Source organism: Netta rufina, assembly GCF_964035555.1.
Source record: "Netta rufina genome assembly, chromosome: 11".
Taxonomy (NCBI): domain Eukaryota; kingdom Metazoa; phylum Chordata; class Aves; order Anseriformes; family Anatidae; genus Netta; species Netta rufina.
The window spans coordinates 9,903,489-10,035,909 of NC_140134.1; the positions used below are offsets into that span (position 1 = coordinate 9,903,489).

Sequence of the window (132,421 nt, forward strand, 5' to 3'; positions counted from 1 at the left end):
CGCCACCTCCCCTTCACGCCGGGGGGAAGCGAGGAACAATGCGCGGCACCTGCTGGCTGGCAATGCTCCTCTTTCTCCCCCAAAAATGAGACCTGAGTGACTGGAAATGCTGCCCCTCGGCAGCTGTGGTGGCTGTGCAGAAGCAATGCAGCAGGCTGCTGCCAGCTCTCGCTACCGCAGGGGTGCCCAGGGCTTTGTTTCCAGCAGGAACCAGCCTGACCCGCGTGGCTTCTCCCTGGCACCAAAAATGCCCAATTCCCCCATTTCCACAGGCGGCAGCAGCTCGGAGCAGCCAGCACCGCCACAAAGCCGGGCTGGAGGCACACAAAGCTCCAGGAGCCCCACCTGGCACCGGGAGCTTTAAAACGAGAGGTTTCATCGCATCCCTCCCCAGGCACTTCATTGCCCGGCTCAAAACAGAGCCGCATTCTCTGCTAAAGAAAAAAATAAATAAATAAAACAAAATCTATTTTTAAAAGCTTTGCTTTTTCTAGTGATGTGGTTTTCCTTTGTGGGCTAAGCTGAGCTGAACACACACTGCTTTGTTTTCCAAGATTTATCAGCGCACAGGGCTCAGCCACGCTCCTCCAGCACCGCAGCAGAGCCCCGGCGTGCAGCACAAACCCGCCGGCCCTACACATAGGGTTGGGGTGCCCAGGCCAGAAGGCAGCTTTCCCCTCCCAGGCAGCACCTCCAGCTACCAGCAGGGGAACCCAGCAGCACACAGCTCTCCCCGAGCTGAGCCAGCACCCAGCAGGGCAGGCTGCAGCACCCAGAGGTGCCACCATCCTGGCGCTCCCCCTGCCAGGGCTGGGGACAGGTCCCGAGGGGGCAGAAGGAGCAGAGGACATTCACCACACTGCAGGAAAGCCAGCCACGCATCTCCACACCCTGCCCAAGCAGCTCCCAGCTCCTCCCCAGGCCCTTACAGCACCTGTGGGTGCTGACACAGGTGTCCCCATCCCCTGGCCAGCCCCAGCCGAGTGCCCCTCCTGCCAAACTGGGGATCTCACCACAAGCCCTGCGTCCCCCGAGCAGGGATGCTGCACGTGGGGCACCCTGAGCTCAGCCTCTCCCTCAGCAGGCTGCTTTTTCCCTGAATTAAACAATAACCAAGGAGCCGCTTTGGATTTTCCTTACGCTGCAGTTCCTTATTAATCCCCACAGTAAACACAAAGGAAAATAAAAATAACAATAACCTAAGAGGGATGCTTGCTGTTCATGGGTACGGATGATGCTGAAAGCATCAACCCCAAGGGACAGGGGGCTGCAGCCCACCCGCTGTCCCCCTGGCAAGGGGCACCCAGCCCCCTATACCCGCACCCAGCCCACCTTCACCTCCCCATGGTCTTGGGGCTGTGGTTTGGGGGTCTCACCAGGTGGAAAAATGCAATTATTCTCCTGGAAAAGGGCCAAGCTGCTGGAAGAGGCACCCAGCTCCTGGTGGCTCACATTGTACAGCTCCGTGTTAGTGAGGAGGGGTGGTGTGGAGCTGGGTACCTCTCCTGGCACCTTCCCCCCTCTCTTCCCACCGGAGCTGCCTCCTGCCCACTGCACCCAGCTAATTAATTACAGAGTGCAATCCAATCAGCCCGGCCATCCTATTTCAGTGAAAGGCGTTTAAGGGATAATGCCATCAATCTCCAGATGGACTGGCCTGGCCCCAGCCTCCTGCAGTGCTGGGGTCCTCCAGGAGCTGCCACTGCCACTGCTTGGCCCCGGGTCCCAGCTGCAAACACCTCGGGGTGCACAGAAGCCTGCTGGGTTTCTGAGCCCCACGGAAATTTGGGGGACCGGAGCATGCAGCGGCGTGGCTCGGCACGAGCACAGGTGACAGCACTGCCACCTGCCCGGGCTCTCGGCGTGGCAGAAGGACAGATTAGGAGGACAGATGCCAGCCCGAGTCCCCCGGTGCCCCACGGTTGGAGCCTGGGCGTCCTCGGTGCGGGTGCCTTGCTCCGTGCCAGCTGAGCTCGCAGCCTTCTCACGTTTGGTGATGAGAGCGGCTGATTCCCTGATTTACTGATCCTACACTTGGTTAATTTTGCCTGCCCGGGGTGAGGATAAGCTGCTGGATTTGCAGACATTTTGAGGATTGCGGGTTTAATTTTTTTTCCCCTCATTGTGCGTGCATGCATCAAAAGCTCTTATGCCTTGATCCGGATCCCGAAGCCAGCGCAACGGATATACATCAGGGCTAAATATGCTCCTGTCACAGGTGGCATCAAAAGCTTGTTGCCGCCAAAATGAGCACGGATTCTGCTCTCGCTCAGCCCAGCCTGTCCCACGGCAGCTTGACTCGCAAGAGGAACAAGGAAAAGTCTCTGCCCCTCAATCACACCTCCAGGCTGCCTTTGGTGGAGACTCAGGCACAGGCAGCTCGGGGAGGGACACAAACCTCCTCCCAGAGCTGTGCGTGGCCAGGCCACCCTGGACCAGCTGCCCAAGCACCCCACACCAGCCCCAGCACCACCAGCAGCCGTGCACCCAAACGGCACCCCACAGGTTTCCCCTTGCTGGTGCCACCACCCGCTCTGTCCCCAGGGTCACCAGCCGAGCAGCAAGTGCAAGGTGCCGGATCAAAGCAAGCAGATGCTGTTCGCCTTCTGGACCCTGAAACAATGAGCACAACCACAGTAATGGCCAAAAACCACTTTCATCCAGAAAATAGCAGTGACAGCTCCCCATATCCACACCAACCCCGAGGAGCCAGCAGGGGGGCACCACTGCTTCAAAACCCCCACCCCGTGGCAGCCCCGGGAAGGCTGGGACGAGGATGGAGAAGAGCCCAGCACCTCTGGCTGAGCAATAAGATAAACCATTTTGTCCTTCCTCCTCCTGCTGGCGCGTCCCCGAGCAGCACTTCGCAGGGGCCGGCCCCGCAGCAGCATCCTTTCGTGGCGCTGATACGGGTCCTGCAGTGGGGGCCTGGAGGAGCCTCTGCCCCCCGAGCTGAGCCGGGATCCGGGGCCACCAAGTGGGGCACAGGCAGGCAGGGGGAAAGCAGGCGCTCCGTGCATCCCAGCCCCGCAGCCGTGGGGAGAGGGAAGAGGCTTTTCCCCATGGAGTTGCAAGACCGCAGTCCTTCAAACGCTTATCTTGTGAGCTCCCGTGAAGCCTTTCAGAGATTTTGGCAGGAGGAGGTAAGAGGAGCTGTGTGCTAACCCCTGAGGTCGCCCCACCTCGCATCCCCGGGAGACTGCTGCGCAGAGCCCTGCTTCTGGAGGCAATTCGCTGGCTCCCTGGGTGCCCCGTAGGATGCGTCGTCTCCTGACAACCAGGGCAAGGGCTCCCTTGGGAGCTGCCTGCTTCAGCAAAGAAGGATCAGCAGAAACAGCACAGCATCAGCTCCTCAGAGGATGGCCCCAAGCACCTGCTCCGCACCCCGGCCCCGAAAGCACCGCAGGAACGCATCGGAGCGAGCCGTCAGCCTTCAGCATCCATCTTCCCTTCCCAGAGCCGTAGCAGGGGGATCACTGCCGGAGCCAGCACCGTCCCATTTTCTCCACCCTGACCTGAACCCTTCCGAGGAGCTGCCAATTAAACCGCCGACCTGTTCTCAGCTCAGCCTCCCATGTGCAAAAGCCTCCCGTTATTTCGCACCTGCCAAGAGCTGCGTCCCAGCAGATTTATCTCGAACTGACACTTGAGGGTAATTAAACCCCTCTCCCTCCTCCCTTGGCAGCGCAGCGGATAAAAGGAGCACCCGGGGGACCTGTGGTGCCTGCTGGGGAGGGATGCCCTGCTGGGGTGGGATGCTCCTGGGGTGGGATGCTCCTAGGGTGGGATGCTCCCGTACAAGTCGAGCACCGCGGGAGGAGAGGCAGGAGGGCAGCTCTGCCTCTCACCCCATAGGTGACAGCAGCTGGGCGAGGTGTAAGGCAGCGTGCCCCACCTGGGGCTGCAAACCAAATGGGATCGGATCGCAATCGCTGCTCCCCGGGGGCATCCCCAGCGAGATGGTGGTGCCGAGAGGTGCGGGTGTGACAGCCCGGGCCCCCTCCCCGGCTGCCCGTGCCAGGGACCCCGCAGAGCCGGTGGCTTTCAGGGGCTGCAGCGGGAGGGCCGCGGGCAGCCGGAGCCCTGCCGGAGGTTCCCGGCTGCATCCGACCTCAAAGCCCGGCTTCGATCGCGGCGGGCGCTGCGGGCAGCGCTGGTGGGGGGGGGGGGGCGATGCTGGGGGGCGATGCCACGGCGCCCCCCACCCCCTGGGGGGGCCCCGACTGTAGCTGCTGGGAGACGCCCCCCTGCCGTGCCAGGCGGTGCCCCCCACCCTTTTCTCCCCCCCCTCCAAACCCTCCCCGTTACCTCGGAGGGGCGGCCGGGCTGGGCGCGCTGCAGCTGGGCTGGGCTCCGCGGGGCTGGGCGCATCCTCCGCCGCTCCTGCCTCCTGCCTCCCGGCCCGCTTCGCCGGGCCCCCCGCTCCCCCGGGGGGGCGAGCTCATGCCCCGGGGCTGCGGCTGCTGCCGGCCCCGAGCACCGCGGCTCCGGCTCCGCCGTTCCCGGCAGCTCCCCCCCGGCTCCGTCCTCCCGCAGCCGCCGCCGCCGCCGCCGCCGCCGCCGCGCCCCCCCCCGGCCGCCCCCGCCTCCTGCCTCCCTCCCGTGGCCGGCCCCGGTGACAAATCGCGGCGCTGGGCTCCCGCTCCGGAGGGTTACGGAGGGAGAAAGGCCCCCCCCGTGCCGGGATGCTGGGCGAGGATGCGGCTGAGCACCCCTCGGCACTGATGCTGGAGGAGCAGCGGCACGGTGGGCGCTGATGCTGCAGGAGCAGCGGCACATTTAGCACGTTTAGCCTTTGCAGCCAGCGTTGTGGCAAAGCGTGGGGGCTAAGCTGTGTCCCCCACAGTGATCCAGCCGGCTGGAGATGCCCCCGAGCCCGGTGGGATGGACAAAAGGTGCAGGGTGCGGGGTACGGGCAGCCCTGGTGCAAGCAGGACACAAAGGGCCCCTTCCTCTGACAAGGAAAGGCCCAGGGGTGCGAGATGCACAGAAAATGGTTCCGGATCCCCGCAGAGAGGAGCTGAATGTGGCTGGGGCTGGGGTTACCTGCTGCTCCTGCCCCGCACCTCCCCGAGCAGCACAGCCTGCTCCCAGCCCCCCTTGCCCCCGCACAGCATCCCCAGGCCCTGCTCTGTGCTGTGAGAGCAGCTCCCCCCACGTCCTGCACGCGTGTGCTCGTGGCTGCACGCCCGGCACGGCACAGCAGACACTAATCCTTGCGGAAAGGCGTGGAGGGAGCCGCAGCAGCCCCGCTCCCAGAGCAGCCTGCACCCTCTCTGCGGGCCCTGCCCGTGCAATCGGCTGTAAAACCCCTGGCTGGGTGCTGTGTGGGGTGCTGGCTGTGGCTTTGTGCCGTGGGCTGGGTGCTGTTCCCAGATCCTACTGCTTCGCTGCCTGGCGTCTTTCACCAGTGGGTATTGGCTGCCCCAGGGTTGGTGTCACTGTGACCTTTGAGGCCGCTCCACTAAGCGCTGTTGTGTCTTACTACACTCCCAGGCACCGTGCCAGGCTCAAAAACGCCCGAGGCTGGGAATGCCGGGGTGTCCTCTGGTGTCTGGAAGGAGGGACAGGGTCCAAAACCCCTGCCTGAGTGCCAGGACTGGGTCTGGAACGGTTCCTGTTGCATTGCGCAGAGATAAGCGAGGTAGGAAAGCCACCTGGAAGGAGGAGGGGCATAAAGCAATTAATGCATAATATTAATAATGATCTTATTCCAGCTCCGCTCATTATTACAACAAGCTTTGCTCTAGTCCACCATGATGTGCTGCATAAAGCAGCTATCTCCTGAATCTGATTTCCTGTTTGGAGATGATCTCTAGCTGAGAAATTACCTGCTCTCAAAGCTGATTAGAGTCCTAATCAGCAGATTCTTCACCAAGCCTTTAGACAGGCCCCAGAATATAGAAGGAATTCAGGATAATTTCCTGCACGTGCTTGATCACCATCCAGGCACACCGAGAGGACGCCAGGGGAGCCAGCAGCAGCAGCCTGCCATGGGCAGCACGGCCAGGGGGCTTGGGGCACTCCGGAGAGGTACCCCCAAGTCACCCAGCAGGGCTCAGGGACCCTCCTGGGGCTGTTTTCCCCCTGGGGAGCAACATGGGAGAGGCCCAATGTGCCAAAAGCCATTTGGGGGGACTCACCACCCCTCCACTTTGTGTCCCTTTGCACCCGGTCCAGCCCCGTTCCCAAAGCAGGGAGTTATTTTCTCTCCTCCGCTTCCATCGCAGCTCCCATGGTTAAAAAGTGGCTCCTAATTCCCAGCCTACAACAGCCAGCTTAAAACCTATTTGTTCTTGTGCCAGCGCAGTCTTTTAGCTTAAATGGTTCTTTTCTGTACCTGGTGTTTACTCGCCTGATATATTTATGGGGAGTAATCATCCTCCTGCTTTGCCTTCCTTCGCGGGGCTAAACAAGCCAAGTGCTTCCAGTCTCAGCTTATAAAACAGCCTCTCCATCCCGGCCATGCTAACAGCTCTTCCCTGCACCAGCTCTGCAGTGAATTCATCTCACCGACGGCCGGGCGCATTGCTGGGTGCCCTGCGTGGCCACCAGCACCCTCGCCACCTCTGGAGCTTTCACCTCCGTGGTGCTCCGGGCCCCGTGCTCCCCTCTCTGCCCCGAGGCTGGCAGAGGACGCACGGACTCATCGCACCGAACCCGGGGGGGCGATGGCATCACCATGCTCTGGTGGTCACTAATAACTTTACCTCTCCTGTGCTATTCTCAGCAGAGATAAACCTCCAGTGTCTGATGAGCCAGAACAGAAATATCCAATGGCTTCTCCTTTCTTTTTCTATTTTTGCTGCGAGCTGGTTAACCCTGAAATCCAATTACTGCTCATTATTCGGTGGAACTTGCCTCTTATCAAACGGGCACGTTGCGGGGCCGCTCTGCCAGCTCCGAGCGCTAATGGAGCTGCAAATTGCTGCAGCCACGCTGACGGACAGCCCAGCCTGAACCCGGGGCTGCCGCCCTGCGTCCCCTGCACATGGGGCTGTGGGACACCAAACCCAGCACCCCGTCCCCGGGCTGCCCCTCGGTGCCAAACGGCAGGGACGTGCCCGCGGGCGAGGCAAGCGCAAGGGCGCACAGGGCTCGGGTGGGCTTAGCAAGCGATGAGCAGCCTCTAAAGCTGCCAGGATCCTCGGGCACGGTGTGAAATGCACGGGGCTGACCCAGGCTCGCCGCGGGTTGGCCCGGGAGGCTCGGTGTGCAGGGGATGTGCTCTCTGCATCAGAGCCGGGGAAGCGGGCACCCGGCCAAGCCCGAGCATCGCCTCATTCACATTCGGTGCTGAATTCAGCAGGTGGGAGAAAAAAAAAAAAAAAGGCAAAAAAAAAAATGCTTTGCAGTTTTCTTTGCTGATTAAAGTCATAGCACAGCAAGTTTCACCTACGTTCATTAGCAGGAGGGGAGGGAGGGAGGGGGATGTTCCTGCAGCAGCTGCTGCCGGCACCGCTCCCCTGGCACGGAGCATCAAGCATCCATCCCCTGACCCCTCTGCACGGGCTGGATGCGGCCCCTGGGACATCCCTGAGAGCCAGGAGGTGCTGGCACCCCCCCCATATGCCTCCATCCTGTGCATCTGGGGCTCCCTCATGGCCCCAGAGCAGCTGGGGAGCAGGAATGGGAGCCAAAGGATGGGGACGGGCAGGGAGAAGCCAGCGAAAATCTAAATGTAATACCAAGTAAATTAATATACAGGAGGAGGAGGCAGGTTTTGACTGAACTTACTACACAGCTAGGACGGGGAATTGCACACAGGAGATGTGACAGCCAGCGGGATGGCTGGGCAGGGAGCTGGGAAGGCTTTCCCATACCCAATTCCCCAGGGGGCTCGGGCACGGTGCCCCCTGCATCCCCAGGGCTGGGTGGCAGCCCCAAAGCTGCCCCTCCTGTCCCTGCTTCACGTCCCCAGGGCTTGGGCCTGAGGGTTGTGATGTGGCTTTCCAAACTCTTCACCACCACCATTTCCTGAGTGTAAAAAGGGAGAGAAGCAGGGAAGAAATGCAGCATCCATCACGCCTGGCGATGGCTCCTGGAGAAGCAGGGGCTGCCACCAGAGCAGACACTGGAGACAAGTTACTGGAAGGCTTGAAGGGCCGTGTAAAACAAAAAGGCTTTCCCCAGCCTTGGCCCACGGAAGATGGAAATCAGAGGGAACTGATGAAAGAGCAAATCTAATAAAGTGAGTTTTAATCAGAGCAAAAGAGAGCGGAGAAGGGGGGGAACGGATTGGAGTTGTAAACTGGCTGGAAACCAGTCCCTTCGTTATCGCCAACACATGATCGGAACTTAATAGTGTTTGACATTTCATTAATTTAAACCATGAGTCTTGGGAATAGAGAGAGAAAAAGAAAGAACATTATTAATTTTAAAGACCTCCTCCCGGAAGGGCTCACGCTGAAAAAGAAAAGAGAAATGTTAGAAGAAAAATGTTTCTTTATGTTTTTTCCCCTGCTTTCCTCCTCTCCTCTCTTCCCTCCAGCTGCAGGAAGGCTTGTTAACCACCAAAATCTGAGGGCTGACCTCCTGGTGCCTCTCCCAGCCCCAAGCAGCGAGTGTGGGAAGGATGGACAAGGAGCAGGGAACTTGCACGCCCCGAGATGTGGAGCTGGGCAGAGCCCACGAGGAGCCTTGCCTTCCTCTGTCAGCATTGCCAAGGCTCCTTGACGGAAAGCAGCCTTCACCCTGTCCACCTGGAGCAGGCAGGCAGCACGGGATGTCTCATTTTATATGAAAAAAGGCAGGTTTTGACATTGCCCTTCCCTAAACCTGACTTCCAGAGCAGAGTAAAGGTGAGCAGAGGAATTTCCCCTGCTGTCCCCGCAGCTGAGCGTCCCAGGGTGCGCACTGTGCCAGCGACTACCCACTTCCCCATTGCATGCCCCATTTAACAGCACTCGCTGGGGAAATAATAAATAAAAATAAAAAAATAAATAATAAAATAAAATAAAATAAAATAAAATAAAATAAAATAAAATAAAATAAAATAAAATAAAATAAAATAAAATAAAATAAAATAAAATAAAATAAAATAAAATAAAATAAAATCACAGCTCCTGCTCCCAGCCCCTGGGGAGCCTGGGCCCAACCCCATGTGTGCCATGCTGAGCCCAGCGCCCAGCTCCTGGCGTGGAGGCTGAGGCCGGCCTGGGTTTGCCTCTCGCTCTCCTTTATCGCTGCCTTCTGACAGAGAAGGAACACAAAGGGGATATTTATGAGCCCTACAATAGGTTGGTTTGGCTCGGGGCTGCGTTTAAAGCACCTCCACCGTTTCCAAGCCTGAAGCGCCTCTGAGATATTTACAGCCTTTGACAGCTGGAGGCGGGCACAGGTTAAAGCTCCCAGCCTCGTACACCAAGACCTCGGGCAGAAAATGTGAGTGCCCACGGAGGGAAGATGCTCTCCCGGGCGGGAGCACAGCTGCTGCGCCTCTTCGCCTCCACCCCAGCCCTGCCGCCACCCAGCCCCGGCTGTGTCGCATCCTCCTCCCTCTCCCACGCTCCCTTTCCTTTATCTCGTGTTTATTTCGCTGCTCCGCTTTTGCATCCTATTCATCTGTCTCTCCTGCCATCTCGCCTCGCAAGGCTTGTCAGGAGAAGAAAGAGCGCGCCCGGCTTCTCCCAGCGCTGCGCACCGAGCAGGGCCTGCAGTCAGGTTTTATTTCGGAGCAGGGAAACCGACTGCATGCAAGTAGGGCAGGAGATGTGCCTGGGAATAACACCACTGGTAGCAAGGAGGGGGACACATGGGGAGCAGACCCCCAGGGGTCCATGTCCTGGTCCATGGGGCAGGATCCTGCCCAGAGCCCCTTTGGGGAGCTCCCCCCAACAAGCTGCTTCCCTCCCCATTCACAGCTCCATGAGAAGCTGCTGACCCACCAGCTTTGGGGGCTGGGGTCCTTCTTGTCCCCTTGTCCCATCTCATGGCACTGCTCCTGCCAGGCGTGCTGGCACCCCTGCGAGTTCCCAGTTCCTGGAAGAGGACAGGACCGCAGTGCCCCTCGGACACCCCCATAGCACCCCTGTAACTCCCGGGGGGGCTCCTCCAGCCTCACAGCCAGCCTCAGCCTCCCTGTGCACAGGCAGGAGCTCTCACGTGCCTTTCCACACAGCTTGGGTGGGTTGTTTGGAAGCGGCTGGATTAAAAAAAATAATAATAAAAAAATAAAAACCTTAAAAGCCTCACCCTAAAAACCATACAACCTTACCCTAAAACCCTAACCCTAAAAACCTTAAAGCCCTAACCCTAAAATTAGTGACCCAAACCCCACTTGGAAGTTGGTATTTCTTTAAACAAGCATGCTCAGCCCTAAATCCCTCTTTGTGTGGGCAGAGGTGGCTGGGGACCCTGAGCACCCAGACACAGAAAGCACATGGGCTCCTCGGGGAACGTGAATCACTGAGTGCGGGGAACCGGCCGTGAACCAGCTGCAGGCTCCCAGTGAATTATTCACAGCCTGAGTTTTTGGTGATTCCTGAAATAAAGATACCAGAGGCCGTGCCACGGAGCCTAATGGGATTTTAAATTAAAAGAGTTAACGAAAAATAACAGCCAGCTCCACAGATGGAGCCCTGTAAGGTCAGCCAACGGGTGCACGGCAGCACTGCCTCCTCCCGCAGGGATGCTTTTCAAGCCTGAGCCCCAGCCTGCAGGTCCCCTCGGCTAATTGCTGGCCTCATCCTCCATGGTCGTGTTTCTGGGAGGGGGGGTACACTCCGGGAGCCCCACGGCTGCTGTGTCACCCTGTGGGCAGCATGGCCCTGGGGGCATCCTTGGGGTGATGGTGGGGACACTCCCGGTGGCACCAGGGTGCCCAGCAAGGAGCGCAGCAGCGGCACCAGGACGAGCTCCCCATCACCCTCAGCCCTTGTGGGGGTCCTTGGGGACCCTCAGCCCAGGACTGTAGGACAGAGGACAGCAGCTCGTTAGGAACTGAGCTGATCAGCGAGTGGGAGCGAGCCCAAGACGGGGGCTCCCAGCCGGGGTCCCTCCGGGGAGCGGATCCGGCCCCTCGCCAGCAGCCGCCCCGGGGAAGCAGCCGCGGGCTCTCCAGCGCTCTCAGCCCCCGCTGATTGCAATCAGCGCCTCATTCACCCGCTTCTGTTTACCAATTTTCCAGGAGATATCATACTAATGAGGGAGCCTGGCAATCAGGCAGCCTCCCAGAAGCGGGGAAGGAGGAGGAGGAGGATGCTGGTACCTGCTGGCAGCACCCACGGCACCCTCGGCGGAGGCACCGAGCCCGATTCAGAAGCCGAGGGGGAGGCAGGGGCAGCAGGAGGCCATCCTGTGCCTCCACCTCTCCTACATCTCATGCAGACACAGAGCATTCACTCACTGGCATTATTAAATACCTTATTAGCAATTAATCCATGCAAAGGTTTGGCCTGGCCTTCCCAAAGTGCACAGGGCAGCAGCGATGGGAAATGGGATTTTTTATATATTTTTTTTCCACCTCTCCCTGCAATTGTCTGGGTATTTGCTCTCGAGGGCACAAGAACTGAAGCTTTCCAAAGAGATGTTATATTGAAAAAAAAAAAAAAAAAAAGGCTCCAAGAGGCACTGGAGTGGGTACCCAAGTTGGGGGATGGTTTAGGGAAGGATTTCTGGCATGGAAAAGAGGTGAAAGGGAGACGGAGCTGGGGGAAGGCATGGCACAACCAGAGGGATTTAGCAACAAGGCAAAACCGGCCTAAAAATATGGCAAAGGAGCAAATAGTGATGGTTCCCAGCACCAAAAGGATGGGCTAAAATCCCGGCTCCTGTAACTCAGCAGCAATCTTGGGAAGGCGCTGGAGCTGCAGTAATTTACAATAACTGGTTAAAAACCATTCGGTTTTACGGCTACCAGGGATTAGGGTGTGCGAGAGAGGGGAAGAAGGGAGGCGAGTCGGGAAGGCTTTATTTACACGGCAGCTCAGGAGCTGCTTCAACTGATTTGGAGGCAGGCGAACAATTAATTGCATCTTGGAGGAGCCGAGCTGTTAATAACGCTCCCCATGGTGGCGGTTTGTAAATGGTCCTGCCGGGGTGGAGCATCGCAGGGGAAGGGCAGAGGCAGAGGAGAAGGGGCTCTGGCTGGGGTTGGGGTTTTCCTGCCATCCAGCTGTGCCCAGCACCTGGATGCCAAATCGATATCATAACGACAGCACCACGAGAAGGGGGAAAAAATCCTATTATGACGTGGGAAATATTTATATTACCTCCCACTCTCCAAGGCACGGTTTTTAACTGGGCACAAAGGGTAGGGTTTGCCTGCAGAACCCATCAGAGGAGCAGCTGGGTGAGGAGCTGCCGTGCTCCAGCCCAGCCTGGGGCCACATCCTGCAAGGTGCTCGCCCCCTCCACCCCCCAAACCCATCCCCAGGACCTGCACGCTGCCACAAATCAGAGAAATCCCTTTGCAGGAGCACCGACTATTTTTTTTCTTGAAGCACAGCCTCCCTAGAGCTACTAATAATTACTCCAGACCCAGCCTTTAAAGCACCACCAACACTAAAAAAAAAAAAAAAAAAAAAAAAAAAAGAAGGTTTTAATTAAAAAATTAATTTTTCCTGACAGCCCCTGTGGCTGGGCACAGCGTTCAGTGGGGGGAGCAGAGCGCTGCCCTTGCCACGCTGCCCCCGGGCTGTGCACCAGGGCTTCGTGGTGGGGCAGCAAGGGGTTGTGTAGCCTCACGCTTCGGGAAATAACACCAAAATGTGTTTTTTTGGGGGGAGCAAGGTGACAGAGCCCCCTCCCTGAGCAGAGCCCTCCCCTCTGCCGTCACCAAGCCACCAGTTCACGCATGTGGATGGCGGGTAGGTGAACATTTCCCCAGAATTTGGGGACAGCGCTTGGTAATTGCCTACGGGGAGCTGTGCCAGGAAGGTGCCGCCTGCTCCTGCAGCCCCCAGCACCACTGCTGGTGTCCACACAGCACCAGGGGACAGGGCGCAGAGAAAAATTGTGGTTTGCCCACAGCTGGCTCACCTCTGGCCCTGCCTCTCCCCCCCACGGCCCCAGCTGAGCTCCAGGCCTCGGCTGCTTTTGAATAATTCCCGTTTTCTGGACTCTCGTGAAATTAAACGCCGCCAATTCGCTCAGCAGAAAACCCCGCATCCTGCCGCAGCGTCCCTGCCAGCTGTGACCTCATCCCCCCAACGACCGTCTTTGGGAGCAAATTAATAGAAGCAGCCTAATTAATTAATCAGGAAGAACTCGCGAGGCGAACTGGACGGTGGCTGGTGCTCATGAGCTGCCCAGGAAGCTCCCCGGGTTCCTGCTCGCCCAGCACTGACAGCGCTCTCCCTCCAGCCAAGAGCTCTGGAGGGACGCTCCCCAGCACCGAGGTTATTAACGAGCAGTGAACCTTTAATTGCTCCCTGCTCACGCTGACCTGCTGGCCCTGGGACACAGCCGAGCCCAGCTGAGGATGCTTTTGCTGCAGCCCCGCTCCAGCCAGAGGCGAGCCAAGGCTCCAGCAGAGCCGCCGAGCCCCGCACGTACATTTTCAGTTTATTCCCTCACTCTTATTCGCTGGTGGTTTTTCTCTTTTCGCCTCCTTCTCCCAGGGAAAACTTAATAAATCTTTGAAATCATCAAAAAGAAATGCAGCTCGGATGCTCGGAGAGCGCAGTTAAGTTGCTCCCTGGCAGCGTAAGGCCGGGCTGTGAACCAGCCATTTCCGTGCCGTAACGCAGGACGAAAACAGGAGCCTGGGAGGAGAGGGAGCAGGAACGGGCTCCCCTCAGCCCCATCTCAGCCTCCCCATGCTCGGGGCTGAAGCATTTGGGAAGTCCAACCCGGGCAAAGCTTCCCCAGAGCGCCAGGCACTGTCACCATACCTGTCACCTCCTGTGTCCCCAAGCTGTGCCAGGCACACAGCGAGGCCACAGGCTCCGCGAGCCCTAGTAAGGGACAGGCAGGCACAGCAAAGAACCCAGAGGGTGCCCATCTCTCTCCTTCCCCTCCCACTTTCTCCTTTAATACCATTTTATCTGAGGTTGGGGTGACAGGACCTGAGACCAAACCTCCCTGGGGGATGACACTGGTGGCATTCACCCGGTGGCAGGACCAGGGGTGGGCACAGGTGGCACCAGGGCAAAAAAGCAGCCCCTGGAGGAGCAATGTGGCTGCTGGAGATGCCGTGGGACACAGCTCCTGCAGCACCCCCAGGAGTACAGGACTCTCCCCCTGCTGCAGTGCCTGGCACCGGAGCGAATTGCCAAGCACGTCGCCAAGCCCTTGATTGACTCTCCGAAGCCTCCTGCTTTTTATGCCTTGCTTTATTAGCACTGCCTTGGAGCAGAGCACAATTAGGAGTATATTAGTGATAAAAAAGGCAGGCAGAGCTCACCCCCAGCACTGCAGCAGCACCAGCACCGGTCCTGGCCACCTTCACCCGCCTATATTGATCACCCTGCCAGCTCATTTCAATAATTAGGGCCAGATGGAGCCCATTTGGATGTTTAAGGAAACAACCCCAGGAGCATCCCTGGAGCTGTTGGTTGGGGCAGAGGGGTGCGGCCGCCTTTTGCTGTCAGATCTTCCTCCCACTGTCACTTCCCACCGTGTTGCATCCCTGAGCAGATCAGGGGCAGGCAGGAGCATTAACGCTCCTATTTATACAGAAATAATTGCTGGCGTGCACCATCCCTTATACAAACAGCACTACAGCCACGAGCCCGTTGGCAGCACAGAAATGAGGCTGGCAACGCATTTCCAGAGTGGTGCTGGCGGGGCAGGAGCCTTAAGCACGGAGGAATGGATCCACTGGGGTGAAGCTGGATGGGGCAAGCAGAGCCCCTCAGCGCAGCCCCGGTCCTGGTGGCTTCCCCACCCGTGGGGCCGGAGGTGAGCACCGCCAGATGATCCTAACATTTTTTTTTCCAAGCGTGCGTCACGGCAAGCTCACGGTCTGCAGGTGTTTGCTGTCCGGGAGCAGCAGTCGAGCCCTGTCGGGTTTATTTATGCATACTTCCCGTACCTGGAAGTCACTATTTACACGAGCCCGGCGTTCCCATGCGCTCGGGTTGTGCCGCAGCCAGCCCTCGAGCTGCAGCCTGACAGCTGTCCTGCAGCTGGCTGCCTGGCCGGGAGGCCCTGGATCCCGCAGCCCCTCACAGGTTTTATTCACCCCTCCGTGCCTTGGGAGGGGGTCTGCATCCAACTCGAGCATCAGCCTTCCTCCCTGACCAGCCCCGAGGAAGGTGAAGGGGCAAAGCTCGCCCCACGTGGCACCAAAGCTTTACATTTAGGGCAGGAATCCCAACTGGCTGTGGGGGATAGCAGCACTGCAGTGCTGAGCAGCATCGAGCTACGGCCACTGCACGGTGCCAGCCATGGGTGGCCTTGCAGGGACATCCTTGACTTCCTGACACAGAGCACGGGCACAAACCCAGCCCTCAGCACCTCGTTCTCTGCTCCTCGTCCTTTTGCACATACCTGAGTGCTCGCTGCCCTGCCTAGTATTTCTTCCAGCCCCTATCACACCAGCTTGCTCTCACTGATACTTTTTTACTGTGTCCTTCTCTATTAGTCACAGGAATTAGGAAAGACAGTTGGTATTTCATCATTAGATGTATCGCATCCAATAAATTGATCATTATTCTCTGCTGATTAGCAGCTCAGTTTCCATCAGTTTAGAGCAGTTATGCTTTTTTTCCTCTCTTCAAGCAGCAGCACGGTTTCTCTTCAGATCTGTTCTAATCAAAGGATTAGAGCTCTGCAAATGTCCTTTGCATACGCAGGAAGGTTTTTCTCCCTCTCGGAGCGAGCGCGCTTTGAAGCCCTGCCTCCCAGCCCCGCACGCCGGCCGTACCTGACCTGCTTTAATTTTAGCCTCGCCTCTATCTGCCGCCAGCTCATTTATTTGGAGCAGAGCTCCCTGTCTCTCAGCTGTGGGGCAGCTCGGATGCTCTCTTTAGGATCTCTAAGCCGCCCGAGCTCACCACGAGACGCCCCCCATGCAGGCACCGCTGCTCTCCGAACACAGCAGGGTCCCCGTGGCCCCATCCTGCAGCGCAGGTGCCAGCATTTGGGGCATTACATCCACGGCTTCCCAGGCTAAAATAAGCATGATGGCTGGGAGTTTTAACCTCTTAGACCCTGGAAGTCAGCCCCACCTGCATCCAGGCTCAGCTGCAGGGTGATGCCTGGGGGGTTCACAGCCCCCTCCGCCCTGTGCTATTTGGGATTTGGCTCTGCTCAGGGGGTCTTCCAGCTCTTCCCATGCTTCTGAGCCATTTGGGAACGTGGCTGAGAAGCAATTTGGAGTCTCTGGAGATGGGACCAGACTTGGCATTGAAGGCGAAGGAGTGAGCCCACCACCCAGGGGGGTGGAAAAGAAGCATCTCTATGCACTGCTGCTCCTGCTGTGCCTGGGTCAGGAGAGGACCTGCAGCCCCGCATCCTTGCACCCAGCACCCCGGGGCCATGCAGAGGCTGGGGAAGCACCTGGAGAGGAGCTGCTGGAGGCTTGGGGCAGGAGGCCCCATGGGGAGCAGCCAGCCCCAGCCCCGAGCTGCTGCCAGCTGCACCAGGCAGCCATTTCGGGCGGCTGCTGCAAGGCACTGGGCTGTGCTGTGCATTCTGGAGTGCCATCTGCTGGCACCTGGTCCCACCGAGATGTCCCCAAAATCAACCGGAGCACATGGGAACCAAAGGATGGCCCCTCTGTGGGGAGCCCCAGACTTTGCTGCATCCCCAAAACCAGCCCGGGGAGCCACAGGCAGCCCCAGTGCCCCCCTCCCCACTTCAGTTCCCCCTCACCTCCCCAAAAAGGCAGCTTTTTTTTTTTTTTTTTTTTTTTTTTTAACATGATGCCCAGACCCACAACACTTCCTCCATTCTGCCACCCTGGCCAGCACATGCCCATCTGTTTTGGAGAAAATAGCCATGCAGTGATCCCATGAACTTCCACCCCCCTGCCAGCCTCCAGTGATGTGCTATTGGGGCTGGAATGTTAATTGCCCAATTCCTCAATTTTTTTTTTATTTATTTACCAGCACAGCACACGGCTCTGTGGCTGGGGGATGGTGTCATTATCATTTCACATACGTTAGCTTTAAATCCCCAATAATCCCCCCCGACCGGAGCCCATTCCAAGTGAGCAGTGAAATCCAATTTCGGATCCCCTTCTCGCCGGCTGCGCAGCTGGAGCCTCCTTGGCGAGGGCACAGAAATCCCTTGCAGCATCCTCACCCCCCTGCAGCTGCCCCGGGAGACCTTCCCCAAGAACAGCACCGAGGCCGGATTCAAAGCAGACCCCAGGAACGAGGAGGGCAGAGGCAGCGAGGCCAGGAGGGGAGGCTGCCCCCATAAGCAGCAGGAGCAGGGCTTTCCTCGCCCCGTGCTGCCCTCCGGGGAGGCCACCGATTAAAGCTGCCACTCGCATCGATCCAGCAGCCTGCCAGGCAGGGGAAGAGAGGGCTGCCCTGCCAACACGTGCAGGGAATCTGAGGGAGAAGGAGCCTGCAGCATGTCAGGAATCTTTCTGTCCCCTCCCCAGAAACTGAGCTGGCATCCCTGGCTTCCCCAGGATGGTGTTCGCCTCGCAGGTCCCACATCACCAGCTGCAAAACGCCAGGAGCAGGGAGCAAGAGAGGGCAGGAGGGGGGTGAGGAGGGGCAGGATGATGGCCCCGGCCCACCAGAGAGCACAGGCTGCCTCGCATCTCCAGTCATTTTGGTCTTTCCTCACATTTCCCAACTAAGGAAGCCTTTTGAGCTTCCCCCAAGACCAATTCCCCTCCCACCACTCTCCCCCAAGCACCTGTGGCACTTACAGGGGCACTGGTGGGAGCCACACACTCCGAGAGCAGCCCCCATCCCCTCACCCCACACATCCTGGCAACACAAGAAATGCTTCAGGAATGCACCCAGCCCTTTTAACAAATGTGGAATAAGAATAACGATGACCCGAGGAAGAATTGAGAAGTGTGATGTGCCTCCAGCACCACCCCGATGGTGGCACCGCTTTTGGGGAGCCCCCAGGCACACCCTGCGGTGCCGGCAGCCCCACGTGCCATGCTCACAGCCCACCCTGCCTGGGGGAGCTCCTCAGGGGTGAGCAGACCCCGGTACCCCCCCGGCACTGGCTCAGCTGCTGAATGCCTGCTGGGGAATAAGGCAGAAGCCTCACTCCAGGTACCCAGTGGGTGGGTCGGTGGCACAGGGAGCACCGAGGAGCTGATGGGAAGAGGCTGGAGACACGAGCACATCCTCGAGGAGCCCACCAGAGGACAGAGATGCCACCAGGAGCGAGGCTCTCGTTACTATGGCAATTAGCACAGCCTCCCAGACCCCATTGTGTGCCATGGGATGGGGGCAGGCGAGGTGCAGAGCCCCCCGTGCCACCCTGTGTGCCACCCCCGGCACCGTGCTCGGCTCCAGCCCCCTGCACAGCCCAGCACAGAGCCCCCCGCTGACGGGCAGGTTTAATTGAATGTTGCTGCCTTTACGTTTCCCTTTCCGGCAAATAAAACCAGAGCAAGATAAAAATATATGATGCTTAAAGGGGACACCGCCAAGGCGCTTTTATCGGTTTAATTCGCCTCTTACTCCGTCTGTTTGTGACGCTGGCTCACAAAATAGCATTTTTCCCCTGGCTGAATTCTGTCATTTTTCCAGCTGGCAGCTGCTGACCCAGGGCCCTCTCCCTCCTCGGCGCCCCACGCAAGGCACCGGGTCCTGCACACAGAGCCCAGGGGTAACCCACATAAATCACAACGGGGAGACAGCACCACTAGAACCGCACTTTGCCTTGGGAAACTTCCCCATCAGGCACCAAATTTTGGCCAAACGGGGCAAATCCAAGGGTGCAGAGGTGCTGTGCCTCTCAGCGGGATGCTGAGCACTGCTCTGGGGGTAGGACACAAGGGTCCCTCAGGCAGGAGCTGCCCCTCCTGGGCTGGGGAAGAAAAACACCATTTGTCCTGCTCTTGTGATCATTATGGCAAGCCTGGAGGTTTAATTTATACCCCAGCTCCCAGAATTAACAGCTGGAAAGAGAATATTAGCTTTCGGTTAAAAGCTGGGGATTTTTAGCCCCAGCGCATGAGAAATCCCAGCTACTCTGCCCCATTAATTTTGGGGGAATTTACAGCCACCCGGACCCAGAGGTGGGAATCCCAAGTGCTGCTTCCCTGCTGGGTTTGCTTGATGTGCTGAACGAATGCAGCGTGGGGAAGGGTCTCTCGGAGCCCAGAAACATCTGTGCCACCACCTCCCTACACCTTTCCCTTCCTCATCCTCCCAAAGGAGGATGGGTGCTGCAGAAGGGAGACCCCCCCCCCCAACAAAGCCAGGCCAGGAGGGGTCACCTCCCCCCGGGACAAGCCGCAGGGACACCCCCCGCCTGCAGCAGCCCCCTGCCCACCTCGGCCGGGGGGTCCCCAGCTTCTGTCCCCGCAGCCGCGGTGCGCTGGTGCCACCTCCTGGGCGCGCCATGGGGACGGCACCGGCACCCTCCTCTTCCTCGCTGCCCCCGAGCAGCGGCTCCCCCCGGCCCAGAGCCCCCCCAAGTCCCTTGGGAAGGGTTTTAGGAGGCTGGGGGCTGGCTGGTGCTTGGGGGCAAGGAGAGGCTTCTCCACCTGGAGCAGCTCCCCAGGAAAATACGGCTCAGCATTCAGCCAGGGTGGAAATGTGGGCACCTCCCTGAGCCTGCTGGCACCACAGCACAGCTCAGCTCCTCTTCCAAAGCACCCTAAATCCAGGCTAAAAAGAAATGGGCTTTACCGATTTCCTTTTTAGTGCTGGGAGTGATGTGTTCGGTGCTCAGGGAAGAGCAAAGTGTTTTAGTTGAGGGGAGGCACAGCCACAGCACTCCCAGCCCCAGCAGTGCAGATGAAGCCCATCTCACACCAAACCCCACACCCAAACCACAAGGAAATCAGGAGGCTTTCTGCCCCATCACAGCTGCTGGGGGTCACCCCAGCTCAGTGCCTTTTTGGGGCTTCAAAACAAGCCCCCATGGCAGCAGACACATGGGGGAACATCCCAAGGCAGTGCCAAACCACAGCCAGGAGGTGTTTGCTCACCGTGCTGCCAGCAACTCCTGAGCCCCATCCTGGCCCTCCAAGGGCACGGCACAAGGCAGTGCAGGACAAGGCTCAAAAGCCAGTAGCAGGCACCGCTCCCCAGCCCCCCAGCCCAGGCACCTCCCCTGGGGGCAGGACCCCACTGCACGGCACCTGAGATGGGCAGGATACAGCCCAGAGCCACAGCACACCTGCCCCTGGTGAAGAGAAGCAAAGGCTCAAGGCACCTGAGCTTAAATACACGCAAGGCTGAGACCCCAGGTGGGGTTGGTCAGGGCAATTAGCACCTCAGGGTGCTCTCCGGGCCCTGAAGCTCTCTGGGGAGCTGTTTCTGACCCACACAGCTTCCAAACCCACAGCCCTCAAATCCCCACAGCACCTTTTTCCTCGCCAGCCTCCCTCGCCCTGCGATGGGAGCCGCCAGCCTCACGGAGCAAGATGCGCCCCAGTCCCCGGGGGAGCCCCCCACCCAAACCCTTGCACACCTGCCCAGATGTTGCAAGCTGCCCATCTCTTTCTCTCTGAGCAGGTAGCAGAAATATTCCTGGCCTGGGTCAAAGAAACCCTCGCTGATGTCCTGCTCCTGGGCAAATGGGACTGTGGCCGTGCTGCACGGCGGGGAGGTGCCCGCAGCTGGCACCACGCAGCGCTCCAGGCCCCTCCAGCAGCCCCAGTCCTGACATCCTTCTGGCCAGGTTGGACCCAAACACGGTGGTTTGGTTCCTATTAAATCGTGGGAGCGCTTGGGAAGGCAGCTGCTGAGCAGCTAAGTCCCAGCAGCATTGCTGAATGCGCTCCCTGCTGCCAGCACCGGATGGGACACCCCGGCCAAGGGCCGGCGGCGCGCTCCAAGCACCGCTCGCTGCTCTCCCCCCCGCAGCTGGCTCAGCAGGGCTTTATTCCCTGCTACAGCCCTGCACGGTGCGAGCTCGGGGCTCCGTGGCAAGGACAGGAGCTGGGACCCCGCTGGGTGCCCCTGCCCTGCCCAAACATCGCGTGGGTTGGGTTCCCCAGGGCCCCGACCCCGCTGGGTGCCGCTTCCCCAGAGCCACCCTGCACCGGCTGTGCCATCGCCTCGGCCTGATGCTGGCTGGGGAAGGGGAGAAGGAGGGCTCGGAGGGATGCACCCTGGAGCTGCCATGAGTACCGATGGAGATGGACGAGCCCTGAGCACGTCGTCCCTCCATCAGTCCCAAAACCTGAGGGGGAAAGCTGGGGACTGGAGGGAGCGAAGCGAGGCAGAGCTCCTGGCAGAGCCGGAGATAAAAGGCAGGAAGGGGAATACTTGGCAAAATTGAATCTGTACAAATCAGCAAGTCTGCCTAATATGTAACCCACAGACTAAATAGAATTAGCTAATGAACTTACCGAGCCCCTGACAATTATTCATAAATAGTCAGTGAGAGAATGGCACATCCCAGGTTTATTTAATGTCTTTATTAATGATCTGAAAGCAAGAGTAAACAACACATTAATTACGTCTGGAGAAGACTCGGAGCCGGAAGGTGTTGCAAATGCTGCCAAAGACAGCAAAGTCACACCACGGGCCCTAAAGAGGTTAGAAATAAACCAGCAGGGAACGAGGCATGCGTAATCCATCAGCAAAAGGTGTCTCGGGGGGAAAGGGACCTGAAATATAGACATCCGAGAGGAAGGAGACGTGTGCTGCACAAGGGCTCAGTGGGAAGCCAGGAGTGGGTTTGGGGAGGTGGAGAGAGGGGCTCCAAGGTGAGCCAGAGCAGGGTGAGGACTCGCAGGGTGGGGACATGCTGTCACCAAACGGGTCCGAGCTCTCCCAAATCTGTGCACCATCGCATGGCCCCGGGGAAAGTGGATGCCCAGGGAGAAACAACGAAGCCCTTTCCCTGAGCCGTTCTGCCCTGCATCGCACGAGCTGAGCATCACCCTGATGCCCCTAACCCCACTGGAGGACCCTTGGAGAACCCCTCCTGCGGGCAGCGGTGGGCAGGAGGCGTTGCAGTGGGCAGGGAGCACCCAGGAGCACCCCGCTGCGCCCCGCTGCCTGGGCACCCTCGGGACAGGCACCGCCGCTCCTCCCCGTGCGTCGCCCCAGCGCGAACAAGGGCGCTTTGAGAGCAGGGTGGGTCGGGGAGCGGGAGGCCACTACCCCTTTAAGAGGAAAATTTGTAATCCGAGTGAATTCCTCCTTTCTGACAGGCGGGAGAAGCCGCAGGTCCCTCCCTCGCTGCACTTTATTAAATATAGTAGTAGCGGCAGCCCTCGGCTGGAAGCGGGCGCTGCCGGAGGCTGCTCCGGCCGGGAGGCACCATGGGCACCCGAGGCGGCCCTGCCACGCTGCTGCTGCTGCTGCTGGCCTGCCAGCACCGTCCTCTTCGTGCAGGACCCCCGGGTGGAGGTAAGCCCTTGTCCCACCACCCTGCTGCCAGAGCGGCGAGGGACAGGGGGACGCTCGGCGGTGGAGGCGCAGGGCAGAGCGCGGGGCTGGTTGGGCTGGGAGGGAAGGGGACCCAGTGTGAGCACCCCCGGGTGCCCTCCTGGAGGCCGAGGAGCTGCCTGGTTTTGGGCAGGGTGTTTGCAGCCTGTCCCGCCGGAGGATGAGCTGCTGGGGCTGCTCGGCAGGGCTGCTGTGCCCCGTGTCTACCGGGGAGCTGCGCGCCCGTGTCCCGCCGGCTGCTTTCCCAAGGGTGCTGGGTGGGATGGGGCCCGTGCGTGGCAGTGGTGCTGCCGGTGGGTGAGGAGGGAGCTGAGCAGCTTCACCAGAGCGTGCTTCACCTCCTGGCTCTGCTCCGGCTGTCTGTCTGTCCGTCCTGTGCGCCGGGGTGGGCGCAGACCCCAGCGTGGGGCATGGGGCTTGCCTTGTGCCACAGGGTCTGAGCGCATGGCTCTGGGCACCACACAGCACGGTGGGAGCAGTCACTGGGGGGCTGGTGGTGTTGGGGGGCACGAGAGACAGCAGGGACTATGGAGGGGTCAGGCCACCCTGGGGATGAGTCCTCCCAACGTGCCCGAAAGTAGAGAGCAGCCCTGGGGCACCTCGCCCTGCCGTCCCCGTTCCCTCCCCGGGGAGCAGGTGGCCTCCCAGGACTCGCTCCTCTCCCTCCAGGCTTGTTCCTTCTTTCCTTCATGCACCAAAATATTAGGATGCCTGGCAAGCTGAGTGGAAAAAATCCCTTTGTTAATGAACAGAGTGCTCTTCTTCCTTCCAGCGCTGACCTTTAGGTCCTGGACAGGGCTTCCACCCCGCGGGGCTCCTGCCTGCTTCTGTGTGTGGGAGAGCAGCAGGGGCTGCCCTGGTACCCTCCAGAGGTGCAGACACCCCTGTGGCATCCCAAAATCACTGGGAGGCCACTGCCAGGCTTGAGCATGGACGAGGCACAGGCATGGCTTTATTTGGTGCTGCCAAAACCCAGAGGTTTGCCCCCAAATACCACCCGAGGCCAGGGCGCGGCTGCAGGGAGCAGAGGACATCTGCTAGCACAGGCCCTTGGGGCTGAGAAGGGGAAGAGGTTTTGCACCAATTTCCTGCCGTGCCCAGCCCAAAATGGGCAGCCTGTGCCCATCAGCTGTATGTCAAAAAGGAAAAACACCAGAAAGTTTCTCCTCCTGCCATCGGAGCGTGAAACTTTGGCAAAGTGCTTAGAGAGGAAAAAGCGCCCGGACCCCAGCGAGGCCACCAAAAAACGAGTCCCCCAAATCCTCGTGCTGGGGACTCGGTGGGGCTGGGAGGTTCCCAGGAGGGACGCTGGAGGAAGGGCAAAATGCAGCCCATGTCCATCCCTGGGCCCGCTCTGTCACCTGCCTGCCACCCGCGGATGTCACCCCCGTGCTCGGAGACCCGGCCTCTCCTTGCTCCAACGCGCAGCGAGGGCACCGCGTGCCTTGAGGTCACGGCTCCGGGTGGCTGGAAAAGTTTCCAGCTGATGGGAACGGACAGGAAAAAGTCTGACAGGGGGGGAATGCAAACTGGTATCGTGGGAATCGGGGAGGAATATTCTTGTCTCACTCTTATATTTAGCAGCGGAGGGCTGCAGGCAAATGTATAATAAGCGCATTCCTCCAAGATCGCAGCTCGGGGTTAACCTCAGCGCGGAGGAACTAACGTCAGGTTGCAGGCTGCCCAGGAACACGGCCTCATGGGCTTTGGTGGAGGATGTGTGTCTAAATTAGGCCCCAGGCACAGCTTGGCCACGGCGCAGCCCTTCCCATGCGCCTGCAGGCACCAGGCTCCGCTTCGCTCCTTTTCGGGACTCCCCTGGTGTCAGCAGGCTCATGGCTTTCCTCAACCCCCAGCTTTCCACTGGGAAAGCTCCTCGGCGCGGGTTGGAGCCGTGCCCACATGCCCAAGACTGCCCTGTGTCTGCACACCGCCTGGAGATGTGGAACGAGAGGCTCCTCGTCCCCGAACCATGCCCCAAATCCTTCTCATCCCCACTGTGCCCCAAAACCTTCCCATCGCCACCGTGCCCATCGCCGTGGCTGGGACAGGGCGAAGAGAAGGGGAGAGCTCAGACCAGGAGCAGCGGGAGAGCTTCCCTCCTCCCGAAGCAGATGTTCCTCTGCGCTGCTCCTGGAAGGTTTGCACGAGGACGGAGGCTTTCGGTTAACGTGCAGCCCCCAGATTAAAAAGAAGCCCAGAAGAAAGCAGCCTCAAAAAAAAAAAAAAAAAAAAACACACTAGCTACCAAGCTGCTTTCACGCAGGTGGATTTTTGGATGGGCCTGTGCTTACCAAACACGGCCCCAACACCCCCAGACACCAAGCAGCTTGTGCAGGGAGCAGCACTGAAACGGGAGCATCCACGAGGGGTGTCCGAGGGCTCCGCGCCCTTGGGCGCACGGCACGGTGCCGCGGGGAACCGCGCCGCGCTCAGCGGTTGCTCTTGGCTGCCTGACAGCCGGACAGACAGCCGGTAGCAGACAGCAAGCACGCTGGGGAAGGGCGGGCAGTGCTAAAAACAGCAGAGAAAGCCACGGGGAAAACCGCCCGGCCTCAAGGTGGCCGGCCCAGCACGTGCCCGCCAGTCCCAGGGAAATGAAAGCCACATTCATCCAGTGCCACCGCGCCGAGGGCCCGCGCGCTGCCGTGACTCACGGGCTATTAAAGGAGCCTTTATGGGCCGTGAGTCAGGGAGGGATGGGCACCGGGAACGTCCCATGCTGCTTTTGCCCAAATCTTGTTTTTCTGGAGGTTGTTTTTTCCTCCCGGCCACACGGTGCCATGCGCACCTCCCACAGCCGGCCAACGGTTTGAAGGGGAAACTGCGAGCAAAAGTTATTCTGCCTCATCCCATCTCTTTGGCCAAAACCTCTCTCTTTTATTATTTTTGGTTTGGGGGAAAATCAGCCCAATTCCCCCCACATTTTCGGAGCAGAGCTCTTCCCACATAGACATCTGCCTTGGGATACCAGAGATGTCGCGCCCCATCCCACAGAAGCCCGTGGGTCCTGGGGGTCATTTCCTCTGGGAAGCGGGGCGCACGAGGCTGCCAGAGCCAAGTTTTGGCCAGAGGTAGCTGCGGCTGAGAACAGCCTCCTGCCCCGGGGGGACCCGCTCACGCCTCCCCGCGCCACCAGCCCTCTCCCCACGTACGTGCTCCCAGCTATAAATAGAGGGCGGGCGGGCAGGCGTTTATTTTCTCTATAAACACCAGCCCTCGGCTTGTTTCTCAGAGATGGGAAAGGCGTGGGGCTGAGAAATCCCGGGCTGGGGTGGGAGGGCAGCGTGGGGAGGGGGCCCCTGACAGCATGAGAAAGGGGAAAGGAAGGATTTCAGCTGCTCTGCTCCAGCCAGACCACCCCAAATCCCTTTCCTGGGTGCACTGGATGGGGAAATTAAACCCGGCAGGTCGCTGCTGGCATAGCTTTGGCATCTCCCCCCCTGTGCACCCGCATGTTTGCTCCTCTGGAGCACCTCTCCCCCCCACAGCACCGAATTTGGCTGGTGCATCCCCGTTGTCCTGGCGCTCCGAGGCCAATCCATCCCACGCCAGGCTGGGAAGCGGCTGCCGGGAAGCTCTCCAGCAGCAGCCGGGCTGTTTGTTTGCAGCCGCGCATCGCTCCGGTAACATCCAGCCCGCCCCGGGAGGATGCTCAGGAGCCTCTCCAAAAGGGGCGCCCGGCTCCGCTGCCCCCGGGGGCAGGTCAGGGTGTGGGGCCGTGTCCCCGTGCCCAGATATGGGGCCGTGTCCCTGCTCCCAGATAAAGGGACCGGCCGGGCAGCTGGAGCCCCGGCACCGAGCTCGCCGCGAGCAGGGTGGAGTTGGGAAAAGTTGGCAGCCAGAAGGCGAGAGGCAGCTCGAGAGAGCGAGGAGAGGGGAAGAAAGAAAGAACAAAACCCGTCTTGGGATGGTTTGGAAACCACGTCCTCGGGGGCTGATACAAAATTTCCAGGCCAACTTCTCCTGGCAGCGGGAGACGCAGCGAGCCTGAGTCACGCCGCCGGGGCCGTCACAAAAGCCCCATTTAGCCGCCGGCCTCCCCAAATCCTCCCACTTTCTCCCCCCCTGTTCTCCTCCCAGAGCAAAAGCTCCAAGCACCTCTTCCAGCTCGGGCTGCCTCCCTGCATCCCCCTGGATCCGTTAGCACACAGAACGAAAGCCTCCCCGTCCTGGCCTCCCTGCTCCAGTCTGGGGGTGCAGCAGGGGCAGGCAGCCCCCTCCCCGTGTGCCAGCCACACGGATGCTCACCCCCAGGTGTGACCCCCGATGTCACGCTGCGCCCCAGCCACCGGGATGTTTAACACGTGTGCAGGGTGTGCTCCTCCAGCTGCATGCATGTCCCCAAAGGGGCAGTGCTGGCAGAGCACCCTGGCAATTTTTGGGGGGTTCCCAGCACCCTGGCAGCGCGACAGAGGCAGATGCCAGCGCCGTGCCCTCCCCTCAGTGGCTCCATGCAGGGTAGGGCAGTGCAAGGAATGCCAGCAGCACTTGGGCTGCTTGAATCACGGCAAAATTATGCTGGGGAAGCGAGGGCCTGTGCGGCGAGGCTGTGGCCAAGGCTGCTGGACCCATTTCACAGCAAAGCGCTGCGCCGCCTTCCTCCTGCCGGGGCCGCGCAAACCGAGTGGGGGCCACGGCTGCGCCTGACCCCGAAGTCCGTGGGCTGCAGAAAGGCATTTTTGTGCGGGAGCCAGGGCAGGAGAGTGGGGAAGCAGAGAGGGAGAGCAGCTGGGAAGGAACTGCAGCAACAAACACAGGCGGAGGCTCGCGCGGAGGTAGGGGCGGGTGCTGTGGGGCGAGCAGGACGTGCAGGGGAGAGCACGGCGCCTCTTCCCTGGGGGTCTCCTCCCGCGGCCAAAAAGAGGGGGTGGTGAGGCTCCTCCGCAGCCAAGCGGCGTTATCAGAGGCGGCTCTGCTCTCTCTGCTTTCCAGCAATCCCTGCTGCGCCTGGAAAGTGAGAGCAGGAGCAAGGAGCAGAGCCCCGCTCCCTGGTCCGGCTGCGGCGGGGTTTGGGAAGCGCACACAGCCCTGGCACGAGGCCGTGGGAGCCGTGCTCACAGCCTGCAGGAGAAAACGCGGGAGCAGGGGTGAGGAGGAGAAGCCTTCCTTCATGCCACGGGCTCTCACCGGTGCCAGCGGGGGGGCGAAATGAGGCAGCTGCTCCTCTGGCTGCCCCAAAAACTTGCTGCAGGACATCCCCGAGGTCCCCATCCAGGTCGGATGCCTCAGGGCCAGCTCCCGTGCTGCCCAACCCCATTGCACGGGGATTTCCCCGCTGTACCCATCTGGGGTCTCTCCTCAGCCCTGCAGCCAGCAGCCCCCGGCCCCCCCACATCCCCAGAGGGGGCTTTGGGGCCCCCCTGCTCCCAGCCGAGCCCCAGCCAAACCCCGGGGCCTCTGCGCACCGGCTGTGTTTGCCTTAGCCCGCCTCGCAGGCTGCTCATTTCCTTCCCCGGCCATAAATAAAACCACGCCGTAAAACGAAGGGAATGTGGAGCATAATGCAGCCTTTCTCCAAAAAACCCATCGGAGGCACGGGGCAGGCAGGGACCTCTTCCTCCCGCCGAGCCCCCTCTTGTCCCCAGCCCCATCCCGCAGCTCCCGGGGAGGACGAAGCCGGGGGCCACCCACGGCGGAGGCAGGAGGGCTGGGCGAGCCCGCTGCCTTATAAAGTCACCAAAACCCCGGCCCCGAGCGCCTGGGAGCCCGCTGACGCCGCGGAGGAGGAATGCGCCAGGCTGGGGCGTCCCGGAGCAGCGGCTGCCAGCGAGGGGCTCGCCGGCCCCGGCACACAGGGGCCGCTTGTTCGGGGCGAAGCACAAGCAGCGGGCTGTCGGTGGGGACAAGGAGCCCTCGCTCCACACCTGGTTTTCCACCCCAGGAAGGCCGGGGCAGGGAAGGGCTGAGGACACAGAGAGCCTTTCAGGTGGGGCGTGCGCGCACGAGGCGCCCCCGGCCCCCGCCCCGGAGCTGGGGGTGCAATTAAAAGGTTGCTTTAACGAATTCCAGTCCCCTCCCTGCAAACACAGGCGGGCGCACGGCCCCTTCCTGTTCGGGCAGCCTGAATGAAGCCTTGTTGAGCAGCCAGCCTGCCTTCCTCCGGGCAGGTTTTCCTCCACTCGTCCTCAGCATCCTTCCCAGTGGGGACGCGGGGGTCCCCAGCACCCCGGGCACAAGGGAAGGATGTGTGCCCCCTGCCACAGGCACTGCTTGTCCCAGCGCTGTCCCCAGGCGCTAGAAAACAGCCAGAGAGGCCCAAGCAGCTGTGTTTTCGATGGAAAGGGGACGAGGCAGGGGGAAGCAGGCCAGGGCATCCCAGACCCGGCGCGTGGCCGGCGGCTGGGGCGGGCGCCCGACGCGCACAGAGCCCTCACTTGTTCGCCTGGCCTTGGAGGAGCAGAGCACGCCCGGGGTTTGCTCACAGCCTGGCTTTTGGCTTTCCTCCTTGTTATTTTCAATGAAAAAAAAAAAAGAAAAAAAAAGAAATAAAAAGACAGTGCAGCCTATAATCTGCTGGCTGCTGGCCGGCTGCTCGGAAACTGTGACGGGGGCCCCATCGCCTCTGCAGCAGCCTTTCTACGGGGCTGGCGAGGCGCGGGGCAGTGATTTCCTGCGGGACCCTGCAGCTGGGAACGGGAATTATTTTTAGCCGGGGGGAGCGGGGCGGCCAGGGGCTCGCCCCCGGATGCGAGGATTTGCTTCTCTCCATGTGGGGTGCAAGGGCCAGCTGGGACATCCCCTTCTGGGGACAAAACGGCACGTTTGTCACCCTCGGCTTTAAGCCCCGGTCCTGACAGCCTGCTGCAAGATGTGAGAGCTGCCTTCGAGCACCTCCTGGCCAGGCTGTGGGGCAGAGGGGTGCTGCAACAAGGTTTGGAGACAAACAGCAGTAACTCGCATTGCTCTGCAGCCGGAGAAAAACCCCAGAGCCTCCTGCAATGGGACAAGGGTCCCCTTCCCTGCAAGCAGCATCTCTCCCCTGGGCATCGTCGCTTTTGGCAGCCTTGCGCTGTTTTTCAGCAACATCTGAAAGCCACGTTTGTTGGGCTAGGGGAAGCCACAAAAGCAAAGGCTCGGTGGGAGCTGGAGCCGTGCACGCACATGGGGGAAAGCTCGGTGGGAGCCAGCACGGAATGTGCAGGCGAGGTCTCCTGGGGCCCAAATGCAACGCGGGCGTGCGTGCCTGCGTCCCATGCCTGTGCAGGGAGAGGGAAAAGCCTTTTTGCAATGTGCTGCATGCAGTGTGGTGCCAGAAGGGCCACTGGGCTGGTTTTGCAGAGACCAGCAGCAGGAGAAGGCAGGTTGGGAGAGGACAGCAAGGCTCCAGGAGTCACTGGCTCAGGAAAGGAGGATGAGAAAGCCAAAGTGACACTTGCCAAGGGCATGCACAAGGACCAGGAAATGAGCAGGCTTGAGTAGGACGTGCTGGCAACCCTGAGCGAGTGGCTGGCCGTTAAAGCAGGCGTTGGTTATTTCCATGCTGCCATTCCCTCCCTGCCCAGTGCGGGTGGGGTAAGGCTCCTTGCAACACCCTCACTGCTCTCCCAGAACCCTGCAGAAAGCTGAGGCCCTTCCTCTGCTCTCAGAGCTGGGATGTGGCATCTGGGCAAGGAGGGCTGCATGTCCTCAGGCCGCTCGGCCGTCCCCAAAGCGCTCAGGCTGGAGACGCTCCAGGGAGAGCCCCCTCCACAGAGAGCATCCCTCCACAGGGCACAGCCTGGCCAAAAAGCACAAAAAGTCACCTAAACCTCCCAGAGCGTGGCCTGAAAACGCGAATTCCCCCCCTCCCAGCGCATCCTCCCCAGACTTTTACATCCTACGGGTCTTGACAGAGTTAATGCCTCATCCCGCAGGCGCGCAGTGCAGGGAGCGCCGCGGGGCCACACGCAGCATGTGCTCCGCACGCGGGTGCAGCGCACACACACACGCATTCAGGCAGTGAGCAAGCAGCGCCGCTGTGAAACTAAGCAGTGCCACGCTGTGGTTACCTCCTGCTTGTCCTCCTGCCAGCGCCCTGTGACACAGTCCCTGGTCCCGCAGCCACATGCCATTGCGCTGAGTCCGCTGAGGGCACGCGTTCGCTGGGTGCTGAACGCCTTCCAGCGGCGGCCCCAGCCCAGCATGCTCCCACGTCCACATATGGATTGCACACACGCTCTGCACGCATTTATTCCTCCAGATCTGTCCGAGCCGCTGCCTCCGGGGCGAACCTCAGCAGTGGTTCGATGCTACGGGGAGCTGTTTGAGAATGGTGCTGAGCAGGGAGAGGATTTGCATGGCAAGGTTTCTCATTCCTCCCGAGGGGGTGTCCAAAATGGACAGGGCTCCTCGGGCTAACAGCACACCTCCCTGCACGTGTGCAGGGGGAGGCTGGAGGCTGCAGCCTTCGGGCCCCATCGCGTGGCCGGCGCTGGAGGATGCAGCTCCCAAATGCGCAGCCCAGTGAGGGAAGGACTCCAGGAAGGGGCCTGGGAAGGGGGCTGCAGGCTCACAGCACCCACACGGCCACGGCTGAGGGTGCCTTTCCCTGCCTGACCCTCTCCTTTCACCTCTCCGCAGCCTCTTTTTTTGGGGACAGCTACGTGGAGATGCCGCTGGCGGACGCCTCGCGCACGGTGCGGCTGCGGCTCCAGCTCTACACCAGCCAGGACAGTGGGCTGCTCTTCCTGGCCGCCGGGCAGCCCGACCACCTCCTGCTGCAGCTGCGAGCTGGCACCCTGCAGGTTGGTACCACAGCTCCCCGAGTCCCTCCAGGGGTATTAAAGACAGGGAACCAGCCCCCAGGTAGGGAAGCTGGGCCATGGGAAGCGTCTTGGACACCCTGATGCCAGCACCCCGTGCTCATTGCGTGCTCGGACATGGCACTGAACACCCTGGAGTGCGAGGGGTTGGGGAAGGGATGGGCCAAGAGGACCAGAGAAATGAGAGGTCTCCACCCAACGCCCCCATCCCACCGCAGGCTGAGTGCAGCTGGGGCGTGGGAAGGGAGCAGGACAGAAGAACAGAATTTCCTCTTGTGGTTACGGGGCTGGCGCCCACCACAAAGGAAAAAAAGAGGAACGCATCCCTGCTTCCCCGGGAGCCGCTGGGCTGGGCCACGGACCACATCTGAGCGCGAGCAAGCAGCTGACCAGAGCTCCCTGAGGCAGGGCGCGTGTCTCGGGGCCCGCTGGCCTACCCTCTACTTAGGGAGGCTCTGGGCTGCCGCTCGTGATGACGGTGCCCACCCCGTTTCTGGTTTCTGGATTAGAGTGGACACAGGCAAGCCTGCTATTTCCCCTGCCAGTCCCCAGGCTGACTGCTGGCGGGGCTGGGAGCAGCGCAGGCAGTGGGGAAGGGGCTGGGAGATGGAGGAGCAGGCAGGGGCAGAGCGGGGCAGGGCACGTGGCAGTGAGCAGAGGGACCACAGCGCTCCTAAACCCCCAGGGATGGGCCCACGCTTTGTCAGGAGGGTGCTGTGCACGAGCCCCGGTGCTGACCCCGCTCGCTTTCCTTCCCCCAAGGCCAGGCTGCGGCTGGGCTCGGAGGAGGTGACGCTGCAGTCGCCAGCGGAGCTGCAGCTGGACAACCTGGCGGTGCACGACGTGGAGCTGCTGGTGGAGGATGGCAGGATGACGCTGACCATCGACGGCCTCTTCAACAGCTCCGTGGACATCCCGGGGCCCGTCCGGGAGCTGGACATCCAGTACGGCCTCTACGCCGGCGGCACCGGCAGCCTCAACCTGCCCTACCTCGCCGGGGCCAGCTCGCCCTTCAGAGGCTGCCTCCACTCGGTGACGTTCAACGGCCTGGATGTCCTCTCCCCACCGTCCTCCGGTGGCAGCCCCAAGGTCTTCCACGAGGTGCAGGAAGGCTGCAGCACGCAGTTCTCTGCCGAGCCCGAGGACCCCTTTGGGTTCCTGGGGCCACAGTCGTATGTGGCGTTCCCCACGTGGGACGCGAGGGAGGAAGGGACCATCGAGTTTGTGGTCACCACGGACGTCACCCACGCGCCCCTCATCTACCACGCGGGCACAGAGGATGACTTCTTCTACCTGGAGGTCTCCAACGGGCGCCTGAGGGGCTTTGTCAACAAGGGGAACGGCGTCATCGTCCTGCACAACAACGTCTTCATCAGCGACAAGCAGCAGCACTACATCAAGGTCTACACGGGCACCCACAAGCTCGAGATCCTGATCGACTACTACGCCTCCTCCACGTCCAACCGGGGCATCAACAACTACCTGGACCTTCAGGGAAACCTCTTCATCGGAGGGCTGAACGAAAAGGCCCTGCAGGGGCTGAGAGCGCACCGCCTTGCCTTCACCTCAGCGGGCACCATGAGTAACACGTCCTTTGTCGGCTGCTTGGAGGACCTGCGGATAAACCTGCAGAGGAAGAGCCTGCAGGATGCCGTGCTGACGAAGAACATCGCGGCCGGCTGTGGGAGGTCAGACCACGACTACGAGGACTACGAGGAGGCGTACGAGCAGGACGAGGCGCCCACCTCCCCTCCGCCGGACGCCTGGCCGGTGGTGGAAGCGTGCCGGCCGGACAGCAGCTTCCCACCCGCCCTGGCCAACATCAGCAGGCTGCTCCACGTCAGCCCCCTCGTCCTGTCGGAAGGGGGCACGGCCTATCTGGAGTGGAAACACGTCCAGCCGACGGTCGACTTGAGCCTCGCGAACATCCGCCCGTCCCAAATCCTCTTTACCCTCGCCGGCGACCCTCGGCACGGCCAGCTGGAGCTGGACGTCCCCGGGTCCAGGAGCAGGAAGAAGTTCACCCTGCTGGACGTCACGAATCGGAAAGTGCGGTACGCCCACGACAGCTCCGAAGCGCCCATGGACCAGCTGGTGCTGGAGGTGACGGTGGCCGCCCAGCAGGGCGTCCCCGAGTGCCTGCGGCAGGGGCAGAAGTACGTGCTGCCCGTCATGGTCAGCCCCACCAACGACGCCCCGCAGGTGATCTTCCCCCACGGGAACCAGATGACCATCCTGTCGCACACGCGCCGGCACCTGAGCACGGACACCCTGCAGGTGCTGGACGACGACACCTCCTGCGACGACCTCGAGTTCCAGCTGCACGGCGCCCAGCAGCTGGACGAGGGCTACGTGGAGTACGACTTCCAGCCCGGCATGCCCATCGAGGAGTTCTCCTGCAGGGAGCTGGAAGCAGGCAACGTGGTCTACGTGCACCAGAGCGGGACAGACTTGCAGCTCACCTTCCAGGTGAGCGACGGCTCCGTCCCGAGCCCCGTTGCCACGCTGAGGATCCTGGCCATAGAGCCCGAGATCCGCCTGCGCAACAACACCGGGCTCTCCGTCTCCCAAGGGGGGGCGGCGCGCATTTCCACGGCCAACCTGTCCGCCGAGACAAACGCCGGGAAACAACGGGTGCCCATCCTGTACAGCCTCACGCAGCCCCTCAGGTATGGCGAGCTGCAGAAGCAGGGGAGCACGGGAGGGGAGTGGAAACGAGTCGAGTCCTTCCAGCAGCAAGACCTGGAGCAAGGGCGCATCCAGTATTTCTGCACGGATCCAGAGCACCGGCTGGAGGATGTCGTGGAGAAGCTCCGATTCGACGTCCAGGTGGGCCAGAAGGTCTTGCCAAACAACACTTTTCTCATAAGCATTAAAAGAGCCACCATTAAGATGAAGACCATGGTCCCCCTCCAGATGAAGAACAAGCGGCACAAAAACATCACCAGCAAGGAGCTGGAGGCGATGCTGGAAGACCCAAACTCCGCCCCGGTCCCTTTCCGCTATGTGATCATCCAGGCCCCCAGGAAGGGCAACCTGGAGCTGCTGGGCAGCAGGCTGACCGAGGGCTTCGCGTTCACCCAGGAGGACCTGCAGAGAAACCACCTGAGCTACAGCGCGACCGTCAGGAACTCCCAGCAAGCCGAGGACGCCTTCCAGTTCCACGTGCGCGCCGGCGAGCAGCACTCTCCCGTCTACACCTACCCCATCAGCATCGGGGGGGACCCCGACGCACCCAACCTGACCAACGTCCTGCTGACGGTGCCGGAGGGGGGCCAGGCTGTCATCTCCAAGGACCACCTATTCGTGCAGAGCCTGAACAGCATGGACTACCTCTACGAAGTGATCGAGGGGCCGGCCCACGGGAGGCTGGCGTGGGCAGCGTCCCTCGGCAGGGCGTCCAGTGAGGAGATCACGGAGTTCACCAACGACGACATCCTGCACCGCCGGCTGCTGTACCAGCACGACGACTCCGAGACGCTGGAGGACGACATCCCCTTCGTAGCCACCAGGCAGGGCGAGGGCAGCACCGAGCCCGAGGCGGAGGAGGTGAGAGGGGTTTTCAGGGTCTCCATCCAGCCCGTCAACGACCATACCCCCGTCCGGGCGGTGAGCAAGGTGTTCAACGTGGTGCGCAACGGGCAGCACCTGCTGACGACGGACGACATCGCCTTCACCGACAAGGACTCGGGCTTCTCCGACACGCAGCTGGTGCTGGCCAGGAGGGACATCTTGTTTGGCAGCATCGTGTCCGTCGACGACAGGAGCCACCAGCTCTATCGGTTCACCCAGGACGACCTGAGGAAGAAGAAGATCCTCTTTGTCCATTCCGGGGCCGACCGGGGCTGGATCCAGCTGCAGGTCTCAGACGGCCTCCACCAAACCACGGCCCTGCTGGAAGTGCAGGCGTCAGAGCCCTACATCAAGATAGTCAACAACACCGGCCTCGCCATCCCCCAGGGGAGCCAGGGGAGCATCGACGCCTCCGTCCTCAGCCTGGAGACCAACATGGACATCAGGTCGGACGAGGAGATACGGTTCCTGATCACCGCCCCGCCGCGGTGGGGGGCCGTGCTCAGGGGGGGGCAGCCGGTCATGGCCTTCTCGCAGAGGGACCTGCTGGCAGGAGAGGTCTCCTACCGCCACAACGGCAGCAGGAACGCCCGGGATGAGCTCCAGTTCACCGTGGAAGCCAACGAGGTGGCGGTGGAGGACACGTTGGCCATCACCATCTTCCTGGACACCCACCCAAGCCCCCTGCGCATGGTCAACAACAAGGAGATACACGTCTTCCAGGGGGAGGCGGCCGAGATCAAGCAGGAGCACTTACTGGTGAGTATCCCCCTCTCTGCTTGTTCCCCAAAACCCACATCCCCTCCCCGGCCACCAGACAGTGTGTGGGGGGCTATTTAACACCCACCTGCAGTGACCAGAGGACTTGTGCCCGCGTCTGGCTTTGCCCAGGGGCAGAGCCCAGGTCTGGCTTTGCCACAACCTTGGCAAATGTCGGCCCCACACTCACACCATGCCTCCCCCACGCTCCCAGGTGGCCCACGAAGAGATCCCCCCCCAGGACATTGTCTACCAAGTGAGCAGCCCCCCGGCCTCCGGCTTCCTGGTGATGGTCCAGCACGGCCGGGACTCGGACGAGCCGCCCAGCCTCGACCCCGTGCAGTCCTTCACCCAGGAGGACATCAACAGCGGCCAAGTCCTCTACCTGCACTCCAAGCCGGAGGAGGAGCGGGACCACTTCATCGTGGATGTCACAGCCGGGGGGGCAGACCCCCTGGAGGGGGTGGCAGTGAGCCTCAGAGTGCTCCCCGCCACCGTCCCCCTGGACGTCGGCAACCTCACGGTGCCAGGAGGAGGCTCTGCCGTCCTCTCCACGGCCGTCCTCAACGTCCCCAGCGACTACTTCGTGGCTCGTGGCGTGGAGTTCAGGGTGCTGGAGCCCCCCCGCTACGGCACCCTCCTGAACACCAAGCGGCCCGAGGAGGGGGGGCTGCAGAGCTTCACCTGGAGCGAGGTACGGGGCTGGGGGCACCGGGAGGCTGCAGAGGGCTGCCCCTGGGATGGAGGGGTTTTACGGGGACAGGTTCACCCCGTCCGGGTGTGCTGTGGTGGGGGGAAACCCCAAGCTGAGGGCTATGGGGAGGGGATGCGGGCAGAGCCCCGGTGCCAGCCCCTCTCCCCATCGTGGTGCCGGGGCCGTGCCCAAGGGCTGTCCCCCCCCCGCGCCCTTCAGCCAGCCCCTGCCCTGCAGGTGGAGAACCAGGAGGTCCGATACAGGCAGGACGTGCCCCGGGCTCGGGCCGACAGCTTCACCCTGCTGGCCAACGCCTCCGACAGCGGCCGGCAGAGCCAGCCCCGCACCGTCTTCGTGGCCATCGCGCCCCGGCGCACGGCGGGGCCCCGGCTGCGCATCAACGCCGGGCTGCAGGTAAGGGGCCGCGGGGGGGGGAACCGCTCAACAGGGGCTGGGGCCGGCCTTGGAAGGGCTTCTCCGCCTCCTCCTCCTCCTCTTCCTCCTCCCCCGGCCATGCTGAAGCTGTCCACAAGGTGGGAGCATCGCCCCGCTGCGGCTGCTGCTGGCGGCTGGCTCAGCCGGAGGGGTGCAGGGGGGTTTCTCAGGAAAGCCCCCCCCCTCCCACCCCAGCAGGGACACCCCAAAGGAAGGCTACGGGATGGAGCGGGGCTGCCCTGCAAAGTTTGGGGTCCCCATCTGCAGCCAGCCCATGGTCTGCCCACGCTGCCCTCGACCCCAAAGCCCCCCCCCCAGCCCAGCAAAGGCAGCCCCCCACCAGCAAATCCCTTTTTTTAAGGGCACTGAGCCCCGATGTGCCCCAGCTGTGCCCAAACCCCTGCAGGGTCAGGTTAACCTCTCCTCTACCTTGCAGCCAGCCCAGCAGCACGGTCACTCGGGGAAGCTCTGCCTTCCCTCCCAACCACTATAAAACCATCAAAAGACCGGGAAAAAAAATAATAATAACAATACAAAAATACACCCAGAAGCACGGGTTTGTCCTGCGCAGGACAAAGCAAGCAGCGTGCAGGAGGGGCCGTGTGTGTTTGTGCTCCCGGAGAGATGACTTCAGCGTTTAAAGGTCAGCCCGGGCCCGGCACGGAGATTGCACAAAGCTTCCCCTGCTGCACGCACGCCAGCAGCAGGGTGCAGAGTCCACACGGGCAGGATCAGGCCACGCGGGCTGCGGTCCCTGCTGCCAGGAGGGTGGCTGGGTGCCACCAAGGGAGGCTTCTGCTGCCCTCTGTGCCGTGCCGCCGTGCTGCCGGCACCGTTTCGCTGCCTCCGTGCCAGCTCTCCCAGAGCGCAGAGGTGACACGGAGTGTGAGCAGACATAATAAGCCAGAAAAGGAGGGCAGGAGCCCAGCTTTAATCATTCAGAGCGGATGTGGGGCTTGGAGTGCTTGGCCCCGCTCAGCTCGGCTGCCCCCGCGCAGCGCTTCCCCCATCCCACCTCCCCAAAGCCACGCTTCCCGGCCTCTCTCCCCCAGTCCCGCGGGGGCTGCTGATGGATTTGATTTCACAGCCGGCACCCACACCCACTCAAGAAATGTTTGGGGATCGGCCAGCTGGAGAGCGAGGAAAAGAGCTACGCTAACCCGACGCAGCTGGCTCTGGGGAGGGCGCGCAGGACCTGACATCCCAGGAATAATCCTAATCCTGGGGTCTGCGGGGCAGGGATGGGGCAGGGGATTAGGAATGGGGCATAGTGCTGCCTCCTGCTCGCCTTCATCCCCCTGCAACCCCGGCAGGAGCCCCAGGGACTGAAAAGCCCCTTGGGGAAGGCAGGTGCTGTGGGATCGTGGTGGCAGCGTCCCTGGGCATGGGTGGCACGGCCGGCTGTGGGGTGGCGTGGGCAGCACGCCCCCTGTACGTGCTGGGAAACACGGGCACGGGGTGATGCAGGGCTTGGGAGGAGGCCAGGGCACGGGTGCTTCGCCCAGCAGATGCACAAGGAGCCCTTGTGCGGCGCAGACGTGCCTCCTGGTGCAAGGCACCAGCACTCGGGGACGGGCTGGGGATGGCCGGGGTGTCCCGGGGGGTTACAGCCTCTCCCCGTCCCCCAGCTGCGGAGCGGCGCCACGGCCACCATCGGCCCCCAGACCCTGCGTGCCGAGGACGAGGACAGCCCGGCGGCGGAGGTCACCTTCTCCATCCAGCCCCCGGTCAATGGCAAGGTGGTGCTGAGGCCAGCGCCCGACGTGGAGGTGCGGCGCTTCACCCAGGCGCAGATCGACAGCGGCCTCGTCCTCTTTGTGCACCAAGGTAGGGCCAGGACGAGGCGTCCCCTGGCACCAACCCGTCCCCAAGCCCTGTGGCACCGAGCTCCCCCTCGTGCCAGGTGAGGGGGCTGCCCCGTGCCCCAGCTCCACGCTTTCTGCAGGGCCCCTGGATGGAGGCTTCGCCTTTGACCTGTGGGACGGCGAGAACCTGTCCCCCGGGCACTTCTTCCTCGTCAGGGCGCAGGGCGAGGAGCTCAGCCTGGCCAGGAAGCAGAGCCTCACCCTCTGCCCAGGTGGGTAGGGGGCAGCGCGCAGGGGGCCCGGCAGCCAGGCTGCTCTGGGGGCAGAGGGGCAGGGTTGATGTCCCCCCCGGCGTGTTTTCCAGGTGCTCTGCAGCCCCTCACCAGCGAGAACCTGCAGGCGGTGAGCAGCAGCCCCGCCAGCCCCATGGCCCTCTACTACAGCATTGAGCAAGCCCCGCGCCTCGGCCGGCTGCGCACCGCCCGCGGGAACGAAGTCAGGAACTTCACCCAAGCCCAGGTGAGGTCTCGCCCCCTCCACGAGACCCTCCAGCAGCTCCACAGCTCGGGGGTCCCACCCCATTTGCTGGGCGGAAAGCTCCTGGCAGAAAGGTGCCTCCTTGGGGGAGCCAAACCAAGCCCCCACAGTGCCCACGCTGGCTCCAGCACTGGCACCAGCAGTGACAGTGGCACCACGGCAGCCAGAAAGGAGATGGGTCATGGCATCGTGGCATCACCCGCTGGCGTTATGTTGCCATGAAGCAGAAATGAGCGAGCTTTCTCCCCTCCTAGGTGGATGGCGGGGCGATCTTCTACCAGCACGAGATGCCCCAGGAGCCCTTCTGGCTCGCCCAGGACGCCATCCGCTTCCGCGTGGTGGCTCCGACCTCCATCTCCGACTCCTTCGTCCTGCTCGTGCTGATCTCGTTCGAGGCGAATTGCCCCCAGCGCTCGACTCAGTTGTGGAGAAATGCAGGTAAAAAAAAAAAAAAAAAAAAAAAAAGGAAAAAATCAGCCCGGGGGGTGGTGCGGAGTGTGGCTGGAGGAGAAGCAAGGGACAAACAAGTTCTCCTGAGGTTTGCACAATCCTCTCACTGGGGCAGGGAGGGGGGATTGTGCAAATGTCAGAGGAGGCTGTTTGTCTGCAGGAAAAGCAGAATGTACAACTTCCCGTGCTCCCTCCAAGCATGAGCTCTGGTACCACACCGACATCTGACAAGCCACGTCCACCCTTTGCTGGCCCTATCCACACAACGCCTTCCCCCCGTTGTTTTGCCAGCCTCATCAATCCTATTTTCCTCCTATTCCTATGTCCTATTTTCTTCTCATCCCTCCATTTCTGACGCCGCTTTGGGTTTTCCCTCCTTCTCCCAGGCCTCCGGCTCGCCAGGGGGGAGCGGGCAGAGATTGGCACCTCGCTGCTGGACGCCTCCAACCTCCTGAGCCAGGTCTCCATCCCCGAGAGGGCCGCGCACGACGTCGTCTTCCTGGTGACGGAGCCACCTCTCCGCGGGCAGCTCTCGGTGGCCGGTGTGGCGCTGGGGCAGCCGCAGCCCTTCTTCCTGCAGTCGGACCTGGCTGCCGGCCACCTGGCCTACACCCACGGCGGGGGCACTGCCTCCGAAGACCGCTTCCAGTTCCAGGCTTGGCTGCGGCCCCGGGCGCAGCAGTCCCCCCATCCTCCCCGCCATGGGGTGCTCGTCTCCGAAGCTTTCAACATCACGGTGAGCGGCGGCGCTGGGCAGCCACCGCGGGTGGTAAAGCGGCGCCGAGCGCTGCAGGTCCTGCACGGCTCCACCGTGACCTTGTCCCGGGACTACCTGGACGTGGCCGAGCTGCAGGGCTCCCCAGAGGACATGGTCTACACCCTGCTCCAGAGACCCCTCGCTGGCCACCTGGCCAACGCGCACGACCCTCAGGTGGCCATCGAGCGCTTCACCCAAGCGGACATCAACGCCGGCCACGTGGTGTTCGTCACCACCACCAGCAGCAGCGCCCCCGAGTCCTTAGCCCTGAGCCTGTCCGACGGCCACCACCCGGCCACCCTGACCTCGCTGGAAGTCGTGGTGCTGCCCGCGGCGAGCCCGGTGCTGCTGGAGGTGCCCCAGGAGCTGAACAGGGCCACCCTGACCCCCCGGCACCTCCCGGGGGAGGGCGATGCCCTGTACAGGATCACCAGGGACCCCAGGTTTGGCCAGGTGCTGCTCAACCAAAAGCCGGCGCGGGGCTTCTCGCAGGCGCAGCTGGAGCGCGGGGAGGTGACTTTTACCTTCACCCAGCTCACCTCTCCCCAGGACAGCTTCCAGTTCCTCACCACATCGCGGGGAGCGAACAGGAGCGGGGAAGTGAACGTCACCGTCCGCGCCCTGGTGACGGCTCGGCCGGGCAGCGTGTGGCCACGGGGCACCACGGCCCTCCTGGACACCCGCACCCTCGACGCCAGCGAGCTGGCCAACCGCACCAGGAGCGTGCCGGTCTTCAGGATCCGCAGGTCGCCCCGCAGCAGCCGGCTCGTCAGGGTCTCGGGGGACCCAGGGCAGCCCCCGACCCCGATCGAGACCTTCAGCCAGAGGGAGCTGGAGCAGGGGCTGGTGGGGCTGGAGGTGCTGGATGCCGGGGACACCCAGCAGCACCCGCAGAGTGACAGCTTCCTCTTCGAGGTGGTGGCTGCCGGCGTGCCACCAGCGCTGGCAGCCCTGGAGTACATCACCGAGCCCTACAATGCCTCGAAAGCCTACGGGGTCACCCTACTCATGGCCCCGCCAGCGCCGTCGTCCCCGGTGCCATGGCCCCAGGGCACGGCGCGGAGCGGCCCCAACGCCAGCGAGGTGGGCATGGTGCCCCCCAGCGCCTGGCCGGGCCCCGGGGCCACCGCCAGCCCCAGCCCCGTGGAGGGGGGCACCTTCCTCAGCTTCATCGAGGCCAACATGTTCAGCATCATCATCCCCATCTGCCTCATCCTCCTGCTGCTGGCCCTCATCCTGCCGCTGCTCTTCTACCTGCACAAGCGCAACAAGACGGGCAAGCACCACGTGCAGGGCGCCCCGTCCTCCAAGGCGAAGAACGGGGCCGTGCCGGAGCAGGAGACCTTCCGGAGGACGGACCCCAGCCAAGGCATCCCCCTAACGACTGTCAACTCCCTGGAGGGCAAGGGCGCGGGTCCCCCGCCCCAGGGCACGGGTCCTGGGGTGCCACCAGACCCCGAGCTCCTCCAGTACTGCCGGACATCCAACCCCGCCTTGAAAAACAACCAGTACTGGGTGTGAGGGGCTCAGGCATGGGGGGCACGAGCAGCCGGACCCCCCCAGACCTCCTCGGAGCATCAGCACCACCGCCGCCTCCTCCCGGCTCTCCTCCTCTTCCTCCCCGGGAGCTGGCACCGCGCGGGCGCAGGAGGACCCTGGGGACAGGGGGGCTGCTGGTGTGGCTCACCCAGGAGCCCCAAATCTCTGGACAGCTTTGGGCAGGGGGGCACTGCAAGAGGGGAGGGGGGGGGAAAAAGGCCAGCACGGCCCTGGGGTGCTCTCCTGGGACACCCAAGGGTGCTGGGGGGGAGAGGGGAGGGCCCGGAACAGGAGAGCAGCTCTGGGCGCGAGAGGGAGGATGACGAGCGGCTTGCACTGAGTCAGGCTTGGGATGAAGCTGCCCAAATCCCCCAGGGCTAGGCGGGCTGAGGCACTGGAGCAGAGGCTCGGAAAAACCCCGTGGCCAACGCCGAGGGACTCCAAGGGATCCCCACCCACTTGGAAAAAAGGCTCGGTGGCCGGAGAGAAGAGCAGGGCACGGGACCCGACGCGTTTTCCCACTGTGTGCTCCAGCGCGGCAGAAGCGCAGGGAATAAAGTGCCTTTTCCCGAGGGGCATCCCAAAATCGGTCTGCCCCAGCCTCCTCCCTCCCAGCGCCGCTCCTTGCCAAGCCCGGCGAGCTGCAGAGCAACATTTGGAGGTGGCGGGCCGAGCCCCGGGCTCCGGCTCAACTTTTCCCCGGGCTGACGGCCCGAACGCTTAAATAGAAATTATCCGAGGAAAAACTGAGCGCCGGGCTCAGGATGGGGCCCAACAAAAACACCCCGCGGGGCTGCAGCCGAGAGCCTCCTGGCGGGGCACCTCCTGCTCGCAGCACGCCGCGGCGAGGCCGAAAGTCCCCGGGATGTCCCAAATCCCCCTCCATCCCCCCAAAATCACCCAGGGGCCGTGAATCCAGGACGTTTGTAGGACCAGCCCTTTGCCCAGCTGCATTTACGACCTGATATTTGCCGTCCTGCAGCCGTCACAGCTCCATCCCCCAGCCCTGACCCCTGCCTGCTGCTCCCCAAAATCCCCGCCGGCCCTCCCTGCCCCCCCTCCTGCTCCGTGCCCCTCCTGGCTGCTCGCAGCAGCCCCCATCTCCTCGCCGAAGCAGCGCGCCCCGAGGAGACTCGATGGAAGGGACGTGGCCTACTTTGAGGAGCAAAGTGGGTTGTTTTTAAGGCTGGTGGTTTTACTCCCCGCTGCCGGGAAATATCCGCTTCCTGGGGTCAGCAGAGGACAGGCAGCAACCGGGGAGACGCCAGCGCTGAGCTGCACTTCTGTGGGGCCAGGCTGTGCGGGCAGCAAATCCCCCACAGAGCACCACCGAGCACAGGGCCACCACGGGGCTGAGAGCCGCTGTCCCTTGGCCACCGTGCCACCTCCTGCACCCCGAGCAGCCCGCCCGGGGCCGAGGATCCTGGCTGTGGGTGCCCACCGGGCTCTGCTGGGCACCAGGGAGCTCCCAGCTGCCCCTTGTGGGACCCCCATGGGCAGGAGCTGGAGCAGTGGGGCAGGGCGAGGAGATCGGTCACAGCCCGGGTTGCATGGGCTGGATTTCAGACACCTATTGAAAGGCAGAAAGCCACCAAGCCAAACAGGTTTCTTTCAACACCACCCAGGGCAGATCGGCTCGGGTGGCTCTGGGAACCTCCCATGCAGGCGCAGGGCTTTCAGGAAGGGGAGGCTCCATTCCTGGCCGGGCTCCATCCCCGCTCCCAGGGCACGGCACCCTTCAGAGCCGAACCCAGCACCCCAGGGTGCCCGGAGCCCTCCGTGCCCCATTTTGGCAGCCCGTGCCCGCAGCCTGCAGGACGGGAGCTCCCCAGGCCCTGGCACGCGAAGGATGGTGAGACGGGGACCTGGCCACCAGCCCCGGGTGCACAAAGCCTCCCCCGGGCAGCTGCGGCAGCGCTCCACCCCGGCTGCGCATTGAAATTCAAGACAGATCCAGCCTGACCCGCGCCTCCACACCCAGCAGCTCGCAGGCAGGCAGTGACGGAGGGACGAGCTCCTGCAAAAACAACCCGCCCAAAGACACTGAAACCCCGGGGATGCATCCCAGGATGAGCCCCGCCGCCCCTTCGGAGGGGACCACCAGTAGCGGGGGGGCAGGGAGTGCTGGCCAACCCTCTTCGCCATTAAATACGGTCAATGGCACCGTGGCCAAGGTGCTGCCATCCCCGACAACACCTCGGGCTGGCTGCAGGAGAGCACCGAGCGCTGGCACCAGCTCTTGCTCCCCGCCCGGAGGAGCGCCGTGGGCTGCTGGTGCCGCGCCGGGGTCATATCCCCAAGTATTTGAGGAACGCGGTGGTGACGAGGAGCACGCCGCGTGCTGCCCGGTCTTGCTCCCTGCACGTTGCCAAAACCCATCCTTGCCGACCGGCCGGGCTTGTTCCGCATCCGCCGCCGTGCCCGCGGGCACCGGGGCATCGCCGCCCGCCCGCACCGCGCCCTGCGAGGCTGAGCGGGGCAGGATGCAGGCGGGCTGTCCCCACGGCTGCTGCCTGCCCCACATCTGACCTCCTGGAGGCTGCGGTGTCCCTGAGCTCAAGTTGGCTCTCAGTCCCCTGGCTGCCTCGTGGGGATGGCAGGGGACAGGTCTGGGGCCACGCTGGCCTCCCCGGAGGGGACTGGGACCGGGGATGGGGATGGGGTGGGACAGAGCCAAGGTAGGATGGGGACTGGGGGTAATAGGATAAGGTGGAGACAGGGAAGGATGGGGATGGAGTAGGGTGGGGATGGGGCCAAAGTAGGATGGGAATGGGGATGGATAGAACCAGGGAAGGCTGGGGAGAAGGCAGGATGGGGATGGGAACAGGACAGGACAGGATGGAAATGGGATTACCCAGGGTGGGATGGGGACGGGACAAACTGGGGCAGCGCCAGGCGGGGATGCAGGAGGAAGCACGTCTGCACCACAGCGTGCCCGTCCCCATGGGCTGGGACGGGGGGGCTCCCACTGCCCCCCCAGTGCCGCTGTTCTCCCCGCGCTGCCCCGCCGGCCCGCGCGCTGGGGCTAATTTTAACCCTGGAGCGGGGCCAGGCCGGCCCCGACTTCCCTCGGCGTGATTTATCCCAGCCACTTCCCCTCCTCCTGCCAGCCCCGCGCCGGGGGACGCGCGGGAGGGATGCTCAGCACCGTGCCCCCTCCACGGAGCCCCTCCTTGAGCGGCTCCGCTTCCCCCAAAACCTCCCAGGGATCGGGGGAAGGTTTCTACCGACGGTTTTATTGAAAACGCTGTGGGCTGGTTGTTTTTTTTTTTTTTGGTGTTTTTTTTTTATATATATATATCCCTTTTTCTAGTCAACAGCAGTGCTTGAGAAAAGAGATTTCCGTTCGCTTCTGTGTCTATTTAAAAATCGGTAAAAATGCTGCAGAAACGGTTGCGAAAAATGGAAAATATTGAAAATATCTCATGACCCCAAAACAAAAATTTCTCTTCCAAATAAAGACCTTTCCCCTCTGAAAAACTCTCAGTGTGCAAAATGTCGACCGCTTTGATTTCTCCTCCCAGCGAGCCGGGACGCGCCCACCTCTCTCCTCCGGGAGGACGGGTTTAGTGTTTTTTGTTTGTTGTTTTTTTTTTTGGAAAAGCTAAAAACGGGTGGGCAGAGCTACCAGCACCGCCACGTCGCTGTCCGTGTGTCTCGTGGGAAACACCCGCGTCCCCCCTGGACCCGCTGCGCGGTGGCACGGCACCGCAGCCTGCCTGGGGGAAGACCCCGAAGGTATTTGGTCACTAGCGTCATGAGTTCCCACTCGTCCTCAGCCCCCCTGAACAGAGAAGCTCTGCAAGGCCGCGGAGAGAAAACTGCGTGGTTTCGGAGGGGCAGCAAGCAGGCACGTCGGGGGGGGCGTTAGAGGTTGTCGTACATGCGCAGCGTCTTCTCCAGCTGCTGGCTGACGCGCTGGTAGAAGATGATCTGCTGCTTCAGGTAGGACTGCATCATCCTCTTGAAGTCGGCCACGCGCCGCTCGTGGAAGTGGTTCATCTCGGCCTGCAGGGCGAAGCCCACCACGCGGCAGCGCTTGCGGATCCCGTCCGCCTCCTCCTGGTCCATGCGGCCCTCGTCGCTCATCCGCTGGCTCTCCTTCACCTTCGCGAAGGCGCCTGGCGAGGCAGGGCAGAGTGAGAGCTGGTGGGGACCCCGAAATCCCCTAAAGGGATCGGGGATGCCTTTGAGGTCCCCCGGCCCCTCCGGCCCCAGCTCCTGAAAGCCCCGAGCTGCTTCCCACCAGGAGCAGCTCTCCTCGGGGTGAGCGGCGTGCTCGGGTGGTTCACCAGCACACCCAACCCTTGCACGGGTGCTGCTGCCAGCTGATAACAGCCCGGCCTCGGAGCTGGCAGCTGGGGCGAGCTCCCGAAAGAAACTTTGCTACAAAGTGCAGTTTGGGCTGATAACGGCATGGGGCAGCCCTGGTGGGAGCTGGAGAGCCGGGCAGGACATTGCTGACTGCAGCATCCCGGGGACGGAGAGTGCCGGAGCCACGGCCGATGCTCCGACACCAGATTTCCCCCTCCTTCCTTTTATTTTTATAGCTCGGTTTCGAAAGAATCCCGCCTGGCTCTGGCCCTGCATTCCTCCCCCTCCTTAGCACAGAGGCTGTTTGCCTGCAAACAGGATCTGGCCTCCAGCGGACGCTGGGAATTCGTTCCCTCTCCCTGCCGGCAGCAGGGACCCGGGGTCGGGTCGGGGAGCTGCCACTGCCCCCAGAGGAGGAGGAGGAGGAGGAGGAGGAGGAGGAGCCCGGAGGAAGCAAAGGTTGGAGGCCAAATCCTGCCTTCCGCTCTGCCCACGCGGCCTCGCTTCCGGACGGGATCCAGCCTGCGCTGGTAAACAAAGTGAGGAGAGGAGCGCAGGGAAGCGGCCAGGGCTGCTCCTCCGGCCGGCCCCCGGGGACACGGAGCCACGCGGGGGCTCCGGGGAAAAGCCCCCGGCCCCAAAGCCACCGGCCAGCGCGGATGTCCCCTCCCTGCCGTGTCCTGGGAGGGGTGCGTGGACTTCGGCCCCGCTCCCACACCCAGCCCGGCTGTGCGTCACACCCGGACAGGGCACGGGGACACCGCCGGCAGGGATTTATCCCCTGCCCTCCGCAGCCGCCCCGCATGGGGTGCTGAGCGCCCTGGGCAGCCGGGTGCTGGGCCCAGCCGTCCACTTCTCTGATGTGCAGGGGTGTACTCGCAAAGACTTTGACCCTGGTTGTCCCCAGGAGGTCCAAAAACTGAGCCTGGAGCCAGCAGCACCTCCAGGGGTTGGGAAGTGCTGCCACGTGTGATGGTCCCGATGCCCAGCCTCATCATCATCCCCATCCTAATTGTCATTGTCATTCCCATCCTCAACGTCATCCCCATCCTCAACGTCATCCCCATCCTCCTTGTCATCCTTATCTTCATCATCATGCTTATCTTGAGTGTCATCCCCATCCTCATCCTTGTCCCCATCCTAATCATCATCCCCATCCTCATCGCCATCCCCATCCTCATCCTCGTCCCCATCCTAACCATCATCCCCAGCCCCATTCCCGTCTCCATCCCCATGCATCCTCATCCCCACCTTCATCCCAAACCCCATTCCCGTCCCCGCACAGCACAGGGCTGCACCCCAGGTCCCACTCCACGCATGGGGCCATCATGCAAGACATCCCCGGCCCTAAGGGAGAAGAAGCCACCCCCAGGAGAGCCCCCGTACCTTTCTGGAGGTGGATGATGTCCGGGAAGTTGGAGAGGAGCCCCTGGTACAAAGAGAGAGTGTCCAGCATGAGGAACAGGTCGTTCTTGGGCTGCTCGGCGAACATCTCCCCCACGGTCTCGTACGTCTTGCCCGTGTGGGAGATGGCGTTGTTGAGGGCGTCGGAGCTGTAGGGGGGGTCCATGTGGAAGGAGTGGCTGATGGCCTGGAAGGCGTTGCCCAACTTCTGGAACTCCTTCCTGAAGCCCCCCACGTGCTTGCGCACCAGCTCCGAGGCCACGTTGGTGAGCTGCAGGACGCTGTCGTCCATCTTCTTGCTGAAGGCCTTGAAGGCGTCCACCCGGTCCTCCACGTCCTGCAGGTCCTGGTGCTCGGTGGGGATCTGGATGGTGAGCAGGAAGCTGGCGCCCACCATCTCGTCCTTCTCCGCCCGCCGCTTGCCCAGCTTCCACTGCTTCTCGTCGCGGCAGCAGAGGAAGTGCTGGAAGCCCTCGTACTGCGAGAGGACGGGGTGGCTGGTCATATGGTCCATCCAGAGGATCAGGCGCCGCTTGCGCTTCTCGATGAAGTCCTCCTCGAAGCGCCCGGTGGCCTGCTTCTCGGGCAGGTGGGGCACGGAGATGACGGTGAACTTGTGCAGCAGGCGGTTGTAGAGCCAGTCGAAGTGCTTGTAGCGCCGGTAGACGGGCGAGTTGATGTTGCTGGGGGTCAGCTTGTAGGAGATGTAGCTCTTGATGCCCTTGAACTTGGTCTGCTTGGTGGGGTCCTCCACCGAGCAGATGAAGGGGTGGGGGTTGGCCCTCCACTGGGGGCCCCGCGCCCCCATCTCGATGCTGTACGCCTCGGCGATCTTGGACATCAGGGGCACGTCGCCCAGGATGAAGGCTTCCACCCCCGAGCGGACGAAGCAGGAGAAGCGGTTGAGGTTCCTGCCCACCACGCTGCCCCTCTTGGAGGAGCTCAAGCTGTCCTGCCTCTCCAGTGACGGCTTGGCCCGGTAGCCGGCGGGCTGGTGGCCGTAGTAGGGCGGCGCCGGGGGCTGCAGCCCGGCCGAGGGGTGCCCGTTGGCACCCGGGGGGCCGCGGGGCTCCTCCACCACCGTGCAGGCGTCGTCCCAGTCATCCCAGTCATCATCGTCGTCATCCTCGAAGCTGCCCTGGTAGGAGACGCTCGGCGGCGAGGCGTAGAAGGCCGAGCCGTGCCCGGGGGAGCCGGCGGGGCTGCCGGGGCTCTCGGTGTAGCCGGAGCCCGCTCGGGAGCGGAGGATTTCCACGTAGGAGGCCGGGAAGAGGCCGGTCTCGCCGCGGCTGTTGGTGCCCTGCAGCCAGCCGTCCAGAGAGTCCTCGCTGAAGATGACGAGCTCCTCGTTCTCCTGGATGCTGATCTCCTCCCTGTTCTCGCTCTGGAAGTTGTAGAGCGCTCGGGCGCGCAGCGCCATGGCCGGGGCCGGGAGGTTGGAGGGGGGGGGAAGGCGGCGGAGGACGGCCTCAAGCGGAGTCCCCGAAGAGCCGAGGCTGGTTTTGGGGGGAAAGGTGGCGGAAAGCAAGCGGGAGCCGCTTCAGGGCTCGACGCCCCGCTGGAGGCACGGCGCCCCGCTGCTGGCCACCAGCCCCCGGGGGGGCGGCCGCCGGGCTTAGCATCCACCGGGGGGGCTCAGCACCACTCGGCACAGCTCGGCACGGCTTGGGACCACTCAGCACAGCTCGGCACGGCTCGGCACGGTTCAGCACCGCTCAGCACCGCTCAGCACCACTCAGCACCACTCAGCCCCTCTCCCCCCCGCTCCCCCCCCAGCTGCCTCCCCCTCCGCAGGCAGCCCGGGGGGCCTTTCCGCCAGCCTTTTTTGGGGTTGTTTCGCCTTGTTTTGCTGAGTTTGGTTGTTTTTTTCCTTTCCCTTGGTTTGTTTTTTTGGTTTTCTTGGTTTTTTTTTGCTTGCCCCCCCTCTTTTCCCAGCCGCCCCCCCCCTCCCACCCCACCCCCGGCTCTCTCCGTTCCCGCAAACCTGCAGCGGGACGGAGCGGGCGGCGGGTCCCGGTGCGGGTGCGGGTCCCGGTGCGGGTCCCGGTGCCGGTGCCGCTCCCCGGTGCCGGTGCCGGGCTGGCCCCGCCGCCCCCCCCCGGTGACGCACGGCCCCGCCGGGCTCCCCGCGCCGCCCTCCGCCGCCCTCTGCAGGCAGCACCCGCCCCGGGGGGGGGGCACCGGGCCGGCCTCCCCCCTCCCTCCCCGCACCGTCCCCATCCCGGTTCCCCCCCCCCCTCCGCCGTACGGGACCCCCAAATCCGCCCCCCCCTCCCTTCCACCGCTCCCCTCCCCTCCGGGGGAGCGGCGGGGGTGGAGTCCTCCAAGCGGGCAGGGGGCGCTGTGACGGGGGCGGCGACGCTCTAGGCGCGGCGTCTCGGTGGGCGGAAGTGCGCGCGGGCGTTGCTATGGAGGAGCTGAGCGCGGCCCTGCAGGCCTTGGCCGAGCCCGCGGGGCCGCACCCGAGGCTCGGCGCCTACAAGGGCCGCTCCGGGGGGGGGCTGGGGCAGGCCGAGCGCCGGCAGCGCCTCCTCCGCCTCCAGAGAGAGTGAGAGCCGATGGGGGGGGCGCGGGGGGAGCGAGGGAGGCCGCGGGGACAGAGGCCTGCAGGCAGCGGGGGGAGGCCTGAGGGGGGGAGAGGGGTGGGGGAGGTCTGAGGGGGGTGGGGGAGGGGTGGCTGTGTCGCCCTGTGCCTTTATTCCTTCTCCTTCCCCCTCCAGGAGGCGGCTGGACTACGTGAACCATGCCAGGAGGCTGGCAGAGAACGACTGGGTTGGGGTGGAGAGCGATGAGGAGGAGGATGAAGAGGAGGAGGATGAGGAGGAGATGGAGGTGGAGAGGAAGCTGCCCAAGCGCTACGCCAACCAGGTGTGTGGCTGCCTCAGGCGGGCTCTGGGTGCACAGTGGCTCAGCCTTCCTGCTGCTTACATGGGCAGAGGGCAGGCTGAGCTGGGCTGCGTGTGGGCTCTGGGGGGTTTTAGCCCTGCTAAAGGCGTTTATGCACCACTGCGCAGCGCTCCGTTAAAGATTTCTGCTTCTCATCACCCTTAGGGCACCAGGAAGGAAGGGAAACCTTGGCAGAGGGGGCTCCTCGGCCTCAGTGCCACGTTTCCTCTAAAAGGCACGCAGGTTTTGCGCTGGTGCCACCAAACATGCTGAGGGGCCTGGAGAGAACTCAGCTGTGCTCTTTATCCCTAACGTTACGCATTCCTGAGGTCCGCCACCTGTTTAAAACTAAATGAATGAAACGAAGGGCTGAAGTGAGGCTGGCACAGGGACCGGGATGCCCAGGTGAGGGCTGCGAGCCCCGCACTGTGCTCGGAAGCTTAGTCAGGAGAAAGACTTAGGGGAAGAGCCTGCTGCACAGGTTAGTCAGAGGGAGCTGGGTGCTGTAATTTGGCCCGGTGAGCAACACAAGTTGTCCATGAGGCACCTGGAGGAGCTGTAGAACAGAGCCAAAACCTTCCTGCTTTGTCCTTGAGCCGTGTGTTTCCCATGGCTGCAGGGACATTGTTACCAGCTGCTTTTCTGTGTTTCCCCGCAGCTGATGCTGTCCGAGTGGCTGATCGACGTCCCCGTGGACCTGGAGCAGGAGTGGCTTGCCGTGGTGTGTCCCGTTGGGAAGCGGGCGCTGGTCGTGGCCTCCCGGGTACGTAACAGAGTGAGGGGTGTCCTGTCCTGCACCCTTCCTGTGCCAGCCAGCCTAAGGCTGCCCCATGTGTCGAGCTCCCCAGGGCGTGAACCCCCTGAGAACTGCAAACATTTGGGCTCTGGGATCCGTGCTGAGCACCCAGCACCTCTCCTTGGGCAGGCGGGTTGGGGGCGAGCTGTGTTCCAGCACCCCGGGGGTGTTCCCACTGTGGCAGGAGGGTGCTGAGCCCAGCTCTGACGTTGTTCTGTCTCCCTTTTCCTCTCAGGGCTCCACAGCAGCTTACACCAAGAGCGGCTTCTGTGTCAGCAGGTTCCCCTCGCTGCTCCCAGGGGGAAACCGGCACAATTCAATGAGTGAGAAAGGTAACGAGTGATCTGAGGAGGGTTTTGGGGCAGGCAGAGGACAGCCTCCGTCTTCTCCGTGCGTGTGCACGTACCCACAGGCGTGGTGGCTCAGTGCTGCTTCCCGGGGCCCCCAGATTGCTCCCGTTTCTGGTGCCAGGGGTTAGTCAGCTTCAGGCTGTCCGTGTTTCTCTGGAGATACCTAGATGTGGACGATCTCCGATGCCTTTATGCTAAATAAGACCATTTCTTCTAATTAGCTGCCTGGTTAATTGCTTAAACCTCTCTTTACGTTGAGCAGCAGAGCTGCTTACAGCCTGCTCTCGTTAATACTTTTTACCATGGCTTGGCTTGCACTGGGGTGGGGATAGAGATGGATAAAGCGCCTCTGCCTGCCAGATGCTTTTGCTTGCTGTGCCTCTGCGTGGTACCTTTGTAGATCCTTTGAGCTAAAAGCTTTTTGTGGCCACGTGTACAAGGAGGGCTTCCCTCTGCACCTCCGGGTCTGCGCCGGGGCTCAGTGCAGGAGGGATTTGATCTGGCGCTTGCTGGGGGGCTTGGGCAGCGCCCGGACCTCCTGGTGTCTGTGCGCAGTGTACTGCATCTTGGACTGCATCTACAGCGAGGTGCAGCAGACGTACTACATCCTCGACGTGATGTGCTGGAGGGGACACCCTGTGTATGACTGCCAGGTACCGAATTTCTCCCTTTTGCTCCCGATTCCCTGAGCTGGATTTCAGCCAGAGCTCAGCACGCAGCGTGGGGAGTGCTGGAGCGAACCAGCAGCACCTCTACAGCTCGCGGGCTGGCGGCTGCTGGCGTAACGGGGCAAATTTTGGGGGTGTTTTGAGGGAAGTATGCAAGGGGAGGGTGCTTGTTGTAAATCTGTGAGAGCTGCGGCCCTGCAGGTGCGGATGTGTGGTGGATAGTAATTAAGGGCTGTCTCTTTTCTCAGACTGACTTCAGATTCTTCTGGCTCTTCTCAAAGATCCAAGAGGAGGAAGGGCTGGGAGAGAAAAGCAGGATTAATCCAGTAAGTTCTTTTGTACTGGCAGGAGGAGGAGGCTGGGGGGTAAGCTCTCCTGTTCAGCAGGCTTCAGCACTTTTGTTTGCAGGCAAAAGCATTTTTTTTTTTTCCCCTTCCAGATCAGGCTTCAAAGCGTACTTGTGACGGAATGGGCTGACATGTTCAGGATGTAAATAGAGCCGCGGAGCGTTGTAAATGAATGTGGGTTTTTCTTTCCAGCCAAAGTGCCGAGGGAGATCAGGCTGCAGGATATCGGCTAACGTCCACGCCTCTTTCAGCTTTTGCTTGCAGTGGAATGGAAAACCAGTGTGGTTTCTAGAGGGACGGTGTCGGTCTGCAGCCTGCCTACAAAGGGAATTATTCTTTGGTAGTCCAGGCTTACGAGGCAGGGATAAAGGATCACAAAGCTTTAGCAGGAGCTCAAGCCAGTCGCTGAAGTTGTAGGGGTGGGCGTTGCGTTGCCACCTGGAGTCCCTGAAGACTTGTATGTGTGTGTGTGGAGACCAGCCCTGGCACCCGCGGTGGCATGGAAAGTGATTTTTGGGGACAGACGCGAGGGGATTTGGCAGCCTGGCTGGCAGAGCCGAGCAAGGCAGCCTCTGGGTGGAGCAGATCTTTCATTAATGGGGAGAAATGCTCCTGTGCCAGCTCGGAGGTATCCGTGTTCGGAGAACATCCTGTTCTGACTCCAACAAGAATATCCAGAAGACAGCTCCCTGACGAGGGGGGGGGGTCGTTTCAGCTTCCATTTCCTGGGTGGAAAGGTTTGCTTGGCTGAGCCAGCAGCCGGGCGCAGACATCTGTCTGCTTTGCATCCTGCCCAGAGGTCATCACTTTCTATTTTGGTTAAGAGAGCATCTCAGGGTCAGCTCCCCTGAAAAGCCCTTCCTGCAGCCTCGGATGCTCGGGGAAAAGGTAGCAGGGGCACGCAGGAGCCGCGTGCTGGGCCTCTGCCATCTGCACCCCCAACAAAATGCCCGGGGCGGGGGTGTTTGGAGCAGGGATGATAGATGCAAAATACCTGAAATAGATCCTTCTGGGCACACCGGGGGTCATGATGATCCTGGGTTGTCTCAGAGGTTGCTTGCTGTTACTGGAGCGAGGCCTGAGACCTGTCTGGTTCCTTCATCCTGTCATTCCTGTTAGGTCTTGAACCAGGGGAAACGCTTCCTCCTCAGCCACCTCCACACCAGCGCTCGGTTCACTGAATTGTTCTATCTTAGGCTGTGCGGTTTTCTCTCCTCTAACCCTCTTCTTTTACCATTTCAGTACAAATTTGTGGGCCTGCAGAATTATCCCTGCACCCCGGAGAGCCTGTGCACGGTGCTGGCCACGGACTACCCGTTCGAGGTGAGAACACGCAGGGGGACAGCCTGGCTGCGTGCCTGCCAGAGCACACCCCGTCCTCCTGGGAGCTCTCCCCAGGCCTGCGGGAAGCCTGCTGAGCTGCCGTGCTGCTCAGGGAAGTGTCTGGGGAAGGCTTTGTGTGCGGGTGGCTGTCACCAAGCACAGGCTGCGTCCAGCCAGGCTGGTTAGGGAGGGTTAAAGCGCAGTGTTCCCTGCGTTTGGACCGTCCTTACCCTCCCTGGGAAGAGCTGAGTTGATGGAGGTTGCCTCCAGAAGTAGCATAACTCACATTCACGTGGAATTATGACAGAGCTGAACTTCTCAGGGCCAGAGCTGGCTCCGTGTACTGCTCCAGGTGGGCCCTGAGGATCTGTGCAGCGTGCCGGGCTGCATGCTGGCAGCTCTCAGGAGGTCTGCGAGGCAGGCAGGCTGGTGTCATTCTCTGAAATCTGCTGCAGACTCTGTGTTTCCTCCCTTGAGCTGCTCCCATCTGCCTGTGTGCAGGACACTCAGCTGTGCTGCCTCTCGTGGGGAGGAAAGGGGTGTGTTTGAGCTCATGGCAGCTTCTGAGGGCACCTGAGTCCTTCTGGGATGTGGCCCCAGGGGTCTGTGCTGCTGCTGCCACCGGATCTGGCAGAGGGAATAGCGTGAGATCTGCTTCTCGCTTCTGTCCAGAGCCAGCAGCTTCCTGCCTTTGGCTCCTGCTGTTCCTGGCTGGCTCTCAGAGGTGCTCATTCCCTTGTAAGAGCAGCTGGCAGTGCTGCTCAGCCCCTCTGCTGCCCCGTGAGGAAGGGCAGGGCAGGCACTGGCATGCTGAGCAGCTCAACTGTGTGGTGGCGAGTCGCAGGCCCCAGCATAATGTCTTAGAAGCTTTTGGTGGCTGACCTGGCACCAAAGCAGAGAAGGATGGGGGATGCAGGGGCCGTGACAAACACCTGGGAGCCAGGAGCTCTTCCAGTTGCTGCAGCAGTTCCTGCAGAGCGCTCGGCCTTACTCCTAGCTCAGGAGCAGCCTCCACAGGGGTCACTTGTCCTACGAAGCCAAAAGCCACGCTGGGACTGCGTCTCTTGTGCTTGCACAGCCCAAGTTAGCGATTAACAGAAGTGCAGGTTTAAACTTCTTGGGGGAATGCTTGTTGGGCTGTGAGGGCTGACTTTGCCTTCTGCTCGTTAAGGCCAGGACAGTGGTCAAAGGAAGTCAGAAACTGCTCTGAACACAGGCAGGGGAGTGGGAACTGAAGAAAAACTGAAGGAAAAACTTTTCAACGTGCTCAACTGACTGCCTCAGCAGCAGCAGGCATCCCCTTTCTCCTGCTGTCTTTGCAGAAGGCACAAATGCAGCCTCGCTGTAGACTGGGCAGTGTAATAGATATCTCCTTGCGCCTGGGCCCAGCATCCTGTGATGAATCACGCTAAATAGGTTTGTGAAAGCAGGGGAGGCTTTTCTCTGCCTATTGGGCATGGCGTGGCCGTAGTTATTCAACCTATTAACAGGCTATTATGGGTGCGGTGGCGGCAGACTTGGTCTGTGCTTTCAAATTCGGGTCCTCAGAGTTAATCTGTAACCTCGGAGTTAGGACCTGGCTCCTAGTTTGCTATTTTCAGAGCAGGAGTTCGCTTATTATTTTTTTTTCCATTGAATTTGGTGGACTTTGGATCAGTCAGCTGGCACTGAGTTTTGAGTGCTTTTTGCAGGGGATTTCAGGAGCTACCCACGGATCTGAGTAAAACAGCATGCGAGTTTCTAGGAAGGCAGGGGGAGCCAAAGTCTCTCAGAAAACCCGATGTGGAGGAGGAGGCATGCTACCGAGCACCTAACATCTGGAAAGCATGGCTTGGGAACGTGAAATCCTTCCCGGCCAGTTTCTCAAAAGGTTCGGTCGTACGGAGTCACTCTCAGCCCTTATCTTGATGTGGCTGGTGTCGGAGTAGTGACTCAGGATAAAGGGCACAGCCAACAAATTAAATAAACCGAAAGGAAGATGGGAGTTACAGTAACTTAGCAGAAATCACGGGGAGGAGGAATGTGACCTAACCCTCTACCAGGCTCCGAATTCCTCCGTTTGGGGAAGCTGTGTGGAGCGGTCTGGAAGGCAGAAGCGTTTCCAGGCGCTGATGTCGCTAAAAGATTCCTGCGGGTGCTGGAGAATCCCCGCTGCTCGCAGAGGGCCGTGCATCCTCCCGGGAGAGCGCGGTGGTGTGGTGCTGCATGACCTGGCTCCTCTCCGTGCATCTTCCCAGGAAGCAGGGAGAGGGGGGGAGAGAAGCTCTGCACTCAGATATCCGGGGGCTTACACAAGCTGTTTACTGTTCTGCTTTCGTGCGTTCCTAGCATGGGAATCCACCCTTTTCTGGGATCATTTTGCAAGCTCTTAACAGTGACCAAAAATGACAGCCTTAGTGACGTGGGGAGCAACACCCGCTCTGCTGGAAGCCGGTGCCCGGGCGCAGAGGTAGACACGTGCCTGCACTTTGCCTGGCCAGGCTCACAGGCACCAAACTCACCTCGATCTGCACGGTCCCTCCGTGCCTCAGCTCACTGCTGGTACAGGTGCCCCTTTTCTGGGGGCTGTGGGCTCCAGGAGGGGCCGGGGAGCACTTGGGGCTGCTGCAGCCCCATCCTGACAGAGCTGAACGTGGTGGGCTCTTTTCTTTGCCCGCTTGTGCCCACTCAGCCACTCGTACTCGTAGGGAAATGGCCTCTGAGAGCTCACGAGGCTGAGCTAAAAGCAGCAGCACCTCCCGAGCCAGCTGGTCTTGCAGCAGGATCGAACCTCGCCGAGTGCACCCCTGGGAAACCCGGGGAAAGTGGGGCTGAGGAGGCTTGGGTGTGGGGAAAACGCCAGCCACGAGGGTTTGGGTCTCAGCCTTTGGAGGCCTGAGTGCCCGTAGCTGTCATTGATCGCTGGAGGAGTTCTCTCTCGGGAAGCATTAAGAGTTTGTTTTGCATAAGCAGGCTGGAAGAGCTGTAGCAGTGCCACTAGGAAGCGGGGCTCCTTGGCGTCACGCGCTCCCGCTAATTACTCTCCCAATGTATTATTTAAAATAAGCCTCATCCAGTAAAATGGCCTTTTTGTGCGCTGCCTCCTTCGGAATCGGGGTGGCTTTTCTGTGGAGTGGGATCACGGCAACCAGGGGAAAAGCACTGCTCCGTGCCGCCGTCGGCCTCAAAACGTTTGCCTTTGATGCCTTAAAGCCTTCTGGCACGCGCTGGACCTGCGCTGATCTTCCAGGGCAGCAGCTCTGCGGGTTTCCCCTTTCCCTTCCGCTATTTATTGCGATAAAACGATCCAGCTGGTGGCTTTGGCCGGCGAGCGAGGAGCGGTGCCGCCGTCTGGCGCTCTGGTTGACCTGTAAAAGCCTCCAGCTCGGGCTTTTCACCCGCTCTCTCTCCTTCCTGCAGGTCGACGGCCTTCTCTTCTACCACAAGCAAACCCACTACACGCCCGGCAGCACGCCGCTGGTGGGCTGGCTCCGGCCCTACATGCTGCCCGAGATCCTGGGGCTGGCCGTGCCCCCCACGGCACTCACGGCCAAGCCCGACTACGCTGGGCGTCAGCTCCAGCAGATCATCGAGAGCAAGAAGAGTAAAAAGCTGGCAGAGGGGCAGCCGAGCGCTGCCGGGGACGGGCACTACGAGTTGGAACATTTGTCTACCCCGCAGCCAGCAGGCTCTCCCGGGAGCCAGGAGGAAGCAGTGAGGATGGAGAATTAGGCTGCTGGGGGAGGAGGAAGGAAAAGGTTTCTAAAAGGTTTCTTGCTCCCTCGGGGGGCAGCGAAGGTAATCGTTATAGGATGGCTTCGTGTAAAGGGCACGGCGGTGCCCTGAGAGCCACTTTTTGGCCTCGCAGAAGCGAGGGTTTCCATAGGATCATCTGCTTCTCTGCTCGGGCAGTCACCTGCTGTGAAATAAAACCTGGCCCGAGCTGCGGGGCTCCCAGCTCAGCCCCTGCTTCTGTCCGAGGCTCTGGGATCCTGCTGCTGGGGCGGGGGTCCTGCTGGCAGCCGTGCCCGCGGGGCGCTGCAGCCTGCTGCCCTAGCTGTTTGCCCGGGCCTTCTCAATGAAAGTTTTGTGGTCAGCCTGCTTCTAGTAACGCAAATCTGCAGCGGGCCGGCCGTACAGCTGCAGGCAGGGCTTTCCACGCCCACGAGTTGCTGAGAAGCTCGCTCCCCTTGCATCACAGCTGGCCCTGCCTCTCAGCACGGCTCCGTGCTGCGTGAGCCCCAGCCTGGACGCCGGGCTTTTCTCGGCAGAGGGAGGAAGGAATGAGTTCGCTCTCAAAACCCATGGTGCCAAATAAAAAGGCTTCTCAGAAATGCGAATTCTTCAGCGTCTCCCTGCTACCTCAGGGCTGAGACACGCTGTGCCTCCCAAAGGGGGATTACAAAGCTGGTTGCAAACCCACTGAATGGATTTTAATTCTGAAGGGCTTTAATTCTCAGCGCAGCGAGCTGCTCCAGCCCCTACCTGCCCAAGCCCACTCTCCTGCGTGTCCCTGGGGCTGGCTCACCGTCACCCTCGCTGTCCCCAGCTTGTTTTCGAAGGGGAGATGACAAAAGCCAGAGCAGGGCCACTCTAAATGTGGAGGGGGAGAGGAAAATGGGCAAAACCCATGGGATTGGGGTATCCTCGTGCGAATGCCTCCCTGTGGCCCCCGAGGAGGGCCCGTGCCCAGAAAGAGATAGTGCCGGCAGGGAGGCTGCACACAGATAGCGGGGGCACTCGCCTTCTGCCCTCACCCCCCCATTTTTCCCAGAAAATGCTCGTTTCTGTGCCAAGCACGTGGGCTGCTCGCGATCATCTGACCGTGCCGCCGCTATCGATTACAGCCACAGGAGCTGTCAGCGCGGCGGGGGGACAGGGCCGCCCCCTGCTCCCCCTCCACGGGAGGAGAGGAAACGGCCCCCCGGCTCTGGGACCCCTTTTTTGTTTCTCAGACGTGTCCACGGCCCTTTTTGAGCAGCGGGTTGTGTTTTTAGCCTGCAAAGCGACTGCTGCAGGGGGACAGGACGAGCAGCTGGGCTGCCTGGTCCCCAAAGCGGTGCGGAGAGAGGCCCTGGGAGCGCCGGGAGGGCAGCGGGGTCTGGGCGCATCCAGCCCAGCTCTACCTCCCGAGCCGGGCACCTGGCTGCTCGGCCTGCGCATCCCTGGGGGAGGAAGGAGCTGGAAGAGCCGCAGCTCGGGTTTCAGGCTCCCTGCTGCCCTTCAGCCAGCTCTCAAGGTCCTCCAGCGAAGGGAAAGGGAGGGAGCCGGAGATGAACCGCGGCTGAGAGGGGCCGCTGCCTCCAGCCCTGATCGATGGCGGCGAGCTGGAGGGAAGCAGCCGGCGCTTTCCGCCCGCTCCAGCTGATGCCGCATAGTTTCCCTTTTAAAAGCACGAGCTGGGCCGGAGGGATAAATATTTGCCTTGCGATTCCCGCTGGAAACAAACGCCTGTGTTTGGAGAGAGGGTGGCACACGGAAGCTTCCCGGTGCCAGCGCAGTTGGTCGCTGCGGCTCCTGCGTTCGCTGGGTGCGATCCCGGCTGCTCCCTGCCCATGGGCATCAGGCAGCATCGCTGCTCACCGAGCCAGGCTCCAAATTTTGGGTCGGGTCGAGCGAGCGGGGAGCTCCTGAGAGCTCCGTGGGCTCCGGCTGCGGGCCCGGCCGCTTCCCTCTGCCCTTTCTTCCATTTTCTGCGAGCGAGGTGCAGGCTCTCGGGCTGCGGGCAGGGCGCCAGCTCCGCGCTCCGCCGCCCAACAAAATGTCCCCCTGGCCCGGGCGGCGGGGCCGGGAGCCGCGGGGAGGCAGCGGGACCGGGAAGGTGCCCGGGGGGGGGCAGAGGAGGGAGGAGAGCGAAGGCAGGGCCGGGATCGCTGCCTGCGGGGCAGGCTCGGGGAGCCCCGGGGGCCGGGGATGCCGCTGCCGGGGAGCCCCGGGGAGGCTGCGGGGGGCGCGCCCGGGGTCCCCCCGGGCTGGCGGAGGGCACGGGGGGGGCCGCTCCCCGCGGGGCCGGGGCCGGGGCCGGGGCCGGGGCCGCTTCCTGCCGCCGCCCCCGCCGGGGCAGAGCGGGGCGGGGAGCGGAGCCCGGCCCAGCTTCCCCGGGGCCGAGCCAAACTTCCCGGGGCTTGGGAGGATTTCTTCGGGTTTGCTTTTTTTTTTCTTTTTAACCCTTTTAAAAAAAAAAAAAAATCTCTATTTTTATATTTGTATTTATTTTCCACTCCTTCTTTTCCATCCCTTCCTTTTCACTCCTTTTTCTTCACTCCTTCCTTTTTCCCCTTCCCCCTTTCCCTTCCCCCTTTCCTCTCCATTCCCATTCTTCCTCCCCGCTCCCTGCCTTCCCCCCCCTCCTCCCCGTTCCTTTTTTTCCCCTTTTTTTTCCCCTTTTCTCCCCCACTTTTCCCCTTTTTTTTTTCCTCCCCCCCCCCCCATCCCCTCCCTCCCTCCCTCCCTCGGCCACCCCGGGGCGGAGCCTCCCCTGCCTCCCTCTCGGAGCGTGCGGCCTCGCCCGGAGGCCGGGAGGGGCCGGGGGGGTGCCCGCAGCCCCGCGGGCTCCCCGGGGATGGGCTCCGGCGGCCGCCCCGCCGCTTAGCCCGGCTCAGCCCGGCTCGGCCCGGCCCGGCCCGGCAGCATGGCCGCGGAGCTGAGCGCCGAGGAGGAGCAGGTAGGTCCCCCCCCACCCCCCCTTTTTCCCCTTTTCTCCCTTTTTTTTTTTTTTTTTTTGGGGTCCCCCCCCGCGGCCGCCGTGGGTTTCCGTCCGACCCCGCATCCCTGCGCCCCCCCCCCGGACCCCCCTTTCTATCCGCCCTATATGCTGCCCACCCCCCCGTCCCCATCCATCCGGATGTCCCCCTGCCCCCTCCCTGCTGCGCGCCCCCAGACGCCCAGCTCCCTGCGCCCCAAATCTGCGCAGCCCCCCGGCCTCGCAGCCCTCGTGCCCCCCGGCTCTGTGCCTCCCATCCAGCCGGCCCCATGCCCCCCCCCATCCCCGCAACCCCCCAGCTGCATCCCATGTCCCCCAGGACCCCCAGCTGCCTCCCCCCGGCCCCACATCCCCCAGGACCCCCATCTCCACCCCCCCATCCCCTTAACTCCCCATCTGCATCCCCCACACCCCCCAGGACCCCCAGCTGCATCCCCCCGGCCCCACATCCCCCAGGACCCCCATCTCCAACCCCCCAGCCCCTTAACTCCCCATCTCCACCCCACACCATCCCCATTCCCCCCTGACCCCATCTCCACCCCCCATCTCCCCCCATCTCCATCCCCCATCCCGCATCCAGCCCCACACCCCCCAATCTCCCCCACACACCCCAAAACCCTCCCCAAACCCTCCCCCCCTCCCCGTTTCCCCCACCCCAAACCCCTTCCCGAGCCCAGCCCCGCCACCACCGGGGCGAGCCAGAGTGGGGTCGTGCCCCTGCTCCCCCCGGCCCCCCCGGTGCCCCCCACACTCCTCGGGCGCTTCCCACGCCCCGGGCCCCCCCGTGACGTCCCGGCTTCCTCCGCCGGCCCTGCGTCACGGCGGGAGGATGTCGCCGCTCTCCCCGTGCCGTTCTCCGTGGAGCCGCAGCGCCTCGCAGGCACCTTCCCGCTTTAAGGCCGAGCTCTGCTGCTTTTGGGGACGTTTTGGGGACCTTCCCCGTCCTCTGTGTCCCCTCTGGGTGTGCGCAGGGGGTGAGGGGAGACGCCCCGGGGTGCTCGGGGCCGTGGTCGTGCCGCAGAGCAGCGTTTGGGGTTTTTTTCCATCGGACCGTTTCCTGCTTGTTTTTTCCCAAGGGGACAGGGAGCAGCAGCTCTCTGAGTGTGTCACGTTTTGGGGCACAGCTGGTGCTGGCACATCATAAATCAGCCCCATGAATCCCAATCTCTCCTGCTCCCGGTGCTCTTTCAGCACAGCGATTTGGGGTTTTCTCTCGGGATGCTCCGGGCGTGGGGACCCGCTCGTGGCCACTTTCCCCCCGAGGGGCGCTCAGCGCCTCCCCGCTGGCCGGGCAGCCCCCCCTGCACACCTCCCCTGTCTCCCGCAGGCCACCAAGCAGTTCCTGGAGGAGATCAACAAGTGGACGGGCCAGTACAATGTGTCCCCGCTCTCCTGGAACGTGGCCGTCAAGTTCCTCATGGCCCGCAAGTTCGACGTCCTGCGGGCCATCGAGCTCTTCCACTCCTACCGGGTACGTGCGGGTCATGTGCCCCCTGCACCACTGTTACCCACCTGGAAGACCCTTCACAGCCCTGCAAAATCCCCAAGGGGATGTGTCTGGTGGTCTTGTGTCTCCTCCTGATGTTGTGGGGTGGTGGGAGGGTGGGCAGCCCCCGGGGTGTGCGCACACGGGGGCCGCAGGACGTCTCTGTGGGGACCTTTCCCACCTGGTTTTTAGGGCACTGCCCCTCCCCGCATCGGGGTTTCCCTTAAAGATGTGCCCGGCTGCTTCCCGCTTTACCTTCCCAGCCATCCCCTTGCTGATAAAAATAAAAATTAAAATTAAAATGAAATGAAATCTTCCCGCAGGAGACGCGGCTGAAGGAGGGCATCGTGAAGCTGAAGCCCCACGAGGAGCCGCTGCGCTCGGAGCTGCTCAGCGGCAAGTTCACCATCCTGGTGGGTGGGCGCTGCCTGGAGATCCCCCCCTCCGGCCCCGAGCCGCCCGCTGGCACCCCCCCGACCCCGCTTTCTCTCCCCGGCAGAGCGTGCGGGACCCCTCGGGGGCTTCCATCGCCCTCTTCACCGCCAAGCTGCACCACCCCAGCAGGAGCGTGCAGCACGTGGTGCTCCAGGCGCTCTTCTACCTGCTGGACAGAGCCGTGGAGAGGTGAGCAGGGGCTGGGCGAGGGGCAACAACACCGGGGGGGGCTCCGTTCCCCATGCACCAACCCCGTTTTTTTCTTTTTTTTCCTTTTTTTTTTGGGGGGGGGAGATGCTGCTGCTCAGCTGGTTTCCATCAGCTTCTCCGCCTCGTCTTTTATAGCGGCTTAATGCGGTTAAAGCGCCTCCTCTGGGTTATAAAATACCCCCGGGTTTGTGCTGACAGCCTGTTTCGAGGTGTTTAAAAGCTGTCCTGGCATGGCAAAGACCGGTGGGGTTCTCAGAGCCCGTGCTGTGTGTGTGTGTGTGAGCGCTGGGGATCTCCAGCCCTCGGAAAGCCCCGGCTCTGAGAGCCCCGCGCCGCTTCCCGAGGGAGCGCGGTGCTGCAGCCGAGCTGGCTGCCTCCGGGCTTCCCGGCCCCATCTCGAGGAGAGGAGGGCTGGCTGCGTGGAATTCCCTTTCTCCTCTTTTTTTAAGTCATCCCGGTGGAGGTGGGGAAGCGGGAGCGGGCGTTAACGGGGGCTTTGGGCGGGCGGTGGCTGCGGGGGGCTCGCCCTGGAGCTGGTGGGCGGTGAGGGTGGCGTGGCTGATGCTGGCTGATGCTGGCTGATGCTGCTCTTTTTCCCCCCCTGCCCAGTTTTGAGACGCAGAGGAACGGGCTGGTGTTCATCTACGACATGGCCGGCTCGCAGTACACCAACTTCGAGCTGGACCTCAGCAAGAAAATCCTCAACCTGCTCAAGGTAGCGGCTCCACGCGGGACACTGGGCGCTTTCCGTGCCAATTTCCCCACCCCACGCTGTCGCTGGCCCTGCCTGTGCCCCCCAGGGGGATATTTGGGGTGCGGGCGGCCGGGGCTGGAGGGCAGGAGGGGATCAGCTGTCCCCACGCGCCGGATTCCTCCTGCAGCTGCTGGCAAGGCTTGCGCAGAAACAGATGCAAATTATTTTTTTAATCGCGCTGGCATTTCGTGCCTCCTCCCTTCCCCGGAATAAAAGAAAAAAAAAAAAAGAGCCACCAGCAAGCAGCAGCGCCCAAACCCCTTCTGCAGAGGGCTGCGGGCTGCCTCGGGGACCCTCTGGTTGTCCCCTCGGTGGGGACACACCACGGGTGGGGGGCGTTTGGTGCCACGCCTCGGAGCCGACCCCGTCCCGGTGTGTTTTTGCCGCCCACAGGGAGCCTTCCCGGCACGGCTGAAGAAGGTTTTCATCGTGGGAGCGCCCATGTGGTTCCGCGTGCCCTACTCCATCATCAGCCTGCTGCTCAAGGAGAAGCTGCGCGAGAGGGTGAGCGTGTCCCGGGGGGTCACAGCCCACCCCCTGCCTTCTTTAGGGGTCCTGTGCCCCGTCTGTGCCCGCTTTCCTCCCATTTTCCCCCCGGAGGCTTCACCCCGCGTGTTTCGAGGCTGTTCCCGAAGGGGATGGGGTTGTGTGGCTGCCGGCCCCGTCCTGCTGGGTGTGATTCGGGGACACCCAGGCTCCTGCAGCCCGCTGCTGCCTTCCGATCCCATCTCCTACCCCTGCTCCCCTCCCAAAATCACCTGCGGCTCCGGCCTCCGCGGCGATGCTGCCAGCAGCAGGTGGAGACAGAAATGCTGAAAGGGAGAGAAAATGTCTTCTGAGCCCGCGGGAGCGAAAGGGGAGCTGAAATTCCCTCTCCCAAAGCGTGCTCATACCCCAAAATCCCCCAAGCATCAGTGGCACCGCCGATCCCAGCCCCGCGCCCTCATGGCTGGGCTTTGCCCCTTGCTTTTGGGAGGAGCTGGGCTCAAAGATGGGGAACGGGGGTGGGGGGAGAGCCCCGCTGGCTGCGTGGCCGGGCTGTGTGCGAGGCCGCGGCCATCCCTGCCCGTCCCGCAGGTGCAGATGGTGAAGATGTCGGAGCTGAAGGAGCACCTGCCCCGAGAGTGCCTGCCCGAGACCCTGGGGGGCTGCCTCAAGCTGGACCCCCTGAGCTGGAACTGCCGCTTCCTGCCGCAGCAGAACGGGCACCCCGACCCCCTGGACGAGCTCATCCTGGTGCCGCTGGTGGCCCCCAAGGACAACGGCTCCGTGCACGTCCCCGGCCCCCGCTCGGTCACCCTGCCCGAGCTGCTGGAGCACGTCGGCCGCAAGCAGAAGCGCGGCATCTACGAGGAGTACGAGGAGATCCGGCGCAGGAGCCCCGCCGGGACCTTCGCCTGCTCCTTGTGAGTGGGGACGGAGGGGTCGGGGTCCCCGGGGGGCTGCGGGGGCACGGCGGGGACGGGGCCGCGCTGGGGACGCCGCTTCCCGAGGCTGCGGCCAGGCGATGGCAGCAGAGCCCCGCTGCCATTCCCCTGCTGCCCTCTGGGCTCTTCCCCTGCCCCGCAGGGCGCCCTACAACCAGGAGAAGAACCGCTACGGGGACGTGCCCTGCCTGGACCAGACCCGCGTCAAGCTGGCCAAGCCCTACAGCCGCCCCGAGGTGAGCCAGCAGCGGGGTCCCGTCCCCATCCCCATCCCCATCCCCATCCCCATCCCCATCCCCGTCCCCATCCCCATCCCTGTCCCCATCCCTGTCCCCTTCACTGCCTCCCCAAACACCCAGCGACCCCAACCCCGTGCCCCTCTTCCCGTCCCCGTGCCCCCCTCATCCCAGCGGGTGTTTTTATGGGGTTGGAGAGGCTTCGTGCGCCCCACCCCGGGTGTTTCTCCCCGCAGCTCACCGACTACATCAACGCCAGCTTCATGGACGGCTACAAGCAGCGCAACACCTACATCGGGACGCAGGGTGAGGGGTGCCGCGGGTTATTTGGGGTCTGGGCTTCTCCACGGGGTCTATCTTCCTCCAGTGGGCGCCTGTGGCCGTCCCTGGGGGTGTGGGGTCACCCCAGCCCCCCGTCCTGATGCGCGGGGCCGTCCCCATAGGGCCCCTGGAGAACACCTACGGGGACTTCTGGCGCATGGTGTGGGAGCAGAACGTCCTGGTCATCGTGATGACGACCCGGTGAGTGGCACAGCCCCGTTTTCCTGGCACCACGAGCGGGTTTGGTGCGGGACCAGCTGCTGTCACAGCCGGGGGGCAGCGCTTTGCACCCCAGGTGGAGGGGACACCCCCGAAATGCCACTGCGCGGGGAAGAGCCAGCAGCATCCCGGTGTGCCTGCCCTTCCCTGAGCAGCCCCGGGGCTGGATTTGGGGCTGTCCCCACCACGGAGCACCGGGCAGAGAGCTTTTGTCCCCCTGGGGTCCCCAGAACGGGGCCGGGGGGGTGTCCTATTGTCACCTCTCCCCTCCCCAGGCTGGAGGAGGGCGGCAGGAGGAAGTGCGGCCAGTACTGGCCCCTGGAGAAGGACTCCCACATGTCCTTCGGGGCCCTGACCGTCACCAACCTGGGCGTGGAGAACCTCGGCCACTACAAGAAAACCATCCTGGAGATCCACAGCTCCGAGGTGCGTGCCCCCCGCCCCCCGACACCCCCCCACACCGCAGCATGGGGCCGGGCGCTAACCCCAAACCCCCCCCTGCTCGCCCCCAGGGCAAGGAGCGGCGGCTGCTCTCCCACTTCCAGTACCTGAGCTGGCCGGATTACGGCGTCCCCTCCTCGGCCGCCACCCTCATCGACTTTTTGGGGGCGGTGAAGCAGCAGCAGCGGGTGGCCGTCAGCGCTTTGGGGCCGCGCTTCAAGGGGCACCCGGGGGGCCCCCCGCTCGTGGTGCACTGCAGCGCCGGCATCGGCCGGACGGGTAAGGGGGGGACGGAGGGCAGGGGCCACGGGGGGCACGGTGTGGTGGCCGGGGAGGTGACGTGGGTGCCGTCCCCAGGTACTTTCTGCGCGCTGGACATCTGCCTGTCCCAGCTGCAGGACGTGGGCACGCTGGACATCCAGCAGACGGTGCTGCGCATGCGGACGCAGCGAGCCTTCAGCATCCAGACGCCCGAGCAGTATTACTTCTGCTACACCGCCGTCCTGGAGCACGCCCGGCGCCGGGGGCTGCTGCCCGAAAAGGGCTCGCCGGGACGCTGAGACCCCCCCCCCACCCCTAAATCCCCCCCCCGGGCAGCAGGACCCCCGCGGCCCCGCGCTCGGACTGTGCCTTACCGCCACCGCACCGGGGCGAGACGAGGTGGGACGGGGTTTGGGGAGGTGCTTTTTTTTTTTTTTTCTTTTTTTTTTTTTTTTCCCTTTTTATTTTTTATTTCTTGGTGGGACCACCAGAAACTCCGTGGGGAAGCCCCGGGGGGGTGTTTCCAGCGGGGGGGGGGGGGCTTAGGGAGCGGGGCCTCCTTCAGCCCCACCTGTCCGTGTGTCCGTCTGTCCGTGCGTGTGTAATACACCCCCCCGCGCCCCGTCTCGGCTGTTTCACAGATATCTACCTACGTGCACAGCCCCCCGGGGCTCCCGGTGCCCTCTCCCCGCAGCAGTGAGCCCCCCCCAGCCCTGCTTTCCCCCTCCTGCCCCTCGTTTCCCCCCCGGGGGGCTCAGCAGCATCCCCCTGTGCCTCCCCTCCTGCAGCCCCAGGATGCCACCGGAGCCCCCTGGGGGGGGGATCCCGGAGCCGTGCCCCATCCCTCGGGGCACAGACGCTAGGTACGAGGATTTGGGGGCGTGGGGACGTGGGGACAACCGGCTTGCCCGGCTGGGATGTCACCGGCACGGCCCAGCCCCGTGGTGACTCAGGGGAGGATCACCCCGGGAGGACGCTCAGCCCTCGGCGGGCACCCGTAACTTTATACTGTAATAAGCTCTCGGAATGTGTATATTCTTATTTTTTTATAATCTCGGGGGGAGGAGGAGGTGATTTTTTTTCCTTTTTTTTTTTTTTTTTTTTTGTATTTAACATTAACTTGATCCAAGCAGGAGCCAGATGGATTTGTAAATGTTCCTATTTTGCTCTTAATCAGAGAAAGGTTTTTTTTTTTTTGGTCGTTATTTTTGGGGGGTTTTTGTTCTTTTTTTTTTTTTTTTTTTTTTTTCCTGTTGGTTTGTTCTGATTTGTACCACCACCGAAATACACCACGAGCATCCCGTCCTCTCGCCTCTCTGCGTGGAGGTGCTGGGGGGCAGGAGGGGAGCCGGGGAGGGAGCTGAGGGCGCCTCGGGGGTGACGATGAGCGCGGAGCCTTCCTCCCCACCCCGCTGATGGGGGTGCTGGTGCCTCGCAGGGCCCCATCCCCGGGCTGTGCTCCGTGTGGGGTGCCCGGGAGAGCCAGACGGGGGGATCCTGGGTGGCTGTGGGGGTCTGAAGGTGGGGATGCCCAAAGGGGGGGAGGATGCAGGAGGTAACGGGGCTGCGGGCAGCTCTCCTGGGCATGGGGGGCGGCAATGGGGTGCCCCATGTCCCAGGTAATGGGGTGCGCTCGGGCCTAGCCCATGGGACGTGCTTGGTCCTATTAGTGCCCCGTGCACCACGCGAGGGATGGTAGCAGGGCCTTAAGGCACGGAGCTGGGCAGGCACTCGTGTCCTTTCTCTGGCAGCGTGTGGAGGATTTGGGGCGTTTTCCCGTGGTTTTTGTCAAAACGCCTGCTGCGAGGGGGCCCGGCGAGCCCTGCGGCCTAGGTGCCGGCACCGCCCGCTGCTGGGGGTGCTGAATAAAGAGGTGCTGCTGCTCTGCTCGGGCTGCGCTTGGACTTCTTGCAACTTTTCTGAGGGCTCCTAAAAGGGGTCCCTGCCCTTTCTTTATTTTGGGGATAAAACCAGCCCCGGGGGGCTCTGGGCTGGGAGTTTGGGGGAGTTTAAGGCTTCGGCAGGCTGTGGCAGCACGAGAGGGAGGGCTGGGGGTGCGGGGGGTGGCGGGGAGCGTGAGGGGGCCCCACACCAACCCCATTATTTAAGGGGTCGGTGGGGGGGGTCGGGGAGCCCATCAAACGCACGGGTTGACCTGGCCGCCCTGCAGGCGCGGCGGGGGGGCGGAGCTGAGACAGCGGAGGTCACGCCCCTTATGCACAAACCACGCCCATCGGGGCAAGCCACGCCCTCTAGGCCCGGCCACGCCCCCTGCCGTGACGAGCGGCGGCGCGGGGCCAATCAGCGGCGGGGGGAGTTCCCCCCGCCCATTGAGGCCGCCTCGCCCGCGCGCCCCGCGTACGTAACCGCCGCCGGCCCGCGGGAGCGGCCGTTGGGCTGAGGGGAGGGAGGGGGGGGAAGCGGGAGGGGGGGGGGAGGTTGGGGGGGGTGAGCGCGCGCTTCCCGCCCCGCCAACCGCCGCTGCGCGCGCGGGGAGGGGAGGGGGAGGGGGGGAGCGCGCGCCGCGCGCCGGCCACGCCCCCCCCGCGCTGCTATTGGTCGGCGGCTGCGCTCCCCCCGCGCTCCCCCTCCCTCTCCCCTCGCGCGCGCGCGCGCGGCCCCGGTGGGGGAGGGGAGGGGGGAGGGAGGAGGAGGGGGGGGGGCAGCACGTGCGCGCGGCAGGCGGGAGCGCGCGCGCGGGGCGGGCGATGTAAACATTCCACAAAAGGGCTCCCCGGGGAGCGGGGGGGGGTGTGGGGGGGCGGGGCCTGCTGCCTTCAGGGGGGGCGGGGCTTGGCGCCGTGACGCCCGCGCTGGGCTCCCCCGCCGATTGGTGGGCGCCGGGCGGGCCGGGCCAATGGGCGTGCGGCGGGGGCGGGCGGGGGGGGCGTGGCGCGAGGCCTAGCCGGACATTTTCCTCGCTCCCCCCTCCCCCCCCCCCTTCCCTCCCCGCAGCCCCTTCCTGGCGGCCGCGCGGGCCAATGGGGGCGGGGGCGGAGGGGGCGGGCGGGGGCGCGCGGATTGGCCGGCTGCTTGACGGGCGGGCGCGCTCCGCCTATCCCCGCGTTTCTCCCCCCCCCCTCCTTTAAACCCCTCCTCCCCCGCGCGCGGGGCGGGGGGGGCGGGATTTCCCGGGGAACAGAGGAGCGGGCAGCGCTCCGCGGCCGCCAGGCGCTGCCTCCATCTTCCCCCCCCCCCCTCCTCCTCCCTCCCCTTCCACCTCCTCCTCTCCTTCCCCCCCGCAGCGCCGCGGGGGCCGGCTCAGGGCCCCCCCCCCCCTCCCAGCCCCCGCGGGCCCCGCTTTGAGGTGAGGCCCGGAGCGGGCACGGGGGGGGGGGGGCTAAAGGAGGGGGGGGGGCGGGCAGGGCCTTGTGGGGAGCCGGAGGGGGCCGGGGTTAGGCCTGGGGGGGTGAGGAGGAGGAGGAGGAGGAGGAGGAAGGGGGGGTGGGGGGGGCATGGCGGCGGCGGGCGGGGCGTGCGGAGGCCGCTGGGCCAGCCGGGAGGTGCCCCCCGCCCCCCCCCCCCCCCCCGCCCCCCCCAGCCCCCGCAACAGCCCGCCCCGGAACCCCCCCCCCCGGCACCCGGCCCCGCCCCGCCCCCACCCCCCCCCCCAACAGCCCCGAACCCTCCCCCCGCGGCCCCTCCCCCCCACCCCAGCCCCGCCCCCGCCGCCCCCCCCCCGCACCCTAAAAGCCGCCCCCAGAACACCCCTCCCCCCCGCCCCAGCCCCCCCCTTCCAAACCCATCCAGCCCCTTTCCCCCCCCCCCCAAGCCTAAAACCCACCCCGGCTCTCCCCACCCCCCTCCCCAAAACCCTCTGACCCCTCCCACAACCGTCCCCAAATCCCCCCCTCCTCACCCCTTCCCCAACCCCTCCCACCCCACCCCCCCCCAAATCCTTCCCTAAACTCTCCCACCCCAAAACCTCCCCCCAAACCCCTCCCCGCCAGCCCCCCCCCCACCCTATTCCCCCCTAAATCCTTCCCCACCCCAAACCCCTCCCACCCCAAGCCCCCACCCCAAACCCGCCCATTCCCCCCCGGATCCCTCCCCATCCCTTATGGGTCCCCCCCGATCCCCAGCCCCACAGCGGGACCTCGCTGCCCCATTGGGCCCCCATTCCCCCACCTCTCTGTAGGAATTCCCTAAATCCTGCTCTTCGTACCCATTTTTTACCCTTTTTAACAGCCAGCCGCAGCCTTTGTATGGGGTCTCTCTGCGTGGCCTTATCCCACACCCTGCAGGGCTCGTGCTGTGGTTTTGACCCCACTTTCTCAGTTTTTGGGGTCGCCCAAGGCTGTGGGGTTGGTAGGGGTTGAAAAGGGGGCTGCTGAGCCCAGGGGGGGGCTTTTGGGGCCTGGGTTTGCAATGGGGTTTTGTAGGCTGGGAAAATAACGCGTAAGGGGTGTAACTGTGGCAAAGGGACGTCCCTCGTCCTTCCCCCAAAGAAAGCGGATGTTTGGGCTGCTAAAACGACCCCAAACTGCCCGATAATCGATGATTTTGAGCCAGGAGGGATCGGGACCTGCCGTGCCAGGCTGCTGGCCCTCCTCGGGAAGTTTTTAACCCCATTTCAGGAGTTTTGAGACACTGTGCCTTTAGATCGGTGCCCTCAGAGCCAGCGGGAACATTCCCCCGTCCCATAAAGGCCTCTGGGAGCGGGATCCTTGCAGTCGCCCACCCCAAAACCCTCTCCCTGTGCCCCCCGCCCCGCGAAGGTGCAGCTCTGCCGAGTGCTGCATGCTTGCTTTGGGGTGAAAAACCCAGGGAAAGGTTAAACGGGAGGTGTAAGGTGGGACTGAATCCCCGGGATGGGTGTCGGGATGGTTTTAGGGTCTTAACGCCGGGACAGCAGGCGTGGTCCTGCTCAGCAGGCTGTGCCCCAGCGGGGCTCAGGGTGGCTCTCCTGCCATGAGGACCCCAGGGGAACTCGCAGCAGGCGCTGGGTGTCCTCACCCCAGTGCAGAGAGTGGGATTTTCCTGCCTGTGGCTACTTGCTGGTGCGCTGAGTTGCCCAGATCCTATGGCCACCGCCTTGTGCTCACTGGCTCCGGAGAAAAAGCTTTTCTCCTCCAGCCTCAGGTGGTGGCCGGAGCCTCGGTGCGCCCGAGCCTTTACCCCGGGCATTGTCATGCAGAATCCCGGCCCCATCCCATCCCTGGGGGGCAGCTGGAGGTGCGTTTGGAGGCTGGGGGGGTAGGAGCAGGTAGTGTCCCAGCAGGACAGCAGTCCTCGGCCCCTGCAGGCGCTCTGGGGACCTGGTACGAGGCTGAACTTGAGAAAGCAACCTGAAAAAGCAGTGAGGCAATCTTCCCTCTTGTCCTACCCCCCCCCCCGAGTGAGAGGGGAGCCTGGCGGGGAGGGGAGAGGGACCCAGAGGGGATGAAGGGCTCCATCGCGCAGAGCCCGTGTTCTCCAGCACGTGGATCCGTCCCGACCCTCTGCACTGCTGGCTGCCGTGTGTATTTTTGGCATCTCCCCTCCCCGGGTGCCTCGCTGCGTTTGGTCAGCGATGGATTTGGGCAGGGGGGGCTCACCCTGGCTCGGGGAAGTCCCTCCTGGCCGTGACAGCCTGTGGGTAACTGTGCTGCGCCCGGGGGGCTGGAGAGGGGCTTCGGAGGAGCCCCACGGAATTAGAGACTGAAGAGGGCAGATCTCACCCGAGCTGTTGTGTGCTGGCACGGCTCTGCTTTGTGTGCCTTGGTTTTGGGCTGTGTGGCACACGGGATCTGAAGCCCCCCTGTCGGAGGGACGGGAGGCTTTGGGGGGGCTGCGCGCCTCTCGTGTGCGTGTCCAGCTTGGCACTGGGGCTCTGGAAGTGGTTTCAAAGCCATAGCAGGCTTGCTGCGTCTCACCTCCTCCTTTTTTCCCCTTCCCGTGGTTTTACGGCATCTCTCACACCTGACTCTCACCCAGCCACGTCCTTCACGTGGGACAGAAGTCGTTAACGTGAAGGCAGCGCTGCTTTTCTGTCGGGAAGGCTGTGCTTTTGTGAGAACCGTAACTGCACGCTCGGCGCAGGAAGACGAACCCTAATTCCTTTTCCCTGTCCCGAGATCTCAGCCACACAAACGACCGGCCCCGAACTTCCCCTGGTGAACTTGGCATTCCTGGTGCCGGCAGGGCGCGAGGAGTCGATGCCCTGGGCTAATTGCTCTGCTTTCCCCAGGTTCTGTAGCGCTCCCCGAGCATGAGTTCAGAATGAAGCGGCGCTTGGACGAGCAGGAGTCACCCGTGTACGCGTCGCAGCAGAGACGTATCACCAGCAGCACCGAGGCTTTCCAGCACCAGCACCGCGTGCTCGCCCCGGCCCCGCCGGTGTATGAGGCGGTTTCGGAGACCATGCAGTCTGCCACGGGGATCCAGTACTCCGTAACCCCCAGCTACCAGGTGCGTGTGCCCAGCGCTCGGCAGCCTGCTGGCGGTCCTGCTCTCCGACCGCCCAGCCCCGTGGTTTTGCACGGCAGGGTTCTGGGTTTGAGACGGGGCTTTGGCTTCCCAAAGCTCTCCTTTTAAGCTCTAACTTCAATTGAAGACTTGAAGACTATCAGCGTGGTTGTTCGGGTGGCTCCGAACCTGAAATGGGGTGTGATGTGGCTTTTTTTTGAACACTGTTCTTCAGTGATTCAGATCGTGATCCTAGAGGCAAGTCTGCACCAGACTTTGGCTCCATTTTTCATTTGCAAGGAGAAGGTTTGTTCTCAACAAACCTCGTGTTGCTCTGTCCCAAGCTTGTGATGTTGTGGGTGATCTTAACCCAAACAGGCTGCCATTTAGATCGCAGATTTTCAGGAAAGTGGAACTGTTAAAGAAAACGTGAGATCATCAGGTGGCTCCCTTCCCTCTGAGAAGCTGTCTGCTGCCCCCTTAGCAAGGGAATATCGTCTGGAAGAGAAAATCCTTCAAGGATGCACTGGAGGTGCCTCTCAGTGACAGACTAGGGGTAGACTTGCTCATCTCTGGCTTGTTTTGGCACGTCGCATCTTCCATGCTCATGCTGCTGGTTGGCCGTGCTCCCTGCCTAGTGCCTAATTTTACGCATAGTTTCTTCCTTATTACTGCAGAGGGGATATTTGTGCAGAAAGTAGCAGCCGCAAAGCTGAAGAGCCTGCAGGCAGATGCTTGCAGGGCCTGGAGAGAGGACGAGTTTATTGCTGGCAGTCCCTTTAAACGGGACTTGAATGGACCAGCAAACAAATTGTTTAATGAGAAGGGTTAAAACAGAAAAGTACAGCCCATCCGAAAGATGCTTGAGTAGAAAACAAAGTCTGTTTGTGCAAAATGAACAGTAATTGCTCTTTTTTTTTATTACTTTAAAGGGTTTTTAGTGCTTTCTCAAAATTCTGGTTTCATGTTTAAAGGAGGCCTGAAACTGCCCCGAGTTTGCTGGGACCAGACAGCCTCAGCTTGCCCAAACCGGACGGCAGGAGCGTGGCAGCTCGTAGAGATACATTCATTCCAATCCCTGAATGTGCCAGCATTTTTTTTTTTTTAGGGAAAAGACAGAACCTTGACTGTCTAAAAACCCCGTTTCCAGCTCCTTTTGCAGTTTTCTTATGTTAGTGCTAGCCATGAGACAACCAGGGAGCGTTCCAGGCTGGTAAGGTGCCCCTAACATGTGTGGAAGACCGATGGTGGTGCTGTGCTTCCCCTGATGGCATTTTTGTCTCCCCAGGTGTCGGCTGTGCCGCAGAGCTCGGGCAGCCACGGGCCGGCCATCGCGGCGGTGCACAGCGGGCACCACCACAGCACGCCGGTGCAGCCGCACGGCAGCCAGGTGGTGCAAAGCCACACTCACCCGACGCCGCCGGCCGTGCCCGTGCAGGGGCAGCAGCAGTTCCAGAGGCTCAAGGTGAGGCCAAGCGTTGCTCCTCCGTTAGGAGAAGGCGCGGGTGACGTTGCCAAAATGTTTGTTTGGCGCTTTTCTGACCGCATGGCTCCTGTGGGAGTAACGGGGGAGGAAGGGAGGCTCTGGTGGTGGATTGCGTGCTGTAAAATCCTTGAAAAATGGAGAAACCTCCACCAGAAATAACCCATTTGTGTAGTTCCGTTGATTCGGCTCTAGCAGTAGGCACGTGCATGAAGTGATGCCCAGTTCTTCGTCTCTTCCAAGTAGCCTCTTCCAGGTTTGCTGGGAACCACCACTTTGTAGGGCAAGAAGCCCTTTCCTTTCCCTGAGCAGGAGACTTTGTTCCTAGAGACCTCTGAAAGTGGTTTTATAACCTGGGCTTCTCCCTCCCAGTGACATTGACGGCAGATCCTCCACTGAGGCAAGAGTGGGACCGTAGGTGCCAGCCTCTTTTCCCGTGCTGTGTTTAATTTCAGAGTGAAGGGAGGGTCTGTGCGTAGCTCTCGCAGCTGACGAGCACGTGGCCTGGCTGCTGGAGCTGCTGGGTACCCAGGGCTCTCACTTCAGGCTGGGGCTGTGCCTGAAAATTGGATGTTGGTACATGAACGCTTCATAAACTTCTTGCTGTTGGAGGTGTAAAACAATTTACCGCCCACAGTTGCCATTTTCAAAATCCTTCTGTGTCGAACTGAAATGTCTGGAAAAAGTACAAGCGCGTACCTGGCAGACATCTACTACGCTGAGTATGTCATTTCGACTTTCTGCTTATTCTTAGGCTTCCATAATAATTTCCACATCTGAATGCAGGAAAAATACTCAGTTCTGTTTATCCTAGCAGTTACTTCAGTTATGGTGAGATGGTAATTCTGGAGTATATTTTTCCTGACTAATTCTGCTGATCTTTGTTTCTTTCTTTTTTTTTTCTTTTTTTCCTTTCTTTTTGGTACAGTTCTGTCTTGTGAGCCGGGAACAGGGAGTGAGCATCTCCTATTGAAATGGGGCTGGTAATACACCAGCCAGGCTCGTGGTCTTTTGCTCCTGAATTCCCTGCCCGGGCTCAGTGCTGACAGCTGTATCTTCAAGTACGTGTTTTCCAGAACAACGGAGGTGAAATAAAATCTCTGCTAATGTAACCTGTCTGTTCTGTCTCCAGGTGGAGGATGCATTGTCTTACCTTGACCAGGTGAAGCTGCAGTTTGGTAGCCAGCCACAGGTCTACAATGACTTCTTGGATATTATGAAGGAATTCAAATCTCAAAGGTAATGCTCCGCATTCTGCTTTGCCGTCCAGGTGTGTGTGTGGGCATGTGAGCACGCAGCAGGAGCTAACCTCGTCCTTCCATTTGCAGGGTAACACATCTCCCCAATAGTGTAAAACAGTTGAGTACTTTCTCTTCTGAAAGTGAGATTCATTTCTTCTTTTGTACTAAATCTTGGCTTAGAGCAGCAGTTCCCATGTTTGGCCTTTGTGGCTGACTCATCTGGCTGCCTGGTGGTCTGCCTGTTAGCAATGGTCAGGCCTGGGGATAGACCTCATTCATACAAAATGCTGTCTGGGCTAATAAAATAACTCCTGTGTCATTCTTAAGCTCGGTAATACGTTTATAGGAATGAGATTTGCTTTGTTCCATAGCTTACAGATGATAAGATAGAAATTCTAATGGAGAATTATCATGCAGAGGGTTTGGTTTACCACCGAAAGGGAATTAGAGGATTGTGACATTTTGTTCTCGCTCCTCTTGCAGCATTGACACTCCGGGAGTGATCAGCCGTGTATCACAGCTCTTCAAGGGCCACCCAGACTTGATCATGGGCTTCAACACCTTCTTGCCACCTGGTTACAAGATCGAGGTGCAGACGAACGATATGGTGAACGTGACGACACCGGGGCAGGTTCACCAGATCCCCACTCACGGCTTGCAGCCCCAGCCGCAGCCCCAGCCGCAGCATCAGTCGCAGCCTTCAGCGCAATCAACCCCAACACCAGCACAGCCCGCGCCGCAGCCACCGCCTGCCAAAATCAGTAAGGTGAGAGAAAGACTTTATGTGGCCTGTGTTCACGTGTGGGGAACCTGCTGCCTCCAGCTGATGGTGGTGTGGAGCTGGGGAACGAAAAAGGAGGTGTTAGGCTGCTTTTTGCTAATATTCCTGAGCCCTGCTCGTGCTGTCCTTCTGCTGGTGGGTTGGCTTCACCTGTTCAAACTTTGAGGTGTGTACTAGCTGATATGGCAATAACGCAGATAAGCCAGCTTGAAGGTTTGGAAAAGCCTCGTGACTTTAAATGGGAACGCAGAGGTGCTCAGAACATCTGGTAAAATGCATGGGCAGTACCTAAGGAGTGATCCAGCAGCCCTGGGAAGAAGGCCCCAAGAATGCAGTCGAATTTGCAGGAAGGGCTTCTTAATTAAAGCTCTGGGCACGTGATGAACTGCCTGCTTTTGTGTATATTGTCTCAGAATAACCGAAATCCTAAGAAATCCCTCGTAAAGCCGAGGCCGTGATAATGACGTTGCTCTTGGTGTGAAAGCTTGTGTGTGGTTTCAAACGTTGGGGGTAATGAAGTTTTTAGGAGAGCTTGCTGAGCGATGCGGTAGATTGTGCGTTGCGTGAAGTCTTGTTTTCGGACTGGACATCTGTTGTAAAACGAAAACAAACAGAAAGGGCATTCTAGCGCAGCCATCGTTTGCATGGGTGCAGGGTTTGTTGGCAAAGCTGAAGTGCAAGGGGTCAGGCAAGATGACCATGATGTTGTCTTTAATTATCGGTTTATGTGCCTGAAACTGAGACCTTTCAATAACAAAGGGAATCTGACGCTGTGCTGTAGATGCATTCCAGATGCTGCTGTCCAACAGATGTATTTTATGTGACTGAAAACAAAATAGAATAATGTAAGAGGCATCGAAGGAGCTTAGTCTAGATAAAATCTCCTATTTCAGCCTGAAAAAGTGCAAAGATTTGAGTGCCTTAGGGAGGGAAAGAATCCCCAAAAGTTTCAGTGGTTGGTCTCTAAACTGTACAATTAGCTAACGAATGGCTGGAAAAGAGAAGAGAAGGGATGGGGAGTGTGGGGGGAGGAATACGTAGTTAGCGAGCAGCAGGATTTACAATATGGCAAGAAGATAATCTCTAGGTGAACATTGGTGGGACTTGCAACCTCTTGTTCAGAAATGGCCAACAAAAACATGCCGGAAGACTTGTAAAGCTGAAAACTTAAAAGCCGAGACATGCCAGAATTAGCTTACCTGAGCCAGCTTTCAAGGCCTTTCTCCAAAGCACGCAGGTAACACCTGGGCTCGGTGAGAGCTGGCAGTCTCTCATTGCTGTGGGCTCCGTGGTTTTCTCCCTGGGTCGTCATCCTAGAAAATGTTGAGATGATGTTGGTGGAACTTTAAAATGAACCTGAGGGAGGTGCTGGATCTCGATGAGGTTTCCTTAGCAGGCAGGTACTGTTGTAGGTAAGCAGGGTGGGTAGGTGTTGGTTAGGGTATGCAAGGTGATTACTCTGAGAGTCTGACCTGTGTGCTCTTTGTATCAATAGTGGGAAAAATGCAGTTTTCCCTTGCTGTCCCCTTCCTTTATGCATCTCAGCATTCTTAACTAGAGGTGAAATAACTTGTAGTGCTGCAGCGAGCCATACCTAAGTGTTTGGGGTGGGGAAAAATCAAAAACAATCTTCAAAGGAAGCGCAGCAAAAGTCCTCCGGGGCTAGTATATGGGTAGAGACTGACTGGATGTAGTAGCAGGGAATTCTGTACCACTGCTGTCTGCGTGATGCTGTGGCTCAGAATCCCTGTGGGCATCAGGTAGGCTTATGTGCTGGCTGCTTCCTCTGGTTACGGCACATAGATACAAGAAAAGTTCCTTTATTCAAAGCGTCAAGAATCCGCTCCTGTCTGAAATGGCTCCTTCTCCTCTTAATGACTCCTTCTCCTCTTAGCCATCCCAACTGCAGGCACATACCCCTGCCAGCCAGCAGACTCCCCCGATTCCACCGTATGCATCGCCACGCTCGCCGCCGGTCCAACCTCATACACCTGTGACAATCTCTCTGGGAACCACACCATCCCTGCAGAACAATCAGCCCGTTGAGTTTAATCACGCCATCAACTATGTCAACAAGATCAAGAATCGGTTCCAGGGACAGCCAGACATCTACAAAGCCTTCCTGGAGATCCTCCACACCTACCAGGTGAGTTTTGGCGATGCCTGTTGGAGTATGAGGAAGGTTATTTCTCTTTCTTTGCTGTGGGGAGCCAGCTGTGCCTGGGATGTGCATTCTGGTCTTCTGCTGGACTTGATCTTGAGGAATTTTTCCAAGCTAAGTGAGTTTCAGGTTATGTTAAAAGTAAAGAAATGACTTCCTTCATCGGTGTCGTGCTAGTCCATGGCCCAGCATTTAATACAACTCTTTGCTTAAGGAGCTGAGACCCTTGCTGTTTCATTCTCCTCATCATTGAGGGCTATTTCTCTTTGCTACTTACATAGTTGAGACGTCCTTCCCTCTGACACGTCTCCTCTTTACTCTGACAGAAGGAGCAGCGGAACGCCAAGGAGGCAGGAGGCAACTACACGCCCGCTCTGACGGAGCAGGAGGTGTACGCGCAGGTGGCTCGCCTCTTCAAAAACCAGGAGGATCTGCTCTCAGAGTTCGGGCAGTTCCTGCCTGATGCCAACAGCTCTGTGGTGAGTCTGCCCGGAGACGAGCTGGAAGACCTAGTGGAAAACTTTCTTCACATAGCCAGTGTTCAGAAAAATGTGTTTTCCTGGTTTGTTTCTAGGAAGTTTTTGTGGAGGGGTCTTTTTCTGAGTGTGGGATTGGGGTCAGGGTGATTGACTCTGTCTTGGGTCAATAAATGCAATTCCTTTGCCTAAAAAGGTTGTCCCAAGACTGCCGTAACTGCAGTAAAATACATGAGTTACCTAGAGCTAGGAGGAGCGGGCGTACTTTTTTTGGCCCTGTTAGGTGGAACTCAGCTCTAATTCTCTTGTGGCTTTTGTTTCTTAGCTGTTAAGTAAGACAACTGCAGAGAAAGTGGAATCGGTGAGAAATGATCACGGCGGCACCGTGAAGAAGCCCCAGCTCAACAACAAGCAGCAGAGACCCAACCAGAACGGCTGTCAGATCCGACGGCACTCAGGAACTGGAACAACCCCTCCGGTCAAGGTAAGAGCCCGTGCTCGTTGTGAATGTGTGGTGCTGGTCCTAGAGCTGCTGGGAATCAGCTGAGGGAAAGATGTGTGCCTGCATCTTTGTCAGAGCAGAACTTAGAGCAGAATCGTGTTGGTTTGTCTTATAATAAACCTTGTAACACAGAAGTGAGTGATGATTTTCATAGCTGAGTTTACCCCTTTCATGTTACTCACACTTTGAGAGAACAGGGCTTTGCAGTGTAAGAGGAACGGTCTGATGGCCGGGTGGTTTTGTGGCTCTGCATTAGGCACAATGCTTTATTTGAAGGTGGTGGCTCTTGCCTGGTGAAGAAAAGCATTAGCCTGTGTAGCTGTATCATTTAAATCCAGTGGTTTACCTCCCCTTCCAGTCTTTCTCCTCCTTTTCAAATAAAACACAGCAAAATAGAACGTGTTTTGGAGGCAGCTTTCAGCCTTTCTGAGGATGTGGAGTGTGGTGCCCCAATGGAGAAAACAGAGGATCTTGCAGTGGAATGCAAGAGAAATACATTGATTTTAGGGAGGTATAACAAGAACTGAATGAGTGGTGGTTAAAAAACAAAAAGCAAACAAAACAAACAAACAAACAAAAAGATGACACAGGTCTGATTTGGTAATTCTGCAAACTAGATAAAAAATTGAAACAATAGCTGTTTATAGCAGCCCATTAGAGAAAAGGATGCAACCTCATATTGAAAATATTGGGAATTGTATGATACTGATTAAAGATTAATATATTTACATATGGGGCTCACTTTCAGACAAGTTTCCTTCTGGAAAAGTCATCTTTTTTATTTGTGAGCAAGCGGCGAGCTCAGAAGGCTGAAACCCCTTGTGTGATGCATGGTCAAAATAAGGCAACTTCCTCTGCTGAACAGCTTTTTTTCTTTTTTTTTTTTTTTTCCTTTTTTTTTTTTTTTTAACAGAAGAAGCCGAAGCTGCTTGGTTTAAAAGACCAGTCTTTGGCAGAAGCCAGCAAGCATGGCGTGGGGACAGAATCTCTGTTCTTTGAGAAGGTGAGATTTGGAGACAGCAATCTCGTGGCACTGATTTATGTTCCTCGTGTGTATACATCCTGAGCTTTATCACAGGGAAGTTTGTGATCTCCACACCACAATGACAACATCGGTCGGCTTGACCTCAGATGACCTGAGCTAAGTCAGACCTGCAGGGGGGGCTGGAGTTAGGTGATCTTTAAGGTCCCTTCCAACCCAAACCACGCTGATTCCCTACACAAATATCCGTGTCTTTTTCCCCGAAGGTCATTCTCCAGCTCTTCACCTGCTGCTGATGCTCTTTGGGAGGAAGGCCTGGCTGGGGGCTATGCCTACCAATGCTCCTGAAAATGTGCAGGAATGCGAATCCTTTCTGTAACACACCTTATGAAATGTTTTCACCTTTCTGAAATCCCCACCCAGCCGATGATGCGCCTTGTTTATCCTGCCGTGGTAGCGCTGTTTGCTGTGCCCCTCCACAGCCAGATGCCTGCAGGCTGGGAGCTCAGTTTACAACGCAGCTGATTCATGTCAACGTCACTTTTTCCCCCCTTTTTTTTCCCCTGAGAGATGCATCTAATGCATTGCACCGTTGTCACCTGTTGCTGGTGTACCACACACGACAGAAGAAGAATGTGTGGGAAGTTTCCAAGTGGTACCTTGGTGTTTTCCCTAAGATGTCCATACATTTCTTTATGGCTCAGAAGGGAGCGTGTAGTGAAAGCAAACAAGCCTTTCAAGCAATTTTCATGTGTTGATGAAAGCCTTGCTTGCTCCCTGATGGCGTGCTACGTTCTGCAGCATGCTGTAGACCAGCTAACGGTGACTGGGAACCACTCCATTGCTCGGAGGATGTGTAGGTGTTAACATGAGTAAATGCAGAAATCCCTGCTGCAGAGTTGTAGCTGTAATGACGAATCCCTTAATGATGATAGATCTGTTTGATGCGTGGATGCTAACTGTTCTCGTGGGAAAGGTAATGGTGTCGGAATTAATCGCTGGGTTTTCTCAAGCTGAGGAGCTAAGGGTTACAGAACCTGGCTTGGCTGTGATAACCTGTGATAATCCAGCGGTTGGGGTTTCATTCTTTGCTTACAACTCCCTTCTTCAAGGTAATGCTCCTGCGTGTAGGGTGCTGGTGGTGCAAGGCATGCCCAGCAAGGAGACCACTTGCTTTGCTTCTCTGGCTCCATGGAGTTAGGCAAGCTCCCTCCCAAGAGTTTTGCTTTCTCGTTGTGTGTGCAATCCCCATGCATAGGTGGACAGCACAGCATTGAATCCAGGTCTCCCAGACAGTGCTAGACAACTTGATTTCACCTCGAGACCAACCACTTTTCCTCTTCTCTTTCCCCCAGGTCCGCAAAGCTCTGCGCAGCACAGAAGCATACGAAAACTTCCTCCGCTGCCTGGTGATTTTCAACCAGGAGGTGATCTCCCGGGCAGAGCTTGTGCAGCTCGTCTCTCCTTTTCTGGGGTAAGTGGAGCCTGCTTCTTTCTGGAGAGGAGAGGTTCGATCCCATCAGTCTGTTCCTGTTGCAGAGCCAGGGAAGAAATGCCGACCTTTGTGGTCGTGTGGCACAGGGGGAGCCAGGCAGCGGTTTCTTGAGCTGTCCAAGTGAAGCCCCCCACGCTGCCCACTTCCTCCGCCGTTGCTTGGCTTGACTTTCATCTGCGTGGCCTGCCACGGCTTAAATTGCCCACCCACGGAGTGACTGCACGAGTTGCTGCTGTGCAGCCGAGATCTCCTGTTTCCTCCAGCCCAGCCTGAGCGCCGGGAATGTCCACTGTCAGGTGCCGTGCGCTGCTGTGGGGGCAGGAAGATGCTGGTAGCTCCTGGAAGCCCCTCGATGGTTCTTTCTGTGCAGGTGCCACGTGCTTTACGTTTTCAGACTTTTTTCCTTTACTGGAGCAGAACAATAAGCGCCCTGCTTCGGTTTTCCTTCTGACTTCACACTCCCTCTTCCCTTCCTTGTCCAAGAAGCGGCCGGAGAGTTTTTTTGGAGATTCCCAGCAATGGCAAGCAGTGTTCAGGTGCAGAACTGGTCCTGCTTTTTGTCTTTTCCTTTTTCAGAAGAGCGAACAGAATTACTCCTCAGCATGTTGCTGAGGTGTCTTGCTCTAGAGTCATGGATTATTTCACTCGAGAAAAAAATCGACAGCCTAATTACATAGGAAATGCCCCCTGAAAGAAGTGTTCATACAAACCCATTAAAATTACAAAAAAGCAAAAGGCAGCTGAGTTCTGTCCTGAAGCCAAAACTGATAATCAATACTACAGTTTAAATAGAAATTATAACTTCCGCAAGTGCCCGTGCTGCACGGAACAAGTCTGTATTAATCACCTAAAACCCCTGCAATAATTATCCTCTTGTCAACTTCAGGCAGCAAGATAAATGCTCCTTTTCACTGTGAATTGAGCTCCCAGTTCTGCAGGAGAAGGCAATAGCAATGTAGGTGAGGTTTGGGACCCTGTTAGGCTGGCTGCTGTGCAAAGAAGTGGCCCCGAGGAGCTTGCACTCCTCCTGGAATTAGGTATCAGGGGGATGCTGGCTCTGGCTAGGAAAGGTGAAGTCTCCAACCAAAGAAATCTGCATTTCTCCCATCCACCATCTGTGCTCCCAGCTGTAAGGATGAATGCGCTGGGAATGGAGCAATGCAATTCTCTTCTTCCAGAGTCGGACATTAGCAGCTGTCACATAACGAAGAAGCAGTAAATGAGCGGTGATTCAATTAGCTTCAGTAACAGGTTCAGCTCCTCCTATTGCTGGAGCTCTGTGTGAGATAAGCGGAGCTGAACAGGTGCACTATTTTAAGCTAATAAGTTCAGAAAACACTTTTTTTTCTTGCTGCTTTCCAGCTTGGGAAGTAGAGCTCTGTTTTAAGGTTAGGAACACTGGCAGACACCTAGGGACCTGGGCTTGGGTTTGCTGCTGAGGTGTTTTGGTTGGCCCAGGTGCAGTCCACAACCCGATCAGCAGACAGGTACTTGGTTCCCATTTTGTCAGGCTCCGTGGGAGTGAGACTGAAGGGAGAGGGTCCTCTTGCAGCAGGCTGATAAATCAGAGGAGCTTCTTGGGCACTGTGTGCACGTAGCAAGCAGCTGTAGCCTCAGGGTCACAGCTCAGCGCTGCCTGATCTCTACTCTGCTGCTTTTTCACTTCATTCATTTTATTTTCAGGAAATTCCCAGAGTTGTTCACTTGGTTTAAAAACTTTTTGGGGTATAAAGAGTCTGTTCACATGGAGACGTATCCGAAGGAACGGGCCACGGAGGGGATTGCCATGGAGATAGACTATGCCTCCTGCAAAAGACTGGGCTCCAGCTACCGCGCCTTGCCCAAGAGCTACCAGCAACCCAAGTGCACGGGGCGGACGCCGCTGTGTAAAGAGGTAAGGTGTGCTCAGATGGGGAACACGCGGCAGAGGAAGGCTGTTCCCAGCCTCCTCAGAGGGATGGAGAGAGGTTGAGGGGACCTGAAGGCCAGGATGGGGGGAATTTGCTTTGTATCCTGGCACTTGGGAGGGTTTTGAGATTTCAGGGCGCATCCGTGCATGGTGCTGGCTGCCTCTCACACGTGCACGGGCACACCGTCCTGGCTCGGGCTCTCTGCAAAACATGTTGAGGCCCAGGGTGAGCGCACCCTGAGGTGCTCCTGGTGGCGAGGGAGCACTCTGCTTTCTTGCAAACGTGTGGATTGTATCCAGAAGCGATTTCACAAGGTGAGGCTTCAGTCTAGGAATGGGTTGTGCCCATAGCTGGCAGGGAGCTGCGATGCCCACGTGGCTCTGATGCCCTCTGCTCTTCTCCAGCGGTGCTTGTGAAAGAGTTGCACGAAGCACTGGGGAGCAGCTGGAAAAAAAATGTTTGTGGGGTTTAAATACTGAAGTAAAATACAGGAGCGTTAGATGTGTACGATGTTTTATGTAGTATGCGTGTGAGAAGAACGTTCAGATTACTGACTTAGGAAAGGAAATGTCAGGACAAGTTTTCTGTATTGTCTTCATGTGATCCCAGGGATCTCTTACAAAGGAGTATGTAAATTAAGAACGTTGCTGCCCTTCTAACCAAATTCCCGTTTCGCCTGCTTTCAGACTTGTCTCTAGTCCAAGCTTAAAAGAAAGTCACGTTTTCTGCAGACAGAGGCACGCGAGGGATATGCAGGAGAACCTTTCTTTCCCCCTGAAATGCTAAGAGGACCTGTGTTGAGCAAAGGGGCGCTGCTGCAGGAAACGGGCTCCCTGCAGGTAGCATTGGTGCTGAAGAGGCGAATCTGGCCTCGCGACGTGGTGCTGCAGCATCAGAGGGACTCGTGGAGCCCTGTCAGGTGTTGGGATTGTGGTCAGAGTGGGAATGGTGCTGGCTGATCCCAGTCCTTCACTGGTGTCAAAGGCAGTGTCATGGGGTGAGCGAGCGAGTGCGGGTGGCCAAATCGAGCACTCAGCAGGGATACGTGGTTAGCTGAAACGGTGGTGGGGTGGTTGGTGGGCACCACCCGGGCAAGAAATAACTGCGAGGCTTTAATCTAAGTCCTGACTTGTCTCCCAAAAGTGTCTTGTGTGTGATGCAGTTACAAACTTTTCTTTCTGTGAGAATCTAATGACTCAGTTCTTCAGGCTTCAGGTTTATGAAAATCGGGCTTGACTTTGAAGGTTGCCTGCCAAAATCCTCCTTTCGTTGCCTTTGGCCTCTCGGAGGCTTCTTTTGAACGTTCTGCTCCCGCTTTGGAGGCGGTGAAAACTGCAGGTGCTCAGCATCTTTGTCAGGAAAAGCGTTGCTGGGGTATGGATTTATATCCCTAATTAGCCTTCGTTGGAGGTAGAAACCGTGTCCTAACAGTCGTGCTTAACGTGATGACCACCCAGTGCTGTCGGTGATGAATCAGATGTGTGACTAGTGAGCCGCAGCCAGCTGGCTCACCCGAAGGAACGGAAAAGCTCCTTTCACCTCGCTTTTTTTCCTCCCTCACAAGTTTTTTCTCGCAGCTCCACCTGATGAATTTTCCAGACGGCAGCGACATTTCAGCCCTGGCTGTTTGGGGTTGCCCTGTGAGCACTGGGCTGTGGAAGGGAGACAATGTCAGATCTCCATCAGCAGCCGAATATCTCTCAGCCCTGTGCCACCCCCCTCAGAAGCCTGCCTGACGTTTGTCTTTCCCTCTCTCACTCGAAGGTTTTGAACGACACCTGGGTCTCCTTCCCTTCCTGGTCTGAAGACTCCACGTTTGTGAGCTCCAAGAAGACACAATACGAAGAGCACATCTACAGGTGTGAGGATGAGCGCTTTGAGGTAAGGGGTTTTTTCCCTCATCCCTGCCTTGGAAACCTCGGGGCTCTGTAAACAATGAATGATCTTAATGCAATTACATCCTCAATACCGCCGGGTATGATCTGTTTTTATTTTGTCACCCGTTTTCTGCATAAAAGCTCGCGTTCTCATAGAGCAAGAGGCAGCAGCTGTGTACCCACATCCCACTCCAAGCTATCCCTGCCCCTCGAGGGGCTCTTTGCACCGAGCTCTGTTCCTGGTGCTCCAGATGGAATTGTTCAATGGCTGGTGTATAATCGATGCACCTTTTTTTGTCCTTACTGCCCACGTAGAGCACAAGACGACGCTTTCCCCTGTAATAATCTGAAAAGCAATCCGTTCAGGATGTTAAGTGATTGACATCCTGCCTCGAAACGGGAGTTAGCTTGGCAATTACCTGGATGTGCTCACATTTGTCACGTCCTTTTGTAGAGGAACTGTCAATTGTGTTCTGTTCCCTTATGGAAAATGTAATTCCCTAATTGTATCGTTCCGGTAGCCTTTAAGTTCTGATGCAGTATTATCGAGGCAGCAGATAAAATACATCTGGATTATTTTAGCACAGCCAAATGTGGAAACCACAGCCTGAGTACACCTCATTAAAGACGCGTGGCTTCTGGTTTCTTGTCCCTTCTGCGTTGCTCTCTGTAAAGTACCACGTTTTGTCTGCTCACCTCTGCCTAACGCACCGTTCCCTTCAGCTGGATGTTGTCTTGGAGACCAACCTGGCAACAATCCGCGTCCTTGAGGCAATCCAGAAGAAGCTGTCACGCTTGTCTGCCGAGGAGCAGGCCAAATTCCGACTGGACAACACCCTGGGCGGCACCTCGGAGGTGATCCACCGCAAGGCTCTCCAGAGGATATATGCTGACAAAGCAGCCGACATCATCGATGGGCTTCGGAAGAACCCCTCTGTTGCTGTTCCTATCGTGCTGAAAAGGTACTGCACTGACACAGCCCTTCGGGGGGGTGATTGCCACAGGACAATTAATGCACGATAGGTGATCCAGAGCTAAACGTGGCTAATTTCCGCCCCTAATGGGTTTAACCTGCACAACGATGGGACTTGAGAAATGCATTTTATGTTCTGGTCAGTTGCTGTATGTCCTAACTATCGCCCAGAAACAGGGAATTAACCTCCTGAAACACAGATGTCACCAGCTCAGCTTTTCTCATCTCCCCTTAAACCTTGTTTCCTCCCCAAGCTGTGCGCAGCAGCATCAGCACCTTGTGTAAGGTGAGGAAGCTCTGTGCCACGTGCATTGTTCACAGCTAAATCTGATCCCTTTCCAAATCCCGCTGCTGCACGTGACCCTGGGCTCAGATTGCGGTGCCTGTACCGTGCTCAGATTCCCTGTTGGTTTTCTGTTGTCAACCCCCTGGTCATGAGAAGGGAGTGGATGCTGCAGCTCCTTGGGGACGTGCGAGGAAGTGTGTAAGCAGATGGCTGTGTACATGTCTAATAAAGCAACGTGTTCTGCTTGCCCTCTTGGCGTGTAAACAGCAAAGTGCTCCCTGAGAACACAGCAACTGTAAAACCAGTTAAAAGGAGATCATCTTCCCCAGATGCTTACTGTCTCTGGGGGCTGGCTGCTGTGTCTCAGGGCTCTGACAGCTGAGGGAAGCTGCCTTGTTGCTGGTGCCTGCAAGGTCACAGTTTGCCTACCCTGCTGCGAGGACATTCTTCTTGGGGACAGGTCTTGAGCCACCACGGCTGTGTAGGACAGCTGGCTGCATTGGGTGCTGTGCTTGAGGTATTGAGTGGAGGTATTGGAGTCTGCTCCCTGGAAGCTCAGGTGTGCAAAGGGGTTTATTCAGGAGAGCATGTGTAGCGTACTCCTCCTGAAAACCGTCCCACAGAAAGGAGTTTTATGTTTATGCACATTTCCTAGGGCTTAGGTTTCCTCTACGTGCTCAGAGTGGGACCTTTATCTCTCTTATCTCCCCCTTGTTTTCTTGATTCAAGGTTAAAGATGAAAGAGGAAGAGTGGCGAGAAGCCCAGCGAGGGTTTAATAAAGTCTGGCGGGAGCAGAACGAGAAATATTACCTGAAATCCTTGGACCACCAGGGCATCAACTTCAAGCAGAACGATACCAAGGTCCTGAGGTCAAAGAGTCTCCTCAATGAGATTGAAAGCATCTATGATGAGGTAAGAATGTCACCAATGGCTTCCTTCCCTCAAGCCTGTATGGTCTTTGTGTGTGGTTTCAGTTCCTTTCCCCAGCACTCGATGCTGGGGAGGTTGGAGAAGCGGGATGCTCACCTGGAAAGGGGCTGCGCTCTGTGTTTGGATACGTGGAGATGTTTGTGTTTGGGGGAGGGTTTGTTAATGCTGTCGGCAGCAGGTGGACTCTGGTTCTGGACAGAAACGGGATGGGAAATGTGCGTAAACAGGAGAAATGTTTACGAACTTGTGGCATCTGTTGCAAAGAACCTCCTGCTTCGAGTGGGCGGCAGGTCTGGTCGCTTCCTCCCTTCCAAGGGGGTGCAGCAGTGCTGGGAGAGCTTCCTGAGAGGTTGGTGGGCAGGGAGAGGTGTTCCTGGGACTAACTGTGCCCTGTGTTTCTCGTTTGTAGAGGCAAGAGCAGGCCTCGGAAGACAACGCCGGCGTACCCACAGGCCCGCACCTATCGTTAGCCTACGAAGACAAGCAGATCCTGGAGGACGCCGCCTCGCTCATCATCCACCACGTGAAGCGGCAGACGGGCATCCAGAAAGAGGACAAGTACAAAATCAAGCAGATTATGTACCACTTCATTCCAGACCTGCTATTCGCTCAGCGAGGTGAACTCTCCGACGTGGAAGAGGAGGAAGAGGAAGAAATGGACGTGGACGAAGCTACTGGAGCTGCGAAAAAGCACAACGGTGTTGGGGGCAGCCCGCCCAAAACCAAGCTGATGTTCAACAACACAACGGCCCAGAAGCTGCGGGGCATGGATGAGGTCTACAACCTCTTCTACGTGAACAGCAACTGGTACATTTTCATGCGGCTGCATCAGATCCTGTGCTTGCGGCTGCTGAGGATCTGCACCCAGGCCGAGCGGCAGATCGAAGAGGAGACGCGGGAAAGGGAGTGGGAGAGGGAAGTGCTGGGCATAAAGCGAGACAAGAGCGACAGCCCTGCCATCCAGCTGCGGCTGAAGGAGCCCAGTGAGTGTCCTGGGGTGTGAGGTTGGGGATGGCTTCCCTTTGTAGCCTGTTGGCAGCGCTTGCTTGGTGTCTTCAGGCAGTGGTGATGCTTGAAGACATCTCATTTCTGCTATTGCGGGGCAGCAGGGAGTTGAGGGAGGAGAAGGGAAGGTGTGGGGCAGCTGGGATTTGTAGCAGAACAGTAATACACAGCAGCTGTTCCATGCCAGCTTTCATTTTACACCGGTGTGTCTTCAACACCCTTGAGTTCCCTGATCAAAAGCTGTCTGTAAAGGGAAATTCCAGCAGCTCTCCAGCTGAAGCGGGCAGAGCGGTCTGAGGACCAAAACCCTCGGCCCGTTTGCTCCTAGCGGCAGGGCTGTTGGTGGGAAGGACCCTTCCTGTGGGCCGCGTGTTCATCCCCTGCTCTCTCGGTGCAGTGGACATCGACGTGGAGGATTACTACCCGGCCTTCCTGGACATGGTGCGCAATCTGCTGGACGGGAACATGGACTCGTCGCAGTACGAGGACTCCCTGCGCGAGATGTTCACCATCCACGCCTACATTGCCTTCACCATGGACAAGCTGATTCAGAGCATCGTTCGACAGGTGACTGCCCGCGAGGGCTGGGGGGCGGCTGGGGGCTGCCTGAAGCGTGTGTGCATGTGGTGCTGCTTGCTTAAAACCACCAGGTCACAAGTAAGCAGCAGAACTGTGGCTATTTTTTAACCCAGCTCAGAGGCTGATGTAAGGAGAGGTGATGAAAGGTAACTCCTGGTGTATTTAAATCATCGAGATGAGCTTTTGTGTGCGTGTGGAGTTCTCCCTTTGTTTTCCAGGAGCTTTAGTGATATCAGTATTCAACTTCAAAGTATTTCCTGAGCTAATCGTGCTTTGAAAAAGAATTGAATAACGTTTAAATATTTTTTTTTCAGTGTTGTAGGAGCAGTGCATGCCTTTTCTAAAAAGCTTTGTCTCTTTTATCTGGCTGTTTGAGTAGCTCAGTGTGGTGGATAAACTCCAGTCCTTTTGTTGGGCATATAGGAAGAATGTGCGACCAAGGGATAAATTCTTGGTGTGCCTTTTTGTAGTGGAAAGAACAAAACCAGATGCAAGAGGCTGGACGTGGAATTGCTGGAGAGGCCTTTACTCTTCCAGGAGAATAGAGCAGCTTTTCAGAAGTTCTTTATTTCAGCCCAGAGATTCACTGAATTGAAAAGACAGTTGAGCGACTTCATATTTTAAACTCGTACAAAATAAGGATTCCATCTGAAATCTCCCACTCCTCTCCTCGGAGGCAGAAGCAAACCCTTGCTGTGGACAGCCCCACGGGGCACCAGTCCTTTCCACCCTGCTGCTGATCGGTGTTCCCTGCCCGTAGCTTTTTCCTCTGAGCAGTTACAATTTGCCAGCCACGTTTCTTGGTTTTTTTTTGTTGTTGTTGTTTGTTGTTTTTTTTTTTTTTTATAAAGATAGTGGTGGTGTTTTTACGTTGCCACAGAGATCATCTGCAACTGGAAGAAGTTACTAAAATGTAGCCTTAAACTCATGCACTTTAAGCCTTTTTTTTCCCCTATTTTCTAATTCAAGGGCTGAAACACATGGTTATGTCTTTGTTTCTTTCTGTTCTATGCTGATGGGCATGCAGCAGACTCCAGTGAGCTCCTCATCCACGGTAACTTTTATTTTTAAAACCCATAATGCAGGCAAGTGAAGATGCACGTTCAGCCGTGCATGCTGCTTTTCTTTAAAGTCAAAACCTGCTGGGTGCCACTTACACCAGGGGGGTTTAGAGGCTTTCTCACTCTTCCAGCTGGCTTCTGTGCTCGGGGTTTTGGTAGGTCATCCAGGTTCTGCGTGTTACAGCAAGTTCTCCCGAGTGCCTTAGGCGAAGAGAAATACCTTTTGCAAACGGAGGCCCCAACCACAAAGGCTATTTCTTCTTTTTTGGCTTTTTTTCGCTCACGAACACCTTCCCTGTGTTCCTCCTTTTCGCAGCTCCAGCACATAGTGAGCGACGAGATCTGTGTGCAGGTCACGGACCTCTACCTGTCGGAGAACAGCAACGGAGCCACGGGAGGCCTTCTCACCTCGCAGTCCTCTCGTACCCTTCTGGAGGCCACCTACCAGCGCAGAGCTGAGCAGCTCATGTCAGAGGAGAACTGCTTCAAGGTAAGGCTGGGCTGTGAGCCTCAGCATAAAAGCAGCAAGCAGTGAAGGGGATGCTCTGTAAGAAGCTGCTGGTCCTTTGAAAACAGAGCATTGTCTAAGCACCAAAGTGTCCTAGGCTTTCTGTAGCTCTGAAACTTGAAATGAACGTTTTGGTGGTGTGTTCCCAAGCTTTTGGTGCCCAGAAGCAGCTCTTTGGTGACATTTCCAGTGTGCTTGGAGCTGCTCTGTGGCAGAACCTGCATCAGTCCAGGCAGGCAGAGTGGAATGGCACATGGGGTGTTAATGCTTTGGTGAGGGCCCCTCAGAAATGGGCCTTTGAGAAGGAGCACGTTTCTGGGACCAGCAGTGAACACCCCGTGTGCTTCACAGCGTCTTCAGATTGTATCGTGCTGGCTGATTTGCTGTCACCAGTTTTAATTTGTTAGCTCAGACCTTCCCATTTGTCTTGTCTCAACCTTTGCAGACCGCGGAGAGATCTGCTAGGACTGACTGGGCATTAAATCATTGCTGACTCTGTGCGTTGCTGAATAAAGCTGGGGCACGGTGCTAATCAAATCCATCCTGCTTTGCCCAAGATGCAGGAAGTGGTCAGGCCCTTTTTGAGCTAGTAAAATACTTGGGAGAAAAGCCCGTGCGTATAATCTCTCTTCCCTTTCCCTCAGAATTAAGCTGGGGGCTCAAGAAGGACCCGTACCCCTCCAAAATCAACCCAAAAAGATTTATTACAAAGCTTTAATCATGTTCCTCAAAGACTGTGCAATTTGCCAGTGTTTTCCCTTGCTGTCGGCAATGCAGGAAGCGCAGCTTTTTGCCTTACAGTATGCAAACTTGCTTCATTCTTCCTTTGCCCCGGTGAGAAGTGGAGGATTTTTTTTTTCCTGTTTGAAACCTCCTACTGAATCCCTTCTGCCTTTTGCTTTGTAGCTGATGTTCATTCAGAGCAGAGGCCAAGTTCAGTTAACCATTGAGCTGCTGGACACGGAAGAGGAGAACTCGGATGACCCAGTAGAAGCAGAGGTAAGAGCAGCTCGTCCAGGGAGCTGATTGTGGCAGCCAGAGGTGTGCCGAACAAGGGTGTCCAGCTGACTTGTTGTGGTCTGCTAGCAGAAGGTAGAGATGTCAACGAAACCCTGTGAAGCTTTAGCTGGTGTGAGCAGGCAAATCCCTCTTGGTTTGTTTTGTATTCGAGGAGCCTTAAAACCACGTAGAGAAGCCTTTGGGGGGTTAACATGCAAGGAACCTTCCAAGATGTTTGTCTGTGTAGCTTCCAGCTTACCCTCCTCGGCCACCCCGCGTTGTCTGGTGGGTGTGCCGCGGCTGACCTTGTTGTGTGCTCGCTTCCAGCGCTGGTCGGACTATGTGGAGCGGTACGTCAACTCCGATTCTACCTCCCCCGAGCTCCGGGAGCACCTGGCCCAGAAACCCGTCTTCCTGCCGAGGTGAGCGGCCGGGAGCCCTGCCTGCTGCATGTCTGGCCGGGAAAAGCAGAGCGCCGTGCCCTTGTGGTGTGGTCTCGCCTCTGTTTTAATGCCCCTACAGCAGCCGTGACCCTGGCAGCATGGCGCAGAGGCACTGTGCTGCTGCTCGTCCTAAAAGCCTGTGGGTCCACCCCAGGCTCCTGCTCTCCAGTGACTGAGAGGGCCGGGGACTCGCCAGCCTGCTTGGTGGCAGTCCTGCCTCGGCTCCTGGGACCCCTCCAGCTAAAACCAGTGGGTGCCACCTCAGGGCTGTTTGTGAGCAGGGAGCTGAGCACGCTGTAGCTGTGGTTTCAGCAAGACAGAAACCCAGTGACCTGTCGCAGGGATCTGAGCCTGAAGGAACTTAATCTGAGCTCGGGTTCTCGAGGGGCCAGCACAGATCCACCAGCTCCCCCCGGCCTTAGCAGCACTGGAGGGTGAGCACTAATCCCAAGAGGGGTTCTCTGGTTTGCAGGAATCTGAGGCGGATCCGTAAGTGTCAGCGTGGTCGGGAGCAGCAGGAGAAGGAAGGGAAGGAGGGAAACAGTAAGAAGTCCATGGAGAACGTGGAGAGCTTGGACAAGCTGGAGTGTAAATTCAAACTGAACTCCTATAAGATGGTGTACGTGATCAAATCGGAGGATTACATGTACAGGAGGACCGCTCTGCTGCGAGCTCAGCAGGTAGGAGGGGGCGGAAGACCTGGGGCGGGCAGCTGGTGTTTCCCGGTACCTCTTGCTCCCAAAGTCAGGTGGGGAGAGTCAGATGAAATGTCCTCGGGGTCCCAGTCAGAAACGTTCAGCGATCTTTGTGCTGCCGGGAGGATGGTGTGCTATTACATCCTCCCGAGACACTAAAGATCTTCTGAACGTTCCTAAGATGTAATCTTGTGTTCTGCCTTTTGCCCTCACCATCCTCCCACCTCTCCTCCCTTTTCTCCAGAGAGCTTTGTTACAGTAGGGCAGTGGTTTCGGCTGTTAGCTCTCAGATTTCTTCCAGGAGACATTTCCCCTGGGCAGCAGTCCCCCTGCTTTAGGGAAGACCCGTCCTCTGCATGCTGTCGTGGTGGCTTCTGAGACCGTGTGCTCTTCCAGGGCTTCCCCAGAGAGGAATCGATCAGGGTGCAGAGCATCAAACGCCTTCTGCCCCAGTGCATCCCCCTGGGCACCATCTCTCGGCCTTTCCTGTCCCCACAGTCACTGGGAGTGGGAGCCCTCAGGTCGCTCCACACGGCAGAGCCCCGCAGACACACGGCAGCAGGGCCACCGTGCTGCTTTTGTGGCAAGGATGGGCACAGGGAGGTCCCGGCTGCAGGAAATCCCCAGGGGTGCCCTTCCAGGGCTTCAAAGTCCTGGTCCCAAGGAACAATTTGGGTGGAGAAAAGTGATTTGGTGCTCAGAATTCCCTGACACTTTTGTCGTCCCTTGGGAATATTCCTTCCCAAAGGAGAAAAATGGGGAGCTTTAGCAGCGAGCTCCAGTTCCAGCATGGCTATTTAGTCTTGGAGTTTAAAGTACTTCACTCGAATTTCATTATAATCCACGGAAAACAAAATGTTAAGCAGAATCCCATTGCTTAGAATGTCAAAGAAAGCGAAAAATGCCAGATCCCGGCAAAAGTTGCTGGCTTAAGCAGCCAGAAGCAGAGGTGCCTGAGAGGCTGTCAGCAGTAGTCTTTCTGTAGCTGCAGAAGTTTGTTTTCAGTTTATTAATTTGTTTTTCTGAGCAAAGTACTGACCACTGAGAAAATTCACTAGGAGATGAGGGAGTGGGAGAGGTGTGCGCTGCTTCCTGCCCGGTAAATCAGCCCTCTGCAGCTCGGCTGGTCATTTAGTTAGACTTACAAAACAGCTGCTCTCACCCATTTCTTGCTGATGTAATACAAGTAATGGTTTTATTTAGTTCTTTGTAGTTTTGGTAATCTTGTATCCACATCAGATAAGAGTTCCGTTTCAGTAGTGAGTCTTCAAAACAGCGCTATTGAGGATTTTTATCTATCCCATTCAGTTTGCCCAAAGTTTGAGAAGTTCTCTCTCAAGATGCTATGTACCATCACAGAGAATCCCAACATGAGTCAAATTCATGAACTTTTAAGAATATGACATGAAGCAAAGCCTCCCAGAGGACTGCTGAAGGAGCTGTAGAAGCTACGTGTTAGCTACGAACTTGTTGGCCTTAATGGTTAACACTCAGAGAGGGGCAGTCCTTCGGGAGGAGAAGGAAAATAATAAAATACATCAGTTTTAATCTTGAGGGTTTCATTATATTTACTGGTTTAAATTACGATCGTAGTCACTGTTTTTAAGCCAGGGTTTTAAACCATCTGTCCTGGATTTGACATTCCCTAAACAGATGCTGTGACTCAAGAACACGCGCACTTCTTCCTAGCGTGCTGCTTTTGTTAAGCCAGCACCTCTCAAGCGTTCTTCATTTTCCGTAGCAATCGTGTTGCCAGCACGTACAATGCCTGTTGAGCTGGCCCATGCGTGCAGGGCTTTGCTTCTCCCAGCCTCTGCTTGTGTGTTTGCTGCTGGGGGGGTGACGGGGAGCATCTTCATCTTCCCCTGCCATTAGCAAGGGTCGGTGTCTGTGTTCCCAACTCCCTCGGGCGCTGCGCCTCGCGGTTGTGCTGACTCGCAGCCTGGTTCCTCTGCCGAGAGCTGTGTTATGCTGCAGCCCGAGGGCTGGAGCCGCCTCCTTGTAACACCTCTTCTGTTTCTGCAGTCCCACGAACGAGTGAGCAAGCGGCTGCACCAGCGGTTCCAGGCCTGGGTGGACAAATGGACCAAGGAGCACGTCACCCGCGAGATGGCAGCCGAGACGAGCAAGTGGCTCATGGGCGAAGGGTTGGAGGGCTTGGTGCCCTGCACCACCTCCTGTGACACAGAGACCCTGCACTTTGTGAGCATTAACAAGTACCGTGTCAAATACGGCACGATATTCAAGACACCGTAAACGCCCTGGGCCAGGGAAGCTCCCGGGAGATGTGTGTGTGTGCGTGCGCATCAAGGAAACGAGGAAGATGCCTTTCTCCCCTCACTGTGTATCTCCGTAACATGGCCACCTGACTAGTGCGTGGCTGGTACAAGCTGTCACCAGCGGGATTTCTCTGTAGGATCGTGGCTCTCCACCAGCGCCTGCTGGGACCCCTGGCCGCCGGCCCCTTGACTTCAGCATGCGCCCCGGAGGGACGGACCCTCCTCTGAGCCGAGCGGTCCCAGAGAGACACAACGAGCTCGTACGCACCAGCAGCGGTGGGGCTTAACTCCCCGGCGGCCTGAGCGGCGAGGGAAGAGAAGCGGAGGAGGCTCTGCACCACCCTGACGCCTCGGTGGTCTTCAGATTTCCTTGCCTGGATGTGTCCCGAAGCCCAGAGGTGCCCGTCGCGGACTGGATTCTCCTCGGCAAGCAGGCTGGGCTCCCGCGGGGGGTCCCCGGGCACTCCGGCCTCACGGAGCGGCCCCTCGGTCCCTCTCACTTGGCTCTCTCCTCCCTCCCATGCTGGACTCAACCAGTGCAGATCGGTCTGTCCTTTCTAGTGCCAGTGGAACTGTTTTTTGTACCTGCTTGTTTACTAGTCTCTCCTAGTGCCATGCACCAGCTTTTCACACACATGTACGTACACACACACAACAGAGAACAACACAATTTTAACATGTTCCCCTCCTTTTTTGTAAATAAATGTACAAATTGTCAATTTTTGTTTTTTTTTTTCTTTTTTTTTTTTTTTTTATTAAAGGAAGTATGCTTGATGTGCTAGCATAACTGTACTAGCTTCTTGTGTACCATAGTACCAGGTGGCTTGAGAATTAGTACCGACAGACAGACCTACGAAGACATTTATTACACTTTTTACCAAAGGGAGTTATCATTGTAGTGCTTTTGTGTGGAAACTTTTTTCTCCTTTTTTTGTAAATAAAAACGATGTCTTTGTTCTTACTGGAGGAAGACGCTCGCTCACCCGCAGCCCTGTCCCTCGCCTGAAAGGCGCCGTGCAGCGTGCGCTTGGGGTGGGGAAGAGGGGGCACGTCCAACCACTTGGCGATCGGCTCCACAATCCCAGAGGAGGAAGCAGAAGCAGCGCGTGTGTTTTGCGGTTAATGCAACCAAGGTATGAGCAGTCTGTTGAGATATATAAATATATATTATATAACTTTTAGTTTTTTTATTTATTTATTTTTTCTCCTGGTGGATAATTTTTATCCACTTGGTCTTCCAGCTCCAAGGACCTTCGATTTTGGGAAGCGTTGCTGAGCTACATAGCTGGGGTTGATTGTGCTGGTGTATTTTTCCCTCTCAGTATTGAAGAAAACATCCTAAGTACCAAAACAGCCTTTGACAGAGCTGCTCCGTGTGTGCGTTTGTGTACACATGCAAGAGAAGGCCGAGGGGTGGAGTGGGTGTTGGTGCATTTCACTAGTGAAATCCACGTATGGGATATATATGTATATAAAAGTATAGACGTTTAGCAGCTATTTAAACATAGGGAAAGATTTTGCTTTTAAAACAAAGTTGGCATGGACTTCGTAAGCCACACCAGACAACTGCACTATCTCTCCACCTCACAGGAGGCAGTTCTCCTTGCACAAACCAGGCTCTAAGCACACTAGCTTTGCCCCTGGTGTTTTGGAGTGGGGTTTTGCTGCTGCTTTAACCTCTGCCAGGGCTTTTTGGGGTGGGTGGGCAGAGCTGGGGCAGCGGCTGTGTGCCAAGAGGGGGGCAGGCCTGGGGGCATCCTTGGGGGCTGCAGAAGGCTGATCTGGCAGGAGCCACCTGCGGAGAGAGGGAAAAAGGGGAAAAAGAGAGGAAAGAGCGTGGGGGGGGAAGAGCTCAGTGGGGGAGAGTCCAGGGGGACCACGCAGCATTTGTTAGCAATAAATTACCCGCCCCCTTCCCTTCTAAAGTATTTGGTTTAGCATCCTACACACTTAATCCCCCCCCTTTTTTCCCCCTGTGTGTACTGGAGGTGGGCTGGAGGCGAGCAGGGGGCTCTGGGGCCCTTTCCCTTCCCCAGCTGTAAAATGGGCGCAGCGCTGGGGCTGCCCCCGCAGCCTGCACCTGCACGGTTTCAAGCCTGGTGGGAAGGCCCCACCCAGTCTGTACCATAACTGAAAGAAAAAAAAAAAAAAGGAAGGAAAAAAAAAAAAAAAAGGAAAGAAAGAAAAAAAGAAGAAAAAAAAAAAAAAGGAAAAAAAAGGGTTTATTTTTTATTTAGTGTTTCTGTTGTGTCTGTGCGAGCCTGCCTGTCCATTAAACCAGCAGGGCTCTGCCCCTTCCTTCTTCAGAGGGGGGACCCTTAGGGGCCTGGAGGCGAGGCTGCGGGCCTCGCCGCCCCCTCCCGGTTAATTACAGCCGCTTAATTGCTTAATTACAACCGAGAGGAGGAGGAGGGCGCAGGCGCGGTGTCGGGGGGTGCCCGGCATGGCGGCGGGCGCCATGTTGAAGCACCGGCGGACGGCGCTGGAGCGTGTGGAGAAATTCGTGTCCGCCGTGTACTTCACCGACTGCAACCTGCGGGGCAGGTGCGAGCCGGCCCGGGGGGCTGCGGGGGGCTCCGGGGGGGTGCCGGGGGTGCCTGCCCCGGCCCCTGTACCGTGCCCCGGCCGTGTCCCCGCAGGCTGCTCGGCGCCCGCTGCCCGCCCGCGGCGCTCTCCTGCTTCCAGAGCCCGCTGCGCCTCCCCTACAGCCGGGCCGTGGGGCAGCGCTTCCAGCCCGCCGCCCTCGGGGACTCCTTCGGGCCTCCGTGAGTACTGCAAAACAGCACGGGACCGTGCTGGTGCTGCTTAAAACAAAGGTGGTTAAGCCTTGGGCCAGGCAGCGTTGTCACACTGACACGCCAAACGCGTGCGGTGTCCCCGCTGTGCTTCGTCCGGGGACGAGCGGCTCCCCTCAGCGAGGTGAGGGGGCTCCGTGCTCTATTTCCAGGTGGGAGACCTGCTGGTTCAAGGTGGAGCTGAGCATCCCCCCGGAGTGGGCAGGACAGGAGGTGCACTTTGTCTGGGAGAGCGATGGGGAAGGCATGGTGTGGCGAGGTGGCCAGCCCGTGCAGGTAAGGAGGCGCAGGTCAGGGCTGTGCGGAGCAGTCACCTCCCTCACCCCTCTGACGGGACAGCAGAAACCCCCTCCTGGTCGTTATTGCTCTTTGGAGTGATGTCTGCAGGGGTTATGGCAGGGGAATAACGTGTGGACAAAAACAGTTGGAGGCCCGGACAGTGTGATTGTGAGGAACAGCATAAAGAGGATGTGTAGTTGTAGGGTTGTTTGGCTTTACTCTGTAAAATAGATAAAAAGCAAACAGGTGAGGGGGGCAGTGTTTGTGTAGGAGCTGGGACGGGGCGTGGGAGACAGGGTGAGGCTCGTGGTTCACCTGCTGTGCTTTGTGGTGGGCCACAGAGGGTCTGGGAGCTGTTTCTGAAGTTTATTCCCAAAAGTCAAGCTGCTGGTGTGTTTGAGCGTTTCCTAGGAGCTGACTCCTCGGCAGGAGTTAAAATTCTGGTCTGCAAAGTAGTCCCAACGGGAAATCCCTTGCTTAGGCATTATCAGATATCTTGCAAGACAGGTAGGCGAGCTCTGGGTGTGAGATGTACATCTCCAGCGCCAACAAGAGTAACAGGTCGGGCTCTTGTCAGGACTAGCGCAGGTCAGCTTCAGTCTTGCAGTTTCCATGCCGGTTGTTCTGTGGGGAAGCAGGGCCCTACAGAACACGGGACCAGACCCCGTGTGTCCAGCTGCTCTGTCAAGCCCGCTGTTGTGGGCTTGTGGGCTGAACGTGCTGCCTTCCCCTGCAGGGGCTGACAAAGGAAGGTGAGAAGACCAGCTACATCCTGACGAGCTGCCTGAAGGAGTCAGAGCCCCACAGGTGAGCGGTCAGCCTGGCTGCACCCCCTTCTGCTGGGGGATCTTGGACTTCTGGCAGCCACAAGACCCCCAAACCTGCATCGGGGCATCCAGTGGGTCTGCCAGGAGTTGGGGTTGGGGTCCTGCTGTGGGTTGGGACCAGGTTTCCCCAGCTGTGTGCTCGTGGTCTGTGCCCTGATGGCTGTGTCCCCGTGTCCGCAGCGTGACGCTCTACGTGGAGCTGGCCTGCAATGGGCTCTTTGGGGCTGGCAAGGGCACCATGATCGCGCCTCCGGACCCTGACAGGAGGTTCACCGTGAGCAAGGCTGAGCTCGTCGTCTTCAACAGGGATGTCTACGAGCTGCTGGTGGATCTGGAGATACTGCTGGACATGGCCAAGGTCTGTGCACCCGTTCTGTCATCTTTACCACCTCCTTCTACAACTTCTTCATTTTATCCCCTGCTGCTGCTGCTGTTCCAAGACCTGTCCTCCCACTGGGAGGCTCTGGAGGAACAAGTATTTGCTCCGGCTGCTTGAGCATAATTGATGTTGTCTAGAGCAGAAGAAAACCAAACGGGCAGAAGCCACAGGTGGTTGTTTCACCCGTCTCCTGTTCCAAAACAGGATCTGTTTGACCAGAGCACCCTGTAATTGGTGTACGTGTAACCTGGCTTTAGGAGGACACGTGCACAGACGTCAGGCTGTGTCTGGGGACATGGTGTGTGCCTGGCACCGCTGGCAGTGTCAGGTGCTGGAAGGAGGCAGGAGGTTCTCCCCGGGGCGAGCGTGGGTGCAGAAAGCTGTCCTCAGCTCAGAGTCAAGCTGTCCTCCTCCCAACCCCAGCTCCTCGGGGAGGAAAACCAGCGGAGCTTCCAGGCGCTGTACGCCGCCAACCAGATGGTGAACGTGTGCGACGTTACCGACCCGGCCACCTTCCCTGCTGCCCGCAGCCTGGCGGCGGCCGTCTTCAACCAGAAGAACGGCGAGAGCCAGCACACCATCCACGCCATGGGGCACTGCCACATCGACTCCGGTGAGAGCAGCACGGCGTGCCCTCCCTGCTGGCTGCCCCCGAGCTCCAGGCAGCGAGCCCCGAGGGAAGGGAAGGGGCTCTGCGCTGCCACACAGCTGGTTGGATTGGGCACGTCTGGCTTGCTGTGCCCCTGCTGCTGAGGGCTGGGTTACGGACCGCCCTCTCCTGCCTGTCGGACTTCAGCCTTCAGTTTTCAGTCCCTGCAGGGGGCTTCGGTCTCAGCGTTTCCCTGCCTGATCCTTGAAGGGCAGCACAGCCCTGTTCCCAGAGGAGCCTTTAGGTGGGTATTTGTGCCGAGCAATAACTGCGCTGGGGCTGTGTCTGTCCCTGCAGCCTGGCTGTGGCCGTACGAGGAGACCATCCGCAAATGTGCTCGGAGCTGGGTCACGGTTATCCGCCTGATGGAGAGCAACCCCGAGTTCACCTTCGTCTGCTCCCAGGTGAGTCCTCTCCCTCCGAAACGTCTGGGTCAGGAGGGGGTTGCTCTGGGCAGTGTCGGGGGTTGTTGCCAAGCTCTCTGAGGAGCTTTTCTTCTGCTTGCGGCGTGCTGCTTCTGCAGCGTGACTCCAGACAAGAGCAGAGGTGACCGGCAGCACCCTGTGCGGAGGTGTGGTGGGAGCCGAGACTGTCCTCTGTGCTCTGGCAGGCGCAGCAGTTCGAGTGGGTGCGGAGCTGGTACCCGGGGCTCTACGCCCAGATTCAGGACTACGTGGCAAAGGGACGCTTCATTCCTGTCGGCGGCACCTGGGTGGAAATGGTGAGAAGCGTGGGGAGCTCACCGAGCCCTTCCTGTGCCATCCCTCTGGGGCCTGGCGCTGGGACGGGGCACAGCAGGGCCTTTGCTGCCCTTTTGTAGCACCCTGTCCAGATCGTCCCTGGGCAGGGTGACAGGGTGGGAGTGGGGCTGCACCCAGGAGCCCTCTCCCCGTGCCTGGCTCGGTACCTGATGTGCTCTGCCCCCAGGATGGGAACCTGCCCAGCGGGGAGGCCATGGTGCGGCAGTTCCTCCAGGGCCAGCGGTTCTTCCAGGAGCAGTTTGGCCGGATCTGCTCAGAGGTACCTGCTCTTCTGCACGCTGTCTCCTTCCACCCCTTGCTGTGCTCAGGGGTTTCTTGACGGTTTGCCTTCAGGGAGCACCTCTGGGTGCCTCACGTAGCTCTGCTTTTGGCAGCAAAAGCTGTGATGAGTGAATGCCCAGTCCCCAGCGCGTCCTGCCAGTTAGCACATGGTTAGGACTCGGTGTCCCTTGTGCAAGAGGGGCTTGGGGCCTTCCTGCCAGGACACCCCGGCCGAGCTCAGGCTGTGGTGTGTGTGACTCGCGTGTTTCTCTTCCTCTGCTCCCAGTTCTGGCTCCCGGACACATTTGGGTACTCAGCCCAGCTGCCCCAGCTGATGCGTGGCTGTGGGATCGGGCGGTTCCTCACGCAGAAGCTCAGCTGGAACCTGGTGAACGCCTTCCCGGTGAGCTGTGCCGGGGTCTGTCTGCAGGCTTTGCCCCTTTCTTCCACGGCCAGTCGTTCAGCTCAGCAGATGCAGGCTGTTCTCCCAAAAACTCAAAGCTGGGACCGGTTTATGGTGGTAGCAGTGTCCTGCTGGGCGTTAGGGGAGGGGGGACGCAGTGATCCCAGCTTGGCTGCCCATAACTGCTGCCTCGGGGTGTTCTTTTGCTCCTAACAACCCCCCAGACAGGAAGCTGTGACCTGTCTGTGTGGGCTTCTAGCGTACGAGTTCTGTCTTGAGGTGGTTGAAATGTGCTCTCTGTACACACCTTTGTGGGGGAGATCAGTTTGGGAGCCTTGAGACGCTGAGCGAGGGGCTGGTTAATGGCTCGCTGGCTCTGGCATGAGCACAGATTTCTTTTTGGGAACTCCTGGGGATGATGGGCTGTGTTTTAACGCTGTGGGACAGGGAGGCTGGTAGAGACATCGTGCTTATCTTTGTTTCCTCTGCAGCATCACACCTTTTTCTGGGAAGGCATCGATGGTTCCCGAGTGCTGACCCATTTCCCCCCTGGTGACTCCTATGGGATGCTTGGGCGAGTGGAGGAGGTGAGCGGGGCTGCCAAATCTGCACGTGAAGCCCAATGCCAGCCTCATGGGACCAGATCTGAGGCTCCTGGGGGAGGGCACTGCCTGGGAAGGGAGTGGGGATGCTGGACAAAGGATTTTAGGGTGCCTGGCAGTCAGGTGCCTGCCTCTGAGATGTGTCCATGCCTGATTCCTGTGGTTTGGGGTGGGGAAGAGGGCCACGGCCAGACTTTGCACCTCAAAGGCTGGCACAGCTCTCTTGTGTGGAGCTATGGGAGCTGGGGCTGGGTACCGGGGGAGTGTAGCTGTGCAAAATTCCTTCTAGATGCTGAAAACAGTGAAGAACAACAAGGATAAAGGACGTGTGAACCACAGCGCTGTGCTCTTCGGCTTTGGAGACGGAGGAGGGGGCCCCACGCAGAAGATGCTGGACAGGATGAAGAGGATGCGTGACACAGACGGGCTGCCGAGGTAAGAGAGCTCCCTTCCCCTCGCCTTCTGCAGGCACAGAGCTCTCGTCACAGCCTCCAGAGGGTCCCACTGCTTCTGCCAAAGCAGCTGCGTCCACAAAGTGTGGCTCAAAGCTCTGCCGAGCCTGGTTTGGGGAAAACTCATCTGGCAACAAGGCAGGGTGTTGGCCAGCTGCTGCCCTTCAACAGGACCCCTCACCACTCTGCTGGCCCTGCCTGCGGTTTGCATTTTGGGGGGATTTCTGAGCTGAAGGTTTCCTTTGCTTCCACCGTGCTGTGGTGGTTTACACCTCTGTCTTCAGCCATCCATGAGCCATCCCTTTGAGATCCGTTGGGGTTTCTGAAGCCTCACTTCTATGCCTGTCACCTTTCCTGGTGAGGATACAGCACTAGCTGCTCGTGCGCTTCCCTCCTGACCCGTCGCTATCTGTACCTCCCTCCCCCAGGGTCCAGATGTCCACTCCCGACCAGCTTTTCTCTGTCCTGGAGAAGGAGTCGTCGCAGCTGTGCACGTGGGTGGGGGAGCTCTTCCTCGAGCTGCACAACGGCACGTACACCACCCAGGCCCAGGTGACTGCAGGATGCAGGCTGCTCGCGGTTCTTTCTGCCCCTCTGCAGGCAGTTCCAGGGTTCCCTTTAGGTCTTCACTGTGGGAGCCACATCGTAGCCAGGCCTCCCCAAGCCAAAGCTGATTGTTAGTCTTTTAGCAGACTTTTTTCCAAGAGGGAGAAGGAAGCCAGGGCCACCTTGGTCAATAACTGCCTTGTCCTGTGCTTTAGCAGGGCCCTGATCATTGCAGAGGTGGGGTGAAGAGGAGTAAGGGGGGAACAGACAGGAGGAGCCTGGCCTGGCATTAAGCCGTGCCCTGTGCTGGGAGTTGTGGGGCTGAAAGCCAGGGTGACCTGTGGAAAAAATTCCCCTGGTGCCGGCAGCTCAGGACACCTCCAAGTCACCAACCTCCTTGTGTGGAGCTGGGCGTTTTGCTGCTGGTGTCAGCGATCCGCTCGGAGCTTCAGACTTCCTAAGGATCTTCCTTCTCTTTTTGGTTGGCACTAGATAAAGAAGGGGAATCGGGAGTGCGAGCAAATCCTCCACGACGTGGAAGTTCTCAGCGCCTTGGCTCTGGCACGGGACAGCTCCTTCCAGTACCCTGGCAGCCAGCTGCAGCGGCTCTGGAGGTGGGGGCACACGCGAGCACCGATGGCTGCACACACGCTGCTCCTCCAGCCACTGATTGGGGCTCCACCTGGAAAGGGTCACAGTGCCTGGCTTCTTCCACTGAAATCCTCAAACCCTCACTCCAAAGCCACTGGGAGATCCAAGCTCTTCCTGCTCTCCTGGCTGGAAACTTCATTTCCAACCCAAGCCTATCCTTGGCCAGTTTTGGCTCGTCTGAGCTTGTGCAGCAATATATCTGCTAGCCCTAAGGGATTAAAAAAAAATAGCTCATACTCCCCATGGCTGTGGTTTGCTAAGATGACAGCTGACAAGTCCTAACATAAAGGGATTTAAAGGGTGCTATGCAAAAAATCTTGTTCTCCCAATTACTTCCTAGTGGGGGCACAGGGAACAGTTACTAGGTTTGTCCATCTTGCAAGCAGGGCTTGGTAAGCTCCAGCAAGCCTGCTGCTCTCCACAGAGCCTTTTCACATCATTCTTCTTTTCTGTTTTAGGTTGCTGCTGCTTAACCAGTTCCACGACGTGCTGCCAGGCAGCTGTATCCAGCTTGTGGTTGAGGATGCCCTGCAATACTACACAGGTGAGCAGGGATTTGGGCAAGGAGGACACTTAAATCTCCTGGAGCACACTGCCTCTTGCCTGGTGCAGACGTTTCAGTCTTGGATTGCCTGGCACCATAGGCTGAACCTGTGCAGGACAGTCATGTGTCAGTAATTGTGCTAATTAGGCTGGGGAATTACCAAAACACACTTTTTGCATGCTGCTTGCACGCCAGGAGAGACCCCAGCAAAGGTGGGAAATGAAATCAGCTCCTTCGTGCCCAGGAGCAGATACAACATCTTTTATTACAGCTCAGCAGTTTTCCAGCTGAACTGGCAGAGCTCCTTGTAGCTTTGTAATAACAAAGTTAATAATTGTAAACTTTAATTGCTTAATAGATAATATTAATTAATATTAAGAACAATTAGTAATTGTAGCTTGGAAGTAGCCAAAGTATGTGTACATTGCACAGGAGCACCAGATAGGAGGAACTACCTGCCTGGGCTGAATTCAGGCCTTTTAAAAAGTTATTTTTAATTTTTTTTTCCTTTTTTTTTTTTCCCCCTCAGAGATCCGCAGGGCTGGTGCTCAGCTGCAGGAGGAAGCTGTGCAGTCCTTATGCGGGGACCTGCTGCAGCCAGAGTCCGGGCACGCCGAGGGCACCCTCGTGCTGAACACTTTGCCCTGGGAACGGACTGAGGTGATCTCCAGGACTGGGCCAACCGGAGCAGAGGTTTTAGGTTTGTCTAACACGGGGGGAGCTTCTGTAGCTGAGCTTCTTAAAAGGGCACGGGTCTGAGGATGTTGCAGCAGAGCCTCTTTCCTTTCCAGCTCTGGTGACAGCCCCCAGCATGGGCTACACGATAGTGAGGGAGCCGTTGCCACCCCTGCAGCCCGTGACAGTGACGGAGTGGGTGAGCTTACACTTAAAACTGGGGCCTTGGTGTCCACCTTGTCCCATGGAGTCATGGCTTTGCTTGTCCTTTTCCCCCAGGAGGATGGCTCTGTCACCATGGAGAACGGGGTGATTGCGGTCCGCCTGGATGCGATGGGCCGCCTGATTTCTCTTCGTCTGGCAGACTCTGAGAGGTCTGTCCCTCACCTGGTGCCTGGAACCAGGCTCCTCAGACTTTCCTTGGGCCTTTTTCTCTGTGTAAACCCTTCACAACTGCCAGATTTTAAGGTGTTTTTTCTCTGCTCCAGGGAGGCAGTTGCAGATGGCTGCTGTGCCAACCAGTTTGCTCTCTTTGATGACGTTCCCCTGTACTGGGATGCCTGGGACGTGATGGATTACCACCTGGAAACCAGGTAGAGGAGCAGGGCATGCAGCACTTGGATTCTCACTTTGCTTTGAGTTTCTTGCCTCCCCGTCAGTCTTCGCTGTAACAAAACCTCAACAGCTCTCCTGTTTCTGGGCATTCGCTCTGGAGAAGCCAGTGCCTGATTTGGGATCCTGGATCTTCCTTGCGGGGACCAGCTCTGCCTTTACCCCTTTCTCTAGGAAGCCAGTGACAACGATGCTGAAGCCTCTGGAAATCATCCTGGCAGGGGACCTGCGGGCAAGTGCAAAGTTCTCTCTGCAGGTCGGGAAAAGCAGCACCTTAACCCAGGAGATCATCCTGGATGCCGCGTGCCCGTATGTCCGCTTCGTGACCGAGGTAAGGCCAGCAGCTGCTGCGTTAGGGACGTGTGGTGTGCAGGCAGGACCCCGGGAAGCTGAACTGTGCTTCAGAGTTATGTTTCCCCTCATTTCCTCCTCTGGAGCCTCCTGTTGCCTGTGAGGACCCTGCATTAGGTCCCCTGAGGGACAGAATGGCATAGAGAGCATCGCTTCACCCATTTTCAGATTCCACTTCACCCATTTTCAGGCTCCAGGGCTGTTGTACAGTTCTTGGGCCTGGTTGGGAGCTGGCTGCTGTGCGCTGGGGGCGGATGAGTGCGGTCTCTGCCCGCCAGACCCCTCTGACCATGCCCTTCTGCTATGACATTTAGGTCGACTGGAAGGAATCCCACAAGTTCCTGAAGGTGGAGTTCCCCGTGCAGGTCCGGAGCACGAACGCCACCTACGAGATCCAGTTTGGGCATGTGCAGCGGCCAACGCACTGGAACACATCGTGGGACTGGGCCCGATTCGAGGTGAGAGGAGAGGTTTATCTGCTCCCAGGGCCGGGCTGCGCCTCCCGCAGGGGGCTGCTCTTCCTCCCAGGCAGCAGCTTGGTGTGGCAGATCCGTCCCGTGGTGCCTCCTGCAGGTGTGGGCTCACAAGTGGATGGACCTCTCTGAGAATGGCTTTGGGGTGGCGGTGCTGAATGACAGCAAGTACGGGGCGTCAGCACGCGGGAACGTCCTCAGCCTCTCGCTGTGAGTGGGGCCGGGGCGGTGGCGGAGCTGCAGTGATCGCTTCGACTTCTGAGGTGTCCCTTTCAAATCAGGGCAGCGCCTGAACAATCGTAGTAAGCAAGGAAATAGTTTGGGATTAGCCAAAGTGGCCGTCTTCTAAAACCTTTTGGCTGACTTAATTCAAGTTGACTAAGAGAATGTAATTCCTTATGCTCATAGATAATTTTGTAGAGATCAGATCAGGTTTGCAGCAATTAATTTTTCTGTTGCTGGCCAAAACATGCCCCAGGAAGGGAGGCTTAAAGGAGGGGGAAGGAATGGTGACGTTCCATATGCATGCAAACCTCAGAGAAACTCTGTTTCAGCTCGAGCTGTGAGTTTCATGGGAAACCATGAAAACCATGGGAAACCAACCCTCAGAGGTTGGTTTTAGTTTCTGGGACACCTTGTCCACAGTCCATTGCCAGAAATCAGCAGAAATCAGCTCCCACCTCTGGGCCTGGTCTCAGAGTAGCATAGAGGGGGGAGGCAGCTGTCTTGTCGTGGTGCTGCAGGCTGTGTGGCAGAGGAAGAGGACTGGGCGATGCCCATCTCCCCTGCCTCTCTTCCCTCAGGCTGAGAGCACCCAAGTCCCCCGACGCCACGGCCGATATCACGCAGCACCGGTTCACGTACGCCGTGCTGCCTCACCAGGGTGAGTGCCCCAGCGAGCCTCGGGGTGAGCGCAGGCTGTCCCGTCTGCGTGTCCATGGAGGCTGACCCGAGGTTCTGGTGCTGCAGGTTCCTTCCAGGATGCAGGTGTGATCCAGTGCGCTTACAACCTGAATTTCCCCCTCCACACGGTCCCAGCCGGCCATGCCCAGTGCCCAGCCTGGAGTGCCTTTTCCGTGAGCTCACCTGCCGTTGTTCTGGAGACTGTCAAGCAGGCGAGTCCCCTGGGACGGAGCGGGGAGGCGGAGGGGACGCTTTGTTACGCAACCTGGTTAAGCTGCACTTGTTCAGCATGGTTGGGATCCCCCTTGTTGGCGTGTCAGAGCAGCTCAGCCGTGACCGCCTGCGTCTGGCTGTCCCCCGAGGTTCCCGTCCCCTGGGGCTGAGTTTCTCACCGTGCTGTGTCCCCGAAGGCTGAGGACAGGCCCGACGCGCTGGTGCTGCGGCTGTACGAGGCGCACGGCAGCACGGCTGTCACCTGGCTGCGGAGCTCCCTCCCCGTTCAGGAGGCAGTGCTGTAAGTCCTGCTGCAGGGCTGGGCGTGGGCGGATCCGTGGCTGTAGCTTCACCAGCTGCTTTCTTCCCCAGCTGTGACCTCCTGGAGCGGCCACTTGCCAAGAAGCACCTGGTGCTGGAGCAGCAGGGCATGAGGCTTTCCTTCACCCCCTTCCAGGTGCTCTCCGTCCTCCTGGTTCTGAGGCAGTGAGGCCCTCAGTCCCATTTTTTTTGGTGCCACAGCAACCTGGGCCAATGCTGGGAGCTCAACTCACAGCCCAAGGCTGCTGGGAGCCCTCTCCCTGGGTTGGGGATGAACAAGGACCGGGCGTTTTTACTGCCCCCAGTCCCGGGAGATTTCCCAAGAGCAGTTCCAGGGAAGAGCAGTCTTCCCCCCCCCCTTGCCACTCCCACGCAGCTCAGGAGAACAGCTCCATTTCCTCAGGGAAGGAGCAGTAAATCTGTCCCCTACCTAACCAGGGGGTTTGGGGAGCAGCAGCTTTCTGTGCTGGCTGCGTGTCGCAGCCTTTGTCCTTTCCAGACCAAAGCAGCACCCAGCTGCAAGGCGGGAGCAAGTGTAAAAACACTATAGTTGTTCTTCTCCACAAATAAAAGAATTATGTAAAAATATGTTTCAACCTCTTACCTCATTTCCAGCTGCCTTCACTTCTCCTGTAGTGTCTCCCTCCCTGGGCTCACACTCTGGGGTGGGGGAGGCAGCACTTACCTGTTTTTGGGGTTGGGGGTAGAGTGGGGAGAGAGCCTGCTCCAGCCCATTGCAGGGAGGGGCTGGTACCAGCCCAAAAAAGGCAGGCATGGTGATTTCTTACACAAAATACTTTTATTAAGCAGCTAAAAAGGGCTGGCTCAGGGATCCAGGGAGCAGTCAGAAAAGGATGAGGAAATACAGTTAGGGAGAAGAAGAGTCAGAGTGACACAGCACCGACACAGCACCCAAAGTCTGTGGTCCTGAAGAACTGCTCCCCACACCCAAGCCAGAGCAGTGAGGCTTTAGAGAACATGATTAAAAACTAAAAACCGTCAGGGGAGGCACGCAGCCTGCCCCCAGCCCTGAGGCTGCAACAGTCATGCCTGAAGGCGGCCCTGGGGCCCAGGCAGTGCCATGCTGGAGGAGGAGGAGCTGGGAGGAAGGCAGCTTGTGGTGCTCACACTGCAGGGGCTGCACCTGGAAGGTGGGGAGGGAAACAAGAAGGGGAAGGGAAGGGTTGGTGCCACAGAGCCCTGCTGGCTCCTCTCCTGCCCTCGGTCGCTGCGGCACGCTGCTCACACGCTTGTGCTGGTCCAGAACTCAGGGAATCACCGCCTCACCTGTGCCCTTGCGTGCAGACGCCCGGCGTCTTGTCGCTTTGACCGGAGCCTTGGGCTTGGGGGAGGCTGGAGCAGCAGCTGCTGCCCTCCTCGCACGGGCACGGCCCCTCCGTGGCGGGTCAGGCACTGCTTCCTCCTCCTCCTCTTCCTCCTTCTTCACGGCTGACGTCGTGGGGTTCTCTGCACGCCTGGAGCGCCGTTTGGAGGCGCGTGTGGTGACCTGGGCAGACAGAGCCAGGGCTTAGCAGCAGCAAGGTGCACGTGTTGGAGGAACAGGAGGGTTCCTGCTCCACCCAGCCTGCTGGCAGCCTGGGAACTCCTGGGACAAGCCCCAGAGTGCCTGGGACAAGCTCTGGTCCCAGCAGGAGCCACGCCAGCCCCAAAGCATCCCTACCTCAGCAGTCGGAGCGTCAGGGTCTGCCTTCAGGCCAGCGCGCTTCTTGCGGGACTTCTGACCTGCACGAGAAGATGTGGTTGGGGTTGGGGTGAGGGGGGAGGAGGCCGTGACCGTTCAGGCAATGGGGGCTGTAGGAAGGACTCAGGGGGGCTCCCTCTCCCCTCCCACCACCCTCAGGTGAGGACAGGACGTGGCTGCAGGCCTGGAAAAGCACCCAGTGCGTGCTGGGAGGAAGCCAGGGGCACGGCGTGCTGCATCCCCCAGTGCCACAGGCCTGAGTGCCCCAACAACTGCAGCAGTTGCCTCCCCAGCAGGGCCTGTGAGTGGTTCTCTTCCTCCTCCAGCCCTCCCAGAGCAGGAGCAGGTCCCACAGGGAGCAGAGGGCACTCACCTCTGGGAGCCATGGGGCCGGGCTCGCCCTGCAAGGAAGGGGACAGAGCAGTGACCGGGCTGCCATCGCTCCCCAGGCACCTCCAGCACAGCGGGCTGCTGGAAATGGAGCTTCCTGGTGACACAGCACCACGCGGGGGGTCACAAGAAGCAGCAGTCGAGCTGGCGTCCCCCTGAGGGGGTGGTAGGGGCTCCCAGCCCCAGGCAGAGACCCCCAGCCCACCTGGAACCATATGGTCCTGCCATTGTGGTCGCGCAGGGAGCTCATGCCAGGCACCCCATAGCACTGCAGCCAGTTCTTGAAGGCGGTGTGGTTGTCTGCGTGGTCTGGGTCAAGGAGGTTTTTCTCTGGGAAGGGAGAGAGGAAAAGGGGCAGAGAAACAGAGCTGGGGAGGGAGCTCTGCCCTGCCAGCGCCCAGCCCAGGTCCTGCCAGCCATCCCCGTCCCCCAGCTCCCAGCCCTGCAGCCTCACCCGCTGCCACGACCTCCATGGGCACCGTGTGGCACAGCTCCAGGAGATCCGGGTTATCCCGCTTCAGCTTCAGCTTCTTACTCAGCGGCAGGGAAGAATTCTGCAGGGGCAGAGAAGGGAAGTCACCTGGCAGCTACCTCAGCCTCACCGTGGGTCTCTTCACCCCCCAAATCCCCATCTCCCCTCGCCCCCTGAGGACGAGCTGCCAAACCCCACCAGGACAGGAAATTGGGGCAGCACACAGGAGCACCAGCAGTTTGTGAAAACAACCCTCAGGACGTGTTTTTTTTTTGTTTGTTTTGTTTTCAGGCTTTCTTAAAGCAGCCACCCCCCTCTACCCTAAAGCCATGAGATTAAGCTCTACTGCAGCCTCCCCCCGACGTTTTAAGCTTCTGTTTGTTTTTCTTACCCCTTCCTCTTTACCCTCTCTCAACCAAACACACAAGATGCTCCCTGAAGGCATGGGTGCAGCTGAGCGTGAGCACAGCACGGAGGCACGTGGCCAGGGAGCTGCCACAGCTCGGTGGCACGGCCAGGTGAGGTTACGGAAGGGCTGCGCACATTTGCCGCTCCACTGGAGGGGCAGGCGTGCTCAGACACGGGGGTTTGTGGCAGGAGACAACACCAAGCTGGCTGGGAGAGCTCCCATGCAGCAAGAATTGTAGTTGTGAAGGGAAAACGCCAGCTGTCAGGATGGGAAAGGGCTCAGGGGTTGTCAGGCAGCAGAAAATGTTCAGTGACTGCAGTGAGCACCCCCCCAGACCTGTCCAGGCTGTCCCCCAAAAGCAAACACCTCCTGACAGCGGTGCGGGCAGAGGAGGGCTGTGTGAATGCTGCAGGGGTTCTGTCCCATCAGAGCGGGGAGCCAACCGTGAACGGAAACCAGCCCGAACCCTGGGTCATGTCAGCAGAGCTGAAACAGAGCTTCGCGCCCCGCTGAGCACAAAGCAGGACCAGAGTTTCACACCCAGCTGAGCCAGTGTCTAGAAGCAACCTGAGCCCCTTTTCGGCCATGCTGCTGAGCCCAAACCCCTCAGTGATGTTTCTCAGCTCAGTGTGGCTCCCTGCACAGAAGGCAAGAGGCTCCCAGGACTGAGCCTGGCAGACCAGAGCAATGCCGAGCCGTGAAAGCACTGCCTGTTCCCACCTATTCCCCACCTTTTTCCTCCTCTCCTGCTCCTGCTGCTTCAGGGCTTCCAGCACCGTCCGAGCCTTTTCAAAGGGAGGGATCTTCAACCTGAGAGAGTCCACCCGTCACAAGCCTGACCTCTCGTTTCTGACACAGCTTAGCACGGTAGGCAAAGGCACTCAGGTTTGGCCTTGGAAGAGGCTGGACACGGTGTGGTTTCAGCTCAGCAAAAAGCCTTATTATGAAATGCACCTCACCTGTACAGGATCTCAGCACGGAGGTAGTTGCCGATCCCATTGAAGTACTTCTGGTTCAAGAGGGCCTCACAAATGGGCTTGTCAAAAGCTTTGTCATCCAGGTTCTTCAGCACATTCTCCCTGCGACAGAGCACGAGTATCAGGCTGGTGCACTGGGACACAGCCGTGCTACTGCCCCCAAGGGCAGAAGCCCTGCACGCAGCCTCCACAAAGCAGCCAGAACTGTCCTTGAGTAACGGGCAAAGCAGCAAAGTGAAGAATCCCAGAACCATTGAGGTCGGAAAAGCCCTCCAAGCTCATCTGGTCCAACCACCCCCCACCTCCGGTGTCACCCACTAATCCACATCCCCAAGCACCACATCCAACCTTACCTTGAACACCCCCAGGGATGGTGACCCCACCACCTCCCTGGGCAACCCGTCCCAATGCCTGACTGCTCTTGTGAGCCCAGGGAAGAGGAAGCCCAGCACAGGCGCCCTGTGTCCCCCCACACAAGGGAAGTGCTGGGGCAGGCAGTGGATTCAGCTCAACCCCGCGCACTGCTGCTCCTTCATCACAGGGCGTCAGAGCTGGGGACTGAGGCAGCGAGCGGAGCCTTGTGAGCTGCCAGAAGGTGCAGGGAGAAACCACGGGAAGGGCTCCCTGCCGCTGCCATGCCGGGTATGAAAGCGGCAAGCGCTGCACAGCCACGGCAGCACCTCGAGACACCCTGACGCTGCTCGTGAGGGGCACGGACACCACCCCACCCCCTCCCCGCACCCCTCCCCTCAGCCCCTTCCCCCCCACCTGAAGGCCTGGTACTCGGACAGCACGCAGGGCCCGCGGCCGGGCTGCCAGGCGTCGCCCAGGCGCCAGGAGCCGAAGCGGCGAGCGTCGACGAAGCAGAGGGCGCGCGGGGGGCTCTCGCGGGTGAGGAAGCGCAGGTGAGCGTGGCGGGGCGGCGAGGCGGCGGGGTGCAGCCGGAACCCCCCGGACATGCCGAAGCGGAAGACGAGGGCCTGCGGGCTGCCGGGGCCCAGCGGCTCCAGGCGCAGCCTCAGCTCCTTGCCGCGGGCGGCGGCGCCCAGGCGGTAGGCCTCGCTGCGGAACGGCACCTCCGGGCCGCGGCCCACGGCCGAGCGCTCGGCCCCGCCGCTGAACACCAGCCCGCCGCACGCCTCGTTGATGTAGCGCCCGGCCAGGGCCAGCTCCGGGCCCTCGGGCATCGCGACACTCGCGACACGGCCGCAGCGCCGCGACCGGGCCCCGACTGGGCCGCGCTCCTGAGGCGTTGCCTAGCGACACGCCCCCGGAAGGGCGGGGCTTCCTCTGTTGCCTAGCAACGCGCCCCGAGGGGCGGGGCTCCCCTCCCCGTTGCCTAGCAACACGCCCCCCACACCGGCTGCACGCCGCGCAGGGCGCGGCTTCCCGCCCTCCTGCCCCGTTGCCTAGCGACGCGCGCCGCTCGCCCCCCATTGGCCGCGCGCCGCCCCGCGGCACGCCGGGAGTTGTAGTCCCTATGGCCGCGCGTTGCCATGGCGACGGGGCTGTGAGGCCTGGGGGTCCCGCAGGCCCCGCGGCCTCCCCGGGCACAAGGGGCGGGCACAGCTCGGGCTCGGCTCCAGCCTTTATTGGGGGCTCGGTGGGTGGGAAGGCGGCAGCGGAATCGTCCCCAGGCTCACAGGAGGGTCTGCATCAGCGCCTGGGCCTGCTTCAGCTCTGCGGGGAGAAGGAGCGGGGGCGGTGGGGCTGTGGCGTGAGGCAGGGGCCCTGCCCGCAGCCCCCTCCCGCAGCCCCCGGGCCTACCTGCCAGCAGCACCCGGAACTTGTCCGCGGACACGGCCACGGGGACGGCCGCTGCCGTGCCACCCCGCAGGCGGAGCAGCAGGTGCACCAGGGGCTCGCCCACGTCCCGCAGCTCGCTGGAGCTCAGCGTGTAGTCCACCCGCCACGACACCGAGTCCAGCTGGCTCACTGCAACGGGAGGGCAGGGTCACAGCCTCCCCCAGAATCACCCAAATGTCAAAAAGTCACCCAAACGCGTCCTCAAGAGGGAGGGACCCCGCGCGGCCTCTCTCCCCTGCCCCTAAAATCGTGGGGCAGATGCACTGGGGTCACCAGAAGCTGCACTCACGTCGCAGGCTGCAGGCCCTGAGGCTCTCCTGCAGGGAGCTCTGCTTCTCCTCGTAGGACCGGCACAGCCCCGTGGCGTGTTCTGCCCAAGAAAAGAGACAACACACACACAAAAAGCACCCGCTGATGCCAGCTCCAGCCCTGCTGCAGCCAAACCCCAGGCATGCGGCAACAGGACTGGGCCCAAACACCTGGAAGAGACCCCAGGGGCAGACAGCGTGAAGGGGATGTGGCACAGAGAGGACGAGGACGGCCCCATCCTGCACCGCTTGCTCAGTGCCCAGTGCTGTTGGCTCAGCTGTGGGGCCGCCCCAATTCCCACCCCGTGTCCCACCTTTGGGCAGCCCCAGCTGCTGCAGCTCGCTGGACAGGGACTCGCCATCCACATTGTGCTTGGCTGCACTGGAGAAGATGAAGTCAAGGACGGCGATTGTGGCCTTCACATCGCCGGACTCTGCAGGGAGGAGAGGATTCAGCCCAACGGCAGCCAGACCCCCTGTGGGAGGCTCCAGGTGGGGAGCGCGGGGCCCTCGGCAGCAGCAGAGGAGCAGGACTCACCCAACTTGGCATCCGACGTCAGCTTCAGGATCTTCTCATACTGTGGGAGACGAGAGCAGGCACCAGTTACATGATAAAGCAATGCTTTAATTCCATTAGCACTATAACTCTGTGCTGTAAAATCATAACTAAGGCAGAGGCTTGGGGAGCTTCTGCGGTTCCCGGTGGGGTCACAGTGGATCCCCGCATCCCCAGGGCAGCTGAGCACTCACATCGATGGCCTCTCCCAGCAGCTCCCGCAGCACCTGGGCGCAGATCAGCTTCAGCTTCACGGAGGACTGTGGGGGGGGACAAGGACGGGTCAGCGCCCCCAAAGCGGCAGCCGAGCCCAGCAACGGGGCGGAGAGGGGGGGGGCGCGGATACTTAACGATTTTGGCCAGGACGCTGATCTCGGCCAGCACCCAGTCGGGGCAGTCCAGGTCCCCGCAGAACCGGAACCGCTGCGGAGGAAAGGGGCGATGAGAGCCCCGCCGCGGCCCCGAGCCCCCCCGGGGGAAGCGCGGCTCCCGACCCTCCCGCCCCGCTCCCCGCTGCCCGGCCCCGGCCCCACCATGGCTCCGCCGGGCGCCTCCCTCCGCCTCCGCCTCCGCGACCCGGAACCGCTCCGGCCCCGCGCTGCGCTCGGGGGAGGAACCGGGGGAGGGCGGAGGGAGGGAGGGGACGGCGAGTCCCAGCCTCGGGGCTGGGGGCGGCACCGGGAGCGGAGCCCTGTCCTGCCGCCAGAAGCGGGGCCCCGGCCCGGGCTGCAGACCCCGGGGCTCGGTGCCCGCCCTGGGGCTCCTGGGGCCGGGGCCGGGGGGTCCCGGGGTGGCCCCGGCCGGGTGCCGGCTCCCCGGGGGCGCCGCAGCCGCGCGGGGGGCTCTGGCCAGAGGGGGCGGGGCTGTGGATTGGCCCCGCCCCTCGATTCCCGGCCCCGCCCCTCGGCTCCCGCCCTTCCCTCACCGCGTTCCCGCCGCGCCCGACCTCCCGCCCTCAGTCCCCACTCAGGTCCGCCCCTCACTACTCAATTTTCCCCCCCCCTCCCCCCCGCCCCATAGTCTTGTGGGCGGAGCAGAGCGCGGAGCGCTGCGTCGGGATTGGAGCACCTCGAGTCACCGAGCGTGGCGATTGGCTGCAGCGCGGAGCCGGGCTGGGCCAGAGGCTTAAGAGCGCGCGGGGTGGCAGCGCTGCTGCGGTTCAGAGTTGCGCTTAGGGGGGAGGCTCCCTCGTGGGGCTGGGAAGGGGAGGCTGAGCGCGGCGGTCTCAGGGGCTGAAACCCGGCTGGGGGGCCTCGGGGGCGGGGGCTGCTGTGTCTTCTGAAAAGCCCAAGTGCTGCTTTCGTCAGAGCTTCACAACAGAGGCTGATTTCATTTTTCTTTTATTTTTATTTTTTTCCTCTCCTGGTGTTTGGGTTGTGCTACACTTTTTCTCCCTAGATCCTTATTTTGCGTTTGTACCCTTTGTTTCTGGGTCATATCACTCTATAAACGGATTGATTTATTAAGAGAGAGGTTTCCTTGCCCATGCACTGGGTTTCACTGCCAACACAACCATTTCAGCTTGAGCACCGTTTCACCCCTGGATCTCTGTTCTCAGTGTGTGACCTGTATTTTCATCTTATGCCACAGTATAAATATTCACTGATACTTGTTTAATTAGGGCTTTGTCTGTCATGCACTGTGTTTCACCACCAGCATGCTGTCTTTGCTTCACATAGTCTGTTTTTAGCTTGTGCCTGGTGTTTCCACCTTGGATCATTATTCTCATTTTGTGATCTGTGATTTCACCTCATGCCATTGTATAAATATATAAGCCTGTGCCCTCTGTTTCTTCCTTCCCCCATGGATCTTTATTTTCACTTTGTGTCCTGTGTTTCAGCTCCAGATGATCAACACTCCAGCTCTTTTCAGCCCCAGCTCTCCATCTCAGCACTAGCTGCTGGCCATTCAGGAGCAGAGATGCTCAGCCTTCAACCAGCTCCTGTCAGCTCTGGCTGATTTCAGCTGGTTTTGACAAGGCCATAAATCAATCGCTGTCATAGCTTGAGTACCGTTATTAACTGTCATAGTTGTACACTGTGTAAGCATTGACTGGTTAATTAATTAATTGGGAGGTGTGGCAAGCTATGTACTCAGCCCTTTTACGGGTCTCAGAAATGCGGGACTCAGCCTCGGCTCTCAAGCTCTGAGAAAAGCAGCACTTCGGCTTTTCGGGAGATTCAGCAGCTGCCGACACCTCCCTTTCCCAGCCCTGAGAGGGCGACGCCAGGGCCCGACTGGCTCCGCCCCCGACGCTCAGCCCTGAACTGAGCTGCGAGTTCCGCCCCGCGCGCTCTTAACCCCCTGGCCGCGGCCCTGCAGCCAATCCTGACCTTGGGCGTCTCCGGGTGCGCCCAATCCCGGCGCAGCGCTCTGCGTTCTGCCCCGCCCACGGCGCTGCGGGGGAGGGGGGGAGGGGGGGAAGGGGCGGAGCGGTGAGGGTCGGACCTGAGTGGAGACAGAAGGCGGGAGGTCGGGCATGGCGGGAAGGCGGCGAGGGAGGGGCAGGGCCGCGCTGATGAGGGCGGGGCCTCTCCAAAGCCGTCCGCGCGCCGCCAGCCCCGGTCCCGGGGCTCTCCCGAGGCCGCGGGGCCGGTGTCGGGTGTCGGAAGCGGGAGCCGAAGCAGGCGGTCGGGAGGGCCGGGGGCAGGGCACGAGCTGTGACGAGCCGGAGCTCTGAGAAGCCGGAGGAGCATCAGGTGCATGGAGAGTGCCGAGCTGAGAGAGGGCTGAAAAAGAAGCACGGTGCGTGAGCTGAAACTACAGATCCGGGGCTAAACACGCAGCAAGAGTTGAAAATGTGGATTCGGGGATGAAAAGGCGACCGTCAGCCAGCGCTGGGAATATCTGGAGGAGCCCTCCCCTGCAGCGCAGAGCTGCGGCGCGGGGACGGGGCTGAAGCTGTCACCCCGGTGCGAGGGGCAGGGCTGGGGCAGCAGCTGGGGGCCGCGACGCAACGGCAGGGGCCGGCAGCACCCGGGTCCGGGTACCCCTAGCACGGCGGAAGGGCCCCGTGGGAGCGGACCTGAGTGAAGACTGAGGGCAGGAGGTCCGGCACGGCCGGGCAGCTCGGACCGCCCTCCCTCGGCCCCTGCCCCGCGTCCCTCGGGACGCCGCCGGGCTGTCGTTTCAGCGCTGGCTGATGACAGCTGGATTTGACAAGGCCATAAATCAATCAGTCAGAACTTGGATATCGATATTAACTGTCATATTGTACACTGCCGTTATTGACCAGTTACTTAATTAATTAGAATCATAGAATATTAAAGGTTGGAAAAGACCTCCAGGGGTAGCTGGCCCAACCACCTCCCTACCACCACCATCACCCACTGAAACCTGTCCCTAAGCACCACGTCCAACATCTCCTTGAACACCCCCAGGGACGGTGACTCCACCACCTCCTTGAGCAACCCCTCCCAATGCCTGACTGCTCTTTCTGAGCAGAAATGTCTCCTCATTTCCAACCTGAACCTTCCCAGGCACAACTTGAGGCCATTCCCTCTGGCCCTATCACAAGCTACCTGTGAGAAGAGGCTGACCCCCAGCTCCCCACACCTTCCTTTCAGGCACTTACAGAAAGCAATCAGGTCTCCTCTGAGCCTCTTTTTCTCCAGACTAAACACCCCCAGTTCCCTCAGCCGCCCCTCACAGGATTTGTGTCCCGGGACCTTCACCAGCTTCGTGGCCCTTCTCTGGACATGCTCCAGGGCCTCAATGTCCTTCTGGTAGTGAGGGGCCCAAAGCTGAACACAGCACTTGAAGTGTGGCCTCGTGGCTGCGTACCAGCATTGAATCTATGTGCAAAAAGGGTTTTTTCCTTTTCTTTTCAGCTTTCTCCTTCCACTGTCTCATACATCAACTTCAGCCTGGTGCACTCTGTCCTCCTGCACTTCTAGGACACCTGTGACTGGATCCCTGCCTCTGGTGAGGGCCCATGGGCCCTGATCTCCCCCACACACCCCCTGCCACCTTGGTCAGTTTCCCAGCCCCAAACAACAGCACTCTGCCCTTTTGGTGGTCTCAGAATCAAGGGACTCAGCCTCTGCTGTCACGCTCTGACAAAAGCAGCACTTGGGCTTTTTGGGAGATGCAGCAGCTCCTAGCCAGCTTCCCGCCCCCGACACCTCCGCGCTCAGCCTCCCCTTCCCAGCCCCAAGAGGGCGCCGCCCCCCACCGCGCAGCCCTAAACTGAGCCGGGCTCTGAGCCCAGGCAGCGCCACCACCTCCGCGCGTTCTTAACCCCCTGGCCCCGCCCGGCTCCGCGCCGCAGCCAATCGCGATCCTGGACGCCCCGAGGTGCGCCCAATCCCGGCGCAGCGCTCCCCGCTCTGCCCCGCCCACGAGGCTGCTGGGAAGGGGAGGGAAAAGGAGTGAGGGGCGGACCTGAGTGGGGACTGAGGGCGGGAAGTCGGGCACGGCGGGAAAGCGGTCAGAGAGGCGGGGCCAGGGGGGCGGGGCCAATCCCCAGCCCCGCCCCCTCTGGCCGGATCCCCCCGCGCGGCTGCGGCGCCCCCGGGGAGCCGGGACCCGGCCGGGGCCACCCCAGGACCGGCCCCGGCCCCGTCCCCAGGAGCCCCAGGGCGGGCACCGAGCCCGGGGGGCTGCAGCTCCGCTCCCGGTGCCGCCCCCAGCCCCGATGGAGCCAAGGCAGCCCACCTCCCCCCGGAGCGGCGTCGCAGGGAGCAGCAGGGGCACAGCTCGTCCTTTTTGCAGGCTTTATTGAGGGCTCGCCCCGCGCTCACGCCCCGGCAGAACCGCGGGCACAGCCCCTCCGCGCGATGCCCACGGCCACGGCGACCCCAGCCAGCGCCATGGCCACGGCCACGCACACCAGCCCCATTCCTGCGCCGGTCACCGCCACCGCTGCACCTGCAAAACGCAAGGAAGGCGTCAGAGCACGGCACCGGGCAGAACTGCGGGGCCCTGGCTGCTTGGCACTTACCGTCCCCTCCCTCCCGCTGCTCTCCGATGGCTCCTGGGTCCGCCGAGAGCAGCACGGGGCCGATGACCACGTCGGCTTCAATCTCTTTCCCTGGGCAGGGTGGCAGCATGAGCTGGGCTCACCCCGGCCCACACCTCCCTACCCGCACCAGGCCCTTACCCTCAGGTGCATCCCGACGGAAGCGGCGGCCGGGCCATCGCTCCAGGGGGTTGAGCCTCCGGGAGAGCGCGGGGGGCTCGCAGTTGCCCGTCTCACAGCAGCTGCAGATGTCCCGGGTGCCTTCCACCGGCACCCAGCTGGAGCAGGGCAGGAGCACCGTCACTGGCAAGTGGGGACCCCCAGCACCCAGCCCTCTCTGGAGCTTTTGTGCCCAGAGGAACCCCCAGAGCATGGCCAAATCCAGGGCCACCACAGTGGTGGAGCTTGGGTTTGATGTCCCAGCATCTGGTGCCTCCTTGTCCATCCCAGCCAAAGCCACAGAGGATTGGTGTCCTGTGCTTGGACGCTGACCCCATTTGGGTCCATAAAAACGCCCTGGGGTCCGTGCCGCAGCTACTCACGTGTTTCTGGCTTTATTGAAGGAGCAAGCCTTGTTCTGGGGGTCTGGGGCTTGGTCTGCCGGCGTCACCTTCAGGTGGCAGGTGATGTAGATCTGGGGGGAGGCAGGGGAAGAGCTGAGCACCTCTCTCTAGGGCCACGGTGCCCACGAGGACACCGCCTGGCTCAGGCTGAGCTTTGGGGACACACGCACGCAGCCTTACCAGGTTCCTGGTGTCCCCTGCGAACCTGAACACGTCGATCCTGAACCGCAGCATGTCCTCCTGCGGCCGGGGGGTTATGAAGGCAGAGCTGGTGTCATCCAGCCTCCCGTCCACCAGGCACCTAGACACAGGGCGGGGGGTGTCAGCGTCCCAAAGGGCCCCCCGAAGCACAGCGCTCAGCCGGGGCTCACCCGTTGAAGTCGATGATGGAGTAGTGGGGCGAGGAGTCGCCGTCGGGGCTCAGGGCGGCCACGCAGCTGTCCACGAAGAGCCGCAGGGGCACGTGGCTCTCGGTGCTGACCTCCGCCTGGATGTTGAGGATGTCGCCCAGCTGGAAGCCGGTGAAGGGTCTCTCCGCGCTCCAGTCCTCTGCAAGGCAGAGCAGTGACAATCAGGGTGTCCCCAGGGGGACAGAGGTGGGACCGTGGAGGTGACGCCCCAGGGAGCAGCACCCGTGCTGGATTTGGGCATGTTGGCTGCCCCAGTTGGGCAACTGGGACCAGGGCTTTGCTGTACCGGGTGGTGAGTACCCTCTGGTACATCCCACCTACCGTTCATGAGGCGCAGGGAGAACACCAGCCTCTCCTCGGCCGACAAGGTGGAGCTGAAGGGAGCCCAGGTGGGCCGGATGGCGTTGCTGCTCACGTTCTCCCTCCTGCCAAGGGACGGTGTCAGGATGCAGGCGCAGACCGGGGGGCCTCAGTGGGGCGGTGAGGACGCAGATCCCTTACCTGGGGTAGTGGCACTCGATGGGGATGACGGCCGGGTTGGTGCGGATGATGAGGGGGTTGCTGGCAGGGCTGGGGTCGTAGTTGATGAGCGTGCGGTAGATGAGGGCGTCCGGCGTCACCTGGGCAGGGAAAGGCTGCAGGGCTGGCAGCGAGACCACCAAGACCTCCCCACCACCCCCCACGCACCCCAGAACCATCCTTTTCCCACCAGAAAACACAAATAGGAGGGTAAAATGCTGAGCTGGGGACTTTGCGCCATCAGGGGTTGTCCGGATAAAAGCGCAAAGCAGCTTCGGGTGAAAAAACCTCCTTTTTGGGAGCGACACCCCCTTGCTCTTGCCACTCATGCAGGATGGGGATGGGAGCGGGTCTCACCTGCACGACGCTGCCGCACTCGTGGAGGCCGGCGGCGAAGGTGACGGTGTTGTGGGCGGCGTTGAGCGAGGAGTGCTTGCACGCCGCCGGGCCCAGCGTCAGGTCGGCCGCGTTGATGAGGCGCCCGGTGCCGAAGAGGTCCCTGTGCACCGTCACCACCAGCTGCGCCTCCTGGCACTGCACCGTCACCGGCTGCGAGCCGGGCACGGCCCGCGAGTGGGACTCGGCCCCCCAGGACCAGGCGGAGGGGTCCCCCCGCGCCCCCAAGGAGAAGTCCCAGGGCGTGTAGGAGGCCACCTCGGCCACCAGCCAGCAGAGCAGCCCCAGCGCCAAGCCGCCGCCGCGTCGCATCCCGCCTGCTTGCAGCACGCCCAGCTCAGGGATCCCGGGCTGTGCCGCGATGCTTTATATCCCCGAGCCCCCGGAGCCGTCCGCCCGGGGGGGACGGGGAGGCAGAGTCATTTCCGGGGTGCTGAGCCCCCCGTCCCGGGCTGCCCAAGGCGAGAGAAAATATCCTCGTCAGCCTCTTTGGGGGAATTGTTTAGAAAACTCAGCAGAAGCCGGAGACGAGGAGACGGGTACAATGTGGCTTGTTTAGGTTACGCGCCGGGCGATAAGGGGCTTTTCAAGGCCCCCGGGGAGGTGACAGGAGCAGGGGGAGCCGGGGGGGGCCCAGACCAGGCCGCTTCTCGCCGCCCCCTCCTCGAGGAGCAGCCCCGCCAGCCCCCTGGGATGGATGCTGCTGCTCCCAGAGCCCCCAGCCCACGCAGGGGCTTTTCGCAGCCCCCCCCCCGGGATGCTCGAGCAGCAGCTGCTGGAGTTCAATCACCAGTGGCATGAACGTGGCAGGGCTCAGCCAGCACCCGTTAATCCCCATTTCATCCTCATTGCTGCTGGCCACGAGGTTGGGGCAGGGCTGGGCTGTGAGATGTGGCCCCGTGTTATCACCTCTCCTCAGGCCGTGTGCGTTTGGCTGCCAGCAAGGAAACGGGACGGGGTGCAGGGAGCAAGGTGAGGCGCTCCACCCCCCGCTCCCTTCCCAGCACCCAGCTCTGGAGCGGGGAAATACCCGGGGCTGGCACTCAGGGAGGGGGGCAGCTGGGTAGAACTAAACCCCACACACTTTCAGCCCCTTTGTTTGAGTGCCCTTATCTCCCTTCCCCCCAATCCTGCCAGGGCACAGCAGACCCAGGGTGCTCTGCTGCACACCCCAAATCCTTCTGCACCTTTTGGGATGTCCCCAGGCAGCCTCACGCACGGGGCAGCAGGATGGTGTGGATGTCTGAACGGGAGCAGCTTGACCATTTGCTGGGAAATTTAAAGGAAATAGAAACAAGGTTTTGGGCCAGGTGTCAGCCAGCACGCTGCTAGCAGAAACCCCACTGATTTTGGAGCTGGGGATGGCTCGTACCTGCTGCAACGTTCCCCAAAAGCTGTGTGACGTGCCCACATCATCCTGCCAAAATCCTAACCCTTCTGCCTTTCCTGCTGGCTCCTTTCCCTGCGGAGCCGGCCAGGGCTTCTCCTGTGTGTTTAAAATACCTTGAGACTGCTGCTTGCGTAGAAATGCCAGGGATTCCAGCAGGGAGCCTCCAGCTCTGGCAGAATATTTGGCAAAGGCGCTCACGCTGACGAAAGATAAGGGCAGCGGGCGATGCTGAATCAGTAAATAAGCGGGCGGCCCCCCCGGGAGAGCCTCAGCACGAGGGCAGCAGCACGGCCAGGTCCTTGGCTCGGGAGGTCGGGGGTCTGGGGGTGCCAGGGCTCGAGCCCAGGGCTGGATCCCCCCTGGGAGGGCATGGGGGCAGCCATCTGGGGTGGAAAGGCCCCAAGCTGGGAGGCATTTGGCTCTGGAAAAGGGAATTTCTGCTCCCAGCCGAGCCCTCACCACTTGTCCCCGTGCCCTTCTCCCCTCTGTGCTGAGCGGAAGAGGATGCTGGCCCCATCCCAGCATGGCCAGGAAAGGGGGCGAGCACAGAAAGTCCCAGAGCAACCCCACAGCAGCATTTTTCCCCCACTGTGCAAAGGAAGCTTGCAAGCATGTCTCATTTTCACTTAGAGCACAGAACTTTTCACTTAAAGTCAGCTGGGGACAGGGCTCAGGAGGGGACAGGAGCTGTTAAGGGGGACAACTGCTCATGGGTGCAAGCCACAGAGCATTCCCCCATCCCAAATCTCATTATAAAGCTGATTTGGCCAACATTTTTCTTCCTTCTTGGAGGTGGATGGATGCTGCCAGCCTTTGGAGCCCCTGATATCCCATGCTGTGAGCGAGCCCCAGCTCCTGCTACATCGCTGTGGCTCCTGCTTTGCTCTGGCAGACAGCTGTATGGGGCTTAGTGCCACCAAGGTAGGATATTGAAGAGGAATAAAAAAAAAAAAAAAAGAAAAAAAAAGAAAAAAAAACCTTCTGGGGCGCCCTGCCCATGCAGAGCAGCAGAGGGAGGACCAGATGCCAACCCCAAACCCCTTTCTGGGGGGGGAGCGAGGGCAGAAATTCCACTCCCTGCCCCAAGGACTGTTTGCACACAGAAATATGTAACAAGCCTTGGGGAAAACGTGCAAACAGTCCTTGGGGCAGGGAGTGGAATTCCTGCCTCCCCCTGTCCCGGGCAGAGCCCGACCCACCCGCAGGGCTCCCCTCCTTGCCCTCAGCTCCCTGCAGCAGCAGGGCCTTGCTTCCTTGTGGTCGCTGCCTCCTCCCTGCTGGGGTTGCTTCTCCAGATTTGCTTCATGCAGCCAGTTTGCACACAGAGCACTGCTGTTTTAGTGCAGGACACGAAGAAAATCACCCAAACCCCCCAGGTTTAACTCACCTCCCACACACGTGCTCCAAATTTGACTGAGGCCTCAGCTCTGCCTGGCTTTAGCTTAATTTCACCATCAGTGAGGAATGACTAATGCACCACAGGAGCATTTTTAAGGCTAAATGCCTCTGTTTCCATGAAGAAGGGCAGCGTACATACTGATTTTTCCACACTGGTTCCCTGTTGGGTGCTCCAGAGGGTCCCTAAGGCTCCACAAAGCCCTGCTGAGGGCAGGGAAAGGAGACACAGACAGGCTGAGAGGCAAAGCAGCCCAGCTAATGGGTTAAAACTGGGGTTTTATGGGTGAACACCGGGATTTGCTTAGCTCACCCTCCAACATCCTTCTCTACCCCCACCCCAGGAAGTCCCCCAGCCTTTCAGGTTTACTTCTCTTTATTAGACAGGCCATAAAAGCTGACAGCGTCTCAGACAGGATTGCTGGGCTGGCGGCAGGCAGTCAGAGCTCCCAGAGCAGCCAGGACCAGGACGACCAAGCCAAAAATCGCAGCCAGCCCCAGGACCAGCCCCAGGTGACCTCCTGCAGCTGGGGAGGAGAAGCAGGGAGGTGTTATAGGGGCAGAGCTGGGACCTGCCACAGCCCACCCCAAATACCTGCCCTCACCCTACCTCCTGAGGGCATCCTGCCCCTGGTGGGGTGCTGCCAGCTGTGGATGAGCAGGGGGCCAAGCACGACATCCTCTTCTTCCACCACAGGATCTAGAAGGGAGGACACCAGGGCTCTGATGAGCTCCTCTGGACACTTAGCTCCCACCACCCAGCTCAGAGCGAGCTGTCCCAGCTGCACCAGATGCAAAACCCCATAAACCTACCGGGCTGGGAGGAGAGGTCCCTCCGGGAGCGTCCTCCTTGCCAGCGGGAGGGAGCCTGGAGCCTCCTGGAGAGCCCCCCCGAGGGGCAGCGCCGAGCCCCGCAGCAGGAGCACACGTCCCGGGGGCCTTCCACGGGCACCCAGCTGCAAGAGAGCCCGGTGACCAGCCCGCCCTTCATCAGGGACCCCTCACATGCTTCGGGGTCTCAGGGAGAGGCCCCGAGCCCCCCAGGTACTCACAGGCTGCTGGCTTTGTCGAAGGAGCAAGCCTTGTTCAGGGCATCAGGAGCACGGTCAGCCAGGGAGGCCTTCAGGTGGCAGGTGATGTAGATCTGGGGGGGGAAAGCAGAGCAGAAGGGGTCAGCGCTGTTAGAGGGGTCCCCAAAAGGAGCACCGCCACCCCAGGGAGGTCCATAAGTGACAACTTGGGGAAGTGGTTTCCAACCAGGGGGTTCCCTCTGGGGAGGATTTACCAGGCTGCTGGAGTCTGCTGCGAACTTGAACGCATCCACTGCGAACTGGAGCACGTCTGGACGGGGCCGCGGGGATACAAAAGCCGAGGTGGCGTCATCCAGCTGCCCATCCACCAGGCACCTAGGCAAAAAGGCAAGGCCGAGGGTTTCTCCTTGCTGAAATCCAGGAGGAAAGGCGTCCCTACCCGAGGCACAGCCAGCTCGTACCCGCTGAAGTCGATGAAGGCGTACTGGGGAGAGGAGCCCCTCTCCGGGGCTGGGGTGGCCACGCAGCTGTCCACAAAGAGCCGCAGGGGCGCGTGGTTCTCCGCATCGACCCCGGCTTGGAAGTGCAGCACCTCTCCCAGCTGGAACACGGCCGAGGCTCTCTCGGCACTCCAGTCATCTGGAAGCAGAGCAGGCTGTCATCAACAGGGAGCTGGGGGGCCCTTGGTGCTTCTCCTCTCCCACCCGAGGGAGCCCTGGTGGCTGCCCACATCACACCAAAGCCCCAAAAGCACCACATCCATGTCCCACCTGCACACCCCGGGGTGAAACCAGCACCAGCTGTGCCACCTAGCTGAAGCCCAGCCACCCCAAAGGACCCTGCCCGAGGAGACCCTGTCCCCAAACCCACCGCTCATCAGGCGCAGGGAGAAGAGCAGCTTCTGCTCCGAGGCCACGGTGGAGTGGAAAGGTGCCCAGGTGGGCTTGATGGCACTGCTGCTCACGTTGGTCCTCCTGGGGAGAGGAACGCCCTGGTTAGAAGGCTCCGTGGCAGCAGGGTTTGGGAGGTGTTCATCCACATCGACTCACCTGGGGTAGTGGCACTCGATGGGAACCACAGCAGGGCTGGTGCGGACGATGACGGGGTTGCCTGCATGGACCGGGCTGTAATTTAAGGTTGTGCTGTAGATTAGAGCATCGGGGGTCACCTGGGGAGAGACGAGATGCGTTATCCACCATTAAGAGCCCTTTTCCTTCAGCTAAAGGAGCGGAGCAGCACATTGAAGCCTGGCTCCTCGGTGTTTTTTTCTTCTCATTTCCATGTGCCCAGAAGGAGGGTCTGTCCCCCAGGGGGCTTTAGTGAACGCTTCTCACCCTGGTGGCCCCAAACCTCTCCAGAGGAAAGGGACCAAAGGCAGTTTCCTCTGGAGCAGCATCGTGCCATGCTCTAGCAACACTCCTGAGCTCAGCACCAGCTGCTGGGGCTCCTGGGCTGCATTGGCAGCACCCTGGAGGAGGTGAGCACAGCACACATGGGAGGATTTGGAGATCTGTCAGGAGAAACCCAACCTCTGCCTGGTCCGTGCCCGTCCCTGCTGATGGGCCAAAGCTGGCCCCCAGCCCAGACAGCACAGCTTCTGCCACCCCTAAAACCAGAATGAGATGTCCAGCTCCTGGGAAAGGCTTTTAAGCTTTTAAAGCCCAACCACACCACTCTGCCAAAGCGGGACACGCTCCACCAAGCATCACATCAGCTCCAGTCCACCAGCAAACAGCAGAGCATCACGGCAGGAGGGAGGCTGCCCTTGGCTAACAGAACCACCAGGCCTTACCAGCAGGCATTTACAGGGCTGGCAGCTGCTGCCTTTCTAGGGCTGGCATCAGCTCTGTGAGATGGAGGAGAAAAGCCATCCTGAAGCCCCGAGGGGGATGCCCAAACACTCAGCATCCCTTCCCTGTGCACAGCACCACGCTAAAAGATCCAGCCCCCGTCCTTACCCTGAGGGTGCTGCCGCACTCGTGCAGCCCAGCCACGAAGGTCACCACATTCTCAGCAGCATTTTGGGCCGTAGGTGGGCAGGCAGCCGTGCCCAAGGTCAGGTCCCCAGCCCGGACCAGGCGCCCGGTGCCAAAGAGGTCCCGGTGCACCGTGAGCACCACCTGAGCCTCCTGGCACTGCACAGCCACAGGGTGCAGGGGGGCAGCAGCCTGGAGCTGGGAGACATCCACCCATGCCCACGGGGAGAAGTTAGGGGGCTGCCCCATGGCAGGAGCCCCCCATAGCTCTGCCTCCCCTCTCAGGAAGCCCCAGGGGTTGTAAGCAGCCGCCTCCCCCAGCAGCCAGCAGAAAAGGGCAAACCCCAGGCTGCTCCCCGGCCTCATCCTGCCCACCAGAGCCCAGCACAAGGAGCACCAGCTGCCACGGGGGCTTTTGTAGCCCTCGCCTCCTGTCAAGGGCGATTGGCAGCAGGTGAGAGCAGCTGGATCCCTGGAGAGCCCATCCTGGTGGGTGCTAATTAGCTAACGAGCTGCTGGGTCCCTTGCCAAAGAAGAGGTGTTGGATTTTAGCCAGCCGGAGGTTTTTGTGCCTTGTCTGGTAATAACCAGCCCTACCAAGAGATGGGTCCCTCCTCCAGAGAATGGGGTCCTTGTGCTGTGGGGGGCTGTGGGGTGGGAAGGAGGTGGCATCTTCCTTCCCTTCAGGTCCCCAAACTTGTCCCTGTCCCAGCTCCTTCAGCCCTGCAGTGATCCCTGAGGTCACTCAGGGATCGTGTCAAGGGCCGTTGGGGATCTCCAGGGCAGGAGGGATTCACGGCTGGCTCTTTACCCAAGAAAAGGTGATTTGAGGGCAGGAAGAAGAAGAGGACATTTCATCACGAATCAGGTGGAATAATAAAAGGAAAAGAACAAAAAATCCTGCATTTCTTGGGGAGGGACGCGTCCCAAAAAGCTCTGGGAGTCCTGGGGCATTGGACAGCCTCCAGGACCCGGGGGGGGGATCGTGGAGCCCATAGCCCACTCCCCAGCCCAAACCACGGCCGTGCTGCTGCGGGACGAGCCTCCACACGGTGGCATCCTCCCTCCGAGCTGCATTCCCTGCGGGATTTTAGCAAAAGGGAGGAAAACGCTTGTTTAAACCCCTCCCTGAACAGACCCATCCCACTTCCCGGGCCGGACCGGGGCTGGGATGAGCGGTACCCAAACACCGAGTAGAAAAATCGTTATTAGGAATAACAACGCTTTTATGGGAAATGAGGCATCCCCGAGGGGGAGGAGGCCAGGTCCTCGTGCTGGAGGCCATAAATCGAGGAGGAGGACGAGGGTGGCTCCGCGCAGCAGGGCGCTGGGGGCAGCTCGGGGCTTTGCTCCTGGTCCCAGGGGACCCTCGGTGCTCGCCGGGGGGCGTTGAGGGATGGGGGAGCAGAGGCAAACTCTTTGTGACACACACCAAAATAGAGAAACGATTTATTTCATCTGCAGCTGGATGCTCCGGGCAGCAGCACCCGTCCCCAAGAAAGCATTTGGAAAGCTCCCCCGACAGTCTGGTGAGCCCAGAGGGGACACGAAGGCACGGCGAGGTGTCGGGAGCGGGGCCAGGACCAGAGCCACCAGACAAGGAAACATTGGAGGTAAAACCGGGGATGTGAGCCTGCAGGGCTTGCTGCGGATGAGCCGGGATGCCAGGCCACAGGGCAGTGCCAACTTTCACTTTTCAGTTTTCCTTTTCAGTTTTCCTTGTTTTTTACATCTTTTGGCACATCGCTGCCCGCCGGGGCCTCGCGGCTTTCATCCTGCTGGCGCTGGAAGTAGACCTGCACCTTGCTCAGGTTGCGGATTTTCTTTTCGGAGCCGTGCCGGTGAGCGTTGACCAGAGCACGCAGCTTCTGGAGACCTTGCCCGGGGTCGTGCCGGTGGCAGGACCACAGCTCGGAGAGGCCGACGTTGCAGGCGGCCAGCCTTTGGGCTGACGCCTTGTTGAGGAGCTTCTCCTCCAGCAGGGGCTGGAGGGAAGCCCAGCACTCCAGGCTGGCGTGGCTGAGGACCAGCCTGGGTTTCTTCAGCAGGTCGATGTCCAGCACCTCGCACAGGTCCTTCGCGGCCCTGGCGTTCTCCATGGCGCTGTGGTCACTGAGGTCCCGCCACAGGTAGGTGCTGGCCAAGTTCTTCAGCCTGTAGTTGTCCCTCTCGGGGACCTTCTCCTTTATCAGGGGCAGGACGTCCAGGAAGCCGTACACGGCGGAGCTGAACTCCTCTCTCTTGCCCAGGACCGTCAGAGCCTCCAGGAAGGTGGGAAGGGGCAGCGAGCAGAACCTGAACCCACCCAGGATGGGCTTGTGGATGGCGTGGAGGTGGCCAAGCAGACTCCTCAGGCCGACCTCGCAGACGCTGTTTTTGGCCATCAGGCTGGGCAAACATTTCACCGGCTGGATGAGGACTGGCAGTATCTGCTCCCTGTCGACCACTGCCATCTGGATGATCTCGTTTTCTGGAGAAGAAACGAGGGAAAAGAGTGAGGAAAAACGAAGGATAAGCAGAATTAGTCTTACTCGGTGGGGAAATAAAACAGACTGGGCTGCTCTAACAGCCCTGACGGCAGCGGGGGGATGAGGGATCCATCCTTTTGTCCACCTCCACCCTCAGCTTCTGGATCAGCCCCACACCACGAATGTGAGGGCTCCTACAGCTCTTGGAGGGTGGACTAAGGAGAGGGGCTTAAGGCATCCCCAGCTAGGATCTTACTCAAAATCTTGACGTCAAAGAAGACCAAGGACCCTTGTCTCGTGTCCATTGTGTTCTGGAGGCGGATGGGGAAGCCCAGGTGCTCTTCACTGGTGCTGTCATCAAGCATGTTACCGAGACCTTCCAGCAGGCTGGAGTCCTGGAGGAGCAAAAATTGGCTCTTATCAAATGTCTCAAGAAGAACTGGGGTTGCAGCTCTGGGCGCTGACGTGTCCTGGAGGTTACCACAGCCCAGAAATGAATTCAAACTGCCTGCTGGAGCCCTCGGGGTGTAAGAAGCCCCTCCAGCTGGCCATGAAGCCTTGCCTCCTCCAGCACCCCAGACCAACGTGACGTGTCCATGGGGGGTGGCCCGCTTGGACCCATCCTAACTGGCTTTCTGCTCAAAGGTGGCAGAAAAGCTGGGGCTACCAAAGAGCTGAAGGGTTTTGAGAGAGGTATTTTGGTGCTCGGGAGTGAAGAGTTTCTTGCCAGGGGCTGTTGGGACGGCCCTGGGGGTCTGGAAGCACCAAGTGGTGCAGCCTCCATGGCTTAGACAGCGAGCAACACACGGCTGAGCACGGAGAGCTGCACTCACCTTGGAGTCCTCATCCGCGCTGTCCTCTTCAGCGCTTTCCAAGCTGGGATTATTGCTATCTGCTGGGGTAAGAAAGACATGCCCGTGAGTTCCAACAGATTCTCCCTCAAGCCACAGATAAAAAATACACCACGGTGGAAAATTCCACCCGTGGCTTCATTGCTCGGGACACCACGAGCCTCAGGCACACCGCTTACCCAAGCCGCAGAGCCCCCCGTTGGCATCCAGCATGCCTTCCAGCAGGTTGTCGTCCATGGCGAGTCTCAAAAAGCTGGTCCCAGGCTGCTCCTCGCAGCTCGGCCTCTGCGGCTCCTCCAGCATGTTCCATCCGTCGTCGTCCTCTTCAACCTTCATCACCTTCACTGGGGATGGCAGCGTGTTGGTGTTCTTGTCCGTCTTCCTCTTGGCAGGAGTGGAGGTAGAGGGGGCCTACGTGGGCAAAGCAGAGCCTGGTGAGCGTCCCCGCGTGCTCAGGGTGGATATTTTGGTCCTTGGTCAATGCAGAGGTCTGAGGGAAGGACTGAGGATCCCCAAGCCTTGCCACCTCTGGCCATTCGTTTGAACCCAAGTTAACTATCCCAAGGTAATGACCCCAAGGTAACGATCCCAAGGTAGTGACCCCAAGGCAGGTGAGATGTGGTGTGAGTGCAAATCCCACCACGCACCTTGCTTGGGTGAGCAAACATCTGCCCCTTATACCAGCCCGGGAATGTGATGGCTCCATGTGGGGACCAAAAGGATGGGGGTGGGAGCAATGAGCAGGAGGTGGGAGGGTGGCAGATTGGTGCTTGGAGATGTGTGTGTATGGGGAGGGGGGTCCTGGGCTTCGGAAGGGCTTGGGGAGGGGGCGAGATGAAGCAGAGCAGAGGATTCCTATTTCGGGAGATGGAGAGCAGGCAGTGGTGGCAAGGGGCGTGAGCTGGAGAGCTGGCATGGCACAGGGAAGAAGCTTCTTCCTGGAAGTGTAATTAATGGCCGTTGGTGCCTCAGAGGCAATTTATGGCTGATGGTGCCGTGCTCCAGCTGGTTTCCCAGCCCCGCATGTCCCTGCCCAAAGCAAACATTCATCTTTCCCAGACAGGTTCTGCTGTGCCCAGCACCACATCCCCATCACTGGCACCACGCTCCCCTGCCCAAGTCCCACCCCAAATCCCCAGGGCAGGACCCCTCTGGGCTGTGCGTGGTGATGCTAGACCAGTCCCAGTCCGGGGGTGGGACTGGAAACCAGCAGAGAGCTCGCACCAGGGTGGCTCTGCAGCCCAGCTCCCCTTTCAAAGCAAAGCAGGCGGGGAAGCAGCAGCCAAATGCTTGAGCAAAGGTAGCCCCGGATGAAATCCCGGCACAACACGAGCAGAAAGCCTCACCCGGTGGGAGTCTTCCATGGCTGGAGCAGGGGCAGCTTCTGAAAGAACAAAAACACAGCGGGTTGAGAGCGAGCACGGCTGGAGGTGCAGAAGGTGCAGGTGGCCACGGGGACGCTGGAGCTGTGGGTAACCACAAACCCCACCGGGAGATGCTGCAGAGGCCAAGTTCAAGCAGCGAGGCTGCAGGCTGGGTTGGAGCACTGCCTGCTCGCCCTGCTGCCCACCCTGGCAAGAAACCCTTTCCCCCATGGGTTTGCAGCTCGTGGAGGTGCCCGCACATGCTGGGAAGGGAAAAAGGCTGTTAGTAGCATCATGCAGGGAGAAGTTAACACAATTTGGCAGCTGGGGGCATGCCACTCTGCTGACCCCAGCCCGGTGTCCCCCGGGCTCCTGTGGCTTTGGCAGAAAGCTGCCGTGGTCCTGCTCAAACCCCTGGTGGAGAAGCGG

At 59.8% G+C, this 132,421-nt stretch overlaps 10 protein-coding genes across 15 annotated transcripts in view; 4 read left to right on the plus strand and 6 right to left on the minus strand.

The window, feature by feature from the left end:
• Positions 1-22,301: 22,301 nt before the first annotated feature.
• Positions 22,302-41,896, plus strand: CSPG4 (chondroitin sulfate proteoglycan 4). The gene is made up of 10 exons (XM_084293246.1): positions 22,302-22,406; positions 31,008-31,171; positions 31,952-35,521; positions 35,736-36,215; positions 36,453-36,629; positions 38,279-38,477; positions 38,596-38,727; positions 38,820-38,974; positions 39,247-39,430; positions 39,829-41,896. The coding sequence occupies exons 1-10, from the start codon at positions 22,319-22,321 to the stop codon at positions 41,718-41,720; spliced, it is 7,041 nt and encodes a 2,346-aa protein (XP_084149372.1). The 5' UTR covers positions 22,302-22,318; the 3' UTR covers positions 41,721-41,896.
• Positions 41,897-45,047: 3,151 nt separating this feature from the next.
• Positions 45,048-49,320, minus strand: SNX33 (sorting nexin 33). The gene is made up of 2 exons (XM_084293578.1): positions 47,439-49,320; positions 45,048-45,859 (listed from the first exon to the last, which is right to left on the minus strand). Exons 1-2 carry the CDS (start codon positions 48,874-48,876, stop codon positions 45,606-45,608), a joined length of 1,692 nt encoding a protein of 563 aa, XP_084149704.1. The 5' UTR covers positions 48,877-49,320; the 3' UTR covers positions 45,048-45,605.
• A 543-nt stretch (positions 49,321-49,863) lies between these two features.
• PTPN9 (protein tyrosine phosphatase non-receptor type 9) lies at positions 49,864-67,512 on the plus strand. 2 transcript variants are annotated; one of them, XM_084293733.1, is made up of 19 exons: positions 49,864-50,004; positions 50,177-50,324; positions 51,001-51,105; positions 51,374-51,470; positions 52,044-52,141; positions 52,405-52,482; positions 53,746-53,826; positions 61,836-61,979; positions 62,318-62,407; positions 62,494-62,618; positions 63,249-63,354; positions 63,787-63,897; positions 64,471-64,799; positions 64,963-65,056; positions 65,293-65,362; positions 65,500-65,578; positions 65,872-66,022; positions 66,109-66,316; positions 66,395-67,512. In XM_084293733.1, exons 1-19 carry the CDS (start codon positions 49,865-49,867, stop codon positions 66,595-66,597), a joined length of 2,457 nt encoding a protein of 818 aa, XP_084149859.1. In that variant the 5' UTR covers position 49,864; the 3' UTR covers positions 66,598-67,512. The 2 variants fall into 2 exon arrangements, with proteins under 2 accessions (XP_084149859.1, XP_084149858.1); XM_084293732.1 differs by lacking the exons at positions 49,864-50,004; positions 50,177-50,324; positions 51,001-51,105; ... (2 more) ...; positions 52,405-52,482; positions 53,746-53,826 and adding an exon at positions 60,247-60,469.
• A 1,108-nt stretch (positions 67,513-68,620) lies between these two features.
• SIN3A (SIN3 transcription regulator family member A) lies at positions 68,621-96,416 on the plus strand. Of its 3 annotated transcripts, none has more exons than XM_084293779.1 (21): positions 68,621-68,656; positions 72,468-72,688; positions 73,974-74,150; positions 75,301-75,407; positions 75,893-76,175; positions 78,085-78,336; positions 78,678-78,830; positions 79,153-79,311; positions 80,243-80,332; positions 81,667-81,785; positions 83,490-83,700; positions 85,481-85,597; positions 86,317-86,555; positions 87,582-87,765; positions 88,193-88,766; positions 89,186-89,355; positions 90,745-90,918; positions 91,843-91,935; positions 92,263-92,357; positions 92,851-93,058; positions 95,099-96,416. In XM_084293779.1, the coding sequence occupies exons 2-21, from the start codon at positions 72,500-72,502 to the stop codon at positions 95,327-95,329; spliced, it is 3,825 nt and encodes a 1,274-aa protein (XP_084149905.1). In that variant the 5' UTR covers positions 68,621-68,656; positions 72,468-72,499; the 3' UTR covers positions 95,330-96,416. The 3 variants fall into 3 exon arrangements, with proteins under 3 accessions (XP_084149905.1, XP_084149906.1, XP_084149907.1); XM_084293780.1 differs by lacking the exon at positions 68,621-68,656 and adding an exon at positions 69,533-69,605; XM_084293781.1 differs by lacking the exon at positions 68,621-68,656 and adding an exon at positions 72,255-72,393.
• Positions 96,417-97,780: 1,364 nt separating this feature from the next.
• On the plus strand, positions 97,781-108,610 carry MAN2C1 (mannosidase alpha class 2C member 1). Of its 2 annotated transcripts, XM_084293229.1 has the most exons (26): positions 97,781-97,896; positions 97,992-98,117; positions 98,300-98,423; positions 99,163-99,233; positions 99,434-99,611; positions 100,056-100,245; positions 100,579-100,685; positions 100,892-101,002; positions 101,209-101,301; positions 101,590-101,706; positions 102,198-102,293; positions 102,598-102,743; positions 103,189-103,312; positions 103,799-103,920; positions 104,416-104,501; positions 105,031-105,201; positions 105,293-105,375; positions 105,456-105,550; positions 105,665-105,769; positions 105,963-106,119; positions 106,454-106,597; positions 106,713-106,822; positions 107,416-107,495; positions 107,582-107,727; positions 107,926-108,029; positions 108,101-108,610. In XM_084293229.1, exons 1-26 carry the CDS (start codon positions 97,796-97,798, stop codon positions 108,216-108,218), a joined length of 3,105 nt encoding a protein of 1,034 aa, XP_084149355.1. In that variant the 5' UTR covers positions 97,781-97,795; the 3' UTR covers positions 108,219-108,610. The 2 variants fall into 2 exon arrangements, 1 of the variants encoding a protein (XP_084149355.1); XR_014618748.1 differs by lacking the exons at positions 107,582-107,727; positions 107,926-108,029; positions 108,101-108,610 and having other exon boundaries at positions 106,713-106,914; positions 107,416-107,484.
• A 266-nt stretch (positions 108,611-108,876) lies between these two features.
• Positions 108,877-113,304, minus strand: NEIL1 (nei like DNA glycosylase 1). 2 transcript variants are annotated; one of them, XM_084293782.1, is made up of 9 exons: positions 112,768-113,294; positions 111,982-112,101; positions 111,754-111,832; positions 110,596-110,695; positions 110,347-110,471; positions 110,125-110,152; positions 109,731-109,792; positions 109,337-109,556; positions 108,877-109,193 (listed from the first exon to the last, which is right to left on the minus strand). In XM_084293782.1, exons 1-9 carry the CDS (start codon positions 113,184-113,186, stop codon positions 109,174-109,176), a joined length of 1,173 nt encoding a protein of 390 aa, XP_084149908.1. In that variant the 5' UTR covers positions 113,187-113,294; the 3' UTR covers positions 108,877-109,173. The 2 variants fall into 2 exon arrangements, with proteins under 2 accessions (XP_084149908.1, XP_084149909.1); XM_084293783.1 differs by lacking the exon at positions 108,877-109,193 and having other exon boundaries at positions 109,428-109,556; positions 110,125-110,238; positions 112,768-113,304.
• A 204-nt stretch (positions 113,305-113,508) lies between these two features.
• On the minus strand, positions 113,509-115,253 carry COMMD4 (COMM domain containing 4). The gene is made up of 8 exons (XM_084293785.1): positions 115,203-115,253; positions 115,021-115,092; positions 114,864-114,929; positions 114,652-114,691; positions 114,428-114,547; positions 114,095-114,175; positions 113,767-113,934; positions 113,509-113,679 (listed from the first exon to the last, which is right to left on the minus strand). The coding sequence occupies exons 1-8, from the start codon at positions 115,203-115,205 to the stop codon at positions 113,639-113,641; spliced, it is 591 nt and encodes a 196-aa protein (XP_084149911.1). The 5' UTR covers positions 115,206-115,253; the 3' UTR covers positions 113,509-113,638.
• Positions 115,254-115,794: 541 nt separating this feature from the next.
• Positions 115,795-122,933, minus strand: LOC311213476 (zona pellucida sperm-binding protein 3; the record flags this gene model as incomplete). The annotated part of the gene is made up of 15 exons (XM_084293515.1): positions 115,795-115,947; positions 117,003-117,066; positions 117,118-117,398; positions 117,695-117,818; positions 118,910-119,017; positions 119,412-119,538; positions 119,612-119,701; positions 119,771-119,907; positions 120,172-120,263; positions 120,373-120,493; positions 120,564-120,741; positions 120,924-121,027; positions 121,104-121,222; positions 121,479-121,881; positions 122,890-122,933. 15 exons carry the CDS (start codon positions 122,931-122,933, stop codon positions 115,795-115,797), a joined length of 2,145 nt encoding a protein of 714 aa, XP_084149641.1.
• A 1,777-nt stretch (positions 122,934-124,710) lies between these two features.
• LOC311213477 (zona pellucida sperm-binding protein 3-like) lies at positions 124,711-127,558 on the minus strand (the record flags this gene model as incomplete). Its single annotated transcript, XM_084293516.1, has 9 exons — positions 124,711-124,829; positions 124,913-125,002; positions 125,116-125,258; positions 125,355-125,446; positions 125,588-125,708; positions 125,795-125,972; positions 126,204-126,307; positions 126,383-126,501; positions 127,292-127,558. 9 exons carry the CDS (start codon positions 127,556-127,558, stop codon positions 124,711-124,713), a joined length of 1,233 nt encoding a protein of 410 aa, XP_084149642.1.
• Positions 127,559-129,018: 1,460 nt separating this feature from the next.
• The window catches only part of LOC311213479 (protein PML-like), a gene marked incomplete at its 3' end in the record, with an annotated part of 7,227 nt that continues 3,824 nt past the window's right edge, over positions 129,019-132,421 (minus strand). The window contains exons 5-9 of the mRNA XM_084293518.1: positions 131,975-132,012; positions 130,808-131,039; positions 130,611-130,672; positions 130,034-130,172; positions 129,019-129,779 (exon numbers count right to left, since the gene is read on the minus strand). Coding sequence (XP_084149644.1) covers positions 129,019-129,779; positions 130,034-130,172; positions 130,611-130,672; positions 130,808-131,039; positions 131,975-132,012 — 1,232 coding nt within the window. The remainder of the gene's footprint in view (positions 129,780-130,033; positions 130,173-130,610; positions 130,673-130,807; positions 131,040-131,974; positions 132,013-132,421) is intronic.

Excerpts from the sequence above, each read along its gene's own strand:
- CSPG4 (XM_084293246.1), top strand. The coding sequence starts at position 22,319 with ATGGGCACCCGAGGCGGCCCTGCCACGCTGCTGCTGCTGCTGCTGGCC. Across the intron at positions 36,216-36,452 it reads AGAGCTTCACCTGGAGCGAG|GTGGAGAACCAGGAGGTCCG; the intron begins GTACGGGGCTGG and ends CCTGCCCTGCAG. Across the intron at positions 36,630-38,278 it reads GCATCAACGCCGGGCTGCAG|CTGCGGAGCGGCGCCACGGC; the intron begins GTAAGGGGCCGC and ends CCCGTCCCCCAG.
- SNX33 (XM_084293578.1), bottom strand. The coding sequence starts at position 48,876 with ATGGCGCTGCGCGCCCGAGCGCTCTACAACTTCCAGAGCGAGAACAGG. Across the intron at positions 45,860-47,438 it reads CATCATCCACCTCCAGAAAG|GCGCCTTCGCGAAGGTGAAG; the intron begins GTACGGGGGCTC and ends CTGCCTCGCCAG.
- PTPN9 (XM_084293733.1), top strand. The coding sequence starts at position 49,865 with ATGGAGGAGCTGAGCGCGGCCCTGCAGGCCTTGGCCGAGCCCGCGGGG. Across the intron at positions 52,483-53,745 it reads AGAAAAGCAGGATTAATCCA|TACAAATTTGTGGGCCTGCA; the intron begins GTAAGTTCTTTT and ends TTACCATTTCAG. Across the intron at positions 65,057-65,292 it reads AGCCCTACAGCCGCCCCGAG|CTCACCGACTACATCAACGC; the intron begins GTGAGCCAGCAG and ends TTCTCCCCGCAG.
- SIN3A (XM_084293779.1), top strand. The coding sequence starts at position 72,500 with ATGAAGCGGCGCTTGGACGAGCAGGAGTCACCCGTGTACGCGTCGCAG. Across the intron at positions 75,408-75,892 it reads AAGGAATTCAAATCTCAAAG|CATTGACACTCCGGGAGTGA; the intron begins GTAATGCTCCGC and ends CTCCTCTTGCAG. Across the intron at positions 78,831-79,152 it reads CTGATGCCAACAGCTCTGTG|CTGTTAAGTAAGACAACTGC; the intron begins GTGAGTCTGCCC and ends TTTGTTTCTTAG.
- MAN2C1 (XM_084293229.1), top strand. The coding sequence starts at position 97,796 with ATGGCGGCGGGCGCCATGTTGAAGCACCGGCGGACGGCGCTGGAGCGT. Across the intron at positions 103,313-103,798 it reads CGTACACCACCCAGGCCCAG|ATAAAGAAGGGGAATCGGGA; the intron begins GTGACTGCAGGA and ends GGTTGGCACTAG. Across the intron at positions 106,823-107,415 it reads AACGTCCTCAGCCTCTCGCT|GCTGAGAGCACCCAAGTCCC; the intron begins GTGAGTGGGGCC and ends CTCTTCCCTCAG.
- NEIL1 (XM_084293782.1), bottom strand. The coding sequence starts at position 113,186 with ATGCCCGAGGGCCCGGAGCTGGCCCTGGCCGGGCGCTACATCAACGAG. Across the intron at positions 110,153-110,346 it reads GCAGGACCATATGGTTCCAG|GGCGAGCCCGGCCCCATGGC; the intron begins GTGGGCTGGGGG and ends CCTTCCTTGCAG. Across the intron at positions 109,793-110,124 it reads CGGCCCCATGGCTCCCAGAG|GTCAGAAGTCCCGCAAGAAG; the intron begins GTGAGTGCCCTC and ends CTTCTCGTGCAG.
- COMMD4 (XM_084293785.1), bottom strand. Across the intron at positions 114,692-114,863 it reads TGCTGGGAGAGGCCATCGAT|TATGAGAAGATCCTGAAGCT; the intron begins GTGAGTGCTCAG and ends CGTCTCCCACAG. Across the intron at positions 114,176-114,427 it reads GCAGCTGGGGCTGCCCAAAG|AACACGCCACGGGGCTGTGC; the intron begins GTGGGACACGGG and ends TTTCTTGGGCAG.